Source organism: Gavia stellata, chromosome 28 (assembly GCF_030936135.1).
Source record: "Gavia stellata isolate bGavSte3 chromosome 28, bGavSte3.hap2, whole genome shotgun sequence".
NCBI classification, from domain to species: domain Eukaryota; kingdom Metazoa; phylum Chordata; class Aves; order Gaviiformes; family Gaviidae; genus Gavia; species Gavia stellata.
The window spans coordinates 5,262,166-5,386,225 of NC_082621.1; the positions used below are offsets into that span (position 1 = coordinate 5,262,166).

The 124,060-nt window shown below is 56.2% G+C and overlaps 6 protein-coding genes across 6 annotated transcripts; all 6 read left to right on the forward strand.

The window, feature by feature from the left end:
• The first annotated feature begins 5,258 nt into the window (after window positions 1–5,258).
• On the forward strand, window positions 5,259–37,341 carry SCN4A (sodium voltage-gated channel alpha subunit 4). The gene is made up of 25 exons (XM_059830462.1): window positions 5,259–5,522; window positions 5,839–5,957; window positions 6,906–6,995; window positions 7,696–7,824; window positions 7,962–8,053; window positions 9,795–10,103; window positions 11,908–11,971; window positions 12,342–12,483; window positions 13,343–13,555; window positions 15,550–15,705; window positions 15,955–16,078; window positions 16,833–17,071; window positions 19,365–19,538; window positions 19,849–20,205; window positions 23,277–23,705; window positions 27,665–27,794; window positions 28,109–28,263; window positions 29,462–29,635; window positions 30,221–30,343; window positions 30,597–30,875; window positions 32,081–32,134; window positions 33,624–33,759; window positions 34,585–34,691; window positions 35,420–35,690; window positions 36,149–37,341. Exons 1-25 carry the CDS (start codon window positions 5,259–5,261, stop codon window positions 37,339–37,341), a joined length of 5,523 nt encoding a protein of 1,840 aa, XP_059686445.1.
• Window positions 37,342–41,666: 4,325 nt separating this feature from the next.
• CD79B (CD79b molecule) lies at window positions 41,667–46,306 on the forward strand. Its single transcript, XM_059830594.1, has 6 exons — window positions 41,667–41,733; window positions 43,660–43,701; window positions 44,544–44,855; window positions 45,392–45,510; window positions 45,814–45,855; window positions 46,208–46,306. Exons 1-6 carry the CDS (start codon window positions 41,667–41,669, stop codon window positions 46,304–46,306), a joined length of 681 nt encoding a protein of 226 aa, XP_059686577.1.
• Window positions 46,307–52,035: 5,729 nt separating this feature from the next.
• On the forward strand, window positions 52,036–55,762 carry GH1 (growth hormone 1). The gene is made up of 5 exons (XM_059830184.1): window positions 52,036–52,072; window positions 52,568–52,731; window positions 53,467–53,583; window positions 53,986–54,147; window positions 55,562–55,762. Exons 1-5 carry the CDS (start codon window positions 52,036–52,038, stop codon window positions 55,760–55,762), a joined length of 681 nt encoding a protein of 226 aa, XP_059686167.1.
• A 2,704-nt stretch (window positions 55,763–58,466) lies between these two features.
• Window positions 58,467–64,777, forward strand: RDM1 (RAD52 motif containing 1). Its single transcript, XM_059830511.1, has 7 exons — window positions 58,467–58,553; window positions 59,291–59,470; window positions 59,856–59,978; window positions 60,456–60,618; window positions 61,179–61,277; window positions 62,823–62,911; window positions 64,370–64,777. The coding sequence occupies exons 1-7, from the start codon at window positions 58,467–58,469 to the stop codon at window positions 64,469–64,471; spliced, it is 843 nt and encodes a 280-aa protein (XP_059686494.1). The 3' UTR covers window positions 64,472–64,777.
• An 18,791-nt stretch (window positions 64,778–83,568) lies between these two features.
• Window positions 83,569–102,809, forward strand: PLEKHM1 (pleckstrin homology and RUN domain containing M1). Its single transcript, XM_059830493.1, has 12 exons — window positions 83,569–83,593; window positions 87,063–87,151; window positions 88,819–89,066; window positions 90,533–91,168; window positions 92,398–92,791; window positions 94,679–94,919; window positions 95,404–96,312; window positions 98,035–98,180; window positions 98,364–98,557; window positions 99,006–99,069; window positions 99,649–99,806; window positions 102,626–102,809. Exons 2-12 carry the CDS (start codon window positions 87,110–87,112, stop codon window positions 102,753–102,755), a joined length of 3,162 nt encoding a protein of 1,053 aa, XP_059686476.1. The 5' UTR covers window positions 83,569–83,593; window positions 87,063–87,109; the 3' UTR covers window positions 102,756–102,809.
• A 1,649-nt stretch (window positions 102,810–104,458) lies between these two features.
• ARHGAP27 (Rho GTPase activating protein 27) lies at window positions 104,459–115,633 on the forward strand. The gene is given in 16 exon segments (XM_059830458.1): window positions 104,459–105,103; window positions 108,532–108,889; window positions 108,892–108,959; window positions 109,855–110,070; window positions 110,369–110,479; window positions 110,580–110,647; window positions 110,754–110,841; window positions 112,492–112,596; window positions 113,052–113,150; window positions 113,227–113,317; window positions 113,494–113,619; window positions 114,143–114,241; window positions 114,557–114,634; window positions 114,794–114,928; window positions 115,086–115,191; window positions 115,274–115,633. Coding segments are annotated over 16 exon segments (2,571 nt in total). The 3' UTR covers window positions 115,452–115,633.
• Window positions 115,634–124,060: the final 8,427 nt, after the last annotated feature.

A 124,060-nucleotide genomic window follows, 5' to 3' on the forward strand; every position in this document is an offset into this window, starting at 1 on the left:
GTGTACAGAGGTGGGAAATGCAGAAGGGATAAGGACTCTGGTCCTTAATCATCCCCATAAAGCTCCCTGTCCTCTGTGGACACATAAACGCTGTCCTGACCACACCGAGTGTCCGTGCCCTTGGGCTGGGTTTGAACTGAATACACGTTCTCCTGGCAGCAGGTCTCCTAGCCTGCGTGGTTTTGGTTTTTTAAAACCTATTTAACACATGCTGGGGTGGAGAGGGGACCTGCTACGGGAGCCTTCGTGGGGCATGCAGCAGGGTTGGGAGAGCGAGACCCATGGCACAGCCCCGGGCGTCCTCCTGGGCGAGCGAGACGGCTGCCACCGGGACCGGCAGCATGGAGGACGGATGGTGTTTGCAGCAACACCCGGGACGCATGTGACGGAGAACCCAGCACCGAGCTGTGACTCATCCCCAAACCCTGCGGTCCCAGCTGGTCCCCGTTGCACCATCCTGCCCCACCCTGGGTGTCCTCATGGGGATAAATAAGCGAGGGATGGAGAGGTTTGGGTTCTCCGGTGTGCAGTCAGCCTCTGGGTGCTGGTTGGGTTGGAAGTGGTGTGTCCCAGGAGGATTTGGGGTGCAGGTAGCAAGGAGGGGGTGCTGCAGGATTGTGCTTTCTGTGTGCTGTGATGGGTTTGGGTTGTGTAAGCAACTGCATCTGGTTTCCAAAGCTCTTGAGCTGCTGGGTGCTGGCTTATCTCCCCTGGCATTAACTTCTTGTAGCTACAATGATGTGGGTCAGCTCTGGGCTCCCTGGCACCAGCTCTCCTGGTGCTGGCTGGCTTTGGTGCATGAGTTCCTTGTTTCCACGCTAATCCCTGCTGCAGGGAGTCCCCCCTGTGCTGTGCACTGTGAGCACTTGGCTGAGCATCGCTTGGCTCTGCTGTTTCTTGGTGAGTGAAGCTGATTTACACTTGCTGATGACCATTCCGGTCATTTTCTGTCTTGGACTTGTGTTCCTATCAGCCTTTTCTGGGGTCTTTCCAGAATGTCTCATGTTAAGAGGATGAATCTTGAGGGTGGGTTTGCAGATGCGTCAGGGCAGTTCCTCAAGATATGTTTGATGGTCTTGCTGTGATGCTGTGGATATTCAGGGGGTCCCACTCCTCTCTCCTTCTGGGTGTCTGTAGAGCTGAGACCTCTCAGGAGCAGCATGTCGTCACTTGAGACACCCCAATCATACCTGTCTTTGTTAACCCAGCCCTGAGTATGGTGGGGGAACAAGGGCATTTCTCTTGGCTTACCAGGCTGGGGGGACTCTGGCTTTGCAGATGCTCTCCCAGAGCAATGTCCTGGTGCCTGAGTGATGGGCTGAGCCCAGCACCTGCATGGGCCAGCAGGATGGGGGGAAGCCCCCGGCCACCCTGTGTCCCCTGCAGCCACACATCTGCATACAGCAGCCAAGAAAGTCCTTTCCCCTCTTCCTCAGCCCGCAGGAGGTTATTTTCTGTGCAGGGATGAAGTGCCAGTCCTGGAGGGGGTGGTTCTCCAAGCAGTCTCAGACAGGATCCTGTCACCCTTCCGTCTGCCCTGATTATACAGAACCTATTACGCAGTATCTCTGGTAGCTTCCAAACCGCTCCTCTTATTTTGGAGGCTGATTCATTTGTGTGGCCTCAGAGTAGCAAAAATATCGGAGGAAAACAAATTTCTGTCGAAGTGAAGGCCACGCACTCCTGAGCAGGGACCTGCTCCCAGCTGCCTGCTGGTAACTCCTGACACTGAACTGGGGGGGTGAGATGCTCGTCCATGGCGTCCCAAGGTGTTGGACACGGGCAGTGTGTCCAAAAGCAACAGCTCAAGCGTGTCACAGCAAAAGAGTTATCCAGCTTAGGTGGGAGTCCAAACTTTAAGAAGGCAATGAAGAGCAGATCAGAGCTTTGTGGAGACATTTTAAGTGACCGATTTCTTAGTGGGAAAGCCGATGGGGCAAGAGTCTGCCTTTAATAAGGGACTCTGGGGGGGACCGGGGTCCTGGGGAGAGCTGGGGCTGAGCCCCACAGGGGCGATTCATGCCCAGGGCAGCACCTGTTGCTGCACCCGAACTGCTTTTACCTATCGGAGGCCCGAAGAGTTTGATCTCGGTTATTTATAGCAGCTGCTATAAATGTGCCAGGATGTGCCCGTCTGGGAGCAGAGGGGCTGTTCACCCCATCATTTGGGGTGGTGGGACCTGGCTGTCTACCCTACACTGTGTCTCCCACACACAGTGGTGTGGGAACTGGGCTCACTAGGGGAGAGAGGGGTGCTGAGCTGAGCCCCCCACAGAGCCTGTGTTTGGCTCTTGGCTCCTTCTCTTTTGGGAAGCAGCGAGCAACCAGAGATGCTGATGGTTCCAGGGCTGCGGTGTGCGGGAGCTGGACGTAGGCTTAAGTCCTGATCCTGCTCCCTGGGGTCATCCCACTATCTCTGGGTGGCCACAAAGGGGTCAGAGCAGGACCAGGTTCTGCAAAAGACCCCAAAAAGCACTTCCATGCCCGGGGCAACATCTCTTTCGAGGACCCTCTGCTTAGCCTTGGGCAGTGCTGCCAACCCCCAGCATCTCCCCCTGTGGCTGCAATCGGCAGCCGGATCTGCGTGGCACGGCATGGTGGCTTCAGCCCAGCGAGAGGAAGAGGAGGCATGGGCTGAAAGCAAAACTGGTGCTGCTCGCTCCAGCTCCGCTCCTGCCGGGGGAGGAATGAGCAGAGTCATGGGGCTGCAGAAACCTGACTCCCGCGGTGATCGCTGGTGGCAGCTGGAGGCACAGCCACCTCCGCCGGGACCGCGGGCTGGGCGCAGGGAGCGGGGACAGGGCATTGCCGGGGGTTTGGAGGGGCAGCACCCAGCGGGAGGCTCCAGGGAAGCTGTGAACCACGCAGCACCCCATGCACCGAAGCCTTGGAGAGCAGTGTGCTGCTGAAGGGGCTGGAGCCCTGCCGAGCGCTGGCATGGCCCGTAACGCAGGCTTGCCCTTACAGCTCTGCAAAGCCCTACTTCCAGGGCAATTGGGGCTGCCTAGACCAACAAGCTCCTGTGAGTCCTCAGAGTCCCCAGGAGATGGGGTGGGTTGGTCCCCTCTATGGGTGCTGTGGGTCCTGTTTGATGGTGCATCCCCAGTGGGACCCGGGGCGATAGAGCCAGACACAGCCCTGTGCTTTTGGCTTGAGATTTGAGGCCGCTGGTATCAAGGGAATGCAAAGGGCAGGTTTCCAGAGCTGTTCACGTAGAGCATGAAATGGAAGTAAATCCAGAATAACTCCGGATGAGAAGAAGCAAGGGCGCTACTCTGCTGATCTGCTGCTGTGGGCACCGTCCCCTTGCAGAGATATGTGGTGGCAAAAATTCCCTTTTAGCTTGCTTTGAGGTCCCACGTTGGGGTCCAGCAGGCCTGGGGTGAGATGGGGCTGTGCCCCTCTGGGGTAGCTGCTCCGGGCTCTCTGTTCCGCAGCGGTTTGGGCCACAAGCTGGGTTGTAGGCAGTGCCAGACTCCACTTTGCAGTGATGTGACTCGATTTATCCTATCAGATAACCCTGTTCAGCAAGGTCAAAACTTTCCCTCTTCTAAAACAGATATAAATACAAAAAATGGTGCTCTTGCCACTTGATTTTTTTTGAAGGTTGCCCTGTTCCAAAAGGCAGCAAGTTGCTCCCATCCCTCTACCAGCTGCATTTTGAACCTGCATCAAAGCCCTGGTGCTGGAGCCACGAAGGGGCTGTTCAAACACTGCGAGGAAGGTGGTGTCTGCGCAAGAGACATTGCAGCTGGGGGCCAGTCCCTGCTTCAGCCCTGGGGCTGGATGCGATGGGGGTGAGCAGTAATACAGCACAACGCTGTGCTGCTGCGGGGATTGCTTGCGCTCAGCAGAAGAAAATCCATTTTGCACACCGAGATTCAATTCAGCAGCGATAGCGAGGGAGTGTGGTGGTTTCTAAAATGTAGTTATCCTGTGCTGCTCGAAATCAATACCTCCCTTTGCCATTGCTTTTATCACTTGGTTTTATAATCACCATAGGAACGTGTCGATACCATTATGCACCCAGAGTCTCTCTTCCCATCAGGGCTATAAATGTCCAGTTCTCCTTAATTACAAAGAGCTGAAGGTTTCCAGCTATCAGCGTGGCAGGGCTGGGGCTGTGAGGAGTATTGATCCTAAAGCTTTTTGGGCGGCAAGTGCTCAGCAGCATTGTGTGAGATTTTGGTGCGTGGAGGAGTCACCGCTTGCCACTGGGATGTTCATTTTGGGAAGGGTGAGGCACAGAGATGCATCTATCCCAGGATCCCTGCAAAGTGGGATTGGGTGTTATGGTATATTGGGCTCATCTCTGACACAAGCTGGTGTTTATAGGTCGAACAGATATTGAGGTGAAGCCAAGGCAAGGTGATTCAAAGCAAGAACCTTTCTGGTGTCTAGGAAGCCTTCACCAGGCGTTTTGGCCTCGCCCAGGGCATGGCAACCTGTTCCTCCAGGTGTGACCACCCATCTCATCCCCACCTTGCTCTCTCCAACCCAGAACAACAAAAAGTTGTTCTGCTGCTCAGTGGAGCCATCCTTATCTCTCCCAAATGGCCCATCCTATTCCTGTCTGGGGAGTCATCCTGATCTCTGTAACATTAGAAAGTGCCATTATTTGCCTTGCTTTTTGGCTCAAGATAAGACTTTAACCCCTTCTTCTCAGGATCAGAGCCATCCGGCACTGCACATTACTCGTGTTTCCTATGGAGGGGTGCTGTGAAATGGCCACTGATCCTGCAGGATCGAGCTCCTCTGGCTGAGGAACCTCTTGCTTTGAGCACCGCGCGTTGCTCACACAAGGTGCAGGAGGAAAGCTGCCGATGCCTTGCAGCGTATTGCAAAGGGGAGACAGCTGGACTGGTGCCGCTGATGCCAAAGGTGTTTTGTTGAACAACCCTGCCTAGGTTGTGAAATTGCATGTCTAACAACAGCCAGCTGGTGCCAGGGACACCAACTGCTGAGCTCATATGGTGCTCAACCTGATGGTGCTTTTTGATCAGAGGCTGAATGGGGGTCTGCGAGGAGAAGGAGCACACGGGGCGCTCCGTTTGCAAGCGACCCATGTATAATAACTTTTCTTGCAAGTTCAATATTTCTGCCATAAACCCATTTGCAAAAACCCACTGAGATCCTGCCACCGCCTGGCTTCAAGGTCTGAGCAAAATTGCCCCAGAACAGCACCAGCTGGCATTGCCTTCTCAGCCCCCCTCTCCCCAGCAGGCTGGGCGCGGGCGTCCTGGGAGCAGAATGAGAGGATGGCCGGCCTGCCGCACATCCCGGGCCCCGAGAACCTCCGCCCCTTCACCCCCGCCTCGCTGGCTGCCATTGAGCAGCGCATCGCCGAGGCAGAGGCGCTCAAGGTAAAGCGGCAGCAAGTGGAGCTGCCCGAGGAAGAGGAGATCAAGCCCAGCAGTGACCTGGAAGCCGGCAAGAACCTGCCCCTCATTTATGGTGACCCTCCGCTGGAGCTCATCGGGACCCCCCTGGAGGACCTGGACCCTTTCTACAAGGATAAGAAGGTGAGGGGCAGAGCTTAGCCCATGGGTAGACTTGGCATTAGATTTAAGTCCTAAGAAAAAGATCAAAGCATGGACCTCCTCTTCTTTCCACCGTGCCCCAGAGTCTCATGTGAGCCCATCTTGGTGATCCACAGCCCCAGACTGCTGTGGTTGCTTCTTCTCCAAAGTGGACCATCTGTTCCTTGGCAAAGTCACGAGCCTTTGGAGGTCCAAAGCACGCACAGAGGTCTCACCCCTAACGGCAGCACTTGATCCGTGTGTATTTTGGGGGTGTGCAGAAGGGCTAACCCATCTCCCTCCTCTCTTTTCTCCGCAGACATTCATAGTCCTCAACAAGGGGAAGTCCATCTTCCGCTTCTCGGCGACCCCTGCCCTCTACCTGCTGGGGCCCTTCCACCCTATCCGCAGAGGAGCCATCAAAGTGCTTATCCATTCATATCCTTGCCCTCTGTGATGCTGCTCCATTGCCAGGTCAAACCCTGATGCTCAGAGTGCAAACAGCCCTGGGAGAAGTGTTTCATGACAGTGTGGTGAGCAGATCTCCTGGGCTGGCCCCCACCATGGCCAGGACCCATTGCCCAGCCATCCCAGTGCTGTGGTCCCTTCCCAAGGAGTGGGTGCTTGAAGGCTTTGGGTACCTTGGAGGCACCAAGAGCTCAGTCTTGGTTGGAGAAGGGAGGAATCAGTTTGGTTGGAGAAGGGAAGAAACCTAAGTGGTGGAGCTTCCCAGGAAGAAGTTCAAGGTCTCTGAGTTCTGGAGAGACTTGGAAAGGAAGGAAAATGTTTACAGGTCACGGAATCCTGTCCCATCTGGGAAGTGGGTGAATTGGGGAGCTCAAAGGATGCTTTGGGAGAGGGAAGGCAGAGGAACCAGGACATTGGGGTACGGGGAAGGAGGCAACTTGGGCAGCGCTGGAGCTTTTGGCGTGAGACAAGCAGAGATGGAAAGACAGGAAAGGACCCCCAGAGCAAGAGGGGCACTAGGGTGGGTGGGAAGTGATCCCAGAAGGGGTCGGTGGCCAGGAGGTAGGAGGAAAAAGAGGGGGTGTTTGTGGCAGAGGGATCAGAGAAGTGGGGAAAGCTGTATCCTGGGGTGATGGAGAGGAAGGAGCACAGGGGACGAGGAGGAAGAGCCAGCACCACAGAGATGCGGAGCGGGGCAGAAAAGGAGGGCAGGGGCCAGGACCATGCATGGGAGCAGGGGAACTAAGGGGAAAGTGTGAGCACAGGACTGAGCTGGGAGAGAGCTGCAGGAGGAGCAGGTCAGGGCATGGGACCAAGGTGGGAGCCAGAACAAGAGGAGTAGGGGTGCTTGGCTTCACAACCATGTGAAGGGGGGAATCTAGGCAACATCCACAGCACTTCTCCTTGACCAGGTTTTAAATTATTCAGCATGTTCATCATGATCACGATTTTAACCAACTGCGTGTTTATGACGCTGAGCAACCCCCCAGCATGGTCCAAGAACGTGGAGTAAGTCCCCACCTCCCCCGAGCTCTCCCAGCCATGGGGGCCATCCCAGCTTGGCCATCCTCAGGAGGGACAGGACCAAGGCTGAGAGAGGGGTGTTGGGATCCAGGCACCCTTCAGGGGAGGAGAGGTGTCATTGGGAGATGCTGATGGCCCTCTTGATCTCAGAAGGGACATCTGCGCTCTTCATTAAGCATTGCGAAAAGTAGGAGTGTTTCAGAGCTGCCCAAAATCGGTGGGGGGGGGGGGGTCCCTGTGACAGGACACGACTGCAGAGCAAGTTGGGTTGGGTCAGCAGTGATAGTCTGGAGAGGCTGAGCAGATCCACCAGTCCAAGGAGCATGGACAACCAGCCCCAGGTGAGAAGGGGAAAATCCAGCATTTTCTGCTGTGGTTCTGCACACTCGGGTCTCAGCAGGGTTTTACAGAGACTGTGGTTGTGTTGGGACATCAGCAGGGATCAGAGGTGTTGCAGAATAGTCACCAAAGTGATTTGTACCTCAAGATGTCCCAACTTGCCTTGCGAGGTGAGGTGAAAACCTTCCCCAGTGCCAAAGCACCCCAAGAACCCAGCAGCCTGTGACCATGAGCCCCCAAATCCAGCTCCCCAAGATGGTCCCACTGGCAGGGGTGGACAAAACCTCATCCTGAGCTGGCCCTTGGACCCAGGTGAGCATCCCCAGAGTCACCGTTCCCATTTCAGATACACCTTCACTGGGATATACACCTTCGAGTCCCTCATCAAGATACTGTCGAGAGGCTTCTGCATCGACAGCTTCACATTCCTGCGCGACCCGTGGAATTGGCTGGACTTCATGGTCATCTCCATGGCGTGAGTTTGGTGGCACGGGGGGAGGACAGGAGGTCTGGCCACTGCACCCCGGGGGGGAACCCTGGGGAGGAGGGCTGAGAAACGGGGGGTGCATGCCTGGCAGAGCCCTTGAAGCCCTCTCCTCTCCTGTCCTGCAGCTACATTACCGAGTTTGTGGACCTGGGGAACATCTCTGCTCTCAGGACCTTCCGCGTCCTCCGTGCCTTGAAAACCATCACCGTGATACCAGGTGGGACTTAAAGGAGGGGTCTGCTCTCCATATCTTCCCCTTCCTTGAGCTCAGGTTTTCCCACAGTTCACAGCAATTCCTTGTTCTTTTGACAGCTCTAAAAGAAAACAGAGGAAATAAGGTATTCGTTACTTACAAATAATTTTCCACATAATTCAGCTTTTGGGTCAGGTCCTGCTGATTTTACATCTTGAAATTAGTTGCGCTCACTCAGTTGTTTGGCCAGAGAAAGCTCCTGATGAGCCAGACATGGTGTTTTTAGGGCTCCTTGGAGATGCCTTAAGTGGGCTTGTGCTCACATTGTGTTTATGGGCTCGATTAACCGATACGCTTTGCTTAGTCCTTGGAGCCATAAACTCAGTTTTGCCCCCACTGCTGACTGCTCTGGTGCTAGGGTTGAGATATTTAATGGGTATTAGTGCAAGAGCCACATGGCGAGTGTTTAACATCACCCCAGACATCCAGCCTGCGGTGTTAGGAGCACGTTATCAAATACCTCTGATGGCTGTTTCCCAAATTTGATGCCATTTCAATACCCTGCTTTGGTACCACCTAGTGCAAGCTCACAGAAATGATAGGTCAGACCCCATGAAGAAGCATGAGATGGAACAGAAAAAGATAATTTCTTGTGGTGAACAAATTCTTGTGCCCCTGCAGTTTCCAGATCTTTAGGGTTCATATTTGAATGTTTTTTGCCTCCATCAAACAGGCTAAAAATTGCATTTAGCAAAACATAAGCTGCTGCTTCTTTCTGGAATGACATCCCCCCAAGAGGCTCTGCAGAAATAGCAGTTGCAAAAATAAGCTGTTTTAGAACGGCTGGCCTCAGCAGTTTCCCAACATAGACAAGCCCTTGGAGAACAGGGGTTTACCTAAATAGTTTGGGGAGGGGGGGAACTGGCATGATGACAGGGCTAAAAATCATGCGTCTTTGGAGAATTGCCTCCACGTGAGAAAGCTCTGTGCTCAGAGCTGCTTTTAAGATCAACGTCAGGATGTCTCAGCATCACCCATTATCCGTGTAGACCTCGGGTGACAGGAACGACATCCTCCATGCCAAAAGCCCACCAAGGATCTGTGGGCAAGCTTCCTCCGCAGAGGAAACGGCGATGCTGGGGGGGAGAGATGAGTTAATCCCGATGCTTAATGCAGATGTCACTTCATCACCTTCACTTGGACGTGTTGGGGTTTCTCCAGCTTGAAGGGATCAGGCTGGAGGGTCTGGCTGGGCTCCCGACCACCCACGGGACAGCAGCACGTGGGGGTGTTGGACCATGGAGGCTTTTACGGAGCTGAGAGCAGTGCTCAGCATCTTCCAGCTGGGCTAGCAAATAGCTTTTCCATGTGCCACAGCAAAGTGATCTACTCTGGTGGTTTGGGGCAAAAAAGGCCAGATCGCGGCATTTGGGGAAAACATAAAGCCAAAAGGAATCGATGGCTGCCAGGCTGGGGTGGGTTTTGGCGTGTGATACCCAGGTTAAGGTTGGCATGGGGAGCCTTGGCTGGCACGGCTCCAAGGGTGACAGTTTTGGGGGAAGGGCTTATGCTGGCCAGCAATGTGTGGGGACAGAGGGGCAGCTGGGATGCAACACGGGGCACGGAGCTGAGGGTCTGAGCACGTGGGGTGAACTTGGTGATACCACATGTCCCCATCAGATCCAGCACCTTTTGGGAATGCCATAGCACATTCTCCACAATTAGCAAACGAGTGATTAGCTCAGTAGTGACGCCTCTCCCATAGGGCTGAAGACGATCGTTGGGGCTCTGATCCAGTCGGTGAAGAAGCTCTCAGACGTCATGATCCTCACTGTCTTCTGCCTGAGTGTGTTCGCCCTAGTCGGTCTCCAACTCTTCATGGGGAACCTCCGGCAGAAGTGCGTGCGGTGGCCCCCCCTCAACGATACCCTGCTGGGGGACTTGGGGCTGGACAACGACACGTTGGCCAACGCAACGCTCTATGGCAACTTCACAGACGGCATCGCCAGCAACTTCACCAGCAACTTCACCAGCAACAGCACCTTTGATTTCGAGGCCTACATCAATGATGAAGGTAAACACTCATGCGCTGCCTTCTCCATTGACCCATCACCCTGGTTTGCTCCTCAGTTTCCTCACTCTTCCTCCATGTCAGACCAAGATGGTTTGCTCACATGGATCTATCTTCCTGCCAAGGTGCTTTGCGGGGAGATGTGGCCAGTGGGTGAAACCGGGGTTGTGCATACTCACAGGATGGAGAGATGGGATCAAATCCTCCTTGCCAGGGAAAATGCAGTCCACCTGGGCAAGCTAAACTCCCCAGAAAGGTTTCACCGTGGGAAGGCCTGGACAAACGAGTGTCTCCATCTCTCTCACTTGCTAGTGAGGGCACAATCTCCCCATCGGGGTGGGCACTGGTGAACAGCTGCTCCATCTGGCTGGTCACAGCAGGGAGACCAAACCCTCTAGGAGCAGAGGGGACTTCGGGTGGAAAACCAGAGGGAAGGATGCAGGAATGACATTTCTCGCCCACTTTCACTGCTACATCATAGCTGGGTCCTCCCCCAAGTACGGCTGCATCCAGTGAGCATTGCATGCAAGCATGAAAACAGTGCAACAGCCAACAGGAGGGGGAGGAGGGAGAGGTGGGATCAAGCACAGGTCCTTGGACAGGTCTCCAAGTTTGCTACTTTCCTACCATTTCTTTGAAACAAATTTGGCCCAAAAAAGTGCAGTGGTTTTTTTGTTTGTTCTTTGGTTTGGGGTTTTTAAACTCCATGAAAATGTAAAAATCTCAGAAAATCTGCCTGGCAGAGATGCATGGTGGTGGGATGCTCCGCAGGGATGTTTCACATCTCATTTAGGGCACTCGGCAGAGCTCAGCAGAAGGTCAGGTTACGTCTCGGCTGAGCTGCTTTGCCCAACTGTACAAGTAGCTCTGGCATTAATTACAGGAAGGCTTCTTGGTAGGGGTGCAAATTCAATATATAGGATCTAATGAGTGCGGTGCAAATAGCAACAGCACCCTGCAGCCATGCGTTCAGGTTAACAGCTATTGGGGCCAGGCCAAAAACATATCGCCTGGAGTTTCACAAGTGGGACATCTCCTCGATAAGCCCACGTAGGTTAAATAAAAGCGTGGTGGCAAGAAGCCAGGCAGAGCCGGGGATGCTTTGAGGAAGCTCCAGAAATCCCTGTGTGGCTCCTGGAAGGACTGTGCTAGGTGATGCCCAGGATGGGATCCAGCTACCCTCTGCCATGTCCTGGGGTGGGTGTCTCCAGATGCTCATCTATGTGTCCCTGGGGGCAGGTGACCTGTGGTGGCACTGCTTGGCAGCTCCTGTGGTTCTGGGTCTGTGCTCAAGATGTAAGGAGGAGCTTTAAGGACCCCTGGTCTGTGAGCAGGGTGGGTTTCCCCACCAGGTAGGGGCTGGTTGGGATGGGAGCAGCAGGAGGAAGGTGATAGCCATGGAGTAGTAGCAGGCAGTTTCCCCAGGCTTTTGTGGGACCCCTGCAGTCCCCCATGCTCGGTGCTCCCTGGGAATGCCCTGCTATTTTGTACGTTTTCCCAGCAAAACAGACCAGCCATGGTCCTTTGACCACATGTCAACCCACCTTCCCAGGTGGCCTCACCCTGGCCAACCTGGCTGTTTCCAGACCTCTTCATGGGCTTGGGGAGCCATCGGTGAAACAGTGCCGTGAGGTCTCTGAGCTAGTGCCAAGAAGTTCAATGCAAATAGCAAAATCAGCAGAGAGGAGATAACCCAGTGCCCAACGCTGAGATTCAGGGAATTTCCCTGACAGCGAGGAGCTGCCAAGAATTTGAAAATCAATATTTGTATTTATTATTTTTTTTGTCTTTTTCCCCAACTGCAAAGCCAATTTCTACTTTCTGGAGGGAGCGCTTGACGCCCTGCTCTGCGGGAACAGCAGTGATGCTGGGTGAGTGCAGGTCACGCTGGCAGCTGAGGTCCCCTCTGGCTCCCTGGGAGCGGTCGAGGCAGTCAGCGCAACCTGTGGGACCACTGATGCTTGGGATGGGACGGGATCGGGACTGGGAATGTGGCTCTGCAGGTGGATGGTCCAGGAATCCCAACCGTATTGGCTTGGAAGGGGCTATCAGTCCAGGCATCCCAACGGTATCAGATTTGGGGAAGGTGGTGTGAGTCTGGGCATCCCGACTGTATCAGCTTTGGTGGCGTGGGGTCTGCTGAATCATTGCAGTGCCTCCAGGGATGGGGTGTTTCACTGCGGGTGCAGGAGGGGCAGCGCTGGGGGCTCACTCCGGCTGCCCCCGCGGCTCCTTTGGTAGGAAGTGCCCCGAGGGGTACCAGTGCATGAAGGCGGGGAGGAACCCGAACTATGGCTACACCAGCTACGACACCTTCAGCTGGGCTTTCCTGGCACTCTTCCGCCTCATGACGCAGGACTTCTGGGAGAACCTCTTCCAGCTGGTAGGCACCAAATTTTTATCCTTGTGCAAATGCTCCTCTCACTTCGATGTCGCCTCTGGCCTAGGACACAGAAAAAGTCAGTTGAGTGGAAACTCATGGGACTTTGTCCTGTGGTTTATAGATCTAACCAGGATCAGCAGAGTCGGGGCACGGTCCCGTCGAGCTCCCCAACCCGAGCAGTGCGGCATATTTTCCAGGGCAAAGCCCAGGTGTGCTTCAGCAGTGCTGCCAGCTGTATCATAGAAATCAGGAATTTATAAGAGTATGTAGTACATCTCTGGCTTGAGCTAAGGGACATGGTAAGGGGGAAAAGCTAGGTCACTTGTCCCCTCCATTGAGTCATCTTCTAGGGAGAAGTTGCAGACACCGTAAAACCCCAGCTGACCCTGTGTCGAGACTGTTTAGATAAAAGCAAGCCTACGTCTAAAGGCTACACGTATCCTCTGGAAATGACTATGCCCGGATCTGGAGTTAGAAAAGGACCGTTCTTGGCCCAAGAGTGAGACCTGACAAGTTGGGGGCTGAAAGCCATCAGCCCCTGTCACAGCAAAGTGAGTCTCTGATGAAATATTGGTCCCATCTCCATACATGCTTGCAGCCCTTGGGCTACCAGATAGCACGGAGCATCGTGGCTGGGTTTGCTGAGACTTATGGCTGTTTCACACAAGTCCTAACCCAGTTCCATGGACTGCAGAAAGGTCAACTGGGCAATAACCAGCCCTTGGGGAAGATGGGAGCAAAATTTAGTACTCCTACCACAAATGGGAGGGTGCCCTGGTGCAAGACCTTTCGTTGGAAGCACCGCCAAACTGATATCGTGCCGAGGTGGTGTGACGGCCCATGCCTCCTCTTTCCACAGACGCTGCGTGCAGCAGGGAAAACGTACATGATCTTCTTTGTGGTGGTTATATTTCTTGGTTCCTTCTACCTCATCAACCTCATCCTCGCAGTGGTGGCCATGGCTTACGCAGAACAGAACGACGCCACGATGCTGGAGGAGCAGCAGAAGGAGGAGGAATTTCAGCAGCTCATGGAGCAGCTGAAGAAGCATCAAGAGGAGCAAGAGAAAATGGTTGGTGGGAAGTGTGGAGGCCAAAATAAGGGACCTTAGGAATAGGGGGAGAAAAGGGGAGGCAGCGACAAGCACGGTGGTGCCTCTATTTATGTAAAATCCAAGAATAAGCCCCATTTGGTTCACAGTAAGCAAAGATAATAATTGAGTAACTATTTTGGGGTTCACAGCTGAATCAAAAAGTTGAGATACTATCCGGGGGGGGGGGCGGGGGGAAGGCTGAAAAGATTTAATTTCCACATCCAAAATCCAGCACAGGGAGCACTGGGAGGCAGCAGAGAGGTGCAGCACAGAGGTGTGGTATTGCTTGAAAGGAGGAGGTGAGAAACAAGGCATAAAAGGCACCAGGACTAACAATATATCTTCCTGCAGTGCATCAAGAGCAGGAAACCTGGCAGAGAGCCTGCACGGGCAGATTATGATCAGGGTACAAAAGAAGCACTCAGGGAAGACAGGGCAGTTGCAGCAAAGCTAAATGCATTAGCAAAACATTTGCTTTTGGCCAAGACTGGAAACAGCGGAGAGGGCTCGAGAGACCCTGCGTCTCACCCAGGGGGGTCTGGGGGTCCTTGCAGGAGCCGAGGCACAGCCCTCAGGGTCTGGCCTCGCTGCTGTACCCCAGCGCATGAGCAGATATGCATGCCTGATGCTGCAGAGAGTTTGCACTGATATTTCTCCGAGCTGGCATCTCTAAGCTGCCCGGTTTCCACGCATTTGCTCCACTGTGGTCCCGAGGTGTTACTTTAGCCCCTTTCCAGTCCTTGGGACCGGAACATGCCTATAAACCGAAACATGCCTATAAAAATGTGGGCAAAAACTTCTGTGATGTCTGATACTGCAGCCCAGCCGTTTTCCATCTCTAATCACCGTTTTGGCCACTGTCAGCAACATCCGCGGGAGACATCCCTGCAAATCTAACTGTTAGTCTGGGCAAAAGACCAGCTTCCTTGCATGTCGAGAGAGAGACACAAAACAGTGTTTTCCTCTCTCTAGAGCCTCTGTCTCTCATTGCTTATCTGTGCTGAGCCACAACATCCTCCGAGGAAGTGGCTTGCTCTTATCTGGCTGCTGCTGTCTGCAGGATGGGTCTAAGCAAGCCCTGCCCGAGGGCTGGGGGCTCCTGGACTGGGCATAAAGCTGATGCTGTGGCCAGTTCCCTGAGAAAATTAATCAGTGAGTTGCCCAATGGCTTTATTAAGCCATGATACTCCTTTATTGTCACCTAGAGAAACGGAGAAGACAGAGGGAATAGGGCTGAGAGTGAGGGCAAAACACCTAAAAGAAATGGGTGCTCGGATCCGTTTAATACCCAGCGCCCGAGCATGGAAATCGTGTTGCATCTCGGCCATTCACGGTGGGAACAGAGAGGTTCCCACTCTGCTGTGACATCCTTAGTGCTACCAGAGGGTGTAGTGAACTTCAAATATTAATACCGCTGTCAGAAAGGAAAGGCAAAAAAAATAACGAAACAATTACATGTGCAAACGAAAACCTAATAAAACAACATTTTGGGGAAAAATTTTAAATTCTGACTCAAACATTCACAAATTCGATGCAAGTCCAAAAATCTTGGACATCGCATTTCAGCAAAAGCCTTGAAGATTTTGCTTCCTTCTCATGGGGGATGAAAGCATGTTTCAAAGATTAAAATTTCCTGCAAGACAGAAATTAGAGGGTTGGCATAATTTTGTCTTTATGAATTATTCACCCTGACCATGTGGTGAAGCAAGCAAAAAGGAACGGCTTGCAACCTCAGGCACGTGTTTAGCTGCTGCAAATTGTTATCCTTCATCGTTGCTCATGAGGATCTGAGTTTGCTGATGAGCTCACCTCTGCCCAGGTCCTGCAGCAGCAGACTTTGGAGTCGCAAAGTCCTGCCCAGGACGGTCCTGGGGCTCGATTCATCCCCCTCCTTAGCCTGGTGCCCTGCAGCGATTGCGGGAAGCTCCCGATGGCTGTGGACACGCGGGTGATGGAGACGTGGGTTGCTGCAGTTGCAGGACCGGCGGTCCAGCAGCGATTCCCTGCCCAGCAGCGTGGCTGAGAAGGAGCGCGACTCGGACCTGAACAGTGACCAGGACAAGGCAAAGGACTGCAACGGGCAAGTGGTCCCCAAGGTCGTGCTGGAGCGGTCTGCTACGGTGATTGATGTACGTGCTCGGCTCTGTCTCTGCTGTCCCTTGCGGGTGTCCACCCCAATAAACCCCGGTAAAGGGACAGGCTTGTGCTCAGCTTGTTGTGGGTCAGGTCCTATGAGCCTTTCTGCACCCCACCTGCAGTTCCCAGGTTGCACCCCAGTCTCTCCTGACCATGCCCTTTTTCCGCCTGCTCTATCTCTAAGTGCATTAAATAGCCTGCAGTGCTCTGCATTTATCCCCTGTGGCCTCCTCTCCTTCTAGTTCAACCCAGCCAACGAGCCGGAGAAATCGGACCACAACCACCTCACCGTGGGCAACCAAGATGGGCCAGGCCTTGAGAAGAGGGTGGGGAGCACCATCAGTGTCATCTCCAACGCTGTGGAAGGTATGTCCTTCTCCAGCCTGGGTGAGGGCTGTGTGTGCCAGCTGTTTTAACCCAGCTGTTGTTCGTTGGTGGGCTTGGGGTGCTCAGCACGTAGCAGTGATAGCGGCTGTCCCTAATCTCCATCCCCATGCGAGGGATGACTCTGGACCTGGCGTCTCCATACAGGCTTAGCACACTGCAGTGATGCTCAAGCAAGGCTTTTCATCCCAACTCACTAGGATGATGCCCGGAGGCAATAATACAATATCTCATGCAAATGAATGGGATTGCAATTGATTACAGCGGTCTCCAGAGTCAACCGAGAGCTGCTGAGTGGCTTCCCAAGAGCTGCTGTCTCAACTTCAGCAAAATGTACCACAGACTCAGCAATAACAGGCTTCTCAGCCCTGTCCTCCCTGGGAATGGGCACCAAGCCCTCCAGCCACACCGGAGCAGTGCCCTCGGGTGTCCCTGCAATCTCAGCATGGCAGGGACACCTCAAATCCTGCCCAGGTGCTTGAGAGCAGGATTGGACCCACAGTTCTCTGACTGATCTGCCTTTCCATCCCGCTCTGGTTTGGAGGGTAAGGTCTGCAACATCACTGTGCCTGGGCATGGGAATGCTCCTCCTTTTAGCCCCCGTATTAGACTCGTAGATGGTCTAGGGCTGGTTCAGGACTTCAGGAGAGGTCTCTTCTAGGGGGTGAGCACTTGGCCCACCCAGGGGAGGACGGGAGAAGCCTACACTGATGTCATTTTTCCTTCCTGCCTTCAGAGCTGGAGGAAGCTCACCAGAAGTGCCCGTCCTGGTGGTACAAATTTGCCCACACGTTCCTGGTCTGGAACTGCTGTCCTCTGTGGGTGAAGCTGAAGGAGTTTGTCAAGCTGGTGGTGATGGACCCCTTCGTGGACCTGGGCATCACCATCTGCATTGTGCTTAACACAGTCTTCATGGCCATGGAGCATTACCCCATGACAGAGGAGTTCGAGAACGTGCTGACCGTGGGGAACCTGGTAGGCAGCTTCCTTCCGTCCTTCCCGGTTTAGAGCTACAGCAGCCGTACCATCCACCCTGGTGGGCAGATCCCCTCTGCTGCCATTGTCACCTGAACAGCATGAATGTGTCCTGGAAACACTTCCCGGCTGCTGAGAAAGTGCTCGGCGGTTGGGGGGTGTCTGATCGGAGCATCCCTGTAATGGGTCGGGCTCCAGCATGGCTCAGATCGAGGGAAGTGATATGGGGGTGGGATCCATCACCCCCTGTTCCCCTTCTGCTGGAGCTTCTGTCTCGCTTGGTGCATCTCGGCAATGCCGCTGTGGCCGTGGCCTTGCAGAGCTGTCCTGAGCCAGCTCCTGCATTGCCACCCAGGGTCAGGGACAAGCCCTGGCTGACACCGCCGTGTCCTCGCGGTGCTGGATGTCCATGGGGCAGAGCAGGGGCCATTTCAGATTCTGGGAGCAAACAGGTCCCCACTGAGCAGGAAGAAGCAATGCTATCAGCATTAAAAAAAAAAATCAGGACTTTTTCCCAGTGAAATCACTGCAAATCTGGGCTGTCCTGATTTCACAGGTGTATTTAGCAAGCTCCTGTGGCTGCTCCTGCTTGGAGCTTAGGGTAAATGCTTTCAGCTGGATGCATTCTGCTGGTGGGACGAGTCCAGGAGGCCCCTGGTAGCTCTGGGAAATGCAGCTAAGGGATGAGAGAGCTCGCCATCTCCTCTCCTGCCACCTTGCCCTGCTCCAGCACCTGCCGGGGCCTCTCGGTGCACAGGCAATGGAGTGACACATGCCGGGGCCCGAGCCCCGGGCGGGCGGGATGACGCTCGGCACATAGCTGCTTTGTCTCTGGTTTCATTCAGGAAATACAAGGGGATTAATCGGCTGTTGCTCGAAGCACGGTCACGCTGCAAAGATGGCTCCAGCTTTTCCTTCAGGCTAGCGGCAGTTTCTGGCCGCATGTACACCCCCACAGCGGTGGGGCCGGGGGAGTTTGCTGGGGAAGGGCCAGGGAGGGATGGGAGCAGGAGAAGCAGCTCCCACTGAGCCACGTTCTCCCCCCACATCACCTGCCTGTGCCCGAGATGAAAGCAGCAGTCTCACTGCAGGCAGAAAGATGAGCAGGCTGTAAGTGAAGAGAGCGGGGATCAGCTGGCAGGAGCAGGAAAGGGGACATCCGTGGGCTGGCGTGCAAAGGGGCATGTGAGGGAGCATCCCCTGGGATGCTGGTGCAGAAGAGTCCCTGCAAAGTGGAGGCAAGGACATGTGCATCCCAACACGATCCACATCCAGGGCAAAATTTGTCACCGGGCCCCCTCTGCACATGCCATGTCAGGAAATTGCATCAAGGATGCTAATTGTCACATTGCTGATCCCGCTCCGGAGTAATGTGATAATGCACAGCGCCGTTGTAGTCCCGGGAGGAGAGTAATGTGTAAAAGCCGGCTCAGCTTTCGCAGGGCTTGGGGAGCAGCAGGGGCATCCCAGTAGTAGCCCAGTTCCCGGTGCTGAGAATCCCTGTGATTCAGCAGTCATTTGAAGGGGTTCCCTTTGCCAATGAAACTTTTATTTTTAATTTCCACCTGCTAACACGCACCTTTGCCAAGTCTCTCCAGCAGCGATTCGTCCCCAGTACTCCCAGTCCGGCTTCACAAGCCACACCTCACCGCTGGTGAGGCCACACCTCGAATGCTGTGTTCAGTTTTGGGCCCCTCACTCCAAGAAGGACATTGAGGTGCTGGAGCGTGTCCAGAGAAGGGCGATGGAGCTGGTGAGGGGTCTGGAGCACAAGTCTGATGAGGAGCGGCTGAGGGAACTGGGGTTGTTCAGTCTGGAGAAGAGGAGGCAGAGGGGAGACCTCATCGCTCTCTACAACTGCCTGAAAGGGGGTTGTGGTGAGGTGGGTGTTGGTCCCTTCTCCCAAGTGACGAGTGACAGGACAAGAGGAAATGGCCTCAAGTTGCGCCAGGGGAGGTTTAGGCTGGATATTAGGAAAAATTTCTTTACTGAGAGAGTGGTGAAGCATTGGAAGAGGCTGCCCAGGGAGGTGGTGGAGTCACCATCCCTGGAGGTGTTCAAGGAACGTGTGGACGTGGCACTGCGGGACATGGTTTAGTGGGCATGGTGGTGTTGGGGTGATGGTTGGACTTGATGATCTTACAGGTCTTTTCCAACCTTAGTGATTCTGTGATTCTGGGGAGCTCGTTCTCAACCAGTGGGATGAAACACTTTGGGAATACTGCAAAAAGAGGAGGTGCTACCCACCGAGCACTGGCTTTCAAGCAAGCTGACGGGGTGCTGTTTGCCACAGGTCTTTACGGGGATCTTCACGGCGGAGATGGTCCTGAAGCTCATTGCTTTGGACCCCTACGAGTATTTCCAGCAGGGCTGGAATATCTTTGACAGCATCATCGTCACCCTGAGCCTGGTGGAGCTGGGTCTGGCCAACGTGCAAGGGCTCTCCGTGCTCCGCTCCTTCCGCTTGGTACGTGTCATGGGGACGAGCTGTGCCGGGGGGTTTTGTATGCAATTGCCACCAGGGTGAAGAATGGCTTGTTCGGCCTCCTTTTTGGCAGTCACCAACTTGTCCCCTGTTAAAGATAACACTGACAGTCAAGCTAAATATTTAGGAAAGTCGGGATCTGTGCTCTTTGCAAATCCGTTGTGTATTTAATCCTTCCTGCCTTAATAAAACTGCCACATGAAGGTCTAATCCCAGTTTCGCAGCCTTGCTGACACCTTGTGGCAATGAAAGCCCCAGGCAAATCAATGCCTTGTCTTCTTGCTCCTTGTAGCTGAGGGTTTTCAAGCTTGCCAAGTCCTGGCCCACCCTCAACATGCTCATCAAGATCATCGGTAACTCGGTGGGCGCCCTGGGGAACCTCACGCTGGTGCTGGCCATCATCGTCTTCATCTTTGCCGTGGTGGGGATGCAGCTCTTCGGGAAGAGCTACATAGAGTGTGTGTGCAAGATCTCCCTTGACTGCACGCTGCCCCGCTGGCACATGAATGACTTCTTCCACTCCTTCCTCATCGTCTTCCGCATCCTCTGCGGGGAGTGGATCGAGACCATGTGGGACTGCATGGAGGTGGCCGGCCAGACCATGTGCCTCATTGTCTTCATGATGGTCATGGTCATTGGGAACCTCGTGGTGAGTCTTGGAGTCATGGACCTTCAATGAAAGGTGGGGAGCAAGGACAGAGGGTGTGGTGGGGTGGGGACACCTCTGCCCCTCGCTCACTGGCCGATGCTATCCAGCTCAGCTCATCTACAGCACCATGCCTGTAGGCACGGTCTTGTTGGAGCTGTACAGGAGCACAGGCAAAGGGCTCGACCTCCCTCCTGTAGACCCAGTGGATATGTGCTGTGTGCTCAGCTCTGTGTAAAGCAGGGTAAAAAGCAATTCCTGAGGGACCTTCAGCTGAAACCAGGTCAGGAACAGAAGGGGAATCCGAGGCATGGAAAACAACAAAGGGCTTTAGGCAGATGCAGGAGCAACTTTGGGACAAAAGAGAGCTCATCTTCAAGATGCCCTTTCTACTCCAGATGGCTTTTCATGCTTTTCTCCCCCGTTTCCCACGCCCCTGCGATGAGAGATGGAGGCAGTGTTATAACCAGCTCACCCAGGGCTGGCCCTTTGCTCCCGGGTGCTTTTGGGAGCAGATGCCCCCCAGAAGACTTTTGCAGATCCCCAGCATCCCCAATCCTCACCGCGGTCCAGGTGGCATCCTGGCGCTGCACGACCCCTCTGCAGCACGCGGCTCCTTCCCCCAGGTCCTGGTGATCCCCTGGTCACCATCACCCTCCCTGCCTGCCCATTGCCCTCCCCGCTAACCCGAGCTGCTCAATGCCTGTGCTGCAGATTTGCAAGTTCCAGGCGAGCGTGAAATCCTTTCTAAACTTGGTAACCCTCTCGCTGGCGGCTTTGAAGCTTGTTTTCCAGCCTGCGTGGGCCCTGCTCTCCCTTCGTAAGGAGCAAGGCAGGGGAGGGAAGCACAGCGGCTTGCCGAATCGCTCCTATTACTTGCCGGAGTTGTGTAAGCCCTTTGGAATTTGCTTTGAAAAACTATCTGCCCAGGGAGCTGCTGACGCCTCCCTCCCCACGGCGGATGCCTGCTCCAGCCCCGGCTGGCACAGCTCTCCAGAGGGGTGAAAGCAGCCCCGGCGAGAAACCCAGACCACCCCACGGCTCGGGTCAGGGGTAGGGCAGCTTGGAGCATCCCATTTCGAGGGCAGAAAGTTGGGATTTGGGTGCTGCTTGGCTTCCGTGGCTCATGCCAGGTATTTGAGGCTTTGAACTGGCCTCTCTAGCAGAGAGCCATGCTGGCTGCAGACCTCACCCTGGGGTGTCCTGGGGTCTGTGCTGGGTGGTGCTGGGCAGATGTGCATGCATCGTCTCGTGGTGGGGAGCAGCCCGATGTCCCCTTGGGCCACCCAGCAACAGCTTGGGAACCCGTTCATTTGAATTGCAATGCTGAATCAGGCTGAAAAACACCCGTAAGCAGCAGGAGCATCTCCAGGGCAGTCTGCAGAGAGTACAGGAGACCGGGAATCACAGCTGGGGCTCCCTGGAGACGCTCCCCAAAAGGGGCTCTGGAAACTTTTCCTCTCCTGGAGCCAGTTCTTGGAGTAGGACAGCCCATCCACCCCTCCAGGAGACTCTCAGGGAGAAGACATGGGGGGAGCACGATTTTCAGCTGGTGGGTCCAGGGGCAGTCCTCCCAGAGGTGTAGCCCTCCCTGAGATTGCACCCCAGCCTTCCGGGCAAGCTTTGCAGCTCCTGCTGCGCTCTGTGCTGCTGCCCGGGGTTCATTTAAAGCTAAGTAGAGAAACACCGCTTACGGAGCCATCTCTGCCCTCTTCATCCTCTGTGCCAGGCTCTCCTGGCCACATCTCAGGTATTTCCGAGTCCTGGAGCCTGTCCCGCACAGCCTCCCAAGCATCCCGGCTGCAGGGAGGTGTGTGTTTCTCCCCACTTCCCCTGCAGAGGAATAAGGCGACGGTTGGTCGTCCTTTACTGTTAATGACACTTTGAGCATTTCCTTTGGGGTTATTAAGGGAAAAGGGAGGAAGTCAGTCGGGTGACAAGGTAATGGATTCCTGTCCAAAAAAACTAGAGCCAACAGCAACTATTAGCTGTAACTGGTACTTAACGTAAGTATTAAACTGATGGGATAGTAGGGATTTATTTAAAGATGCGATTTAAGTCATATGGTATGAGCCATGTGAAAACAGCAGTGACCTTGAATAGCAGCTAATTCCCTTCTCAGATACGCTGCTGGCACAAAAAGGCACAAACATCAACAGCTGTGGGCTTGGCCCATCGGCCGCTCTGCCCAGCGAGTGCATGTCTGGGTGCTGCCGATGCTCCCGTGCCCTGGGGAGAGCCTGTCCCATTCCTCTTCTCATGAGCTGCTCCGGGTTTCTGGCATGCAGCGAGTCCACTCGTGCCAGGCGAGGCTGTGGTGGGGTCCAGTCACGTTTTGGGCATGGTGAAGTAGGAGAGGTCTAGGGGAAGCAGGAGAGAACCTGTGCTTGGAGCTATATAGAGCATTTGCATCCCATGAGATGACTTGTGCTGAGATGAAATACCACTTACCGTGGAGCAGAGCGGTCTCTGGTAGAAAGGGATGAGGTTACGGCAGTGGCTCAGGCTCCTACGTGGCTCTGGGGCATTGGAGACCCTCAGGAGCTTGCTGGGTGTCTGAGCTACCAGAGCCAGCAAAGAGGAGAGGAAGAGTTGCAGCTGAGAGGACAATAAGCAGGAGGTTTCTCCCTGGGAAGAGAAGGGACAGAGTTGAGCTGCATCCCTGTGGGTGGTGGGGAGAAGCACCATCCGCTTGGGGAGTCCCACCTGGGGACCAGCCAGGCCAAGAGCTCCAAGAGAGCAAAGGGAGGGACATGCTGATGGACCCACAGGGGAGGTGGTCTGAGAGGGGCTGAAGTGACGACCGGTATCACTTGCAAATGGATCAGCAGGACCCAAGCAGCTGGGGGTGACACCGAGGCCATCAGAGCCCGAGGAGGAGTGAGATGGACCATGTCCTCCAGGAGATGGGGTTGGCATCTCTGCAGTCCCCAGAGCTGGGCAATGGGAGCAGAGAGTCCCACACTCAATGAAAGGGTCTTCTCCACGGCCATGACTGGTCCCTGCCACTCCAGCCTGTGGGGACAATGTTGGTGCTGGACATCAGCGCTGGTATTTGCTTTTGTCCCCTCCAGGTGCTGAACCTGTTCTTAGCTTTGCTGCTGAGCTCCTTCAGCGCCGATAGCCTGGCGGCGTCTGACGACGATGGGGAGATGAACAATTTGCAGATCGCAATTGGCAGGATCACCAAGGGGATCGACTTTGTAAAGACCTCTGTCCTCATGCTGCTCCGCAGGCTGTGGAAAGGGAAGAAGGTGGCCCCGGAGGAAGAGCAAGAGCCCAGTAAGAGGGACAACTCTGTGCTAAACCATGTGGACACTGGCCAGGAGCCCAAGTCGGAGTACCTGGATGGAGTCACTGGCAAAGAGCATTTTTTCATGGATGACCTGGACCACATGAATTTCATTAACAACCCCAACCTGACGGTGCAAGTCCCCATTGCCTCAGAGGAGTCTGACCTCTACGAGGAGACAAGCACCCAGTCCGACACCGAAGATGCCAAGGTAAGAAAGGCGGGTGGAAGGGTTTCAACCCAAAAACTGGGATTGACCCATTCTTGCTGTACTGCCCAAAGAATTATGCTGGTTGTGGTTACTTCTAGCTTTTCCACACTATGTGGCATAGGCCAAAGTTGGGCTTTTTCAACTTGGCATTTCCCAGTGTAAGCTGGAGGTGGGGGGGTCCCAGCAGGGGTTTGGCCTGGTTTGGGTCAGGCTGTGGGGTTATTGCTAACACGAGGGGGGGACACACTGCACCACAGGGTTGGTGCAAGGGTCAAAGCGCTCAGTTTGGGGTTAAAGTTGTTCCAGAGGAATTTGATGCCAGGAAATCTGCTGATGGCACTAACATTGGATCCACTGCTAATGCCTCAGAAAGCATCATCGGGGAGGGTATGAAACCAGATGGAGGAGCTTAGCACAAGTGAACATGAAGCGATGCATTTTGGATCCAAAGCTGATGAGACAGCTGATGTCGGCATTGCTGTGTCGAGGTGCGGAGAGGACTGTCAGGGCTCGTGGGACACTGATTGCCTTGGTGCTCTGGGAGCATGACAGGGAGATGCGAGACAAGAAACTCGGGAAGACCGAAGTGGACACAGAAAGGGGGGTGACAGTCTGGGGGGAAATTACTGCTCTCAGTGGGGTCACACCGAGGTCCTGGGGAAACGCAGGGCGGTGGAGAGGAGCAACTGCATCAATCTCAAAGGGGGTTTGTGTGAATAATAGAACAGCTCTGACCCGGGGGTTGATCATGACTACTGATGGCAAACGTGTCTGCCCAGGAGCTGAGGAGCCTCTGGGAAGCCCTGTCCCAGCTAGTCCTGCTCGGGGCGGTGTGCTGGGGCAGAAGGCAGTGCTGCAGTTTGGGTGCAATCACAACTGCTGCTGCTTGCCTGGCTGTGATTGCACAGGGAGGTCAAGGCAGGGCTGGAAAATGAACCAGGACTCCCAAAACCCCACAGCCATCCACCTCCCTCCCCATCTGCAGGCTACTTGCAGCTTCGTGCAGTGACAGGGACCTGGCTCTGCTCGGGGCACGGTGCAAGAAGAGGGGACAATCCTGATTTTAATTTTCTTTTTTTTTTTTTTTAGCTGGGAAAACAGGGTGTTTTCAGCAGTAGGGGCTGCAGGAGGAGGACAGCAGGGAAGGTGGTGGCTGGCTGTGACCCATTGCAAATGTGCTGCTAAGCTGTGCTCAGGAGGGACAAGATTGCCTGGAGCACCTTAGCCAAGGGAATGGGCGAGGGGAGTTGCTGTCGTCATTCCCCTTAGTGTTGCCAGCAGGAGGGCTGAGAGTTGGCATTTTTCCCCAGATTTTTCCTACTACAAGTCCAGTCCAGTAGCACTTATCCCCAGTAGATCCAGGCCATGTCATAGCACACTGGGCGTGCGGTCGCACTGCACAGAGGTGATGCTAATGCCAACCTGGCCGCCGCGGGGAACGCATCCAGCCTGGTCTGTGGGGTGCCCCCCGGACCTCAGTTCCCTGCCACTGCGATGTGCTTCCCGGTAGCTAGGGGAAAAGCTCGGTGTGCAATTACGGACATGTCCCGGCGTGGCTCCGGCGTTTTGGGGCTGTCTTCAGCTGACATCTAGCAGCACCTGCTCCGACGCCCTGCACGGAGGTTGTGTTTTGAGAGCCATCCCTGGCTGCTCGGCATGTGCGGGGGGCAAACGGCGTCTCTCAGCCACTAAATACCAGTTCACCCCATCATCGCTGCTGGTTTTGGTGGCTAAATTCAGTCAAACGTTGATCACGGTGCAAAGCAGGGGGGTGCATTAACAACCCGGCCCCTGCCCGAACAGGCAGGGTGGGCAACGGGCTGGCGGTCAGCACATGAAATGTGACTGTCTAGTAATTAGAAATTGGACGGTAATTGGTGGGAGGCCTGAGCTGGTCCTGGGGGAAGATTGCTGCTAGCTCAGTGTGTTCACATGCCGTCAATTAGCTCCAGATGGAGCCAAAGCCCGGCACACCGCCTCGCGCCCCGACATGGGGCACTGGTGACGATTGCAAACTGGGGGGTTTTCTCCAGATGCGCTGCTGAGAAAACGCTGATAAATGCTCTCCCCCTTCCAGAGCAGCTCCTTTCCGAGGCAAAGACATTTTTCGGAGTGAAGTGATAGCAGCAGGATGATGGCAGCAGCGTGACTGCTCCCCTCGAGTGCTTTTGCATCTTCTGGTTGGTTTATCGTTTGCACCGCTAAGCAGCGAGGAGGTGACAGGCACAGGGGTGTTGGCGTGCTATGGCTGTGCAAAGAGTTAGTGCGGTGGCTCAGGGCTCTTTCTGGAGGCTTTTTGCCTCAGACCCCCATCCTGCCAGGCAGGGTGATATCTCCTGAGATGCTCTGGGCTGTATACATCACAGGGGTATCATTAAGTGCTGTGAATTATGGGGGGGTCACAGGGTGAGAGTGGGTGTGCGGCACCTGACTGGCAATGCCCGGTGCTGGCAAGGATGGGGAAAGCCCTGGATTTGGGTGGAAACACCCAGCCAGGCTGGAGGTGCGGTACCAGGCGTGATGGAAATTGCCACGCAAGCCGGCTGGTCGCAGGCACGTGGGGGCTCAGGAGCCCCCAGGGACGGGGTTTGGGGACAATGCAGCGGGACCAGCACAGTTATCCCTGTCTCCCACTCCAGAGGACCTGCCCTGGGCACCTTTCCCACTCCGACCTCCAGCACGGCTGGGCTGGTTTGTCCCTGCCTCATGCCTTTGCAAGACTTGTCCTGGAAGCAGATGGTTTCCATGTGTCCTTCCCCGGGGTCACAGCTTGCCTGGCTCCATGCCGAGGCCTCCCAATCCCCCTGCCCCTCCCGTCCCCCCCAGCCCAGGCGGAGCGTGGCCCCGCTGCTCCCACAGAGCCACCAGCCAACAGCTCGTGCCACCGCTACTGCTGTGTCCTGCTCCCCAAGGCAATGTCCTGCGTGTCCCCAGCACGCAGTAGCCAGGCTGCAAGGGTCCCCCAAAGCAATGTCTTCTCCTAGAGATATGGTCACGGCCCCTGAGGCTGCAGGCAATGACAGTGCCTCAAATTACCCCACGGGGTCTTCCCCGGCTTGTTGGAGGACAGAGTAGCTACTTTATTCACTACTGAAAGCGCTAGCAACCTTGGAGGAGGATTATCTCCTTCTCATGCAAGCCAACGCCACCCTGCATTGGAGATGCCCATCCAAGATCATCTGGTTCCCAGCTGCTCCCAGGTAGGACAGGCAGGTCTGGGGATCTGCTCTTTCATCAAGTGCTGCAGAAGACCTCGGAAAGCAAAAAAAAAAAAGGAGGGAAAAAATCCCAGGGGTTTGCCAAGGTTTTATCTCGTTATCAGCCCCTCTGGGCCTTTCTGAGTGGTGTCTGGGAAGCCAGCCAAGCTGAGCTGTGGCACGGGATGGAGCCGGTGAGAGGTATTTGGGATGCAGGTTTTGAACTTGGGTGAACCTCAGCCTAAAAGCCCTTCGGCACAAGCCGAGCTAGCAGGATTTGAGAGAAGTGCCATGGTGGCCACCCAGGTTTCTGTAGGTCTCATTGTACCAAAGGGTGTTTGGCAGAGCATTTCTTAGATGGGGGCATGCAGAGGAGGAGGAGGAGAAGGAGAGGAAATCAGCCTGAGGTGATGGTACAACCGGATGGGAGATGGACTTGCTGTGCTGGGAGGAAGGCTGGGGTCAGGGGACCTTTTGCTCCTCTGAACCTGGATGAAAAGCAAAGCTTATGCAAGCTCATGTACCAATGATTCCCCAAGGTCTGCAGCCCTGGACAATTCAACAGCTTCGCTCTGGGCTGTGTTTTCATAGGAAAGGGACTCAGAGCAGCCCCCACGCAAGGGGGTCCCACCAGCCGGCTCTCCCAGTACTGCCTGGTCTCTGTGCGGGCAGGAGGAACCGGAGGATGGCCAGAGGCAGCCACAGCCCAGGAGCATCCCTTCTGCAGGGCAGCTCAGCCTGAATCCTCCTCTCCCTTTGCAGAATCCCCTCTCCAGCGACAATGCGTCGTCCCTGTGCAGCACCGTGGATTACAAGCCCCCGCCGCCGGTGGAGGAGGAGGAGGCAGAAGAGGCTGAGGACAGCAACGAGCCCGAGGAGTGCTTCACCGAGGGTGAGGGACCGAGCAGGGCAGGGGACCCTGGGGAGAGGGGGAGGTGGGTATGGAGGGGCTATTGCCAACCAATTCTTGCAGCATAACAAGCCCCAAGCTCACTTATCTCAGCCCAAACTCCAAATCCTCCTGTACTACCAAGAAGATGGTCCTCATGGGGCTCCCCTCTTGTGTGCACACCCTCAAACCCAGCAGGACCCTGCTCCAGCCTGCACCTTGGAGGGTTTGAAAAGACAATAAAAGCACGAATAGTGTCGTGTTGGTGGAAACACCCTGGACAGGAGGTAACCCACAGCTCTTTGTCCCATCCCCAGCCTGCGTGAAGAGGTTTCCCTGCCTCTATGTGGACATCACCAGTGACAGAGGGAAGGTATGGTGGAACCTCCGGAAAACCTGCTTCCGCATCGTGGAGCACGACTGGTTCGAGACCTTCATCGTCTTCATGATCCTCCTCAGCAGTGGGGCGCTGGTAGGTCCCACCTTTCGCCCTGTCCCATTTGCTCTGCAGCAGCTTGGTGGGAGCCCAGGAACACAGTCAAGGCCCAGGCAGCACCAGAGGCTCTGGGCATCGTCTGGTTGTCTCCTGTGCAAAATAACACAGCTGTGGGCAGATGTTTGATTTAAACCCCCATTTGGCTCAGGTCTGCCCAAGGTACAGCTTTGCCAGGGGATCTAAACATCTTCCCCTTGGCCTCCAAGAGCCCTGCGTCGGTACAGTCACCCATGTACAACCCTTCCCAGCACCCTTCATGGGCTGTGGTCCATGGGCTCAAGGGGACACAACCGCCTACAGCCTCTCCTCCTGCTCTTAATGTCAACCATGAACTATCTGCACCATCTATTCAGCTTTATGTGGATGGTTCCTCATTTCACTGCCTCCATAACTGGCTGTCTGGAGGTGCTTTATGAATAATTCACGGTTATTATTTTGCTGTTCAGCACTTCCAGCCGCTGACTGGTGCACCCTCCCAGGGTCCATTTAAATCAACCTCATTAAAAAGCTGTGTGTCAGCCTGTTGGGCCTCTCTGAGTATTTGGGCTGGATACAGCTCAACTGCACTGTAAATAAGCAGAGCTAATGGGGAGACCAACTTTTCCACAAGTTTGGAGGTAAAGAGAGAGGGAAGGAGCACAGAGGGACTGAAGTGGTTTTCAGACATACTTTATCTGTCTGCATCACGCTCTGAAGTGCAGTTTGGGGATGTCTGAGGTTGTAGCTAGTGCCGGAATTGAAAGCTGTGCTAAAGCAGCTGTGCGACACCTGGTCGCCATGCCTGTACCTCTGATTGTTTATGTTTTACGTGCCATGAGGACGTATCAGTAACCCTAAGCTCTCCTAAGAGCATTTTCAAACCTACCAGGACATCCAACCGTGCAGGTTGGTCTCCTGGCTTTTGGCTTGTGCTCAGACTGGACATTTGCTGCAGTGAAGCTTTGCTTCAGGACAAACACTGCTCTATGTAGCCAACAAGAACTTGCAAACAAGAGTTAGAGCCTACGTTGATCAGGTGCATCAGTAAATGGCACCCATAGTTAGGCTCGCAACTTTTCAAGCTGCCTCAAGCCCTAGGAAAGCAGGGACAATGCAGGCATGGACGTGGCTGCACTGAGCCCTGCAGCGGGTCTAATGGAAGAATGACTGTCACGTAGCTCCACACCTCTTCCAGGCTTTTGAGGACATCTACATTGAACAACGAAGGGTGATACGTACCATCCTGGAGTACGCCGACAAGGTCTTCTCCTACGTCTTCGTCATTGAAATGTTGCTCAAGTGGGTAGCCTATGGCTTCAAGGTGTACTTCACCAACGCATGGTGCTGGCTGGATTTCCTCATCGTTGATGTAAGTGTTGTCTGACAAGCACCTCTAGACCCACAGTTAGCCAAGGGATTTGGGAGCATTAGGGTATTGTAGCAGGCTGTTGGAAATGAACCCATATTGTATTTTAAAGGACAATGGGGTGGCTGTGGAATGAGGGCTTAGACCATTGCTTAAAATAATGGTCCTCCACAGGAAGGGCCACTTCTTTCCCTGGCTGCAGAAATCCTTTCAAAAATCCTTTCTGTTTTACGCTCAAGCCAAGAACAAGCCCACGCTGTTCTACCAGACCCCAGTAGAGTTGTGAAGGGACATAGGGTCTCCCAAATGCTCTGTGACACCTCAGGCCGTTCCAGCTGTGCAGTATTTCTGTGTCACCCGTCACCTCCATCCTCATGCCCAAGAGGCAGGGACATTCTCCTGGTGGCTGGTCACCAGGGACCCAAGGACTCAATGCCTGTATCCCAGTGTCCCAAGACAAGACAATGACCACTGGCCTGAGGGAGTGCTGGGGAGAGAGGGATGGGCAGGAGCTGCAGGGACATGGCTCAGTTCCTCTCCATTGTTTCCATCTGAGGTGCTGCTAATCCCTTGGGCTGCTCCTTCCAGGTTTCCATTATCAGCCTGACAGCGAACTGGCTGGGATACTCCGAGCTGGGAGCCATCAAGTCCCTGCGGACGCTGAGGGCTCTGAGACCACTGCGTGCCCTGTCCAGATTTGAAGGCATGAGGGTAGGTGTCTTCCCCGTATGCTGCTGCCTCTGACATGGCCGTGCAAGCAGCACCATTCAGCAGTCACCTACATCAGGGACCCATCCCAGTTGGTTTTTAGGGGCCTCCAGATCAGTGGGATCAATGCTAAGGTACCTTTGGTCCAGTTTGAGCCCACTTGGTGCTGCTGAGGAGGGTAAGGCTGGGGCACAAGGACATGAAGGTCCACATCATTGCTAGCCAGGTCCTCCAAGGTCTCTTTTTCCCCTTGCAGGTGGTGGTGAATGCCTTGCTGGGTGCCATCCCCTCTATCATGAATGTCCTGCTGGTCTGCCTCATCTTCTGGCTGATATTCAGCATTATGGGGGTGAACCTCTTTGCGGGGAAGTACTACCGATGTGTCAACACCACCTCAGGGGAGCTCTTCGACATCAGTGTGGTGAACAACAAGAGCGACTGCATGGCCCTCCTCCACACCAATGAGGTCAGATGGGTCAACGTCAAGGTCAACTTTGACAACGTGGGCTTGGGATACCTCTCCTTGCTGCAGGTGGTACGTAACGAAAGCAGGTGCCATCCCTCCAAGGTGTGCACTGCCATAGCAGGGCAGCCTGAATAGCATCAGGGCTGAAGCGAGATGCTGCCCTGATGCCCAGATGGGGCCTCTTGACTGCTTCTTACCTCCAAAATCGGTATTTAACACAAAAAACCCCGCAGAGCCAAGGAGGAAAGGGACAGGGTAGAAGACGGGAGGGGAAGTTAAGTGTCACCAGGGAACCGCTGCAGATGAGCGTAGTTAGCACCAAGCCTGGAGCTGCGAGAAGTCCTCTGCACAGCACAGCGTGCAGGAGCGAGGAGGAGAGGCACTCTCTTTTCCCCCCACCCATTTGAAAAGTACGGTCTGCTGTAGTCGTAGGCTGCAAGAATTTTGCATGGGGAAGATGATGACTGGAAAAACAGTGCGTGTGTCCGCTACAGGGCAGTGGGTGAACGCAGCCGTGCTTCCACTGAACCCGCCGCAGGTGGGCCAGGCAAGCAGAAGGGGAACTGCTCACCGCAATTTTAATAAAAATATAGGTGTGGGCTCCATTATTGGGTGGGCTGGGGTTACTCCCATCAGATCCAGGGGAACTGGCGGTTGCAGAATCAGAGCACAACCTGAATTGATTAAGCAGCTTTAAATTCAGTTTCCTCTTCAGGTTTGTTGTTCCATCAGATTCAGGAAACAAGATGTTCACGCTTTTTGTTTAACAAATCAGCAGCAAAAGCCTATAAAATATGCAGTGTATCCCCCCCACCCCACCAGGATTGGGATCCAGCAGATAGCAGAGGCAGCGATACAGAAGTCAGGGCTATGAGGGTGGCACAGATTGGGAGTGAGAAGAGCAGCCAGCCCCAGCACAGCTCTGCTGTTGGGAAAATGCACTTTGTTTTGGGGGGAAAAGAGTCTATTGCTTCTTTTCCCAGCCTGGTTTGCAGCAGTGTTTTGGGAAGTCGCTGGTAACCTCAGCCACAGAACGGAGCTTGTGTGTGCACACATGTGTGCACGTGCAATCCTCAGTATTCCTGCATCCGGGCATCCTTCTTGTGGATATTCAACTCATGGTCCCTCTCTCGCCATTCCCACGGAGAAGCTGTAACTGCGGGCTGAGCAGGCGTGCTCAGAGCTAAACCCCAAATGCACACCCATCACCCTCCCGTCCATCCCTAGCCCCAAATACTTCCCAGCAAATCTGTTCTCCTCCACTGTCCCCACAGGCGACCTTCAAAGGCTGGATGGACATCATGTACGCCGCCGTGGACTCACGCGAGGTGAGGGGACAAGCAGGGATGTCACAACCGGCACCAAGCATCGCTCATCCCAGCGGGTCGGTTCCCCCTGGTAGACTGGGAGCAGAGTCCTGGGGCTGAGGTACAGCTCAGCGTGGACTGGGGATGGACCCCTTGGCCGCAGCATCCCCTCTGGCTCTGCCCATTGGTGCTGGGGGGGCTGCCTGCGTCCCACCCACAGCTTCAGCTAGAACATGGGATGAAGAGTGGAGAAACCCCCAAAACATCCCCCCTGCTGTGGTGTACAGCCTCAAAAAGGGCAGCCGGTTGTCTCCCTGTGACACCCGTGTCATTGTCTCCTGCATCCCAGCTGCATCCTGGCCCCCACGCAGGGCTCCCACCTCACCCGGGCTACAGCTGGGGCAAGCCCACTCCTCTCAGCTTCAGCTTCATGGTCCAAAATCCCTGCTCACTCTCCCCAGCTCCAAGCCGGAGGGCTCATCCTTCACCCTGCTGTGAGACCATGCCCTCCATGTGCCCCTCCATCTGGGAGAGCTTATCCCGTCCTGGAGAAAGTGCCTGGCTTGCCTTGAGCAATAAATTGGTTATTAAAACAGAGCAGCCAGCATTTAACCTTTGGGTTAAATGGGTTATTAAAAAAGAAGTGTTTTGAAGAGTTTCATGCAGAGGCTGTTTTTACTGTGACCCATCCCAAAACGTGTCCCCACGCCAGCCCATGCGTGCACACACTGCCACGAGCCGACGCAGCAGGAGGGACTTCCTACCTTTCTCTAAGGGAGCAAACTTGCCCAGGCCCCGCTGCGGGGGTCAGCCCCGCACACCCACAGCCCTGAACGTATTGTTTTCATTGTCTTTTTTTAGCATCAGAAACAGCCGCTCTGCTCGCCCCAGCTGCAGCTGCCGGCACTCAGTGGAGGAGCTGCTTCCAGCTCCCTCTGAAAATGCCTCGGGCTCCTGCCTCCCCAAAGACCCGGGGCAAAGCTGTTTCAGGAGCAAATCCACTCTCTTCTGCCAAAAGCTTCCCTGGAAATGGGGGAAGCAGGTTGTGACGCCTTGGGATGTCTCCAGTCAAACATAGAGCAGAATTAAGTGATGCCCCTTGAGTGTTTTCCAAGACTGCCAGCCTGTGGCACCCCCGTGTGCTGGCGTGGCACAAGTTAAACCACTTTTCCTTTCCCCTCTTGGCTATATTTCAGCCCTTGGAAAGCTGACTATTGGGAAGAAACTCAAGTTTGCTCATTGATATCGCTGCACCTGGGCATCCTTTCCTACTCCCCAGCCTATGCCGTGGGATTGGGGGTCAGCACATCCTTGTCCCCCAGCCGGTGTCACGTGGATGTCCCTTCCCGTGGCTGCTCCCATGGAGACCACTCAACCTGCACAGCATCTGCCAAAGGTTTTGGAGCAGCCACCCCACAGCTCTGTCCAGATGCAGTGACCCCTTATCACGGGCCTGGGGACACGCTGTCCGCAGAGGGTTGGTCTCACATTTCCCATCTCTCCTGGTCAGGTTGAAGAGCAGCCAGTGTATGAGATCAACCTCTACATGTACATCTACTTCGTCATCTTCATCATCTTTGGCGCCTTCTTCACCCTGAACCTCTTTATCGGCGTCATCATCGACAACTTCAACCAGCAGAAGAAAAAGATAAGTATTTTCTGGGTCCTGCAGCCACTGCTGCCTCCCGGGGCACTGGCCCGGGATGGAGGGGAGCAGCACCGTCATGGGGTGAGGGGACCAGGGCCACTGTGCCCGGGGCTCGGATGGACCCAGGGGCTCTTATCCATTAGTGGCTTCCTGCAGAGTGAACAAGGAGAGCTGGACAAACAGCACATGAGGCTTTGTGTCCTGGCCATAGCGTTTACGGAGGACTTCACTTACGGATGCAGAGGGAGCAGGCAAGGGAGGCTGCGTTTTGTCTTGCCTGTGCCATGGCAGGCACGGCTGTACGCCTGTGCCATCACGTTTATTTTCTTTTCCCACCCCGTGACCCTTTCTCATCATTTTCCCATGCATCAAGGAGAGACTCAACTTCTGCTTTCACGCGAGTAGCACAGGACTAATACCCCTGGGCTGCCAGAGTGGGGAGTGGGCGGAGGGTGGGTGACACGGAGCACGTTGTTTGTGCCAAGCAAGGTCTGAAGCACACCGAGATGCTGCCTCGCTCCCAGCAGGATCCAGCCAGCAAGGAGGGAGAGAGCCCTGGCAGGGCATGGGGTGCCCCCCTCGCTGCAGCGGGCTGGGAGGCGGCATCTCACCTCTGCAGGAGGTGGGGTGAGCACCCATGGGTGCTGTGAATTGGGGGAAGCAGAAAAGGGCAAGCAGGGAGGAAGTAGGTTTCACTGAGTCAGTGCAGCAGGCAATGCCTGGTAGGAGCTTGGCTGGAGGTGCTTGGTGGGAAGGAGCATGGATGGTGGTGCTTGGTAGGAAGAGGCGAGTTCCCAAGACTAACAGTGGTGATTCCCTTTATAATTTGGAGGCAAAGACATCTTCATGACAGAAGAGCAGAAGAAATACTATAATGCCATGAAGAAGCTCGGTTCCAAGAAACCCCAGAAGCCCATTCCCAGGCCATCGGTATGTTGGGTTACTCACCCTGGAGTGCAGCAGGGAGGGAGCACTTCAAGCCACCAACTGTCCCAAAGTGAATGAGAAGAGTCTAGGGAAGAGCATTTGTCAGGACAAGGAGCCAAATCCTGGCTCCCCATTGCTACTCTTCAGACAGGACCTTGCTAAAAGCTGAGGCTTCAGAAGAGGTTCACATCAGGCATCCTTTGGATCTGCTCTTCAGCCCTGGGTCCGCTGTCAAGGGCAAGGAGGGGATCCCTTTTGCAGGGATTAGGGTTTTCTCCTAGCTCAGCTCCCAGCTCCTCTCTCAAAGGGAGTTAGGCTCAGGGGAAGCTCAGTTTTCAGCACTTCTAGAAGGGACATTGCCAATACATACACAGTTGTGACTTGGGTTTGGTTTTGATAGCCCAGCTCAAACAAGGCCTTCTCCCATGTGTTTATTTTTCCTCTGATGCGTTAGCTGTAGATATAATTAGAAAGCAACGGTCCCCTGTGCCCACACCTCCTGGCCATGGTGTTACCAGGTGGGTTTCATCTTGCAAGGTGCTGGGTAACCTCCTCCCATAGCTTTTGGGGCCGTGAGACCTGTCTATTGGCCACAAACTTGAGGTTTCCTGCACTCTTTTAAATACAGTTCCTTCTTCTTTTTCTGTTGTGTCTTTGTTTTGTATGTGTCTGTCCTGTGTTCCCACCTCACCTCTGGTTCTCCGTCATCACCCACGTGGCCCTTATGGCAGAACAAGTTTCAAGGGATGGTGTTTGACTTTGTTACCAAGCAAGTGTTTGACATAACCATCATGATCCTGATTTGTCTTAACATGGTGACCATGATGGTCGAAACAGACGATCAAAGTGAACTCAAAACATCTGTCCTCTACAAGATCAACCTGGTCTTCATTGTCATCTTCACTGGAGAGTGTGTGCTCAAAATGTTCGCCTTGCGCTACTACTACTTCACTATCGGTTGGAACATCTTTGACTTTGTGGTGGTCATCCTCTCCATCTTAGGCGAGTCCTGCTGGTTCCTCAGGGGTCCCACTGGATAACAAAGGGTGGAAATGGTCTGGCTGGTCCACAGCCCGCACTGTCACTGGCCATCCCCCTTACACCCACCCTTTGAGCAGGGCCAAGCCAACAGGACAAGACAGATGCGAGGCCACCAGGCAGGGTGAGGGGGTGGGATTCTGTCCCACTCCTCCTTGGTGTTGGGTTCCCCTTGTCTCCATGTTGCATGGCTGCACTGCTGAAACAGAGCAGCCAGTGTTTAACCTTTGGGTCTGTGCTCAGAGAAAGTTTGGAATACATTCCCTTTGCCACCAGCGGAGCAGAGCAGTGTGTGCCATTGGGGGTGGCCTCATCTGCCTCTGTCTCCCCAACCCTAGCAGATGAAGTGGAGTAGCTCCACCTCACCTCCCTACGTTGGCTGTAGAGCATGGCAAGCTTACCTCTTTTTCATTCTTTCACAGGTATTGTCCTGTCGGACATCATAGAGAAGTACTTCGTATCACCCACCCTCTTCAGGGTCATCAGGCTGGCAAGGATTGGCCGTGTCCTCCGGCTGATCCGAGGGGCAAAAGGCATCCGGACTCTCCTGTTTGCTCTGATGATGTCCCTGCCTGCCCTGTTCAACATCGGCCTCCTGCTTTTCCTCGTCATGTTCATCTACTCCATCTTTGGGATGTCCAATTTTGCCTATGTAAAGAAGGAGGCGGGGATCGATGACATCTTCAACTTCGAAACTTTCGGGAACAGCATCATCTGCCTCTTCCAGATCACCACGTCAGCTGGATGGGATGGCCTCCTCAGCCCAATCCTGAACAGCGGTCCCCCCGACTGCGACCCCGACCTGGAAAACCCTGGCAGTTCCGTAAAAGGGGACTGTGGCAATCCATCTATCGGCATCTTCTTCTTCTGCAGCTACATCATCATTTCCTTTCTCATCGTGGTGAACATGTACATTGCCATCATCCTGGAGAACTTCAACGTGGCCACGGAGGAGAGCAGCGAACCTCTCTGTGAAGACGATTTTGAAATGTTTTATGAAACTTGGGAGAAGTTTGACCCGGACGCCACCCAGTTCATTGCGTACAGCACCTTGTCTGACTTTGTAGACACCTTGCAGGAGCCGCTCAAAATTCCCAAGCCGAACAAGATCAAGCTAATCACCATGGATCTACCAATGGTTGCTGGGGACAAAATTCACTGTCTGGATATCCTCTTTGCCCTGACTAAGGAAGTGCTGGGAGACTCGGGAGAGATGGATGCCTTGAAGGCCACCATGGAGGAGAAGTTCATGGCTGCAAACCCCTCCAAGGTTTCTTATGAACCCATCACCACCACTCTGAAAAGGAAACATGAGGAAGTCTGTGCTACAAAAATCCAGAGGGCTTTCCGGAGGTACCTCCTGAGGCGCTCGGTGAAGCAGGCATCCTACATGTACAGGCACAGTAAGGACGAGGATGCCCTGAGAGAGGACGCACCCGAGAAGGAAGGTCTGATCGCCACTAAAATGCATGAGATGTACGGGAACAGTGGGACAGATGTGGAGACAGCCCCTGCCTTTGGTCTTGCACCCGTTCCCAGCTCAGAGACTCGAGATGCTCCTGGTGAAGCAAAGGCATGGGATAAGGAACGTGTTGTGAAAGAGTCGCTGGTATAACAGGAGGAGGTTTCCATCTCTCGCCCAGCCTGAAGAGACTTCATTTGTAGCTCCTTTTCAAGAGCTCTTCCATATACAGATCAATAGATCTTAGATATTGAGCTAATTTCAGATATTTCAAGTAGACACCTTAACTTTCGAAGCAGGATCTCTTACTGATCTTGGGTTTTACAGCTCACTGCACTTGCAAAGAGTTTAATATTTTTCTTATGAGAATTAAATGTGAAATCTATTGTTGGTGAAAGAGAAACATCTTAGTTTTGAAATGATCTCATCATGGTAACGATGTTTTTCAGACATTAACAAATGAGTATGGCAGTCCTTTTACTTAAAGTAATTATTTATTAATATTATTTCACAATTAAGAGATTTTCTTGTATATTATTCTTCCAGAGTGCAGCCAAGTAGCCAGTGAAAGATGAGCCAAGTGAAATAATATTAAGAATAATTACAGAAAAGACAAGGTTTTGTGAACAAAAATCTCCAATGTCTTAAAGTAGCACCTTTCTTTTGAATATTTGAATAAGCTTTATGGATTTTTTTTTTTTTTTGTTATATACAGAGAAAGTGCAATTATGTCTTAAAGATTTGTTTGCTTAGCCAAAACAAAGCATCTGCAGATATGTTCTCAGGGTTAAATATCAGGTTTTAAAGGTCTCTGAATATGCATTGAAATCATAAATCAATCAGGTCTCTATGGTACGAATGTAAACAGTATTTACAGTCATGCTGCTTCTCTGTTTTCCCGTTTCATCCAGATTTTGTGGCAGGAAAGCAATGGACAAAGGTAGGGTTTGGAAAACCCCCTCCAGGAATCCCAGTCCCCGTGACAAAACGCTCTCGGGTTTCCTCAAGCCCCATAGCTAGAGGAAACGTCCCGCTGGAGCGCTCTTGGTTAGCGTTAATTAACGAGACGCACCCGCGGGGATCAGAGCAGGTCTTTGAACGGTCCTTGCAATGAGCTGCTTCAACGGGGTCCCTTAAATCCCATCGGCCACCGAGCAGCAGGGGCCGTAATGCAATGAATGCTGCCACTGGGGTGTAAACCCCAAAATACTGGGGCAGAGCATCCTTCCCTTGGCTGGGGCTCTGGAGATGACTGGGCGGCACGTGCCAGGCTGCCTGCAGAGCCTGGTGGGGCCAGGCAGGTCCTCACCAGGAAACCTCCCGGCAGAGGAGGGGTTTCCCAGGGGGAAGGGGTTTACTGCTCTTGACACAGGTGGGCAAAAGGAAAGTAAATCAAGAAAAATGTGCAAAACGCCCCGAGTTCATCTCCAGACCGCCTTCTGCCTTCAAAAGGGAAACAACCTATTGAGATCAAAACAAACATGAACCAAAACCTCTTCCAGTTAAAACAAGGGCTGCTTCTTGAAGCCGAAGGGTCTGTCTTTTTTTTATTATTATAATTATTTTTTTTTCTCGGGCTGATTTTGGCACCGAGCCGTTACGGATGCCCCATGTTCAGGCTGGCCAGGAGCGGTGCTGAGCTTGCTTGCATCCACGTGCTGTCGGCCAGGCGGCAGAGCCAGGGTCGCTCTGCTCATCCCGTAGCGTTGTGCTTTCATTTCCTTGTTGCGTAGGGTGATGCTCCCTGGAACAGGAGCCTGAGCTGCTTTAAACGGCGTTTGTGTGGGAAGCATCCACGGCATGGCGGTTTCCAGCCCGGATTGTGGTTCACAATCAATGCTGCTTGTACATACGTGTCGTCGGTGATGGGAAAAATGCCAAAGAGCAGGATTCGTGTGAGCTAAAGCCATTTTTCTTTGTACATTTCTTAAAATAAACAACTGTAAATGGTCTATTATTACGATACCAAATGCGGTGGTGTGTGTTAGAGGGAAAAATGTTTTCCCTGCCCCTGGGAGGGGTGAATGCCCCCTCCCTTTGCTCCAGGGCTGATATGGGGACCCCTTTTGCACGGCCTTGGGTGGACCTGCCATCCTCAGCAGGACCTGGTGGTCCCATCTTGCGCAAGAGACCCCCTGGGCTGCCTCCCCCTGGCACCTCCAACCCAGCCCAGACCCCAGAGCTTCTGCTCTGTTTGCGGACAAGTCCCCTGGAGCCCTCGGTGCCTCACAGCAATCAGCCCCAACTCTGGGAGCTGTAGGAGATGCTGCTGCAGGTTCAACCAAGGAGAGAGGTGGGCTTGGAGGAGGTGCAGACCCCCTGAGCTGCCCCATGCCAGGCTCTGTGGGGCCAAACCTGCCCCACTGGCCACGCGGGAGCAGTTCAGCGTCATGGGGAGAAGGCAGCAGTGGGCGAAGGAGGTTTCTGCGTCAATGCGTGGCTGGAGGAGGAGCCGCCTCCGGGACCCGCTGACATCCCCGAGGGCCACGGCACGGCCTCACCGCTGTGTTTTCGCTCTCGCTGGAACAGCTCATCCCAGGGCTGGCGTGAGTCAAGTTGAGAGCATCGTGGTGCCGCGCAGGCAGGGGGCTGGAGGGAGGAGGTGGCACAACCCACCGTCCCTGTTCTCCTGCAGTAGGGGAAAGGAGAGTGGTGAAACCCAAGCCCTGATCAATAGGAATGGGCTGGGGAAGGGCGCAGCTGCCTGACAGCAGCTCTGCTCTGCCCACAGGGCATGGTCTGGCCATGTGCTGTGGGCTGGGGAGCCAGGGTCGCCCAGGGGAAGAGACACGGGGACACGGGACCCTCCCTCTAAGACCATCACGTCTCCCTGTGTCCCATGCCAGTGGGTACTGCAAGCACAGGGGACTTCAAGGGGAGACTGAGCCCCTCTGGACCAGGTCTGTGCCTGCTCAAGGGTGCCAAGGAGCTGGCAGGCAGTGCAGGGGGGTAATCTGGCCACCGTCACAGCAAACCCGCTTTAGTTTGTGCCCCGCTCCTGGTTTTGCCTTACAGGGCTTTCCCAGGCACCTCCAGCATCCCTGCCTCATTCATCACAGCTCCGATCTCCAAGCCCAAGGCTTGATAAAAATCCCTCCAGTGCCTGCCGAGCATAGGGGCATCCCCTGTCGCTTTTGCCTTGCTGGGATGTCACAGCCAGGCTGTGCTTTTCCAGCAAGACCTGGGGTGATGGCAGCAGGGACTGAGCAGCGCAGCCCCAACGTACAGCAGCACGTATGGCATGACCCGCCTGCTCTACCAGGAGAAGACACCTCTCCCATCATCTCTTTCCCTCTTGGGGCCAGTCTTCCTCTGGAAACCTTTATTTCTCCTCTTTCTTGCTTCGTGTCTCTTCGCATACAAGGTGAGGCTCAAGCTGGTTCCCAGAAGCTGCCGGATACTCAGAACCGGCAAAAAAACCACCAAACCTGCAGAAGGTGAAGGTTTGGGGAGGCCCCAGGCAGAGGCACCCGGGCTCTGGGGACCAACACGGCTGGCAAAAGTACCCAAAGGTGTTTTTCACATGGAGTTACAGTTCAGTGCTCACCCGCAGCCGGTAACGCGCAGCAGCCGAAGGACAGGGCATGGAGGGAAACCGTATTTCTGCATCAGAGTAAAGGGGGACAGAGCTCACCTTGGGGTGCCACTTCCCCAGGGAGTGGCTGTCTCCAAAGGACTCACGGAGAAGGGTCTCGGTCATGGCAAACGGGGGGTGGAGAGGGAGCGGGCATGGCTGGCACCGAGGGAGGTGAGACCTTGTTTTGACCATCTTCTCTTCTAGATTTCACCCTTGCCTGGAAGGGTGGCTGTGGGGACTCTCTGGGATGCTGGGGACAGGAGCTGGGGGACCAATCCCACTGCACCCCACAATGAGCAGGGAGAAGGAGAAACCCCACAAACATCCTCTCTTCCCACCCCATTCCTGCTCCAACTCTCGTAACTGGGGCAGCATCAACCCCTGCCCATCACCTGCAGGGCTAAACTGGGGGGGATCTGCCCACGCTGCTGTGGAGCTGGGGTACAACCCTGGGGGTAACCCCCACCCTCTACCCCCCCAGGGATGCGGCAGCGCTGGCAGTCGCATCCTGCTCCCTGGACACATCCCCTGTGCTCAGCCCAGGTTTTGCATCGCCAACTGCTTTGCAGATGGGCTCATCTCCAGTTCTGGTGCAGAACCACGCCAGTCATGGCCACCTCCATCAAATAACGCCACCATGACGAGGACGGCCCAGAGACACGAGGCTGGATGGTGCCCAGGGCGCAGGCACCGGCCGCCCCAGCGTCTGCGCTGCATTCAAAACCAGCCCCCAGGGGAAAGTCCCCTTGGGGAGGATTTACATGAGCAGGAAAGGGGCCGTCTCGCATAGCGGCAGCTTTGCCATTTTTAGGTACGGAGACCAAGCCGGTCGGAGCGGCCGCTGTGTTTTGCAGAAGCGAGGGCCGGCGACTGGATGTTTCCCTGCCGTTTGCAGTGAAAGATGGCTGATCTTTGCACGAGGCTCTGGGTGCTCCAGGCAAACCTCTGGCTGATGGCTCTGGTCACAGGTAGGCGTCAAACGCTGGCTTTGCATCTCAGAGCAAAGAAACGTGCACCCAGGCGATGCGCCGGCACGGTCCCTGGCTTAGTGCAACGAGGGACTTCACCCAGGTCCGGCTTTAAATGCATTAGTTTTAAACATTGCAATTGCCGCTCTCAGCCCTGCTTTGTGCAGGAAGCCAGCCGGGCGCAGCGGAGCCAGGGAGGACCCGCGGGGGCTCAGGGCTCAACGCCTGCCTCGGATTTCGGGTTTTGCTTCCTGCTGGGGTGCAGGGAGGGGTGCAGAGACAGAGCACTTTCTCAGGCAGCCGGCAGGCTTTGGTAGGAGCCTGGTGCCAAGCGGGTGCACAGCCTGCCCGGCTGTGGTTGCAGGTGGCAGGAAAGAAGGGCTGGGTTGTTTTTTTCACCATTTATTGCTCTCGGAGGCCTGAGGATGGGGCTGGCACATTACTGAGGCCACGGTCAAGCCATGTCCCTTTGCTCCGTGGGGTTCAGTGCCCAGGAGCGGAGGAGAAATGAGAGGAAAAAGGCTTTTGGGGGTGATCCATGGGTCCTGTATGAACATCCCTGTGCTGTTCCCCTTTGCATCCCCATGGAGAAGCAGCAGCTAAACCCAGGACACAGCTCCTGTCCCCTCTTGCAGGGACACCCACAAAAACCTGCAGTAGCTCCCACCTTCGGCTGGGGAAACTTGTGCCCTCAGGAGAAAGGGCATTTAAAGGATTCCTGTTGGGTGGCCACCCAAGTCCAGCATGGATTTGAGGTCGCAGGGTTTCATCCTGGCTCTCATGGTGGCTTCGAGGGAGGACAGGGGAAGCTCAGCCCACCCGTGGTTGCAATGGAAATCTTGGCTTTGAGGGGTGCGAGGGCTTTCAGGGCGAGGGACCGGCCTGATCTTCGTTTAGAAACACCAGCAAAACATGGAGAGCAAAGCCCTGTGTGCCGGACACGTACCCAACACACAGGCGCATCTCCCCACCTCAGAAAAAAAATGAAATGAGGCTGGAGGGGAGAGTTTGCCTGCAGAGGTGTAGGTGCTGGAGGTGAACAGGGAGCACGGACCTGGAAGAGGCTCTGGGGAACAAGGGGAGCCCAGGGCTGAGCCAGGAGATCCCTGCCGGGCTACTGTTTGGAGCAGGAAGGTCTGCAGCAGGGTGGCAAGGCTCGGGGCACAACTTAGGCTGGGGAATTGAACCTTCCTTTTTCTTCTTGGGGGGAGTTTTGCAGCTGCCCCAACACACTGGGAGGTGGTGCAGCCCCCGCCTCCGTGCCAGCTTCCCCACGGTGGGGTTTGGCGAATATTCATCAAGCGGATGGAGCTAGGCACTGAAGCGGTGCAGTAAACAGGGCTGGTGCTTCCTGCCCAGCTGCAGCAAGAGGAACCGAGGCACGGGGGCACTGGAGCTGCGGGCAGGGGCACCCATGGGTGCTGGGGGGTCCCCGCCTCACCCTGCTTCCTGCACTGCATCGCAGGTCCCACAGCTCCATCCAGCCCTTGTCCCGGGGGGCTGCACGGTCCCGGGGTCCCCCCGTCCATCACAAGCCCCAGCAGGGAAAGTGTTTCTGGTTGAGTCAGAAAATGGAGAGTGTAAATAAAGAGGCGTGAGGCTCTCTGGGCCCTTTCTGAGAGGTGCCAGCCTAGGGGGATATTAATAGCAAAGGCGGGTTTCACTGGGATGTCAGCCGTCAACCAGAAAGCAACTAACTTAGAGAAGATTCAGGAGATGGGATGGAAATAGAAGGGTTTGTACCCAAACCTGCGCTGCCCCATGTCCTCTGAGTGGGGCTCTGGTTGATGTTCCCAAGCACTCCATCCCGTACGGAGTGGGCACGAAGGACCCACGGTACATGCCATCCCACGTGGGACACCCTGCATGGGCTTGTCCTACATGGGCTCTTGGCCACTATCTCAGGGCCCTTCTCCTGTCTTGCAGGTGGGATCTCAGCAGACAAGAACAGCACCAGGAGCAGCACAGGTAATCTCTCAGACCCATCGCGCTCCTTCCCTACGTGTGTCCTCAGGGTCCGTCCCGTCCCCACTGGCTATGCCATGAAGGTGCCGGTCCCCTGCAGAGCTGGAGATGTCCCATCACCCACAGGTCTTCTCCATCACAAAGGCAATTCCCAGGCTGTGACCTCCTCCATGGCATTTCCCCAGCCCCACACCTTGCTCTCCCTCTGCAAAGCCGGATCCGTTTTTTCTTTCCTAAGCACACACACGTTTTGCCTCTGCGTTTGCAGAGCACGTTGCATGAACAAGCCGTGCCTTGGGACCAGGCACTGGGCTTATGCACACAGGGCTTGTGCCATTCCCACCCACGGGGTATTAAGCACGAACTCTGCAAGCCAAATGAGCCCGCAAACTCACCAGCTCTGGGACCAAAACACGGGCCAAAATACAAAATACAGCAAAATGCAAAAAATGTGGAAGCGTGAGAGAAGCCAGCTGGGAAGATGGGTCTGTCCTAGCAAAGGCTCCATGGTGTGTGCCAGCACAGGCTGTAATTTTGGAGCTGGGACTAACATGATGTACATAGAGAGGGGTGGGAACCGCAAAAAAGTATTCGAGTGAAGCTATTCCCACAGAAAACTGGCATTTCCATTAAAAACATGTTTTCACCAAAAGTCTCCGATTTCTACCCCCAGACGACGATGATTCACCAAAACAAAGCTGAATGCCCAAAAACAATATAATCCATGAAAATGGAAATGGAATTTGGGAGATACTGGGGGGCAGGTCTCATGGGAGCGGCTTTTTCTCTGATGCGCCCCAGGTGCCGGGTCGTTGCTCACCGTGACCACCCTTGTCCCCTGGCAGGTGGCGCGTGCCCCATGGTGCAGCAGCACCCACGCTATGTGGCAGCCAAGAAGAACATGCCTGTCCACTTCATCTGCTACACTCAGGAGCCCCACAGCATGCAGTGGTACAAAACGGCAGAGGACAGTGATGACCTCTATGAGCTGGACCACAGCAACTCCCGCTACAGCATCGAGAGGAAAGACAACTTCATCAACTTCACCATCTTCAAGATCAACTATGCGGACAATGGCATCTACGTGTGTGACAGCAAGAACCTCACGGCGGAGAAGAGGTGGCCGCACTTGTGCGGGACAGAGCTCAGAGTCATGGGTGAGTGGGAGCTCCCCATCCTCCATGCGCCCCAGGAGATGCTCTTTTTCCTTCTCCCACCCTTTCCCCCTCCATGTGAACCCCACATCATGCTCCTACGCACCCATCTCTCCCCGTGCGGATGGAACCCCTTCAGATACAACTGTAGATACTTCATGGCACCACAGAGGTTTCTTTGCTCGTTGTCAGCCACCAAGCAGCAGGACAACCTCCCCCAGTTTGTCCTGGCATGTCCATCCCGCAGAAACACATCCCAGGGACTGCATTCCCCTAATAAATCAGATTTTTCCTGGTCCTGGCTAGTGGTGGGTCCTGCCCAAGGTGTCTCATCCCAGAGCTGGTCCCTGATGCCAACCCTGGGGGCAGTTTGCAATGCTCTGGTCTCTGCCAAGGGGGAGAGCATGTCACCCTGGTCACCCGCCCCCAATCCGTTCTTGCTGACACACGAACCTGTGGCCATGCCAAGCTCATCCCTGTTCCCTGGGAGCCTGGCACAGAGGTGGGACTTGGGGCTCTCCCTGTGCTGCTGCTCCCAGGTCACAGTAACATCCAGCAGATCCAGAGCAGGAACACCCTGAAAGACGCCATCATCATTATCCAGTCCATCCTGCTTGTCATCTTCATCAGTGTCCCCATGCTCCTCTTCCTAGATAAAGTAAGTGACAGTGTCTCCAGCAGTGAGGATGTCCCCAACTTCGCTGCTGCAGTGCTCAAAGCGGTGTCCTGCATCCCGGGCAGGACACTGCTAGGGATGGGGATGGGCAGGCACCGAGTTTGGGGCTGTTGCATGGGAGCGTGGCTAGCTGAAGTGGGAAAATAAGCATCTAAAACAGTGTGTGGGACTGTGCGGATTTGCCTGTGGAAGCGGTGGGACCTGGCCTGGGGGGACGAGGCCGGGGACAGGGGATGGGGATCCTGGTGGGTGCTGACACCCAACCTGTGACTCTGCTCTCCATAGGGTGAAGGCAAGGAAAGCCCAGAGGAGGACCACACCTATGAGGTAATGTTGCATTAATTATAGAAGCACCTCTGCAATATCAACCTGAGCCTTGAACTAGCCAGTGGTGCCCTTGCTGGGTGCCTGCTGGGTACCACCAGCCCTTGCAGGGCACATCAGGGCATTTTCCTCCCAAGTGCCTGTTGCACATCAGCCATAAAAAGCTGCTCGTAAAACCAAGCCAAGCTCTGAGCACATGCAGCCACCTATCCCCATCTCTCCTCTCAGAAGCTGCCCCGATCTCTGGGGGAATAGCCTGGAAATGGGTCCCCACTTGAGGTTCCCAAGGGGGGATGCGGTGTGGATAGAACCATGGTGGCCCTCCTGTGTCTCACCCTCCCTCTTCTTGGTGCAGGGCCTGGAGGTGGAGCAGATGGCCACCTACGAGGACATCACTCCTTTCCGGGATGTGAAGGCCAAGTGGACAGTTGGGGAGCACCCGGGCGAAGAGTGAGGGGTCCTGCACCCACCGCCAGGCTGGCACGGCTGGCACAGCTCCCTGCCAGCACCCTGCCGGCACCCGTGGGGACGGGCCCGCGGCTCCTGCCCTGGACTACGGCTCTGACGGGCGCCTGGATCCCGGGCTGCGATCCTGGGCTGCAAGCCACCTCCAGCAGCCCTGCACGGAGCTCGGGTCCTGCTGCCCTTGGGTGCTCGCTTTGCCGCGTCCGGGCTGTGCCCATCAAGGCTGCCCTGCCCCGGCTGTCACTCTCACCGCCCCGCTGATGAACCCCTAAAGCCTATGTAGAAATTAGGAGCCAACCGCAGTCCCCCCGGTAGCAAACTGGCCCCAAACCCTGGGCAGCCCCACACCATGGTGCTGAACTCCTGCATGGTTAATGCAATGGAAGTACCAGGGTGGGTGGTGGGTCTCCTCCAGCCCCACCTGGGAAGGAGAGGACCAGTTATGATCACTCTCCGTGCTGCAAGGACCCTCCTGGGCTGCGAGACCCTGCTGCAGCCCTGGCAGAGGAGCCGAGGTGAGCAGCACCATCTGGGTGCTACAAGAAGTGGATTTTGGGCCACTGTTTAGCTCCCAAGCCATGGACGTGTCCAGCAGGCCAAGCTGGCCGTTGTCTGAGATGGAAGATCCTCCAAAAGCACCTCTTTTGCCTCAAAGACTACGGGAAAGGCTGGGGAGATAGCTCGCCCAGAGGGTCTTGCACAAGGTTTGCTCCTCTCCAGGCAAGAGCTGGTCTGTGTCACGAGGACGTCCCCGTGGTGAGGGACATGTGTGACCTCCGAACCTATGGGAAAGATGTAAATTGTGGGACACAAATGTCCAACTGCTTTTTGAAGTCCTAATAAAGGTAATGGGTAAATTCACACCCTGCTCCGTCCTGCCATGCCCAGGCAGGGGGTGTCCCATAACCCTGGTATCAGAAATGGTGTGGGCAGCAGGAGTAGGGAGGTGATGGTGCCCCTGTACTCGGCGCTGGTGAGGCCGCACCTCAAATACTGTGTTCAGTTTTGGGCCCCTCACTCCAAGAAGGACATTGAGGTGCTGGAGCGTGTCCAGAGAAGGGCGATGGAGCTGGTGAGGGGTCTGGAGCACAAGTGTGATGAGGAGCGGCTGAGGGAGCTGGGGCTGTTCAGTCTGGAGAAGAGGAGGCTGAGGGGAGACCTCATCGCTCTCTACAACTGCCTGAAAGGGGGTTGTGGGGAGGTGGGTGTTGGTCTCTTCTCCCAAGTGACAAGTGACAGGACAAGAGGAAATGGCCTCAAGTTGCGCCAGGGGAGGTTCAGGCTGGATATTAGGAAAAATGTCTTTCCTGAGAGAGTGGTGAAGCATTGGAAGAGGCTGCCCAGGGAGGTGGTGGAGTCACCATCCCTGGAGGGGTTCAAGGAACGTGTGGACGTGGCACTGCGGGACATGGTTTAGTGGGCATGGTGGGGTTGGGTTGATGGTTGGACTTGATGGTCTTACAGGTCTTTTCCAACCTTAATGATTCTGTGATTCTGTGGTGCTACTGTTGGTGGGATGCCCTGGGAATAAGGAGCAGCTTTTCATGGGTCCAGCTTAGCTAGAAACCTAACTTCACCCCATCAGGGCCCTGAGTGCAGGCTGGGCTGTAAAGCCACAAGCAGCCATGGGGCTCTCCGGGAAGCTCTCGCTGAGCACGCATGGGGGGACCTCCACGGTCCCAAGACGTCAGCTTGGGATGAGAGACAAAGACCGTCTCCAGGAACCAAAGCAGGAGAACAGGGCCCAGGGCCAGGAGCTCCACTCCCAGCTACATCTGGTCTCGCAAGAGAAGCTAAAAAACATCTGGAGAGGAGCAGAGCGGTGCTAATGGGTTTTGTTAATAAAAACTGTCTTGGCACGGCAGCAGCAGCCGTGTGGGTGATGGGGCTCAGGGGTAGCTGGGCACCCAACAGAAGGGCTCGCGGGCTCCGGAGAGGCACGGTTAGCACAGCGCAGCGGGTTCGGTGGGTTTGGCTGGATGAGGCAGGACAAGAGGGTGACAAGGACTGTGGGGCTGAAAGTCTGTCCCCCCTTGGAGAGCCCAGGGCCCCTGCGTCCCTGTGGCTCACAACATTTTAGGCCCCAAGAAGACAGGACTGCTCCACTTCCCAAAAGAGCCGCTAGAAAAGGGAGGGTAAAATCATGAGCAAACAGGGCTTTTCAGCGGGGAACAGGATGGTTTTTGTTTAGTAGTAAACCACCTTCGTGGAAAATTGGTATTCAATCTAAATAGCGCAAAACCAGCATTTTAAGATTGATTTTTACTAGCTAAATAAAATTATCCCAAATTAGTTGCATGCATATGTATATAAATGTTACTTAAACATGCTTTACTTATAAAATTGATTAATTAAAGAAAGGAGTATTCACAGTGAGAGAAGTGAACTGGCTGTTCCCGGTTTCCACGTTTGCCAAGATTTTAGGACTAGCAGAGCTCATCCCTCCATCCCTTGTTTTCAGTTACGAAATGGAAGAGGAAGGCAAATTTTCGGGCCTTCCCAGTTCCCAACCGCTTTCTCAGCTCTGTGTAAACAACTCACTCAACTGACTTAACCGAATCATATGAAAATAAGGAGAATCTGCTGTTTGCACCTGGAGAGGAAGCCACCGATGTCAAAAGCAGTTTCGGCGACCCCAGTTGCGCTCTGCTGCTTGGCCGCCCTCTTAGCCCAGGGCTTTGGCTTCCTTTAAAATGCCAGAAGCAGATTAAGTATTTCTGTAGTGTTAGTGGTTTATGTTAAATGCTTAGACTAGTTTCCAGGGAGCCTAGAGATAGGGTTTGTTGTAATTTTATACTGAGATAGGTTTGTATTGAAAATGCATTTAATGTAAATAAATATATTTCAGTATACACAGTCCAAGCTCCGTACTTTGTCCTGATTTGTATCCCTACCATCAGCAGGATGGTCAGGCAAACGGGCTGGGTTGCAGTCCTAGACCTCTTCAGCCTCATCTTTAGAAACTGAGCAGTTCTAGCTCTAGTAAATAAAACCCATCAATTCAATCTGAAAAGGAATATTTACCTTCTGAGCAAGTGAGCTAGCAGAGGTAGTCAAGCGTCATTTAAAACCTCTGTCAACCGTGTCGTTGCCCACCGAAGTGCAGAGCCTGGGCTGTGGGCCAGCAGCTGGGTCCTCCGTCAGGATTCACCGGTTGCAGCTCACCCACCAGCCTGGGAAGGTCCTCTCCACACAACCACCCCAGGCTGGGGGGGCACGAGGACCCGGGGAGTATACGTGCCTGCAAGGAGAGTTGCTTCACTTGTTTAGATGCTGCTGGTGATGCTCAGGGTAAGGCGGGTGGACGTGGGACCACCCTGAAGAGAATTGAGAGGTTTTTTTCTCTTTCAAAAAAGAAAAGGAACTTGGAAATTACAGAATGTCACGCTGCTTTATGAGATGCTACTTTGGGTCACAAATACGGGCAGTTGAAAGCTAGAAAAATGCCAAGCTGATATTTGAGAGCTGCTTATGCAACTGTAATTTTGCCAGTGGCATGTGTTTGCCCAGCCCAGCATTGCACAGTCACGCACTGCCTTCTCCATGACGCTTCTGCCTCATTTAATGCCCAGAGATGATCGGGGACAAACCAAGTCTCCGGGGCACTGCACAGTCTGGATCACCCTGACATCTCCATGCTTGGCTGCAACATAAAAAATGTTGATTTAGCACCTTGCTTTCACTAACAGAGCTAGAGAGGGAGCAGGGCAGCAAGTGATGGGCAGGACTCGGGTGCAAGGTGCTGTACCAGTCTAGCTGCAGCAGTGGGGCATCATCACTAACGGGCAGCAGAGCCTGTGCTGGGCTGGGGTGCCTGCTGCTCTGCTCACCTCTGACAAATATTGACATATTTAAACGCAATCTGGAGTAGAAAAACACACCCAGATGTTGCTGGCTATTGGGTGACGGGATACCTGATAGCTGCAGGACCCACTGTTCCCTCTTCTCTAGGGACTGACATTTACTCTGCGACACCACCGCGTCTCCAGCAAGCAAACACCCTGGGGCTTCTCGGAACAGACCACGCTCTACCGGGCATGTTTATTAACCAGCTCTCGCACCCTCTGCTCCAGCCGCCCCAGTGATGATGCTGCCTCTCGGAAACCGGAGCCACACCACAGGGGCACAGCAAACGCAGGGCCCGGGGGAGCCAAATCACCACCCCTGACCAGGGAGCAGTCCCTGAACCCCGGACAAAGAGCCAGAACAGGGTGGTTTGGGGCCATCAGTGCCTTATGGGGAGTAAGAGTCCTTTAAGCCCCCCCTGGAGCTGCCCATCCCAGGTTCTGTCTTGTTTTGCTCCAAAGCAGGGATAGGTGTGCTGTGACCTCTCCTCTTCCCCATCTCCTCTTCCCCATCTCCTCTCCCTCCTTTCCACACCAGCCCTCTGCTTAAGCCAGAGATATTTCACGTTTGCATCTCAGGCAGCAGCAGGAAGACGCTCACAACCAGATCTTCTCCTGGCCTTGCCCAGCTGAGGATGTGAGAAACCTCCCAGAGCGTTGGCATCTGGATTTGCAGTGGGCAGGCTGGTACCCGAGCAAGCACCTGGTTATGACAGCTCTTCGTCACACCTACTGCAAACCAGCTTACCAAAACTATTTGCTGAACTTTCGAAACTTTGGTAGCATGAAAGAAATTAAGTGGAAGAAATAGGATTCATTTGGCCACATCCATCCAGCTCTATCCCTGCTAACAACAAAGGGGAAAATTTCCCACTTGCTTTGGGTCAGAAGTCTCCCAAACTGGCCAGTCAGCCGTTAACTGTGGGCCAAGGCTGCAGAGCCAGGCAGGAAAATGAGGTGGATTTTCGACCCCCTGCAGCAAATTCCACCGTGTAAAAGCACTGATCTGATTTGGGATGGGTCTTCCAATGACGATAAAACCTTTATTTGCAATAAACAGCAGAATATGGCGAAATCATTCAGCACTGATTTCATCCCCAGGCAAACAACCTCCCCAACCTTTACATCTATGTATAAATGACTACAATTAGGTAGCACCATTACGAACACTTGTGCATTTATGCACGGAGAAGATACAGAGATGTTGTTGTGATCATGAACACATATATACATTTTAAACAGACCCCCTGCTATATAAGGGGTGGCTCAACAGTTACCTTTACCAGCCTAGATGAAAAGAGGAAACATTCACTGCCAACCAACACCTGAGCAGCTCGCCGGGCAGAAATGGCTCCAGGTACTTTTTTTATTTCAGTTTTAAAGGATTGCCAGCGCTGCCGCATGCTTGGGGTGATGGGAGATGATGATGGGGTGGCACTGTGGAGGGCTATACACACTCAGTGCCAGCCTTAAATTAAAATGTGGCGACTTATAAATCAAAGAAGAAGAATACCTTTCCCCACAGTGTGACTTCAATCCATGATTTAACTTAGGTAGTCATTAGCCTAAACTGGGCAAGGAGAGGGTGGAGAACATGAAGAACAAGGTCAAGCCACAGTTATAATAGCTATTATTAACATAAATGTTGGCAGGGATATTAAAACTCATATTCAAAGCTTAAGAGGGGGATCAGGATGATGTCTAATGCATACGTCCAAGACTTAGAGGCTCCAGGGCATTCCTCCACTGAAAGGTATTTGTCTGGTATTAACTTTGTGGTCTCTGTAATCACAGCTGGACACTTGTCCGAGTTAGTTAGATGTCACGGATTGAAAACATTTAGGCTCAACAAAGATCACCAAATTCTGCAGGTATGTCCCAGAGAGAAAAAGTAGGTGGTCACAGCACAGGTAATGTCATCGGCTCTCGTCCTAGTGAAGGCAGGCAGCCGGTTTCACGTCAGCAGCATGGCACAAACCTAGGCTGAAGCGAGATGCTCACAGGCCCTCACCTGGTACTCACCATCCCCTGCTTGCTCATGCAATGAAGAGTGCGCTGTGCTCTCCTTATGAGGGCAAGGCCTACGGAAAAACGTGAGCATGTTAGGGAAAAACAGGGACACTCTCTAGTTTTCATGGAGGAACAATGACTCTTCAGCCAGGAAGATGCTGCTTGTAACACTGGGAGCAGTACAAGCCTCGAGGGCATGTCTAGTGAAAGGGCCAGGGTTTCATCTGATTTTGGGGAGAGTTAAACTCACCCACGGAGTCAAACAAGACGTTCAGGAAGGTGAGCCCCAGCCAGCATGGACAGAACAGGCTGGGAGTTAATCCCCAGGTGCCACCCCGCTCTGCAGCACAGTCACTAAAGGACCGCTAACACCTTTCCTCCCCGCTTTGCTGCAGGGTCATGGTTTTCTCCTCTCTTCATTGCTGTGATCGCTCTGGGACTGCAGTGGCCACAGGAAGCTGCCACCTTCCCGGCCATGCCCCTTTCCAACCTGTTTGCCAACGCCGTGCTGAGGGCTCAGCACCTTCACCTCCTGGCTGCCGAGACATACAAAGAGTTCGTAAGTGTTGTGGCCTCTGGGCTTCTCCTCCGCATTAGCTTGATGTTTCAGGACCGTGCCACAGCTTCCCACCCAGTATAACTTCCTAGAAACGGAGACTTTTCAGCTATTGGTGTCTTCTCCGTCAGCTCTCAACGCGAGAAAGGGTCTTAATAGGACAGGGCAGGTTCTGTCCCATCAGCCTGGACCCTGTTTCCTCCTCACAGCTCTCTGCCCCCACCTCTGATCCTGCACAGTCACCTCCTCAGGGCCACTGCTGCCCACGTCCAAACCCACTGCACAGGGTCAGCTGTCTCAAAGAGAAACCTGGCTCCGAAAACAGTGGGAGATGTCACAGACATTTTGCAAGACTTTCCTGTGTCAGTCACCTACGACCCTGGCTGATTCTGAGTGCTTAAAACTATCCCGTCTCCGCTGTTGCCAGGAACTGGCATGAGCTGTCACTTTGGCAAAAGCTGTCCTTGGGGGTCACCTACTCCTTGGGAGAACCCGGTCCAAGTGTCTTTGCGTTCACCTTAGCACTTTGGGTTGGTGAGAGGAAGACCTTTAGGTCCAGCAGCTACTGTGCCAACATACAAAGTCCTGCTTCTATCTGCCAACCCTGTACAGAGACACCTCATGTCTCACATTTCTTTCTCGTGAAGAGTAACCGTTCAGGACAGCTTGGGAAAGCGTCTAGGGTCTCCTCCCAATACATGGGCAACAGATCTGAGTGTATTTGGGATGTCTCCACAGGAACGCACCTATATTCCAGAGGACCAAAGACACGCCAACAAAAATTCCCAGGCAGCATTTTGTTACTCAGAAACCATCCCTGCTCCCACGGGGAAGGATGATGCCCAGCAGAAATCGGTAAGTTCTCTCCCCCGAGGCAAGCACAGACCTGTTTGAAGAGCCCAGCTGTGCTTCATTACAGGAACAGAGGGTTTCCATCCGTGAGCACTTCAGTGCCTCCTGAGGTATCATTCCTTCTCTGCCTTTTTACTATTTAAACCCTGCGTGAAAAAAGACAGACTCTTCTGCGTTAGACTATAAATCGTATTCCCGCCCCAAGGAGAAGGAAAAGCCATTGTCTGCACAGGACACATGGCTGGGTGGTGCTCCTCAGCTTGTAAACTTGTCTGTATCTGCTGAAGCTGCAGCAGCAGTGGCACAGCTCTGGATCACCTCTGGGCTCTTTCAGAAGGAGCAGGACACACAGGTAACTCTACCAAATACCTCACCTGCACAGCTTTGATCCTTTCTTATTTTCAGGACATGGAGCTTCTTCGGTTTTCACTGGTTCTCATCCAGTCCTGGTTGACCCCAGTACAATACCTAAGCAAGGTGTTCACAAACAATCTGGTTTTTGGCACCTCAGACAGAGTGTATGAAAAACTAAAGGACCTGGAAGAAGGGATCCAAGCTCTGATGAGGGTAAGTTGCAGCATGACTACAGAATAAGAGAGATCTCCAAGACACAGGGCACTGAGCTCTCAGGGTCTTCCACAGGACCCAAAGACCATGAGAAGTCTCCCCACCTTCCACTCTGAAGACCAGTGGCACCCTTTGGACTTTGCTTACCTTAAGATAATGAGATGATGTCACCCGTTTGCACACATTTCATCACTGGGGAGTATAAGGAAACACATAACAAATGTTAATAGCACTGTCATAACCACTCAGATAGCAGTACAGACAAGGAAGATCACAACAGTCCAGACCCAAAGTCTTTCCAAACCCAGCACCAAAGAATACTCAGTTGCTTAAATCTCCTATACAAACAGCAACATAAGGATGTTTGCTACATCTCCATGCAAAATACTTTAAAGCGGAGTAAATTTTGCAACCTGGTTTTAAGGACTCACACCGTTTTATAAAAACAATGCACCTAAGTCTGTGTACAGATGGAAGCCTGTGCTCTGATGTTTCTCTCTTGCAATAATACAGGACCCAGACAGCTGAGAGTGGGATCTTTGTCAAGGGTCGCTCTTAATTTTTGCTTTGTTATTTTAAATGAAATTGCTTATTGTCTGCCAGGATCCCTTTTCAGTTATGCTTACTCTGTAACTAAGTTTATCAGCCAGCATCACCATGTAGGTAGAGCTCTGAGACCTGTGTCTGTGAGAAATGTGTCCGGACAATTATTTACATCTTCTAGCATCTAAATAATTCTGAAAGTCAGGCCCTGAGAGTAAATAGAGATCTTCTGTCCCGACACTTCAGCTGGAGTAAGTAGGTATATGTATCAGTACCATTTCCAGATCTTGCTCTCCATTTGATATGTGCTTGGGCATTGGGAAGCAGTACACAGAAACTAGACAAATAATCACATTTTATCCATTTATGATGCTGTTTTCTTAACGAAAACTGTCCTGTTTACTGTGCCAGCTGGTGAGCAAAGCAGGGCAGGAGGAGCGGCAGATTGCAGACCTCTCGGCTCCAGACGCACGTGCCTTGGGTCTGGGTTAGAGCTTTGTTCACTGGGAAAGTGGGAGAAAAGAGAATTATTTGCCTGGTTCCCCGTCTCCTTGGCTAGACTAGCTACACAGAGCCCCCGCGACTTTCCCCTTATTTTAAGACCCCAAAAGACACACTCGTCCCTCCCTGCAGCCTTGTGCTCAGCTCCCTTCTCGCTGGCAGCAATTTGTGTAGCATCACCCCTGCGTAATTATCCTTCCTGTAAACATATAAACTCAAAAGTACGTTTGAAATACAACTAAGAGCGGGGGGGGATGGACCTCAACCTCCTCTAAAGCTGGATGGGAGCTCTGGTGATGGGCCCCTTGGAGGATGCTCATCCCCAGGCCCCCGCCGCCGCCTCCCCCAGCACCTCTCCATCCTCTCGCAGGAGCTGGAGGACCGGAGCCCGCGGGGTCCCCAGATCCTCAAACCAACCTACGACAAATTCGACATCCACCTGCGCAACGAGGACGCCTTGCTGAAGAACTACGGCTTGCTCTCCTGCTTCAAGAAGGACCTGCACAAGGTGGAGACTTACCTGAAGGTGATGAAATGCCGGCGCTACGGAGAGGGAAACTGCACCGTTTGACGCCGGGGTGGCTCCCCGTTTGCCCCGGGCTCTCGCCGGCCACGGCTGCCCTGCTCCTTGTAAAGAAAATTGGAGAATAAACCTGCTACCTGCCAACCTGGCTCTGGCTTTTGGGGGGCTGCGGGGACAGGCTGCCATGGGGGGACGAGCCAGTGCCTGGGCAGGGCGGGTGTGGGGCTGGGGGGGGGATTTGGGGCTGGGGGGTGGATGTGACACGCGGAAACAAACTTCCCAACTTACACAGAGTTATAAAGCGGCGTGTTTATTGCGGCGCCGGGTGCAAGGGGATTTCTCCTCAAAGCTTGCACACCGGGTTAAAATCATGACAGGTATTTAAAACAGTTAACAATGTTAGTTACGCCGACTGGTGCTACCCCTTAATTAACTCTTGGTTAATACTTTTCTTACTTCATCTTCAAGTTACAGTTCTCTTTTAATTCACTACACATTCTCAGAGAGTAGGGGGCTAAATTGGGTTAGGGCTTTTCTAGCCAGGAGGTGTGGTTTTTAGTATTAAAACGAGATTATACTGAGACAAGTTAACTCTAGGGCACTATTTTGGCAGTCTGTTCTATTTTTCTACGATTCGTCCTTGTGCTCATCGTTATTGCTAGTTAGCAGAGAGTCAGTGCAGACAGTCTTTATCTCTAACATGTCCAAGTACCGGGTGCAGTTGTTATGAAGTATCTTCTCTACATTCTTCTTTCTTACTTTTAATCCTTGTTTCTGTAACAGATGTGGGGCTGGGGGGGTGGGTGTGGGGCTGGGGGGGTGGATGTGGGGCTGAGGGCTGGATGTGGGGGTGGATGTGGGGCTGGGGGGTGGATGTGGGGCTGGGGAGGGGGTGGATGTGGGGCTGAGGGATGGATGTGGGGCTGGGGGGTGGATGTGGGGCTGAGGGATGGATGTGGGGCTGGGGGGGTGGATGTGGGGCTGAGGGGTGGATGTGGGGCTGGGGGGTGGATGTGGGGGTGGATGTGGGGCTGAGGGGTGGATTTGGGGCTGAGGGGTGGATGTGGGGTGGATGTGGGGCTGAGGGCTGGATGTGGGGGTGGATGTGGGGCTGAGGGGGCTGGATGTGGGGCTGAGGGATGGATGTGGGGCTGGGGAGGGGGTGGATGTGGGGCTGAGGGGTGGATTTGGGGCTGGGGGGGTGGATGTGGGGCTGAGGGGTGGATGTGGGGCTGGGGGGGTGGATGTGGGAGGCTGAGGGGTGGATGTGGGGCTGGGGGGGGTGGATGTGGGGCTGAGGGGTGGATGTGGGGCTGGGGGGTGGTTGTGGGGCTGACGGGTGGATGTGGGGGTGGATGTGGGGCTGAGGGGTGGATTTGGGGCTGAGGGGTGGATGTGGGGCTGAGGGATGGATGTGGGGTGGATGTGGGGCTGAGGGCTGGATGTGGGGGTGGATGTGGGGCTGAGGGGTGGATGTGGGGTGGATGTGGGGCTGAGGGCTGGATGTGGGGGTGGATGTGGGGCTGAGGGCTGGATGTGGGGGTGGATGTGGGGCTGGGGGGGTGGATGTGGGGCTGAGGGCTGGATGTGGGGTGGATGTGGGGCTGAGGGCTGGATGTGGGGGTGGATGTGGGGCTGGGGGGGTGGATGTGGGGCTGAGGGCTGGATGTGGGGTGGATGTGGGGCTGAGGGCTGGATGTGGGGGTGGATGTGGGGCTGGGGGGGTGGATGTGGGGCTGAGGGCTGGATGTGGGGGTGGATGTGGGGCTGAGGGCTGGATGTGGGGGTGGATGTGGGGCTAGGGGGGGTGGATGTGGGGCTGAGGGGTGGATGTGGAGCTGGGGGGGTGGATGCGGGGCTGAGGGGTGGATGTGGGGGTGGATGTGGGGCTGGGGGGGGTGGATGTGGGGCTGAGGGGTGGATGTGGGGGTGGATGTGGGGCTGAGGGCTGGATGTGGGGGTGGATGTGGGGCTGGGGGGGTGGATGTGGGGCTGAGGGCTGGATGTGGGGTGGATGTGGGGCTGAGGGCTGGATGTGGGGGTGGATGTGGGGCTGGGGGGGTGGATGTGGGGCTGAGGGCTGGATGTGGGGGTGGATGTGGGGCTGAGGGCTGGATGTGGGGGTGGATGTGGGGCTGGGGGGGTGGATGTGGGGCTGAGGGCTGGATGTGGGGGTGGATGTGGGGCTAGGGGGGGTGGATGTGGGGCTGAGGGGTGGATGTGGAGCTGGGGGGGTGGATGCGGGGCTGAGGGGTGGATGTGGGGGTGGATGTGGGGCTGGGGGGGTGGATGTGGGGCTGAGGGGTGGATGTGGGGGTGGATGTGGGGCTGAGGGCTGGATGTGGGGGTGGATGTGGGGCTGGGGGGGTGGATGTGGGGCTGAGGGCTGGATGTGGGGGTGGATGTGGGGCTGAGGGCTGGATGTGGGGGTGGATGTGGGGCTGGGGGGGTGGATGTGGGGCTGAGGGCTGGATGTGGGGGTGGATGTGGGGCTGGGGGGGTGGATGTGGGGCTGAGGGCTGGATGTGGGGGTGGATGTGGGGCTGGGGGGGGTGGATGCGGGGCTGAGGGGTGGATGCGGGGCTGAGGGGTGGATGTGGGGGTGGATGTGGGGCTAGGGGGGGTGGATGCGGGGCTGAGGGGTGGATGTGGGGCGGCGCTTCCCCCACACCCGTGGCCGCGGCCCGGCCGAGGCGGGAGAGCGGGGCCGGGCGGAGGGCGGGCGGAGGTGGTGGAGTTCCGGGTGCCCTCCATGGCGGAGGTGGTGGAGTTCCGGGTGCCCGTGGGGCGCGCCCAGACGCTGCTGGTGTGGGGGCTGGAGCCGCAGCCGGGCCTGGAGGTGAGGTGAGGCCTGGACCCCCCCGGGGCCGGGGCACAGGGCCGGGACCCCGCTCCCGCTCCCCCTCGGAGCCAAGGCCCCGCTCCCCCCGTCTCTACTGACGGCTTCACCTGTGCGCTGATAGTATCTTTTTAAATCCCTTTGTTTGTTGCTGTTTTTAATCATTTTTTGTAGTTTCCTCATCTCCCCGAGGCATGCGGGGGGCAAGGCAGCCCCGAGGGGGGTGTGGGGCCGCCCCGGGCTGACTTCTACCCCTGTGCCACCGCCCGTTTTGCGGTCTGCGCCGCCAAACTCCCAAAAGCCCAGCGCAGGGTGGAAAAGGTGGACCAAACCCCCCTTAGTCCGCCCGTAAAATCCTGTGCTAACGTTGCGCTGAACGCCGGCGGCGAACGGTGCACCCACACGAAGGGGATGGCAGAGAGCAAGAGGCAGTCTGGGGTGAGGAGGACGGGGGGTCTGTCTGCGCTCTCCTCCTGGTGCAGAGGCTGGGTGATAGTGGAGATGAGATGTCGACGGGGTCAGACGTCCAGCCGAGTTGAGCTTATTTTTATGGAGAAATACCCGTCTTCAGTCTCACTGCTTATTCCAGGTCTTATTGCTGTTCAACAGTACTAAAACCTTTCCTCCTTTTCTAGGTAATTAGGACTTGTGAGTAATCCTCTCTCTGTCACTGTTGCTCAGCCCCTGAATACCCACAGATATTTCAAAAGATCCTTTTTTCTCTTGTTTTTCCTCAGCATTCCCTGTTCTCAGCGTTTTCCAAATTCGGGCCGCTCTACTCGGTGCGAGCACGCAGAAATGCCGCCGTGGCAGGGCCCGGGTATTACGCCGTTATCAAGTTTTATTCAGCTGGAGATGCCAGCAGAGCCCAGCGCGCGTGCAATGGGCAAAGGCTGTTTCAGAAATCTCCCTTGAAGGTAAGCAGAAGAGCCCCAGGTGTAAAACTTGCAGGACTCAGCACCTCCAGCAGCAGGGTAGGATGACATGAAATACTTGTTGCTCTCAGTGATGCTCCCTGTGCAAAAAGTTTACTAACTTTTGGCTGGATGCTACCGCTGTGGTGACATCCTCCACCGCTGGCTCCCAGGTAGCATTTAAGCAGTAAAATGGCAGCATCCCCCCTCTGGAATAATTTACGGGGCCCGTTCCTGGGTAAAGAATATTTAACACATCTCGGAAGCGTGCCTGCGGTCAGGGAATAGGTTACCTTCAGATGACTCTCCCGGAGCCATCAACGGTGTGTCTGTAGCGGGAACCTTGCAAGCAAAGTCTGGCTAACCAGCGTTCGTCTTTCCTGGACAGGTTTGCGTTTGCACCAAGGAGAAAGGGTTTCAGCCACAAGTCCTTGCTCTCAAGAGCAACAAGTGCCAGGAGTTGGCCAACCACTACCTTGGCTTTAACGGCTGGTCCAGTCGCATCATCACAGTAAGGGACCATTTCATCCATCATCCTTCCCCTCATCCTCTTCTTAAGTAGAGCGGTTGGTGGAATAAGAAGCATTGTCCTCAAAGCAGCAAATAATAGGCGACTACAGGAGCTGCATTTTGGACCACAAATGAGGGTATTTTGAAAGCCTGGGGAGAGAAGATTGCTATGGGTGAGGGCACTGGCTTCTGTTAATAAAAATGGGGACGGCTGTGATTAAAGCAGTGCCAGGGCTTGCCAGTAATCTTCATGTGCTGGAAGTGTCTGAGAAGTCTGAGACTCCCAGAGGATGGGGACTATGAGGTATTTCTAAAATAGAGTGAAAACAGTAAACATCCCTGCTCTGCCTCCACCGTGTGCCACTGCCTTGGAGTCACGCGCTGTGCACAGGTCTGTGGTATGCAGTCACAGGTCTAAGTGGTCACAACATCCCCTTCCTACTTAATCGAAATTAATTATCTGTGGTCTTCCCAACAGCTGCAGAATGTATCTGGCTTTGATGGTGAGAATGAGGAACTGGGAAAGACATTACAGAAGCGATCCGTGAAATACCTGTGTGCTGTAGAGGTGTCACTGCCCAACCATGGGGTACGCACCAGGGGAGTTGCCCTCGGCGAGGCAGACATCGAAAACGGTGACGGTACGTTTTGGATGGAGCTGGAAGTCTCTCTTAGCAGCTGTCGCAGACACTGGTCAATCTTGTGTTTGCACACTTTGTGGGTCTGATGTAGTATCTGAATTTAGCTGGAGGCAAGGATCTGTGCGGGGCCTTGTGAGCTGCTGTGCTATGCAGCAAGGGATCCTGAGCACGCCTCTTCCCTCCCTGCTTCACACCAGCATCGCTTTCCTGCCCTCTGTTCTCTCCCTCTCGCCTGCAGCGTTATTCATTTCCCACTTCTGGCGTGAACAAGCCATGTGGTTGTGTCTGTGGCACAGCTCAGGTGCCGGCGGGGCTCTGCACTGCCCGCTGCCCTGGGCAGGGTCCTGGCACAGGGCTGAGGATCGTGTGCTGCTGGGGCTTGGCGCACGAAGCCCCTGTGAGGGTGCTGCCATGCTGCCGGCGACTCCCGAAACATAAGCAGCTTTCTTATCAGATCCTTAAAGCTGCGTTTGGTTACGTTTCCTAGCGCGATGCAGCTGGTGTGCTTCGTATGCAGAGTCTCGTCTTAATATCAGTAACATGCTGCTTGTTGTGTTCAGATCCTCTCGAGTTTGTCACAGCCTCAAGACGAGTTCAGAAACTGGCAGTCGGGAAGGCTTTGTCTAGCGCCTTTCAAAAGATACTCCTCGTAGTCTTAGGTAAGGCCTATTTTTGTATTAAACACTGGGGTGTTTGGGCTAATGATATTACAACTTTCATCATAATTTATATTAATTCTTTTTCTCTGAACCTTTCTTGGGATTCACTGAGGCTTGGGGGGGTCTCGGGCAAAATGAAACTTGTGTTGTGGTCTGTAGTGATTTAACAGAGTGGTTCCACCCTATGAATTATGTGAGTGAAAGGAAAATCCAAGAGGAGGTCAGATTTTTTTATGATAAAGAAGTCATTGAAACTCCCAATTCCAGGAGTGTAAATCCTGGCAGGGAGAGCTTATTGACACTACCTCTGCATGCCGAATAGGGGTGTGGGGAAGTTCTGATTCCAGGGGCAACATGAACTGAATTGCAGCACTTTGCACATGCCTGGCCTGGTTCCAAGCCAACCAGATGCCGCCAAAGGTCCACTGATACGTCCAGTGTTCCATCTTTGGGGCTTTTGGGTTTTTAATCATAGAAGCTGGCTCTGTGCCTATCCAGGAACTGCTAGATCACCTCGAATGCTGTGTTCACTTTTGGGCCCCTCACTCCAAGAAGGACATTGAGGTGCTGGAGCGTGTCCAGAGAAGGGCGATGGAGCTGGTGAGGGGTCTGGAGCACAAGTCTGATGAGGAGCAGCGGAGGGAGCTGGGGGTGTTCAGTCTGGAGAAGAGGAGGCTGAGGGGAGACCTCATCGCTCTCTACAACTGCCTGAAAGGGGGTTGTGGGGAGGTGGGTGTTGGTCTCTTCTCCCAAGTGACAAGTGATAGGACAAGAGGGAATGGCCTCAAGTTGTGCCAGGGGAGGCTCAGGCTGGATATCAGGAAAAATGTCTTTCCTGAGAGAGTGGTGAGACACTGGAATAAGCTGCCCAGGGAGGTGGTGGAGTCACCATCCCTGGAGGGGTTCAAGGAACGTGTGGCCGTGGCACTGCGGGACATGGTTTAGTGGGCATGGGGGGGTTGGGGTGATGGTTGGACTTGATGGTCTTACAGGTCTTTTCCAACCTTTAGTGATTCTGTGATTCTGGGTTCCAGGTCTTGCGCTCTCTGAGCTTTTAGGTGACTCCTGTTTATGGGGTATCTGAGTACTTTAGATTTTTATGCTTATCAGGCCAGACCCAATGGGATCAGGTCAGTGCCGCTATCCTCATTTTACAGAGAGGGGCCTTTCATCTGCCAGATTCCTCCCCTGCATTCTTTAAGGTGTTCTTCTGAAAGGTGGCTTTCTGGATTCAGGTGTTTTGCAGTACTTCCTGCCTTCTGGTCCGTCACATACAGAGAGACCGGCAATTAACATGGTCCATCCTCTCCATAGATTTCTGCTTCCTCAATTTCAGTTTCCACTCCATTTAGTAAGAGCCGTTTGGTTTTCTGCAGAGAAGACAGGCAGGTAGGCCAGAGAAAGAAGCACACTCATTCAGACCAACCAGCCACTCGCTCTGAAAGGCATTATGAAGCAGAATTGTCCCATTTAGTTTAGGGTAGGTTTATTGTCATTACACACAGTAGTAACTAACCGTGTCTCTGGCTGTTTATTCTGTTTCAGAGAATGGGAAAGTGGCCGTGGAGTACAGTTCCTCCCAAGAGGAGCCCACAGACTCCTTAACAGAAGAGGAACTGAAGGGGCTTGTTCAGGTAAAACCAGTGGATATTTAGCTTTTCCACAGGACCTGTATGTTACATCTAGAGATCGGAGATACAGCTGTTAACTGTTACAGCCTCTGACACCCTCCTTCTATGCAGCAATTACCTCGACTTAAATCCCAGGGAGTAATCACATCTTGGAATTGTACAGCACGCTAAGGTTTTAAAACTCCTACTTTTTGGGGTATCTTTGTGCAGAAATGCATGCATATTTTAGACGGCACAGGAAAGCGAGCAGTTAGGGTACAGGACTGTTAGAGTGCAGCTTGACAAGTCTGACACATGACAGTGTCCAGGACTGCTCTGCATAGAATCTGTGAGAGTGAAAATCCCGGTAAAGTCACAGTAGGTTAAATCAAATTATTTTTTAATAATTTCTTAAATAAATCAAACTCCCCATCTAGAAATGTACTTCATAAACTTATTCTTACCCCAGAGGGAATGCTTGTTAAAAGCTTTAGTGAAATAAAAGCTTTGGTGAAATCCCTGCAGGTAATTGTGGGATCTGTTAGCATGCACCGAACAGAAATACCCAGGTACAACAGTAAAACTTTAATCATCGTGCTCAGTGAGATGAGTTCCGCGTGCCAGCTTTTGCACGCAGCCAGTCCCGAGCAGAGGATTTTCATCTCACTTAGTTTGAAAACACTGCTACTTACCAGGGGAGATCACTGATACGGCGGTCGTTTGAAAGCAAGCATCACTCTCACATGATGCATCAGCAGCGGGCTGCGCTGTGTCTAACTCCTCCTGCAGTTTGCACGGAGGAAGTGTCTAACGAACCTTGTGACACGTTATTCCACTTGATGACACTGAGTCACCTGGTGTCCACAGGCAGAACTATCTTCCTTTCTTACTGAAGAGTAGCAGTGAAATAGGAGGTATTTTGGTAAAGTAACTAACGTCCACCAGATTTATTTTTTTTTATCAGTTGAGGAGGTGAAATTTCTGCTGGTTTGTTCTCACTCTGCATTTTCCTCTGTACAGCCCCTTCTATCTGACTTCTTTTAAACCCGCAGAGAGCTGACCTAACATGCAATGACCATAAGAGAAGTGAGCAGTAAAGTCAAACAGAAAGCCTGCTGCTTTTCAAACCTCTGTTTTACCAGAAGAGTCATCCCTCACCGCCCCTGCCATCTCACTTCCCTTGTGATGGGGTGTGGGAGGGAATTCGGCGCTCGCTCTCCACAAGGCAGCTTCCAGCCTGATAGGAAGAGGAACAGACGGGAATTCGGAGGGACTTGCTTGGGAAGAGAGCTGCTGGGTGTCCTTTTGGTTCATTGCCTTGTGATGTCGGTCAGTCTTTCCAAAACAGAAATGTTCCTGAGTTGGTAAATTCTGGGGAGGCTGTCTCTTGTACGTGGCAAAAATATATTGTTTCCAGGTGCAGAGGGAAGAAACTAAAATATGTTGTAGAGAAAGAAATTGACTCTTGATTTCTCTTCCCAGGTCAGTGAATTGTCCTCACAACAGTTTGACCTTGAAGAAGAAGTTTTGTCTGATCTCAGTGTTGATGATGAGCTCCCTAGCCGGGAGATGCCATCTAATTAGTGCAGCTCCATCTTCACATCGTTTCCAAAAGTTCTGCAGCGTTTGATTAGGAATGAAAGTCTAATGCTGTGAAATGACATGTGCGTCATATCCAATGTTTTCTTTTTCTCCAAATACGTAACAGCAAAAGAAGTGGGCAATAAACCTAGTGTTACTAAAATTAAGCCCAAAAATGTATGCTGGTTTTGGAGATGAAGTGTTTTCATGTCAACTTATCCAGGTCAGCTATATATGGAAGCCAGCTTAGCTGCACGGTTATTATTTAGACAGCGTAACAGATGTGCGTAACACTTATAGAAAAATAAAAGGAACGAGCCCTCCCTGCAAGAGCCTGCAGTGCAGGTTCGCTCTGATCTGCAGGAGAAAGCCGGAGACGGCAGAAGGAGATGTCTTACCAGCAGGAGTAGCTGTGGTACTTAGACACGTCTGCACAGGCACAGGAAAAAATACTTCTCTAAGTGAAATTTCTTTTAAAGAAATAAGCCTAAGTCTTGTAATAATGTGTTGAGCCACATGGGCTGAGCCCCAACTCCAAGTAGTTGGGACATTGTCACGATGTAAAGCAAAGATTCTTTTTAACAGGTTTTTCATTAAATTAAATAAAATTTTCTAACCCTGTGTGATGAATGAACCTCAGAGGCACCACAAGCCATGGGAAGGGGCATCCAGCTCCCCAAATCACGAGGGGGTGGGGGGGAATACTTATTTGATAACAGATCCCTGCTCAGATTTTTTGACCTCTGTGGAAAAAAAGATTGAAAAATGGGAAAGCTCAGGGAAGAGCCACAGGAATGATTTGAGATCCCTCTTGAAATGAGAAGAGCGTGGCCTGTTTCGTTTAATAAAAAAGAGGAAAGGGCTGATCGGATCCAGGAGAAGACGCCTGATACCGGGTGAGCTTTTTAACCGGGAAGGCGAAGGTGAAACAAGATCCAGTGGCTGGATGCTGAATTTGGAAAAATCCAAATGGGGACGGGAGATGCAGCGTTTCGCAAGGGGGAGTACTGAAGGGAGGGAATGGCCCTCGTGGGGTGCGGTGAATCCTCTAGCACGGCGAGCTCTCAGACAGAGGGTGTATTTATATTATATTCTATTCTATATTCTGGTGGCGGAGGCGCCCGAAGGCCCAGGCCCCGCTGCGGGCTGCGAGGCGGGCGGCCGCAGTGGCGAGGCCTACGCCCGGCCCCAGGCCTGCGGCCCCCGCGTTGCCCGGCGACCCCCCGGCCGGGCCTGCTCCGCCATGGGCCTGCCCCGGCCCTGCCGCCCGCTCGTCCTGCTGGCACTGCTGCTGGCGGCGGCCCCCCGCCCGGGGCGGCCCCGGGGGCCCTGCCCGCTCCCCTGCCGCTGCCGAGGGCAGCTGCTGGACTGCAGCCACACCGCCCTGCTTGACGTGCCCCCGGCCGCCCGCCGCCGGGCCCTCTCCATCCTGTGCGTAATGGCGGCCGTCCACCCCGCCGTCCACCCCGCCAGACCCCCTCCACCTTCCCCTCCTTGGCTTTTTATTCCCGGTCACCCCTCCCGGGACATCCCGGGGAGAGTCACTGGCGGGAGACATCTCGGTTTGGGGGGGCTCGTGCTGCAGCGCCGAGGGGCGAAGCCAGGCTAGCCACGCTGTTGCATCTCCAGGCGAACTCCGCTTCCACCTCAGCAGCCAAATTTGCCGGGGAAAGGGTCTTCCTGAGGGGTGACAGTGTCAATCGTTTCTTTGCAGAGATTTCACTGGCAACTCAATTTCTTCCATCGGAAAACAAGTGTGGAGGGAATACCCGTGGGCTGAGTATTTGTAAGTATCATCTAGCACTTAAAATATCAGGAGTTCAGGTATTTTCAATCCTTTCGGTTCAGTTTTTGAGCCAAGGGTATGACGAGCACCCACACAAACCGTTTCCATCTGAATTCAAAGCTGAGCTGCTCAGCAAGGAGGGGAGTGAATCCCCAGGGCTTCCTAGGATAGTAAGAAATGCCATGAGCTGTGTCCCTTCCATCCTACGGGACCATCCCTGCGCCTATTTAATCAATGATCAGGCTACAGTTAGCTTCAGCAGCCCAGGAGCAAGTGCCGGCTCCTGCGATGAGTGGTGATGATCCCTGTAGTCACTCAAAGAGGTGTTTTAGAACAGCTACAGCGGGGTATTTTCCCCCGGAAATCCTATTTCCTCCCGGAGAGCAGCTGGTCTCACAGTAAATGTCCGTTTGTCTCTTTCCAGAGTGCTCCAGGACAACGATCTGCGGGCAGTGAAGAGGCGTTCGCTGGAGGGTTTGCTGCTGCTGAAGCACCTGTAGGTACCGTCCTCTGCCCACCGCGGTGGGCTACTGCCTCACCCTCCCTTGGAGCCCTGCTGCTCGACCCACCCCCATGCAAGTGTGCTTTATTCCTCCTGGGTTTCAAGCGACAGCCAGAGCAGAGCAGGGTGTCTTGGTGCTGCAACAGTGCCTGGTGGGAGGATTCCCGTAGCGGCACCGTGCAGCTTTCATTTCCCCAAATCCAACCAAGAGGAGGAGGCTGCTGCACTTTCCCACAGATATTGGATGACTTGTAGTCAACCCCGAGCTAAGAGTAACCTCCCATGCCCTGGGAGATTGCCTCTGGCTCTGTTTATCTGAGGACCGACATTTTGGGGGTGAGAACCACCTAGAACAAGGCAAAACCCATGCATGCCTTGCTTCTGCTAGGGTTTGGGTGGAAAGACGTCCGTTGCATTGAAGCCAGAGCCCCATTTTACTGATCACTCTTGGGACAGCCTCTATAGTGGCTATCTATCTCAGGTGGAAAGAGAGAAGCCTACACTACCCCTTCCTGAAATCCCAGGCGGACTGGGGTTGGGAGGTCTCTGCTTCAACCACCAGCTCCGAGCAGGGCTAACCTCAAAGCTAGCACAGGTTTTTTTTCTATTAAAAATCAATGAGGTTGCTCAGGGTCGTATCCAGCTGAGTCCCCCCTCTTCTTGGAGGAGCACCTACGTCCACACAATGTCATATGAAATTGCAACAAGTGTTCAGTCTCTAACACTGTCTGGGAGGGAGCAGGGGAGCATTAGGGTTTTTTCTCCTTAAAGTTCAGTTTTTTACATATTTTGGAGTTTCCTGCGCGGTGCAGGCAAAGGAAGTGTGAAACAAAAACGGCAAAATCTTGCCCTGTTCTCTGTCCTCTGCTCAGCCACTGTCGCGCTCTCTTTTATTATCCTAAAGGCTAAGAGGCAGAAATAAATGCCCCTGGGGAGGCTCAGAGCTTTAGTGCCCAGAGTCCAGGTTACCTGAGCCTCAGAGGAGACACGGGTACGCTCATTTCTCAACACAAACCTCATGTCAAAGATAAAAATACTACTCCTGTGAAAAAGCAGACAGCAAGAGAAGCCCTGGCTTGGAGTTGGCTCGTGAGGGTCATGTTTTGGGTCCTGCTCCGCTGTTAATAGAGTAGCTGAAATGAGGACACAGAGAGGTGTCCCAAAATCCCATTGCTCATATTTGTAGATCATTGCAAGTATCTCAGCTCCATCGCCCTTTGCATTTGTAGTGTCATTTATGGAACGTGGCCCTTCCATGCTTGCATTTTTCCCACAAAAAGGGAAGATTTGTATTTTCTAGTATGCACATTGGCTTGGAAGGAGCCAAGTCCAGGGTGGTCTCGGTCTTTCTGGAGCTGCTCCTGCAGTGACCCAACTTTAGGGCTGCCTCTAAGCCTTGTCTCAGTGCTGGGGAATGGTGGAAAACAAGGTAGTGCCAGTGCTGGGGCCCACTGCCCACAATAACTCCCCCTCCCCGTGTCTTTTTAGCAGGTACGTGTGCCCTACATCGTAGAAAAGAAGGATCCAAGAACTTAAAACCAGAAAGCATGGTCTGCAGGATGTGGGTTGCAGGTTAAATGAGTCAGGTTGGGAAGAAACAGGCTTCCAGACATGCTCCCCTTCCACAAGGCTGAAAACTGAACTCTCCAAAGCACTTCGGAGATTGCACGTGCAAAGACCTTCCTCCCACCCCACAGCTGCCTCCCTGGGAGGTCCAGACCCCGCAGGCGAGTGCTGCAGTCGCTCCCCGACGCTCTCCCTGAACACCCTCTCCCGTAGCGAGGCCATCTCCTCCAGAAGAAACCTTGTGCGTTCACCTCCTCTAATTTTAGATGCCTAATAATCGCCTAGCATTAAGCTAATTGTTCAGGCTCTTTTTATTTTCCATGGAGAGGAACAGGCACTTCCCATTCACCCAAACGATCTTGGGAACCTGTCTGAGGAGGGGATGAATCACTCCCCAGAAATATTTCTCTCTCACTCCTTGCTGCAGAACAAGCCTGGGCAGCTAATTCAGGCTGAGACAAGGAACCTTTTGATTTCTAAAGCTAGGCCAGGTGAATCCTGCAGCGGCTGAGTGTCTACACGCATCTCACAGCAGAGCTGTGCAGGACAGTGGAGTTTAGGTTACCCCTTCATTGTGCCCTTTCCAGGCTTCCATGATCTTGATTTTGCGTCTTTAATAGGGTCCCTTTAATATAACTTTTTCACCAAAAAGGGATTAAGAGAAAAATAACCATTTTCATCACACATGTGGTTAGCAAACCGTCTCTGAGCCCTCAAACAAGAGGTGCTGTTCAGGCTTTTCTGGCTGACTTCAGCAAGCAAAGCACTGGTGGCACCAGGGGAAGGCAGGCTGCATCTCTGTGGCACATCCAGAGGGTCACAAACCATTGTGGTCCGTGCAAGTGCTTCCCCAGGTGCTAAACTGTGCCTGCGTAAAGAAGCTTTTCTGTTATCAGAGAGGAAAATCAAGCCCTAAAATAATTCTGGTGGGATCAGAGCTAGAAAAAAAAATCAATAAGATGAAAGCCACCTCCGGTTAGGAGGGTTATCACAGGTTACACACCACTGCAAGCTAATATCAGATATAAACACTGCATGAAATCAGAGCCGTGTAACATATATGCTGCCAGTGTCAAAGCAAATGAAAGTAAACATGACAGTGCAAATGTAATTAACGTTTCGCGTTCTAATTTTAACAGGGATTTATCTTGCAATAAAATCCTGTCGATTGAGGAACATGCTTTTGAGCCACTTCCTTTTTTGCAGCTTATGTGAGTTATAAAAGTTTCTTTCTAGTGTATTTACTGAAGTCTGTTTGCATTTATAACCCTTTTTGTGCTAGAAAATGTTCCTGTTATTTTTAGAACAATGACTAAATTTCTCCTGCTAAAAGACTAACCGAGCTAAAGAAATCAATGCAGATGGCTGCATGACCCACAACAGGATGAGAGATCATAGCGCGGTTGTCCAAACGCAGCCATAATAGAAGCGGTTTCTTGAAGGCTTGCTGTATCCTGGAACAGAAATAGATTAAGCACATGTGCACTTCATTTCCTCTCCTTGACAGGTTAAAAAAAAATGAGAAAACGGCAGTTTCCTCCCTATTCTACCTTGGATTTGCATATTTCCTACAAATCAATACTGCTTCGCTCCAGCTTCCTGTAGGACAGACACGATTCATTTCTGTGATCTTCTTTTTTCCCCAGAAACCTTGGTGGAAATCTCATCACGCAGATCCGGAACGGCACTTTCCAGGCATGGCATGGGATGCAGTTTTTACAGAAGCTGTAAGTGTAACAAGGTCTAAAGGCAGATCAGAGCGAGGCTGCGCAATGACAGTGGGGAAGAGCAGATTTGCTCCCTGTAAAGTACTGAATCCCGCTATAGATGTCATCCAGGGTCCACCAGTAGTCTGCAGCCTGAAGGCCACTTTCTCCTGGCCTGCTTATCTTCGCCGTGGCTTCCTTGAACCAGCGTCAGGTTCAAACAGCAGTGGTGGGAGCGCCGGGGGTTAGATAAGACAGAAATGCTGTGGCAAGGGAGAAGAGGCAAGGTGATGAGGGGTATGGGATGTGACCCAGATTTCTAGCCAAAAATTTCACTTTGCATATTTGCATTTAAAAGTGAAAGGTCTCAAAAACATCCCCAAAAAGGAAACTTTGTTCTTTTGGTGTCTAAGAAAACGTGACTTCATCCATAGTCAGTTCCATCAAGAAGTCCTTCCAGGGATAGGATCACCGTTTCCATCTGGACCTGAAGTAAGCGGGAAACCAAGGCGTTTTGCCCACCGAGGGTTAATATACCTAAGGAAAAGGCCACAGCCTCCCTGCTGTCCTGCGAAGTGCAATACTTCTCACGTGGTACACCGAATAAGGTGGGAGAATAAATTATGAATGACAATTCCCGTAGGACCAGGCCACAGCTTTGCCTGGCTGGATGCAGTAATAGAGTAAAAGTTTATGGACAGTGGAAATGTAAGAAAATACGGATAGTAAGACTCCGAAATAACATCAAAGTCCTGGTGGAGGGAAGCAAAGAGAAGGTGTGAGCTGAGGAGGAAAGAGAGAGATGTTGTGTTTTCCAGAAGAAGCACTTCTGGGCTTTTGCTCTTTTAGCTGGAGATAATCAGGACCTGATGTATTTTGTGAATCAGCCCATCAGCATCTGTTCCTGCCTCTAGCCTTCATCCCAGGCCCTTCCTCACACGTGTAGCACTGAGCCAATTTTTTTATCTTCAGGCTGAAATTTCCTATGTTTGTTCTCCACTTGAAAGGAAATTCTTTGGGGAGGTTTGAGGAAAAATTGTTCAGCCAAATCCACATCTGCCATCCATAAAAGCGGGCTGGATCCTCACCCACCATAAACCTCTTTACACCACTCACACAGTAGACAGGAGCCTGGAAAGGGGATTTCAATGTAATTCCGCCTCAGATCCAACAGGCACAACTCTCTTTGGGCCTCTCTGACATTCAAAGGGGAGAAATGCGAAGCCTGGCAAGGAGGAAAAACTCCTTGATCATAGAAATACTTTGCAATGATCTAGTGGAAATTCACTTTGATTTAGCTGTGTTTACACAGTTCAGGAACCACTGGGGTATTTTTTACTCTACAGCAAGTGTTTTAACCATCCCCCATTTCTCCAATGCCTGCTGCATAGGGCCGGTGGATCTTGGCTTTCCAGACTTGTGGGTCTTTGTCCGTAAGAGGACATGGGGCCAGGCCGTCCCCACGTGCCCCTACCCACACAGCTCACGTCCTTCCCAGCACCCACTCACAGCGGCGCATTGTTTTTTTTCAGGATCCTAAGCCGTAATCCCCTGTCCATTATTGCTGACACATCATTCTTCGAGCTGCCTTCAGTCAAATATCTGTAAGTATTGACTCAACTCATTTTTATGAGATTAACATCAACCTTTCTCTCTCTTGAGTGCACTGTTGTCAGGAAAGCAGAAATCCAGCAGCAAATCTCGCTCTTCTCCCAGCCTTACTCTGCCAGAGGCACGGACAACGCCGGCACCGGCAGAGCAAGGCAAAGGCCAAGCGGTTCTGGTGCGTCCCCAGCTGCAAAGCAACCGAGAAGCTGGAACACAAACTTTAAAAAACTAGAGGCCGTCCAGTTCTGGGGCCGCGGAGTGGCCTGAAGGGTCTGGGAATGACCTCATTCCTGCTTGAGCACTGTGAAGGTGGGATCCAGCAGCTCCTGGTCACTGGGGCGCTTGCGGCAGCAGTCTGGGCCTCCTGCCCACCCCGCATCCCCACCCCGCTGCCTTGACACAGCTCCGGGCAGGCGATGCTCTGAGCTGATCACGATTCACAGCATCCTACGGCTCCTGCTCACATCTGTGTGGCTCCTCAGGGAGGAAGACGTCCGGGCTTTTTGGAGAGGTTCTTCCTGCTCGCAGCCCCACTATCCCACAGATACCCTTTGCTTTCTGCTCAGCACATTTTCGCTTTTCACTGGTATAATCTCTCCTTCCAAGGTCACGGTGGATTCATCCTCTTGGGTGAGAACTGTCTCCCTCCAAGGACTGGAGCTGCACTCATGGGAGAGCAGGAGGAGGGGTTTGAGCCGGGGAATCCTTTCTGTTTGCATCCATCTCCCATGAGATCTGCAGGATCCCCTGCTGATTCGGACCCCATGGTTCAGAACAGGTCAAAGCAGAAAGGCGAAAGGGTTTTGAATCATTTCTGTTTGATTAGGCAGAAATGGATCCCTCTGCAAACACCACCACAACCATCAGGGACCTGGGCTTGTTCTCACAGCAGAGTTCTGGTAATGCCGCCTGAAAACGTAATGTCGTTTTTCAAATTCTTTCAGAGACCTGGGTGGAACACAAGTGACTCAGCAGACATTGCTGACGCTCCTCCTGACAACAGTCCGCTTGGAAACGCTGTGAGTATGCGGGAACTCGCTCCCAGCCGCCAGCAGATTGTAATTGCTGAAGCAAGGGGTCTGCTTGGGATACAAACCAGCTCACCATTGCATCAGAATAACCCCAGTAAGCCTAAAGTTTGCCAATTACTTTTGAGAACCCCAAACTCACCTGCTAAGAAAGAGAATTTCACCTTTTAGATGACATTTTCCAGGTTTTTCAAAGGGAGGTTTTAAATCAAGTGGGGTGCGTTTCTGTTTCAGTTTGCATTGTGGGATTGATTCCATTTTCAAAGGTAAAATCAACATTTTGATGCCACCGGAGAAGTCTGTCTTCTATTTGAAACCTCTCTTAGAAATTTGGAGGACATATTCTTCCATTGGAATTGGAGGGTGGGAAGTTTTCCAGAGCTGTAGAAGAAATCCAAGCAAAACTGTGATGCGTTATCTGTGTGTTAACCTGAGCTAGACTCGGAGACATGGATTGAGATGCTGGGTTTTTCTCCAGTAACCTCTTATCTTTAGCAAAGTGCCCAGTGACGTGGCCTGCTGCCTCTGCCAGGAGAAACACACCACCGAAACCCCGTGCAGGACCATCAAGTTCCACTGTGAGAACCTGTGCACCACCAGCACGCCCCAGTGCGGTAGGCTTCCCCATGACGTAGACTCCTCAAATCTGCCCCGTTTCCTCTAGCTTTAGGAGATGTTGTAGCATGGCCCCATTTTCTGTGGGTTCCCAGGCAACGTTGGCCACCTCGATGGCATCTGTCCTGCCCGGTGGCCCCTGGCCAGTCCCAGGGACACTAAACCTAGGCAGACTCCACGCTGCTCACTGAGCACAGCTAGAGGAGCTCCGTCCATGCGAGGCTTTGAAATCAGCCCAAAGGCCAGCGCAGGCAGCTCAAGGGACACCTGGGAGGCCTCTGACTCTGCTCCCTGAGCCACAGGCACAAAAAGTTCCCCCTTGAGCACACGACTTGGAAAAAACAAGGGTCAAAAAGTTACTAGTGATTACACGTATCTTCTGTGTCAAATACTATCTTGAGAAGAAATAGCTTGCTGGGCTAAACAAACACACAAGCTTCCAATCCACACAGCGCATCTAGCCAAGGAAATCATGCATGCCCAGTACCGTTCCCAAGCGCTGGAAGGCACCGTCTGCTCATAAGCCCCCCAAATTTCCCCTGACAACCTCCTGAGCCTTTCCAGTGCCACCATACCTTGGCCAGTCCCAGCTGAGCAGCGAGAGGGGTCCCAGACGCAGCACAGACACGGCCAAAGAGTCTGGCAGTGTTTGCATTGCTCTGGCAAGGTGGCAAGTGCTGAGCTGCACCTCAAACCTGCCACCCATCCTGGAGAAACCCCAAGATCCATAACCAAGCATGGATGGCCCTAGGCAGGTTCTGCGGAAACCTCCTGTAATGCACAGTGTGTTGGAGGGGATGGGGGATACACCGGCTCCAAAAATTGCCTGGGTGACCTCGGAAAATTGCCTGGTCTCTCTGCCACCCTGCTCCCCATGTGTAGGAGGGAGGACAGTAACCCCCATCTCCTTCGCAGGGCATTAGGTGAACACCAAACGTCGTTATTCTCTCGTCAGCCTGTGCAGCGTGAGCAGCGCACTGTCCTGCTCAATCTTTGCACAGGGTAAATATCATCCTATTCAAAGCAGAGACAAGCTGGACTTCTGCAAATAGATACAGCAAGGGTTCCAAGGTCCCCAAGTAACTCATTTTCCAACTGGATGTGGACAAGTGAGCCTAACCTCGACACAAGTCTAGGGAAAACAGGCTGCTAAGCCGTTTAGGGCGAGATACTCAGAGGTATTTGTCCAATTTCCTATCATTTTAACAGGAAAAAAAGGCCTGAATACCTTTGGAATCTGTAAATATTCTTGACCATTTCACCCTGCCTCTGGCATTAAGCTATCTGCAAAGCAGGATTAGAGATACGGTTGTGTTTGCAGCCTTGGTGTAGGACTCTTGAAGACTTCTAGCTCTGCACGCTCAGCGTGTGCCCTATGCATGCCGCGGCAGGAGCTCTCCCGGGCTGTTTGCATCGCTCTGGGCCAAATCCCCACATCTTCCACTTCTTCTAGGCCTGGGTGTTGGGAGCTGCATCCATCGGCAGAGAAACGGCTCTCCATTAGCGGGGGCTCGCTCTGACTGCAGGTTTTTGCAGCTAACAACCCAGAGGCATTTTAATGTGAAATATCCCAGGTTTTCCTGACTGCAGGGAGAACGGCTAGTTGGGATAACAGAGCAGGGACAAACACCATGTCTTTGGGTATTCTGCTTTCCAGGCTCACTCTGAGTTTAAAAGCTTTATGGTGATTTTAGCAACTCAACACTGGCTCGTATCGAGCTGTGGGAAACTCTCCGACAGCAAACCCATTCCCCCGGGATGTTTCACAGCGATCCAGAGAAAGCCCTGGGAGACATCAGGAAAAAAAGAACCTATCTGTTCTGCCCCGATGAGATAATCTGATCGATTTAACAAGACTTCTCCCATCTGTAACACATCCACCATTCAGTTCACACACTCCCTTGTCTTAAAGACGAGCGCCTGCCGCTTGGGGTAAACCTTTGACCCTGTATTTTGGCAGAAAGCTTCTCGTGACGCCGAGTCACTGATCTGCTCTGTTGGTGTTTTACAGCTCGCACAGATCCTCTGGCAGAGACACAGGGAGAAATAATGGAAGCGGCACAATCCAGAAAACTGCACGCCAGCACGATGTTAAACCTCAAGCCCAAGGAGCCTTCGCTCGGAGACCATGAAACCGTAACGCTTGCGGTTGTCCTGAGCCTGACCAGCACTGATGGTGATCTCAGTAACCCAAATGATCACATTTCCAGAACAAATTCATATTCCCCTCAGCACCTATCCAGGCAGAAAGGCAAAACCAGTAAGGAGCTGACGCTGATGCTGCGCAGCATTCAGCACATGGGCTGGACCAGTGAAACTGATACAAGGAAACTCTATTTTCTAGCAAAGGCGCTAGCGGCCGAGCTGAAGAAGAAGCTGCACAAGGCTAAAAGTGTCGTGACTGTGAAAAACACCGTCTCACCCCTGCCAGCGCCTGCCATGCAGAAGGACGAGGTGCAGGAGATCCCAGCAGTGGAGGGAGAGCCAAGCACAGGCTGGGTGCAAAAGCAGCGTGACTTAGGTTTGAACCAGGCAGCGTTAAACCCCTGGGAAGCAGCTGGCAGGTTAAACCCCACTGACAACATCTCCATCTTCAGACATCACAAAATATCCACACCTCCTTCAAAACATTCCCTTTCGCGCTCCTCAGCAGAGGCCTCTCAGTTGGCTGGGTCTTTTAAGATTCAAAATTATTCCGATGCTGTGGAACAGACCAAGAAAATTCATGGGATGGAGGATGTGGAGGATGTAGAAGATGCAGAGGAAGCACCATCTCCAAGGCAGGACTATGTTTGGACTTACAGAAAGCACAAGCAGGGGGACAGCCCGTGTCTGAATAAAAGTAATCAGCTTTTCTACAAGATGTTTGGCAATATAAATCCAGAGGAAGAGCCCACACCACCAGAAAGTAAAGCAGAGCAGACACTCAACACAAACCAGCGTTTTTTCTATAAGCTGTTGGCTAACAACAACCCCCCAGCTGCAAGCAGCATGCTAGAGGACACGGCTGAAGAAAAGGATTCCTCTCTCGGTGGGCATTTACCAGACGTGCCTCGAATCGCGGAAACACACTGGAAGCAACAAAAGGAAGGATCCCGTTTCCTCAATAAACCAGGTAGCTCCAACAGCCCAGACGGCGCGCTGGATCAAGGAGACCTCTTTGAAATCAAGGTCAGTCATCACCTGCGCTTGCTTGTCCCAGACGAAGCCCCGCGGACGTTCATCAGCCACGTGGTGCGAGCCCTGCGGAGGGACTGCAGCCTGCCCCAGCTCCAGCTGGCCTGTGCAAAGATGGTCTCGAAGACGGGGCTGCTCGTAAAGCTGCTCAGCGAGAGGCAAGATGACCAAGGAGCCTCGGCTCTCGCGGGCCAGTGTCTCCTGGAAGGGAACGTTTCTAACGGCATGGCGCTGGGCGGGGAGGTGGGCAGCAAACCCGCAGGGAAGGTAGGAGAGATACTGGGCATTGCCGGCTGTGTCCTTCCGGATAACGGGGAATGGAAGGAGCAACCCTCTCTCCCCTCCTGATTTTCTCTCCTTTTCTCCCAGCGGAAACCAGAGTACACCTCCAGTGACAGGCTCCTGCTAGCGTTATCAGTGTCTGTCATCATCATGATTAATCTCACAGTGATTTGTCTCGTCGAGGTAAGCCGATAACTCGTTTGACAGACAGCTGTCAGTCAAGCCTTGTAGCTAGAGTGCGCCAGGGCAGGGTGGTGCCTCCCCACACAGTTTATGAGCCCCGGGTGCCGCTGCAGATGCCCGTGGGTAGCACAGGAGATGTTTTTCCAACCTTGGAGCTTGTCATGGCATCCATACAGCTCCGCGTGGGTTCAAGCCTGCTTGGGGGGGGATTGTCCTGGCATCTGTCACGACCTGTCCACAGCTCTGCTCTGCAGCTTTCCCAACAGCTTCCGTGAGTGGGGCTGTGGCTCCCTCCCAACACAGCCTCTCCCATCAGCCCATCCCCAAGTTTTATCCCGCAATCCCTGGCCCTGTAGAGTCACCTCCCAGGCTCTTCTCCTGACCCTGTTCTGCTCTCCTGCCCGCACCGATGGCTTTCAGCCATGCAGCAATTCCCCTGCTACCTTCCCTCTTGCCAAAATCAAATCCTTCTGCAGAGGTGTGACAGCTCCGCGTGGGTCAGGGCAGTGCCAGAGTCTGGGGAGAGGGAGGGGAGAGGACCCCGCGTGCCCACAGGGTTTCGGCCTCCCTTTGGGGCCCTTCTCTTCAGGAAAAAAAAAGCTTTTATTTCTTTAAAAGCCTACCTACGTGTTTCAGACTGGGGTTCAACAGGAGGGGAGTGCCATGCAAAGCACTGCGCAGATAAGACAGACAGACATAAACATTGCTGAGATTAGGAGAGCTCCGGGAGTTCAGGTCATTCCGGAGGCAGGGAAAAGCGGGGAGTTGGGAAGGGAGGATGGGCTCTTCTAAAAACGTCGCTGCTGGCACAGGCTTGCACATGTATATAACGGGCTCGGTTGGAGGAAGAACCTTTTGCCCTCCCTTGTTTTGCAGAGTATGATGAGAAAATTCTGATGTCACGGGTCTTTCTCTCTCCATCACCAGGTTTGCTCCCCAAAACCTGCAGCCACCTGCCAACCCCAGAGCACCAGTAAATCACCACCAAGATGGTAATTAATCCCTGCGCCGCACCACTGCTCTGCCACGAACAGTCTTTACTCTGAACAGGGCTTAATCCTGAGCCCCCCCCCCGCCATGTGGGTGCTGGCTGCTGGAGACTCCCCGGTCACTGGAGTGGCTATGTTTAAAACACTTAGCTTTTTTAGGAGACCCCAAAGCGTGAGTGAGCGACATAGCTGTAAGCTCAGCCAGCCACCCAGGCAGCCCTTCTCCACGCCTTCACGTGGTGGATGTGTTGGCCCTGGGCTCCCGCATGGTCCCACGTCCCCATGACCACGCTGCCCAGCCCCGAGGAAATACCCCTCTGCTCTGGTTCCCCGCAAACCTCTTCTCTGGTGACAGCTCGGCCCTATTTCTCCCTGCCCCGCTCCCCAGAGGCTGTTGAAGAGCTCGCTCCTCTCCTCTCCTCTCCAGATGCTTTTCACATCCAGGCTAAACCAGGACTCACTCCCAGCCACGTCAGCCAGCACCGTCCCTTCCTTCTGGGGCTCCTCATCTTCCCGAGGGTCGGCTGAAACGTCACCCCGAGCAGGTAGAGGCGTCTGCCCCGGCAGGCGCTGGCACCCGCCGCAGCCCTCCCTGGCCAAGCCTCCCTGCTTATGGACCGGGAACGGTGAATTCTGGGGTGATGACACACAAAAGCCTTTTTTGTCCCCCTTTAACCCGCTAAATCCAGATGTTTTGCAGCGCTGTAAATGCCACTTGCCTGAATCCTACAGTAGCTGCTTCCCCGGCAGGGCAGGGTGCCGGCAGCCTTCCTACCAACAACTGCCATCACTTCTTATCCTTGTCCTTTTTTTTTTTCCCAGGTTCTTTCAAAAACTCCTGCCATGGGGATGGAGCAAGAACAAGTACGATGTTAGAGAGCAGGTAAGGGCAGGGGGCATGTGCCAGGTCTGCCCCTCTGCCCACTACCTGCACCGCCGGCTGTTTCCCACTCTCTCCGAAACCTTCCCTTCCCTGGCGCTTTCCAGAGCTCGCGCAGATCGGATCCGAGGAAACCCAAACCGCAGTGGCTTAGAGACCTGTACAAGCCCCTCGATTCCCAGCATAAAAAATCCATGGCCGAGCTGTACGATGAAGAGACCTCGGACGAGGAGGAGATTTTCAACAAGTCCGAGCTAAAGTAAGTGGGATGGCGACGATACCCGCGGTTATTTTTCGGTTCTTGTTCTGATGTAGGAACTGCTGAGGCTTTCCTTGGATGCCGTTTCCTTGGATGCCATTTGCTTGGAGGCCATTTCCTTGGCTGTTATTTCCTTGGATGCCATTTCCTTGGATGCCGTTTCCTTGGATGCCATTTGCTTGGAGGCCATTTCCTTGGCTGTTATTTCCTTGGATGCCATTTCCTTGGATGCCGTTTCCGTGGATGCCATTTCCTTGGATGCCGTTTCCTTGCTGTTATTTCCTTGCTGCTATTTCCTTGCTGCTATTTCAGGTGGATGCCCACAGCACCCCAAAAAAACTGCGATCGTGGGGAAATGCAATTACCCGGAGTCTCGATGCCTCTGCCTTGTAGCTCCGGCGCACCTCAAGAGCCGGAGCAATGCTCCCTCTCCATGGAGGAGGATGCTACGGGCGGCCACGTGCTCGGGATACCCCAAAGCTCATCCCGGCGGGACGGGAACAGGAGGGCTACGAGGGACGGGGAGCCCTCGTAGGGCGCCAGCAGCAGTGGAGCAGGTTGGGTGCAGCACTGGGTGCTGAGAGCCGGAGCTGTGCAGCCTCCCTCCATGTGTGGGACGTGCTCCCTCCACGTGTGGGATGCGCTCCCTCCGGGAAGGGACGGGCTGGGGGTGCTCTTCTCTGCAGGAAGCGAGCGAGGGGCTGCCGGGGGTGTCGGGGTGCCGCTGCGCACCCCAGGGATTGCATAAAGTTGTCGCATTTGTTCAACGGCGGCGAAGGGCTTCCCAAATTACCATTAAAACGTGCAGGTTTTTCACCCAGAGCGTCCTGCGAGCGGCTGGAAGCGTGCACGCGTGTGCCTGGGCCTGTGCACACACGCGTGCACACGCGTGTTGAGGCGGCGGGGGGGCCCTGAACAGACGGTGGGGACCAGGCTCTGCCGGGGGGGTGAGCACCAAGCCCTGCAGCGCCCCGTCAGCGGCACCCGCCTGTGAGGTGCGCGCCTGCGCACGCGTGTGCACGCATGTGCGTTCACGTGTGTAGTATCTCTGTGTGCACGTGTAGGGGTGGGCCTGCCCCTGCTCGTGTCCGTGCGTCTGCCCCACGTGTGTGCATATGTGTGCCCGCTTGTGCGCGTCTGTGCGCGTCTGTGCGCGCCTGCCTGCATGTGCGTGCATGTGTGTTGTATGTCTGCTTGTGCGTGCACATGTGTGTACATGTGTGTGGATGTATGTGTGTGTGCCTGTGTGCGTGCATGTGTGTGTTGTATGTCTGCTTGTGCATGCGCGTGCACGTGTGTACACGCGTGTGTGGATGTGTGTGTGCCTGTGTGTGTGCATGTGTGTGCTTGTATGTGCTTGTATGTCGGCTTGTGCGTGCACATGTGTGTACACATGTGTGGATGTGTGTGTGCGCCTGTATGTGTGTGCTTGTATTTGCGTGTGTGTGCACGTGTGTGTACACATGTGTGTGCATGTATGTGTTCCTGTGTGCATGCATCTGTGTGTTGTATGTCTGCTTGTGCATGCACGTGTGTGTACATGCGTGTGTGGATGTGTGTGTGTGCCTGTATGCATGTGTGCTTGTATGTCTGTGTGCGCATGCACATGTGTGTACACGCGTGTGTGCATGCGTGTGTGTGCTTCTATGTCTGCTTGTGCGTGCATGTGTGTGTACACATGTGTGTGGATGTGTGTGTGCCTGTATGCCTGTGTGTGCTTGTATGTCTCCTTATGCATGTGTGCACGTATGTACACGTGTGTGTGCATGTATGTGTGTGCCTGTGTATGCATGTGTGTGCTTGTATGTCTGCTTGTGCGTGCATGTGTGTGTACACGTGTGTGTGGATGTGTGTGTGTGCCTGTATGCATGTGTGTGCCTGTATGTCTCCCTGTGCATATGTGCACATGTGTGTACACGCGTGTGTGGATGTGTGTGTGTGCCTGTATGCATGTGTGTGCCTGTATGTCTCCCTGTGCATGTGTGCACATGTGTGTACACATGTGTGTGGATGTGTGTGTGTGCCTGTATGCATGTGTGTGCTTGTATGTCTCCTTGTGCATGTGTGCACATGTGTGTACACGCGTGTGTGGATGTGTGTGTGTGCCTGTATGCATGTGTGTGCCTGTATGTCTCCCTGTGCATGTGTGCACATGTGTGTACACATGTGTGTGGATGTGTGTGTGTGCCTGTATGCATGTGTGTGCTTGTATGTCTCCTTGTGCATGTGTGCACATGTGTGTACACGCGTGTGTGGATGTGTGTGTGTGCCTGTATGCATGTGTGTGCCTGTATGTCTCCCTGTGCATGTGTGCACGTGTGTGTACACGCGTGTGTGGATGTGTGTGTGTGCCTGTATGTCTCCCTGTGCATGTGTGCACGTGTGTACACGTGTGCGCACATGTATGTGTGTGCCTGTGCCTGCATGTGTGTGCGTCTATGTCTGTGTGTGCGTGCATGTGTGTGCTTGTATGTCCCTGTGTGCGTGCACGTGTGCGTGTGCATGACCGCGTGCACGTGCGTCCAAGCGCGTCCGACCGCCTGTCCGCGTGCACACGTACCGCCCGTGCGCGCGCCCGCGCCCCCTACAGCCCCGCCCCGTGCCCGGGGTGGGCGTGGCTCGCCGCCTCTCAGCCCCGCCCCGCTGCGCGGTGGCGTCAGGAGGGGCGGGGCGTGCGCGCTCCCGGCAACGCCGGTACTTCCGGGTTCCCCGGCCGGAGGTGCGGAGCCGGTGAGCGGGGGGGGGGGGTGCAGGGGGGGGGGTCCGTGGGGGGCAGAGAAGGGGTGCAGGGTGCTGGGGTGCAGGGTAGTGGGGGTCCGTGGGGTGCGGAGGGGGGGGCCGGCAGGGGGTGCAGGGTGGTGGGGTGCAGGGTGGGGGGGGTCCATGGGGTGCAGGGGGGGGCCATGGGGCGCAGGGGGGGCAGAGAAGGGGTGCAGGGTGCTGGGGTGCAGGCGGGGGGTGCAGGGTAGTGGGGGTCCATGGTGGGGGGGGGGGGGCGGGCAGGGGGTGCCGGGCCCATGGGGTGCAGGGGGGGGCAGAGAAGGGGTGCAGGGTGGTGGGGTGCAGGATAGTGGGGGGGGTCCATGGGGTGCAGGGGGGGCAGAGAAGGGGTGCAGGGTGGTGGGGTGCAGTGTGTGTGGGGTCCATGGGGTGCAGGGGGGGGGCGGGCAGGGGGTGCAGTGTGTGTGGGGTCCATGGGGTGCAGGGGGGGGGGCGGGCAGGGGGTGCAGTGTGTGGGGGGTCCATGGGGTGCAGGGGGGGGGGCGGGCAGGGGGTGCAGAGTGTGTGGGGTCCATGGGGTGCACGGGGGGGGCGGGCAGGGGGTGCAGAGTGTGTGGGGTCCATGGGGTGGAGGGGGGGGCGGGCAGGGGGTGCAGAGTGTGTGGGGTCCATGGGGTGGAGGGGGGGGCGGGCAGGGGGTGCAGAGTGTGTGGGGTCCATGGGGTGCAGGGGGGGGGGCCCATGGGGTGCAGAGTGGTGCAAACAAGGGGTGCCCCCCCCGTGGCTGCACACCCACCCCCAGGCAGGCTCTGCCTGCAGCACCCCGGCCGGGCGGGTGGCCAGGGCCCCCCCGATCATCCCCACCCACCCGGGTGCCCCCCACAGCCGCCAGCCCCCCTGGGGAGCCTGGCACCGCACCCCCCCCGGCTGACCCACACCAGGTCCCCCCCACGCCTGGGCCGCAGCCGGCGGCCTTGGCCCTGCGCTGAGCCTCCCCGTGGGTCCCCCCGTGGCGTGGGGCCCTGTGCCCCCACAGGCCCGGGCTGTGGGTCAGAAGCTCCTTTCCGTGGGGTCCCCGGGGTGGGGTGGGGGGCTGGTGTCTGCTCCTCGATCCGCCCCCTCCAGCGCTGACACCCCAAACCTCTCAGCCTGGTTGGTCCCCGTAGACCTCAGGTTGGCCGGAGAGGCTGTGCCCCTGCGGAGATCCCGGCGCGTGCGGGATCTTTACAGCTTTCTCTGATTTATTGTGCGTTGCGTTCTCTAAAAATGACGTTTTCTCACTTAAAACGCGCAGTTGCGAATGAGCTCCGGGTAGTTCTTGTGTCCGGCCGAAAACGCAGAGGTTCAAGAGCCGGTTTCTTCTTGCCTTCCTTCCAGTGACCCCCGGTTCCCCCTGTCAAGGGATGCGAGCTGCCCGCCGTGTCAGATGGCCGCTGGATCAACCGGGAAACTCCAGTGCTGGGAATCCGAAACGACACAAAAATCGGGAGTATAAATACGGGAACATCTTGCCCCAACGCGCTGGGGGTTTCACAACCCGCTTCGCCCTTGCGGGGTGGCTCTGTCGGCTGCAACGCTGGGGAAAATCAACCCCGGTTTTACCTGCGGCTCTGGCAAATTGTAGCCTGGTTCAGGAGTAGACGACAGGCTAAAAGAAATTCTCCTTTTTGAGTGTTTGAGAAACACGGTCTTGCCGTCAAGGGCAGCGCTGGGAGCTCAGCGGCTGCTTTGCCTCCCCGGCTGCTCCTGGGCATCCTCCTTGGTGCCGCCGGGGCAGAAGTTGGAGGGGTTCGTCAGCAGCGACTCTTCTCTGACCCCACCAGGTTTGTCAACTGCAAGGAGGACGTTTCTGCGGGGAAGAGGGTGGCGTGTTGGTCCCCATCCCTTATGCGATACCTGTGGGAATCGCAACGGTGCTGAATAGCGCCGGGCTGGGCGCAGAGGAGGAGCTGAAGTCGGAGCGTGAGGGTCCTGCTGCTGGCTGGGGCTGGGCTCTAACCCTGCCCTAACCCTTGCCGAATTATTTCCGACGGGTTTTATCCTGCAATAAGCCAAGCCCCTGGCCGTGCTGGCTGGCTTGCCTGCTCCTGGGCTGCCTCTGCTTGGGGTCGGGTTGTATTTTAAGCGTGGCTGGGTGTGCGTGGGCTCTGGGTGGAAGACAAGCTGTGTAGGAGGAGAGGGCTGTCCCAACACCGGCCCTTGGACCCACGGTCCCGTCAAAGCCCTCATTTCCCCAAGGCAGAGGGTGACTGGCGCAGCACTCGTGCTTGGAAAATGACTGGCTCCGCGTCCAGGCCTTGAGTCACTGGTTCACGCCATCGTTGTGGGCTGTTGTTTTCCATTCACAAAGCACAAGTGGTGATCTGCTGTTTATTTATAACTTGGAGAGCGTCGCTTGTTGGGAGACGGAAGAGCCGAGCTCTGGGACGGGGTCTCTGCCTCTCTTGGCACAAGGCTTGATTCGAACAAGCCGTTCCCAAAGAATTTGGCTGTTTTGCAGCAGTTTGGTAAATAAACAGCTCTGCTCTTGCACCGACGACTCTCTTCCTGGGTAGGTTTAACCGCACCAGCTTGCTGGCTGTTTTTATTTCTCGCTTGTTTTATTTTCTTTGTTTTACTCGAGCTGCTGTGCTCTGCCTGCGTAGCCTCCGGGGTGGTGACTGCTGGGAAACGTTGTGGGGGTTTTTTTCTGCTGTAGATGTGCTTGTCTCTGCGTTTGCACATCCGTCCCATCTCTTATCCTTTGAAGATCACAAGGAATAGCCGTGGCTTTCCAGGATCTGCCTGGAAGTGCGCCGGTGCCCTCCGCTTCCTTCTAGAGCCGGCTAGCCCAGCGCCAGGGCTGCCGGTCCGATCTTCCCGCGTTTCACCAAAGACTTGTGTCAGGTGAAATCCGCCTTGGAGCTGGTTCGTTGCACTCGTTATTCAGGACGATGCTATGCCAACAGAAGCGGTGCCGGGTGGTTTCGTAGTGCTGAAACAAACTGGTTGGACTGGTCATGGTGGGAGTGGAGAGTCCCGTGGTGAAGGCGGCGGGTGTCCTCGGCGTCTTGCCTCCTGCGGAGGCTGGGAGAGGCGATGCCGAGAAAGTAGCGTGTGTTTTAGGGGAATACCACTGATTTAGTAAAATCTGCACGAGGTCTTTGCGAAAACACCACTGTCAGCCCTTCCCCTGTGACCGGCTGGGGACGCTGGGGTGGCCGACACCGAGAGCACGGACGGCGGGTGCGGTCCTGGAGCTGAAACACCCACACTGCCTCTCTGGGCGTGAGAAATGCCACCCTGTGCCCGCAGCTTGCTTCTACCACCCTCGGGTCTCTGCCCCCAGCTCTTGCACCTTGAATTTGTCGCGGGTGGGACGCGTTGCTTGTTTGCAGGGTGGGTGCAGGAGGTGGCAGGGAAAGGGGCAGGGGCTGCCCGGCCCCCAGGAGCCTGATGCTGCCTGAACCTCCCGTGCGGAGGGCAGGGATGGGGACAGGTCTCTGTGGTCCTTGTCGACTGCTGCTATCACTTAGGTGTCCCCTCGCTCCCCCCAAAAACCCCCAGCAGCGCCTCGAGCCTCTGAGCCAGAGGTTAACGTTCCTGTAATCACTGCGCTCCCCCATTTCTGTGTTGCAACCCGAGGAGAGGAAATCTTATGACAAGTCATGACGGAAACGGTTTCCTTTTCTGTGAAATTGTCTGTGAACTCTGGAAACACTGAGAATTGATCCGGGGTTTGTCCCCAAAGAGCTCTCAACCTGCTGCTCCAAGCAGGACTGGCTGGTGTGGTATGTGCATGGGATGCTCTGGGTCTGGGATGCTCTGGATTCGGGCTGCTCTGGATTTGGGATGCTCTGGATTCGGACTGTTCTGGGTTTAGGCTGCTCCAGATTTGGGCTGCTCTGGATTTGGACTACCGCTGCCTTTGGGACTGGCCATGGCCGTGCAGGAACTGGTCTACAAACCATGTTTCTGCCCTGGTCTGATGCTCACAGTGCAGGGAGAAGGGCAGGTTGAGGCCGTCAGCTCTGCTTGGGGAAAGCTCTGGGGTTTTTGCGTTGGCTTGGAAATAAAATCTGAAGTATCGATGCCACACCAAGCCCGTTGTCTGCCGCGGGCATGCCCAAACCCTGTGCTCAACTGCTGGGCTGTCTCCTTCTCCACCTGGATGGCAAGCGCTTCCAACTCAAGGGAATAAATTTCTTCTCCAACCTCTCACATCCTTGGAAAGCTTTACGGCGGTAGCTGGTGCTGGAGCGTCTCTCAGACCCTTTTCAGCGCCAGGACACGCTGTGTTTGAGAGGGGATGCAGCCGTGCGGCAGATATCTTGCTGACAGCCGCGAGCTCTGCTCACTGAGCCTCCAGGCACAGCTTGGTTTCAGCAGACGGCTCTGAAGAACAGGGCAGGAGGCCAAAAGTCAGAAGTCAAAGGTCCCTTGTTGTCTGCAGACACCCTGCAGTTGCAGATGACCCCAGCGAGGCTGCCGCTGCCTGCTCGGCTCTGGGTTTTGCCAGGGTTTCCCGCAGCGAGAGGGCACTGATTTTTTTTTCTCTCTCTCCCACCAAAACCGGCTGCAGCAGAGCCGCCCTGCCATCCGTGCCCCCAGGAGCGGGGAGGTCCTGGGGTTCGTCTGCCTCTGAACGCAGCGACTGGAAACCTGATGGAGAACCTGTATCCTTCCTTCCTGGCTTCCCAGGCAGCTCTGTGCCATCGGGACACCTCCGAGAGGGTCTGTCCCGGTCGGGTTCAGCAGCAGCATCGCTCCTCCGGCAAGCACCAGAGCTGCTGTCACTTCTGCCCAGGGTCTGCTGGGCCACCTTAATGCCATTCACGTGGTTTTTGGGTGCCATCGTTCAGGCTCTCTTGCTAAATGCGTGTGTTTTGATGCCCTTGCTGGCGCCTGGGCATTGCAGGTGATGTAGAAACAGAAGGGAAACAGTCCCTGGCCCTGCGTGCATCGCTGCTGGCTTGACCGGCCCGGCGTCTCACCCCGGTTTAGGGCTGCCTGCGGGCAGCTTGCAAGTGTTAATTACTCCCTCTTGCAAGGGTTAATTACTCCCTCTCAGTCTCTTGGCCAGGCTCTGTTTTGCCTGAAACTCTCCTGTTCCCCGGGAAGCCTGGTGTGTTTTGATGCGGCCGTGGGTCCATCTCAGCTTGAATCCGGCAGCGGTCTGGCCGTAAGCGCTTGGAAAATGCCTCGGTGCATGATCCGTGCCTCTCGCGTGACACCGGCTGCCCTTCGCCTGGCAGGTGAGTTCGATGTAAACCGAACGAATGCTCAGACGTGCTCCTCCTCCTTGTCCCAAAGGTGACATGTGAAGGCAGCGCCCGGCGTGGGGAGCAGCAGCAGCTGAGATGCATTCGAGCCACGCCGATGACCCCAAGGAAGCCATACAGGTGAGTGAGACGCCCTAATGCTCCCCAGATAGTTCCGGTTACTCCCCAGTGCAACTCCAGTTACGACGGGGACATGGTAGGACTTGCCAGTGCTGCCAGCTGGGATTGGGATGGTTTATACGGGCGAAGGCTGGCTCGGGCTTTCTGGCAGAGAGGATCCTTGATGGTTTGGTTGGTGACGAGGGGTTAAAGCAAATAAGGTGGCCATGAGTTAAATCACACCAGACTCTGCCTTGGGCTTTGCGTGGCAAGATTCAGCGTGGGGCAGGGGAGGGTGCTCAGCCCTGATAGCTGGGGGAAGGAGCATTGCTGCTCTGGGGGTTTCTTTACCCAACTTTGAGAGTCTAAACACGTTTAATGAGCAGAGTTCAAACCCAGCGGTTCAAACCGGGTGTTTAATTCATCCCCCGGCAGAATTAATTCATGCGTGACAGATAAAATCATTTGCAGTCTTTAATCCTGTTAGCCCACGGTTGCTGCTTGCAGGCGGGTTGCTTGTGCTAGCAAATCTGGGGGGCGGCTGGAAAACAGCCCCCGCTGCAAGGGGCGTCCCCGATACGATAAGATGCCTGTTCCCCCGGCTGTTGTCCTTGAACTACAGCTGCTGGAAATCTTATTTAGAGACTGAAAAAATATCCTGGGCTGGAAACTTAATAGGGGTTTGTGCAGCCAACCCAGGCTGGAGTCAAAATCTGCCCCTGCCCCAGTCGCAGCGGCTGGTGCTGTTCAGCGTTCGCCTTGAGTGCTGCGTGATTGATGCCAAAACGTGAATTGTTTGATGGGGTCCCGGCTGAATTTGCAGTGTTTGCCAAATGCCTGCTGGGAAGTACAACTTTCACTTTAAATAAGGTTGATTGAGACATCCGGGCTCAGCTGCGTTCGAAAAAAAAAATCCTCTCCGCCGGTGTAAAATTGTTAAATTCACTGAACTCGCTTCTTTTCAACTCTGGTGTGAGAAAGGGAAGCAAAGCTGCTGGAAGGTAAAATTCCCATGTTCCCGCTTCAAAGCCCACCGAGGCTCTCTGAAGGCAGCAGCTAAACCCCGGCCCTCCTTCCAAAAGCGTCTTTTGGGGGGTGCGTCCCCAGCAGCGCCCGTGGGTTAATCAACACAGATGAGCTGCTGAGAGGGAGATCGATGGCTTTGATTTCTGCTGGCGGGACTCGTTAGCGCGTCACATGCTGCTTGGGCTGATCTGCACGAGTTCAAGTGGTATCGCAGCCCTTATTATGGGTTACCTCCTTAGAGTTTCTCGGTTATCACCCATGCTTATTTAATCCCTGTGTTTCCCCCGAGTGCCTGGAAAGAGATGATTTAATTTTTACCCCGTCCTCTTAAGCAATTTGGTGTCTGCAGAGGAAGCGCCGCATGCTGTAAAGGCAACCCCAGCAACCCAGCGGGCACCGAAATGCCAGCTAAAATTGCATAAATTACTCATTTTTAAAAAAAAAAAAAAAAAGCCAGATGAACTGCGATGCCAAGAGTGTGAGCCCCCACCTTGACCGCTTCAGCTGTAGTGCCCTAACAGCCGCCACAAAGCACGTGGATGAAGCAGGGGCTGCGTGGTGCTTCGCTCTGCGTGAGCCTTGCAGTTTTTGGGCCCTTTCATATGAAATCTTTCATAATACTTATTTTTTTATAATGCAAGCGTGTTCCTCCTGTCTTGCAGCTGATCAAGAAGCAACTGGTGAATGCCATCAAGGCGTTGCAGAAGCAGTACGTGACCTCGGATGCCATTGTAACCAGCGACGATGGGAACGCCAACACCCTCTGCAGCGCCCTGGAAGCTGTCTTCGTGCACGGGCTGAAGGCGAAGCATATAAAGGCAGAGAGTGGGGGGAAAGGGAAGAAAGCAGGGGGTCGGGGACCGCTTCCCCAGCCCGTCTTCTGGGGTCTGCTGAAGAGCATCACGCATCGGTGAGTGCCCGTCGCTGCCGAAAGGTGTTTACGCGCTCAGGTTTATCCCCTCTCTTTGGTGCAAAAGCTACAAAATTCGGGGAATGGTGAACAGGAGGATGGCTCGGTGGAAAGATACGTCTCCCGTGCTGCGTGCTTGGTCCCTTCAGTCGGAGGGAGAGATGCTCTCATGGTGTCTTGGGGGGACTGGGGCTGCCCAGGACCTCTGGGAGGTGCAGGTAGGAGAGCAAAGCCCCTGCGATGTCGAGCGATGCAGCGCTGGGCACCCAGTGCTGTCAGCACGGCCCCTCACAGCGTGTGCAAGGGGTAAAGTGCCGTTTTGGCGTGAGCCAATGTCCCCAAACAGTTAAGGAATGCAACGCTGCTGCCAGCTTAGGGCACGCTCCTTTCTTATTTATTTTTGGGTGCCAGGCTGTATGTGGGGACTCCATGTCCCCGGTGGGACCCTGGTGACCGCACTGCCGTACGGCAGCAGTGGGTTACGGGATGCACGGCACAGGCGTCTGGTCTCTCTTCCGACCTGGGGATGGTTAGTCTCTGTTTCCCCACGTCCCAGCCAGGATGAACATCGCTGCCCTGACCGTGAGCTTTGAGGAGGTCTCACCTGGGTAACTATTATTATTTGCTGGGGTTTTTCTGAGCCACTCCCTAAGCAGAGTCCTCCCACGCTGAATAACAGCTCACACACAAATAGTTTTGAAAGCCTCATCCAACACCATCACCAACTCTTAAATTATGAAAGAGCGGATGAAAATAACTCTTTCACATGTTACAGGGGATATTTTTGTGCCCTTTGAAGGTTTTTTCCTTCTTTCTTGAGAGACAGATTAAAAAAAATCTTACACAACTTTTGCTCTGGTTTTTGTAGCGTCTGCAGCGCTGACGTGAGCCGGGGCCGGGGAGGATTAGGGAGCGTGGTGTCGCTGTTGGATTTTGAGGGAGAACGGTTGAAGTCAGGAGGCTGAGATTGCTTGAGGAGCTCAACCTGATCTGGTCTTCTCTTTGGACTGCCGCAGCAGTTTTCACTGTGTTTTGGCTGATTTTAAATTTGAAGCCAGGATTTAGACACGCGCTTGTCACCAAGGAGTATTCAGCCAGAGCAAGCCCTACCAACGTGCAGGGATACTGGGAATTTCCCGTCTGCATCTTTGGTCCAGGGCGAGCAATGCATGGGAGATGCCTCCAGCCAGAGAGAGGAGGAGCACCCAGAGGCACCTCATGGATGCCTGGGGTTGTCACCGATATATTTAGCTTTGGGCATTCAGGAGCTCTTTTTTCTCCATGGGAAATCACGTTTTCCATGGAGGAAAGAGATTTTCACAGCCTTTTTTGACCCAACTCCTAACTCCCTGTGGCAGAGCAGGTTGGGCAGTTCCTGATGGAGGATCTGCCCCTCCTGCACCCCGTGATGGACTGAAAACAGAGCTGCTATCATCCTATTCTGTCCTTTTTCTCCCTTTCCCCAGAAATACTGTCTCAGAGCTGGAACAACTTATCTTTATCAACACGGACGTTGGCCGCTGCCGAGCCTGGCTGAGGCTGGCTTTGAACGATGGCCTCGTGGAGTGTTACTTGAAGCTGCTGCTGCGGGAGAGGTCCCGGCTGCCCGAATACTACCAGGCGACCGCTCTGCTCTTAGATGCCGAAGAGTGCGAGTTTCTCCTTAGCTACTTGCAGGGCTTAACGTCCTTAACCTTCGAGCTCTCCTATAAATCAGCAGTTTTGAATGAGTGGACCATCACCCCTCTGTCCCTGTCGGGTCTGTGTCCTGTTTCGGAGCTGCTGGAGCCCCTTACGTCCTCGACATCGGAACCCCACAGAAAAGCATCGCTGGGTTCGATCTCCCAATCATCGGGGTCAGACGAGATCGAGATTCAACCCTCCGTCCTACCCATCAGCAAAGCCAGCAGCAAAATCAAGCTCACGTCGTCCTCGTTGAGCCTTAACACCACGAGCTCGTCCCAGCTCTCCTCCAGCCTGGGCTCTGACAGCATCCTCCCGGCTCACTGCGCCCGCAGTCCTGAGCGGAGCGAGGAGCCGCTCTCCTGCGACTCCGACCTGGGGACGGCCACTGCCGAGGACCTGGACAGGTCGCTGCAAGAGTGAGTCTTTTCCCAGATCTCCTCTTCAAAGGGATTTTTAACCCTCTCCTGGGCTCTCATTTATAGGCAGGAAGGCTTTTCTCCTTTGTTTTTCTTTAACAAGCTAATTTTTTTCCTCCTGGAAAGAGCCTGAAAGGTAAAATGGAACGCTCGGCACAGCTTGCTGAGACCCTGCTGCCACGGCAAATGAGCTTCTGGCTGCTGAAGTGTGTGTCTGTCCTCTTTACCGGGGCATAAACGTCAGAAAAATGCTGCTCCCCCGTTTCAGGAATGTCACATCTCCCTACCGTATGCTGGGGGATGCTCCGGAGCTTTCTGCAGGCGGAAAGAAATGAGTTTGGTCTCAGGAAAGGGTTATAATTTGCAGCTTCGGCAGATAATTTAGAGGAGGGAGGTTGTTAGTTTGTCATTCTCATGATTTATTTCTGCCAAACAGCCAGCACAAAGATTTCCAGTGGGTTATATAAGCTCTGAGTAATCAGTAAATATTTTCCCTGCCACCTTTAAAACCTGGTTCTGAAGGAGCCTGGCCTCAAGGTGCTGCTTGGCGAAGGCACCCTCGTCCCAATAAGGGTCTTCAGGAAGGTTTAGGGCTGCAGTCTGTTCTTCCTCATCGATAATGACATCGTTACCTGCTTCTAGGATTTTGCATCTTGCGATGATCCTGGAAGAACCTGCCTTGATTGGATTAAACTCGTGATGGAAAGGCGTCGTTTTGAATTTTAATCTTGGGCTGGTTTAATTGGACCTAGCTGGTGGCGAAGCAGGGCATGGGAACAGCCTCTCCTCTGGCCGGGCTCCACTAATAATTGCTCATTAACGGTTATGAAAACATATGAAATTTGGCACACAGTCGGTGGCTGGATACGTGTCCGGGAGCTGTACGTGGGGCTGGGGCTGTGGGGAGCACCCACCCTCCCTTCGAGGTGTCCGTCAGAAGGAAATTAAACCCCACTAACGGGGGTTAGGAAACGCATCCTTCGCAGGCAGGGTCCTTGCCTGCAGTGGGGTCGAGTGCTGCTCCGCAGGACACAAATCACACGTTTTTCTGTTAGCAGGACTGGTGCCACGGGGGTTTTTTGCAGCCGTACAGCGCTGCCAGCCCGCAGGAGACGAGCAGTGATGCTGAGCCCTTTTTACGGGTTGTTATAATTTGCAATAACTCGAGGGTTTTTTATAGGTTCCGCTTAACGTAGCCATGTTCAAACTGCTCCTTTTTCTGTTTCCAGGGTGCTGTCCGAGTTCAGCAAAGCCAAGCCAAGCCTGGAAGCCCCGGAGGGAGGGCTGGTCCCCAGCGTGCTGGGCTGCTCCCCACGGCCACCCGCCTGCCCCCCGGCCACCTCGCCCGTCCCCCCAGCACCGTCCCACGGAGCTCGCCGGCAACCGCCTCCCGACACCGACGGTCCGCGCTCCGCTCGGACGGGTGACACAGAGACCATCAGCGATGGGGGTGAAGTTGCAGCACCACAAGCCGGCGGCACAGCCGGCGTTTTGGCCACGCAACGTTGCGGTCCGAGCGTGGGAGAGACAGGCAGAAGCGGCACGGTTGGCAGCAGCGAGGCAAGCCAGGCTGTCCGCAGCCCAACAGCCGAATATCTCCTTTCTCCGCTGCTAAGTTGTCCGGTAGGTGTTACGGCTCGCTTGCTATCGATCTCCTTGTTTCTATGCTTCCTGACCAGCACATCTAATGGAAAAGGAAAGTAAAACTGGTGACAGCTTCTGAGTAGGCATCGGTTTCTTCAAACTCTCATCTTTCGTGCCGCTTCCAGTCTTTCGACAGCAAGTTGGGTGTAAGTGATGCTCCGTGCTCCATGAGCATCTTCCTGGACCCCGTGGAGCTGTGTCCCTGCAGCCGCCCTGGGAGAAATTGGGTCGAAGTCGATATTCCCTGGTAAAAGAGGCACCAAAGCTTTTGAAACCCTGCCTGGCCTGCCAGTCGTTCCTCACCGAGAGTGGCTGCAACAGGAAGTTTTTGGTTCGGTTAACAATATCCGGAGAGTGATGAGCTCTTGCACAAATCTGGCCATAGGCTGTGTGCAAGCTGATAAAACAGCTTGAGCGTCGAGTTTCTCACAGGGACTTCTCTTCATTTATGGTCCACGTAAGAGGAGGGAGAAGGGAAACAAATTGCAGTTTTCCAGTGGAAAAATATTCCCACAACACATCTGTTCCCAGAGCAGGATGGCATTCCCTGGTGCTTGGGCTAGCTTAAACTGCGGCGGATTTCTCCTGCTGCCACCGAGGAGATGATCCACTTGCTTTTGCTTTTGCTTTTAGGAAACTCTTTGAACAGCCCTGTCCTCTGTCTAATTTGTTACTGACTTTTCCATCCTAGTTCCCATTGTTTCCATCCTGGTGAGGTTAGGATCTACTTCATACCCCGCTAAATGGTTTCTCTTTTTGGTCCCTGCTCCTTTCAGCTCCCTCCCAGTTATCCCATTTCCACTGCTTCCTTATGGCATTGGGCCAGTTTGACCTAATCTATGTATAACATACGGTGTCAACAGGAAATTCCCCCCTGCTTTCGCATGACTCACATTGCAACCTGCGTTCCTGGGCCGGGAGTCAGCCGAGCCTGCCTATACGTTGGGAGCTGCACCGCAAGCCGCTCGTGATCCTCGGTGCAGGGTGGTGACGACTATTCTGCTGTCATTTAATTCGTTGTTCAGAATGAAAGGCTCTTGGAAAGCAGGCTAGGGTAGTCAAGAGGTCGTTCCTGGTGGGATGCAGCCCTGGAAGAGATGCCCTGGGTCTAGGGAAGCAGCTCCCTTTTGCCGGAGCATTGAGCTGGGTTGTGTTTTGCTCCTGGTGTTTGTTTGGGGACCTTGTCCCAGAACCTCGCTCTGTTCTTGTAGCCAGAAAAACTCCCGTAACAGCCAGGTTTTCTTTCAGCTTAACGAGCTTTCTTCTGCTTGTGGGTCTCATCCCCTCCTGACATCCAGAGACAAAGGTTTCTTCTGCCTTCCCTGCCTTACTTTTTGCCTGTACTGATCAGGCCTGGTGTTTGTAGCATCTGCTTGTCAGCTGTAGGTCTCTCTTTCATCCTAGACATCTTCTCTGTACCTCTCCCCATCTCTGTTCTTCCTGGAACAAGGATGGTGCCGCTGTTCTAGGCGAGCTCGTACGCTTCCATGGCAGGGCTGGTTTCTCACCCTCTATCAGAAATACTTCATGGACCAAATATCTTGTATGTGGTTACTGCAGGGAATGTGCTCTCCCTCTGAGCCCCTCGATGATCTTAGGGGGAGAGAACTGATCAATTTTGGACTTTATAATCCCACCAGTATATAATCCCGGTATTTGTCAGCTGCCGACACAGTCCCATGGAGCGTTCCCTGATCGGAGGGAGCAGGGGAGCCATCCGCGTGGGGATGGCCAGCATCGCTGCTTGGGATTCGGTCTGCGCGGGAGCAGCCCCCGTGGGGGGGTCACCGTGGGCATGCGTGTTTGTGGGGCGCTGGGTGTTCAATAAATTCAATAATACATATATTTGTTATTGTTTTTAAACAGAAAAGAAAGAGCTGGATCTCAGAAGATGATTTCTACAGGCCTTCTCTGGGAGAGAACAGCGAAAGCACGACTGACACCAATGGCTTTGGGCCGGAGGGGGCTGGCAACGGTCCAGCCCCAGGGCTCATTAGCGCTCTTGATTTGGAAAGGCTGTCGGTGCCGTCCTCGGATAACGGGAAGCCCAAAATGTCACCCGAACGGGAACAAAAGGGCTTCAGTGTTGTGCATCGCAGGCAGATGGGTACGCGCCGCCCTCCCCTTTCCTGCTTTCGTCAGGTGTCTGCGCTGGGCAGTGCGCAGGGGCTGGGGGGGTGTTTCGGGTGATGGGCTCTTTGGGAAGCAGCCGTTCGCCGTTGCTGAGCTGATGGCAGCACTGAAAGCTCCAAAGGCAGTGGGACAGCTTCTCTTGGTGTTGCTGAGCCCACGATGGCTCCGGTGGGAAGCGTTTTAGGAAGAGAGGAGGTATGCTGGGTGTCTCTGTCCACCCTGCAGGACACGTTTCTTTTTATGCCATCCCACTCATTCTCAGCCTCAAAACCCAAATGCATGCAGACAGATTATGGAGACCAAGGTCCTGTAAACTCCTGCCCCATTCCACTGTCCACCGGAACCGGTTCTCAAAGCTGCGATGCCTCTGGTTGCTCGCTGTGAGCCAGCCGTTGGCTCTTCTCTCTCCACCAGCTTCCCCTTTTTCAGTTAAACTAAGACATCTGCTTTTGCCCCAGGTCTTTCCAACCCTTTCCGAGGGCTCCTGAAGCTGGGCAGCCTGGAACGGAGAGGAGCCATGGGGATATGGAAGGAGTTTTCCTGTGAGCTGTCACCGCTGGAGCTCCGGCTCTTCCTGGACCACGAGGACCGCATCTGCGTCGAGAGCTATTCCCTGCTGCGGTGCGAGTCACTGGCACTGACGCACTCGGACGGCCGTTTCGAGCTGGTTTTCCTGGGGAAAAAACTCTACCTACGCGCTCCTTCTCGAGATGAGGCCGAGGACTGGTTGGACAGGATCCGCGAGGCGCTGCAGAAGTGCCGGCCTCAGCTGGAGGAGGAGGAGTGGGAGACGCTGGAGTATGCAGAAGACGGTGGCGAAGGTCAACCCATCCAGAGTGACTCCGCTGCTCTTCTCCAGTACAGCGACGTGCCTGGGAACAGCTTTGACTGGACTCCAGCTCACGAGCCGGAGCTAGATGCAATAAAAGAGGCTGTTCTGTATATGGACGTAGACAAAACCTGGGTCCCCGTTATTTTTTCCCTGTCTCTAGAAACTTTAAAGTGCTTTAAAGTCAGAAACAACGATAAAATTTTAAGCAACAGTTACGGTATAGAGACGATCCAGGACATCCTTCCAGACACGAGCCTCGGGGGACCCGCGTTCTTCAAGGTGATCACTTCCAAAGCTGTCCTGAAGCTGCAGGCTGAGAACGCAGAAGAAGCGGCCTCTTGGAGGGAGCTGGTCCGAGGGGTGCTCATGTCCTACCTGGAGAGCGCCGAGGAGGCTCTGACTCTGGGTGGCAGCTTGGACGGGCACTCCCAGGTCGTCCTGAAGAACATCGTGAAGGAAAATGGCTTCTTGTTGCAATACCTGGTGGCCATCCCCGTGGAGAAGGGCCTGGACTCGCAGAGCTTCATCTGTGCAGGTATACGTTGGCTTGTCCAAAAACCTAGCTCCGTCTTGGAGGATGATGTTGCGTTCATTCAGATTAACGAGGTGACATCAAATTAAAAGAGATGCTCTTGGGTCCCGCTGACCCATTGCAGGCCAGCTGCTGGTTGCCCCATCCAAAGCCCCTTGGTGGGGCTTCACATCCCAAATCCGTGGCACCTTTGGTGGTCTGTGCACACAGGGTGAGGCCCCCCACGCTGAATCCCCGTCCCACCCCAGCGCGGGTCCAACTGGGCTGATGCTTTTGGTATAGACGGTGCTGGGTCTTGGCTTGAAGGCTCCCTTAGAGGGACCGAGAGGCCCAGGACTCTCTTCCTGAGCATTTTGTGGCCCCAGCCTGCAGGGAAAGTGCAATCAAGAGCAAATGCTGTTTTTCCAGTAACGCAGCACAGGAGCAAATACTGCGATGGGTGTGACAAGCTGATTTTGCAAAACATTCATTTAACCTTCCACTAACGCCTATCGGCATGCGGGGCGATGCTGGTTTAATAGAATAGCACTCGCTGACCTCCGCAGGAGGTATAATTTGCTTTTTACCTTGGTAAGTTAATTCACATTTCTCTCCTGCTTCAATTATATTTCTTGTACCCTCCAGCAGGTTTTTTCTTTTCTTTTAATCTCTCTTCTTTTTTTATATATGTATATATTTTCCATTCTATTTGGTCTCTACCTTCCCCTCCAGGCTCTGTCCTGCATCTTCCACCTTGCAGCAGATGGAAGCAGCAACCTGAAAAGACAAATTCCCAGTGTTTATGTGTAGGTTTTCTTAGGGGGCTGCCTGCCCAGCTTCCACCTCCCTCCCAGCCTGACACCCAAGCCTGATGCAGGAGGGGTTTTCTTACGTGTCAGGGCGTAACGGACGATAAAAGCTGCTTTTTTTTTTTTTTTTATTAATTCAAAGAGCAACACCTGACCTCCATGAATTTTTTTTGTGGGATGCGCTCCAGCTACCCCGAAGCATGAAGGATGGGGTGGTAAAGCCTTCCCTGAGGATGGCAGAGGATCACTTAATGCTTGATCAGTTGTTTTAGAGAACTGAACCCATTAAAAATAGCATGAAGGGTTTTCCTGCCATCCCGACTCCAAATGAGATGCGCTCGCTTTTCAAGTCGCTGTAAAAACCCTGCAGATTTCCCCCAAGACACAAGCTGCGTTCCTCCTGGGTTACCCACCGCTATAATAAAGGCTTTTTTTGGCTTAATCCATCCCGACCTCATTCCTTGCAGACGAGGATCCCTTGCAGACGTGGTTTTGGTACCCTGGGGCGGCAGCGGGAAAGAGAAGGGCTGAGCGAAGGCAAAATGGGGTGAAGTTACTGGTGGAAGTGATGGGGCAGGCAGGTGGGATTGAGGTTCTTCCCTAAAGCACTGGGATGTTTCCAGAATTCACTTTTCCTGAAAAATGAAACCAAAAACTAAACACTTGAACCACTTAATGGATAAAAGTGGGTTCAGGAATAGTCCAGAGGCCTTTGGACCATCATGGTCTTAAATCGCGGCTCCTCGCCTTCAGGGAAGGGCTGGGGACCTCTCACCGAACATCCTACACATGCTTTAGCTGATCTCCAACCCTTCCAAAAACATTCTTTCCCCATTCCCCCCTCCCAAAGGTTTCTCCCCTCATCCTGGCGGCGATGGGAATGGGCTCCTGGGGCAGCGCGGGTCCCCTCTCATCGCCTTGTCCCTGTTCCCTGCAGGCTGCTCCAGGCAGATCGGCTTCTCCTTCGCAAAGCCAAAGCTCTGCTCCTTCTCTGGTCTCTACTACTGCGACAGCTGCCACCGGGACGAGGAGACCGTGATTCCCTCGCGCCTCATCCACAATTGGGATCTGACAAAACGAGGGGTAAGTCTGGGCTCGGTCGGTGCAGGGAGCAGGGAAACGCTCCTGCATCTGCCTACGCTTCTTGAAGGTCCATCTGAACGTTCCCATCATCAGTAGAGGTGGAGATGTCCACCCTACACCTCCGTCCGATCCTCCTGGGCTGCTCCTTGGTGCATGCCCACCTCTTGCCTCTCTCTGCCCCAGGTTTGTCGGCAGGCTTTGAAGTTCCTCACCCAGATCCGCAACCAGCCACTGATCGACCTGAAGCTGGTCAACGAGAGCCTCTACGACCACGTGGAGAGGATGGGACGGATCCGCCAGAGCAGGGAACAGCTGAAGCTGCTGGGAGATTATCTCATCATGTGCCGCAGCGGGGCCCTGAAGGAGCTGAGCAAGCGGTGAGGTCCCTCTCTGGGTGACGTTACCTCTGCATCCTCCTCTTTGCACCCCGGTGGTCTCCTGGTCCTCATCGCTCACCGGTCAAGCAGGGAGTGATGCTGCCAAGGCATGGGCTGGTTTTTAGCTCCGTGTCGTCTGCTCTAGGGAGTTATCCATCTGTTGGCTGGTATTGATGTGACTCAGGAAACGCCTTCCCGACCGAGGAGCTTCTGGCTGGACAGGAAACACCTGGGAAAATAGATGAGATACTTATTTTCTTTTTCCCCCCTTTGAAATGCTCTCACGCGGTTTCCACTGGCAGGATTTGGGATGTGTGGCACGATGCGAAAATCAAGTCTGTGGCGATTTTCTTCGAGAGTCTGCATCATCCAGGCTCCTCCTTGCTCCAAAGCCATTGGAGATGTGGTGGAAACCATCTACCCTCTTCCTCTCTGTGCTTCTTTTCAGGCTTGATCACAGGCATTACCTCTTGGAGTGTCCCCACAAATACAGCGTCGCTGATCTGAGTCAGGTGAGACCTTTGCGTGGTCGTAGGGGTTTTGCTGGTGGAAACATTCCGGTTTCTGTCAAGCATGGCACTTTGTCATCATCAGTAGCAGGTTTCAGACAGCTTTGTTTTCCTGTTGCCTTGCTCTCATCCATCATGTGCACTCTGCAAGCTTGCACATCAGCTTAAAGGCAAATAATTGCCTTTATTTTAATTTGCCAAAATAATTGGCATAAGCCTGTATCCTCCGAGAACCACGGAGATCACGCAAGATAAATTTTTTCACCTCTGTTTAAGCCAGCGTTGCTGCTGATGTGTCTCCGTACAAACTTGTATCTATTGCAAATAACGTTGCTGGTGATGGGTAGCTGGACTTTGCGCCGACTCCAAAGCCGGGAGCCCCGTCCTGGCAGGTTGTGGGTGCTGCTGCCGGTGCTCTCTGGGGTCCCGTTGCGACCCAGGCACGTGGGGTGTGGGTTGTTTTGGGAGGACAGCCTTGACTTCACGTGGCAGCACGAAGCATGGGTGTAACGTGGATTTTGCACAGTGCAAACCCGGCAGGAGACGGGCTCCGCGCCTGCCTGACCTATCTCTGCCCCGCAGATAGCCGATGGCGTCTTTGAGACCTTCCTGCAGTCTCTGCTCCAGTTTGCTTCCCACCACGTCTACAACTGCGACCTGTGCACCCAGCGAGGCTTCATCTGCCAGATCTGCAACAGCAGCGACATCATTTTTCCCTTCGAGTTTGACACTACCACCAGGTGAGCGACGTCTCCATCACGTCCCGCTGCTGCGAGGCCACCCGAGCTTATGGCCTGGCTTTTCCCAGGAGCCTGGACCCTCCCCTGGGTCCCTCTCGGGGACTCGGAGCAGGGCTTTCTAGGCACGTAGCCCCGGGGTGGCCTGGAAATAGCTCGGAGCTGGTTGTGCATCTTCGCGGCACCCATGTCCTCGAGGCACCCATCAGCTCCAAGGTGATCTGAACCAAAACTGGGCTGTTTGGGGCAGGAGAGGACCACCTTCGCACAGCCGAGATGTCACCAAGCGCGGTGGCTTTGCAGATTGAACATGTGGGGCAACCCAGCGCCTTGCTGTCAGCCTGCGAGAGCCTCGCTGGGTGCTGGGTCCCGGGGCAGCAGAGGGGCCAGGGGCAGGAGGAGGAGGAGGAGGAGGATGAAGGTGCTGTGTGCCCTTGCCAAGCTCACCCAACCAACGCATCTCCCATTCCAATTCAGTCCAGCCCCTTCCCAGGGGTTGCAGGAGAGAAGGAAAAGCCGCAGTGGGACTGTTCATACGCCCCTCTACGGCCAAGGAGGGGAGGAAGGACACACGGCCATGGATTTGGAGATAGATGGTGGGCAGCCCTGCGGGTCGTGCTGGGGAGAGGCAGGGGACGTTCCCAGCAGGACAGCGGGGACGCTGGCTTTCGTCTGGGTTTTTCTCCTGCCCGCGGAGCTCGCATCCTTTGCAGGCAGGGTCCTTGCCTGCAGCGGGGTCGGCTGCTGCATGGGGTTCGGCAGCTGAGCAGAGGTTGAAATCGGATGGCTGTGTTTGTCCCCACCGTCAGGGTTTTCTAAAGAAATGGGTATCAAACCCTTCCAGCCCAGGAGCCTGCTCCATCGTAGGTGGAGAGATCTCCACGTCTCGACGGTTATTTGGTCATGAGTAAAATCCTGGCAGAGAGGTTGAACAGGCTGCATGGTTTTGCTTTGCCTGGCGGTCCCTAAAAGTGAGCAGCAACATCCAGAAGCTGCAGAAAATGCCAACGAGACCAGGGTCCCCGAGTACCACATGCGTTACGTGGTTGCAGATATTTCCAGGGCGGCTGAGCAGGATTGCTCACTCTCCCTCCTTGCCACAGGGACAGCATCATGCTTGTTATCGAGGACAACATCCCCAGGGGACCGATTTTTCCCTAGAAGAAGAGCGTACAAGCTCTGGAAAGAGCAAGCACGCGGGGCTGATCTCCGCTGGCAGCCAGCCGGAGGTCTCATGTCCTGTAAAGCCGGGCTCTGAAGTTTGTTGACCTCTTTTTTTTTTTTTCCTGGCGGAGGAGGTTGTGCAGCAGGAAAGCGGCTCAACCAACATCCTCGCCAAGCTCAACCCAGCTTCCTGCCCCTCTGCCCACCCCGGGGGACAGCCAGCTGCCGGGGTCACGCCATCACTCGCTGCAGGATGCGTCTGAAACGCCTCCGAACAATAAACGCAGCCAGGCACGGGACATTCTGCTTTTCACAGCAGCGGCAGCCGCTTCCTGCAGCCGTTGCTGTGGCAGGTGGAGGCAGGAGATGCCGCCTTTCGGCTGCTGCGCGCTCAGAAACACACAGGGTGAAAACCACCCCCCGGCTTTGCAAATCCCCCCACGGGAGGAGAAGCCGCCGCCGCTGCTGCTAATCCAAAGCAGCCGCGTAAAAAATATTCCGCTGGGGAAAACGCACGGTGCCAGGCAGCAGCCCGCCATCCCATCTATCCATGCACGAGCCTTTTCTGTATCCTGAGTAACTCGGGGTTTGCAGCGCTGTCGGGAGCAGGATTTGACCCAGGCTGTGATATGTCATGGTCCCTTGCCTTGCGCACTGCTGGGGGTTTCTCCGCTCCCCTCTCCGCTCGTCCTTTGGGAAATCGAGGTATTCAGTGATATTCACCCATCGATTGTGCACCAGGTATTTGCACTTGAGGGCATTTAGAAATAATCTAGCTGACCCGCTGGCATGTGGATGGGCGGCATTGTGCTGCTGCTGGCGAGGTGGGGGATCGTGACTGGGAAAAAGTGAGCTCAGGCGTCGTAGCACGGACTTTTCTTCTGTTGACTCAAGATAAGCAGTGAACGCCCCTCGCAGAGCTGGGTGTCTCCTCCCCGCCGGCCCTGCGCAAGGTATCATTTGTGGCTGTTTACATTCCTGTTGCGGCGCTGAGCCAGAGCAGGGAGGTCCCTGGCGAGCGCTGGGGAGACCTCCCCGGAGCCGGCCGGCTCAAAGACAACGCCATCCCGGCTGCCTGTCCCCTTCCCTGCGGCTCCGATGTCCCCAAGCAGTGTCCCTGCCACGTGCGGGTTCTGGGTTGGGGGTCTCCCGGCTGCGCCCCAGCTCCGGCGAGCAGAGGGTCCGCGCTTTGGCACTGAGCTGCATCCCGTCCCCGCCGGCCACGCATCCCCAGCCGGACTCTCGCCGGCCTGCACCGTCACAGGGTTCGGTGTCTCAGCCTTGAAACGTTGCTCTTGTGCTGACAGCGCTCTGAAAGCGAGGTGCAAATCTCGCTTAAAATCTCCCTGTCATCTGCAAAAAGCCAGCAGCGTGCCGGCGGCTGCCCGCAGTGCTCTTTCCGGGTGAGCTACTGCTTTTGCTCCGAGTTCGCTGGAGGTGGATCTTTTGCTCGAGTAGTTACTGCTCCTGCTAGCAAGGTTTGTTTTGAGCTAGAGCTGGCTCTCGCTGGCACCGGAGCTCTTCGCTCAGCAATTGTTGGGAGGAAACAGAGACAAAGTGTCGCCAGGTCTGGTTTGGTGGGGAGAAATTCGGTCTTCGATCTTACCAAGAGGGTGGGATTGATTTATTTTATTTTTTTTCCCCTTGGTTTCTCCTAGGTGCAGCGAATGCAAAACCGTCTTCCACCGGCACTGCCAAGCCCGCGCCAAGTCGTGCCCCCGCTGCGAGCGCCGGCAGAGGTACCAGCGAAAGCTGGAGGCGGAGGCCAGCCTGGAGCCGAGCCTTTAGCATCTGGGGACCGACCTCAACGCTGCCCTTGGCTTCGCATCCAGCCCCACTGGCGCCGAGGGGAAGGGGCTGGCGGGAGGTGCCGAGAAGAGCCCCCCCTGCCCGGGAGCTGATCCTGCACCCGGCCCTGCCCCGGCCACAGGGAGCCGGCGGTGCTGGGCGATAGGGCGTGGGGTGCTCCTGCCCCACGGAGGGACCCTCTGCCCACCCCGGGCTGAGCAAGGGGGGGCTGGAGAGGTGCGTCCCCCCACTCACACTAAGGCGGTGCTGCTCGGGGGTGCTCCCGGTCACCCTCCTGGTGCCACCCTGGTACATCCCCTCCTCGGGGAAACCCAGCGGCTTTCCAGGGTGTAAATCAGGATTTCCAATCAAGGGTGTGGATAACTGACATTGATTAAAGCTCTAGTTTTTTAGGATGTTCGATACTGAAAAACCGGTATTTTTTTACGTGGGGGTTTTGCACAAGCTGGCCTGCTCCGGGGAGGTGACGGCAGCCACGCGGGGAGGGGGCAAAGTGACACTTGTGCCTTTAGGGATCTTGCGTGTCCCGGGGGGACTGCGGGCACCGCCGGCCAAGCATCTCCCGGTGGAGAGCCCACCCATCACCGTGGCCTCGGGGAAGAGAGGGGAGAGAAGAGCCAGGCTGCTCCTCCCCGCCCGCTGCTTTTAATCCTTGGAAGAAATTTTATTTTCCTTTCACCCCTCCCCATGCAAAAATAATTAAAGTTTATTTAACGACGAGTGAAGATGTCTTCAGGGTTTGCTTCTCTGCAGCAGGCGCCAAATCCTGTGTCCGACCTCATGCTGCATCTCCACGGGAGGAGGGTTGGGGATAGGGATGCTGCCTGTCCTCTGTCCTCCTGGGTTTTGTGGGGTGACTGGGGGACCCTTCCCCATTTTCCCTGCCCCATTTTTCTTCCCATCAGCTCCCCACCACTGTCAGCATCTCCCGTTGTTCTTTCCCCCCTTTCCCCACCATCCTACTCTCGGTAGCTGGAAGGATTTGGGGTGCACCCACCAGCACAGGGACCCCAGTGGGACTCCCTGGAAGGTGGGGGCAAAAGCCAGGACGGGGGGGTCCCATCCCCCAGCCAGGGGAGGCCGTGCCGGATCCGGCAGCGGCACAGATCCCGGCTCAGCCGTGGGGCAGGGCCCTTCCTGCAGCAGGAACCTCCCGAGGAGCCGTTTCCTCGGCCGGGCGGCAGCGGGTCCCCTCCGCCATCGTCCCTTCCCTCCCACCTCGAGGGGAGGAAACAGGCCGGGACCCACCGCCCCTCTCCTCCGGCCGGGGGGCCGGGCACCCAACGCCAGCGTGGAGCCCGGCCCCGTCTTTCAGCGAGGCGCCGGCAGGAAACCAGGGCGAGTCAGGACCAGCCCGCCACGGGCACGAGCGGGACCTGCCGCGCGCCCCGCTGCCCCCGCCTGCGCCCCAACGCCGGCTGGAGGTGAGATTTGGGGGGCTGAGTGGCTTTAGGGGCTTGGGGACTTGGGGCTCGGTGGCTTTGGGGGCTTGGGGACGGTGGGCGAGGACGGTGTCGGCTGTTTCAGGCGGGTTTGGGCAGTTTGGGGAATGGCGGCGTGGGGCTCAGCGGAGACCCCCCAACTTGTCTCCCTCGGGGTCCCCATGCACCCCGGGAGGGGTTGGGAGCTGCCGTCACCCCTTCCCTGCCCTGTCTCCCACAGGCGAAGGCGCCGGGGCGGCCATGGAGGCGGCGGTGCCGGCCGAGGAGGCGTTGGTGCTGGTGGAGTACGGCTTCGAGTACCGAGCCAAGGACGGGACCTTGGTCACCATCAAACCTAACGAGCGCTACGTCCTGCTGAAACGAACCAACCACCACTGGTGGCACGTCAAGAGGAGCGGGGACGCCCGGCCCTTCTACATCCCTGCCCAGTACGTGAAGGAGCTGCCCCCCATCGCCACCCCGGCCCCTCTCGACCCCCCGCCGGCGGGGCGCGCCGGGACCGATCCAGCCACGCTCGTCCCCCAACAGCCGCCAGCCTACGAGTATCGGTTCATCGGCGCCACCGAGACGGAGGAGCCGGCCGGAGGATGCTTGGTGCCCCGGAGGGACTCGGTGCCCCGGAGGGACTTGCCGCCGGCGCTCAGCTCTTTTCGGGTCCCCCCGGGGCTGAGCCCCCACCCTGCTGAGCCCGTGCGCCCCTCACACTCCCTGGATGACCTGGCACGGGTGACGCCGGCACCGCGTGGTGCCACCGCCATGGGATCGCGTGGGGACCCCCCGGGACACACTCGCCCGCTCAGCAAGAGCCGCTCCGAGACCCTCTACGCCCCCGGCAAGGACACAAACGTGGCCGGGAGGTGGCCGGGGTCCGGCCACACGGCTCAGGTATGGTGACATCCCGGTGCCGACCCCAAAGGCAGCGCCGGGGGGGTTTGAGCACAGCGGGTGGGGGCAGGACGCCTAGGTCCCCCAGCTGATTCAATGCCCCGTGTCCCCTCCCGGCACAACCCCATGTTCGCCGGCATGGGGTGGCACCCAGGGGCTCCCCGGCACTGCTGCCACCGCCGAGGGCCCCCGCGTCCCCCCACCGAGATGACCCCACGGGGCAATCCTGTGGGCCAACCCCCCCATACAGGTTTGCCATCAATTACCACCTCGAGGGGGGTGAGAGACCCCCCACCAGGCACCCACCCTGAGCACCTTCCAAGCTCGGCCCCCCCCAAGCTGTGCCTCAGTTTCCCCACCCTCATGGGCACCCCTGGGCTCTCCCAGCCCCCCCGCTCTGCCCCCACAGCAGCATCCCACGGGGTGCAGCACCCTCGCACCAGTGATGCCCACGGTCCCTGGGGGGGCTCGGTGCCACCCAGGGGTGCCTGGGGGTCCCGCACCCCATCCCGGCAGCGTTCCCGGGGCGAGAGGGGGCAGAAAGGGGTTAACAGGGAAGCGCAGCAACTCCTCCCTGCCGGGGCGGGTGTCTCACCTGGGCGCAGCACCCAGTGCCGGAGGTGGGTGCTGGGTGCACCCCGGCTAAGGCGGTTGCCCTCCCACCCCAAAACCCACGCTCGCCCCACGCCAGTAAGTAGCGAGGGGCCCTTCCCAAGCCCCCCCCCCCCGGGCTCCCCGCTGCACCCCTCTTGTAGGGGGCACCCAAGGGTGGGGGGTGCCCCGCGGCCACTCGCCTGCCACCAGCACCCGCTGGGGCACAACGGGGCGAGAGGGCAATGGGAGAGGGGGGGTCCCGCGTCCTTGTCCACCCCCCACCCCAGCACCTCGCTTTGGGGTAACCCCAGGCAGCCGCAGCACCCTGAGCCCCGGCGTCCCCCGCTTCGAGGGGGGCTCAAGGGGCTGTGCCACCCGGGGGGGGTTTGCTGGAGGAAAGGGGGTCTCGGTGGTGGGGGCAGGTTTTACACCCCATTTTACACCCCACTTTACGTGCGGCGATCCTGGCTGTGCTGGATTAACCCCACCCTGCTCTTTGCACCCCCAAAGCCACCGATGTCCCCCACAGGAGAGACCCAGCGTGGTCCCCAACCCCGGTGCCATCACCGGAGCTTTCCCCTTCCCCTGCCTAAACCCAACCGGCGCCAAAACCAACCGGCGTCGGCAACGGCGGGGCTGCGGCCGCCTCGGCCCAGCCACCATGTGCATCCACCGCCTCGGCTGCCGGGACGGGGCGATCCCGCTGTTGGGGGGACACAGCCCCCCCGGTTTGTCCCCGTGCCGCTGCCGGTGGAGCGGCACGATGCCGCATGGGCCAACCTAAATTTGGGGGGATTTTTCCCGGTTAGCGCCGGCCGCATCCCCAGCACGACATCATCCCGGCGCAATTCCCGCTCGGTTGGCCTTGGCTTTGCCGGAGTGGGTGGCGGGTGGTGGGTGGCGGGTGACAGCATGACAACAACCCCAAAAAAAGCCAATTCCGCCCCGGGGCCAAGCGCCGGGCTCGGAGGCGGCTCTTCCGCTCCCCGAACCCCAGCAGGAAGCGCGGCCAACGCAGGGCCCGGCACAGGGCGCCATCGGCGTCACCGGAGCCTCTGGGTGCCCCCACCGGCTGCCCCCCCCTCCGCCGGTACCCCCCAAGATGGGTGACCGGGTGTCGGGTGCTCTGCAGCGGTCCCGTAGCAGGGTGTCACGGCTGCTGCATTTAGGGAAGGTAGGCAGCACCCATGGGTGCACCCAGCCACGGTGGGAGAGGGGGTGTTGTGGGGTCACCCCCCCGCTCCAAGCTTCCTCCTGGATTTCCCCGGGGTGTTCAGGCCGTGGAGGTGGCACCGGGCACCGGCGGGTGACAAGATGCCGGTCCCAACGTGGTGGGGGGCACACAGCCCCCCCCCAGGGGAGAGAAACCCCCGGGGGTGCACCCATGGGAGGGAGGGAGGTGCTGGGGGTGGTCCGTGCCGGGGGTCCCCCGTCGTCACCCCCATGTCCCTTGTCCCCAAGATGGTGGTGGCCTCTCGCACTGGGTTTCCAGCCCCGCTCTCCGTGGGGTGTGGGGGGGGGGTGATGGGGTGTCCCTGGGGACACTCGATCCGCTGTCCCCCTCCGCCCCAGGGTGTCCCTAGGGACACCCCACCCACTGTCCCCCCCACCCTGGGGTGACGGGCAGGGCCGGCGTTGGGAAACTTTGTCCCCGCGGGCGTTGGAGGCTGGAAGTAGGCTCAGGGGCTGTAAAACCGGGGAGATCAAAGGGTGCCGGGGGGGTTCCCCACCGACAGCCACCCGCCCGCGGCCGCCTGGTCCCAGGGGACGTGTCCCCCCACCCCCAGCAGCCCCGTGGGTGGGGGGCAGCCAGACAGCCGCTCCGGGGGTGCTGAGGACTTTATTTTGGGGTGCGGTGATGGGGCTGTGGGTCTCAGCACCCGGCTCTGCTCGCGGGCGGGTCAGGGTGCCAGGGTGGGTGGCAGGGGCTGTGGGTGCTGGTGGTCTGGGTGCTGGTGATGTGGGTGCAGGTGCCAGGGATGTGGGTGCTGGCAGCGCGGGTGCAGATGGTCTGGGTGATAGCAACGTGAGGACAGAGGGGGTGCAGGTGACGTGGGTGTTGGAGATGTCCCGGGGTGCTGATGATGCGGGTGCTGATGAGGATGCTGACGTGCGGGTGCAGGTGGTGTGGGTGCAAGAGCTGGGGTGCTGACGCCAGTGAGGTGGGTGCAGAGGCTGGGGTGCAGGTGATGGGCGTGTCGGTGGTGTTGGGCTACAGATGTTGGTGCAGATGTTGGGGGTGTTCATGGTTTGGGTGCTGATGATGTGGGTGCAAGTGCTGGGTGCTGGTGCCAATGATATGGGTGCTGATGATGTGGGTGCAGACCATGTGGGTGCAGGTGGTGTGGATACAAATGCTGGGGTGCTGATGCCAATGCCCCGGGTGCAGATCCTGGGGGTGCAGGCGCAGTGGGTGACACGGGTACTGGTGATGCGGGTGCCGACGCTGGGGACCACGACGCCCCAAGCCCAAATTCTCTCCGTGTGCTCAGGCCGGACTCTTATCCCCACTGCCAGCTGGGTGCTCCCTGCCCCGATGTGGGTGCTGTGGGTGCCCCCCTCCACCACCCAGCCATCTACACCCCATCGCTCGCAGCTCCTGCCCCATGTGAGGGGGTGTCTCAGGGCAGCGCCCGCTGGGTGCCCGGGCAGGAGGGGTGTCCCAGCAGCCGGGGCAGGGCAGGATCCGGCCCCTCGGCCCCCTCACCCATCTGCCAGCCCGGGTACCACGGCGGGGACATCCCAGGAACGCCGTCCCCAACATCCCTGCCCCATGGCTCGCCGCACCCGTCACCAACTGCAGCACCCAAGTGACCCATCCGTGTCCCCCCCAGGCGCGCAAGGAGCCAGAGGAGCCGCCCGCCCCCATCTACCTCAACATCCAGGAGCTGCAGGAAGAAGCCGCAGCCGCCGGCTCGGCCCCGGAGGAGCCCGGCAGCTCCGTGTCAGATTGGGAAACCCACACGGATACGGACAGTGGACATTTGTTTTATTATAACCCGGTGACGGGAGAGACCACGTGGGATTGTCCCTTTGGGCAGGCAGAAGATGGAGTGAGTCCCGTCGCCTCTCCCGCCTCCTCGCTCGCCCAGAGCCCGGAGTTTCCCGAGTGGGAACAGTACGTGGACGAAGCCAGCGGACAGGCTTTTTTCTATAATTCGGTAACAGGTGAGACGTCGTGGGACCCCCCCACGCGGGAGACGGAGGCAGCTCCCAGGATATGTACCCTGGGGTGACGCGGTACGGTCCCATGGAGCAGAGGGTGAGCACCCAACGAGGCGCGGGGATGATGAGGATGGAGATGGAGACAGAGATGGGGATGAGGATGGGGATGGGGATGGGGATGGAGATGGAGATGGAGACAGGGATGGGGAGGGAGGTGGAGACAGGGATGAGAATGGAGATGGAGACAGGGATGGGGATGGGGATGGAGATGGAGACGGGGATGGGGATGGAGATGGAGACGGAGACGGGGAAGGAGACAGAGACAGAGATGGAGATGGAGATGGAGACAGGGATGAGAATGGAGATGGAGACAGGGATGGGGATGGAGATGGAGACAGAGACGGAGATGGAGATGGAGATGGAGATGGAGATGGAGACAGGGATGGGGTGGAGATGGAGACAAAGATGGGGATGGGGATGGAGATGGAGACAGGGATGGGGTGGAGCTGGAGATGGAGACAAGGATGGGGATGGGGATGAAGACGGAGACAGAGATGGAGATGGAGACAGGAATGGGGATGGAGATGGAGATGGAGACAGGGATGGGGTGGATATGGAGATGGAGACAGGGATGGGGTGGAGATGGAGATGGAGACAAGGATGGGGATGGGGATGAAGACGGAGACAGAGATGGAGATGGAGACAGGAATGGGGATGGAGATGGAGATGGAGACGGAGACAGGGATGGGGATGGAGATAGAGACAGGGATAGGAATGGACATGGAGGTGGAGATGGAGATGGAGAAGGAGATGGAGATGGAGACAGAGATGAATATGGGGATGGGGTTGGGGATGGAGATGGAGACAGGGATAGAAATGGAGATGGAGATGGAGATGGTGGAGATGGGGCAGCCCCACCTGGGCTGGCCACGGCTTGGGGATGTGGATGCTCTTGGTGGGGCACAAGATCTTGACCTGACTTTTCTCTCCAGCCGCCCACTCCGGAAACGGATTATCCCGACCTGTCTCCAGATGAGCTGGAGGGTTATCCCGAGGAGGACTACTCGCCCGTGGGCTCCTATGATCAGGGGGCTGCTCTCTGTCTGTCCCCGAGGCGCCCCGAGGAGCTGGGCTCGCCCCCTGGCTGGTACGGGCACAGCCACCCCGAGGGAGCCGTGTTCTACCCTGAGCACTTCGCCTCCGACACGGTACGGGGATGGGGTGGGGATAGGGACAAGGATGGAAATAGGGATAGGCATGGGGATGGGGATAGGGATAGGAGGGAACAGGAATGGGGACAGGGATTGGGACAGGGATGGGATATGGACAGGGACAGGGATAGGGATAGGGACAAAGATGGGGACAGGGGTGTCTGCCAGGGGATGAGCATCCTCATGGGGCCACAAAAGCAGCGGGCAGAGGCTCTGGGGTGCAGTGGGTGCAAAGCCCAGCACCCATCTGACATGGGCACCTCAGGCATCACCCGCTCCCTCCCTCCCTTCCCAGGTGCCGGTGGGCGGCCGCCACGACCGGGCCAGCAGCGGCTCCAGCCAGGACAGCGGGCTCTTTGCCTGGCACAGCACCGTGCCACCGGCGCTGGGGCTCAAGGAGGAGAAGGTGAGCACCCTGGGGAGGGGCAGCCAGCCCTTCCCCACCCTGGCACTGGGGAGGGCAGGGGGCAAACCTGACACCCCCCCCCCCACGCTTTCCCTTCCAGTTTAAAAGCCTGGAAAAAGCTGGAGTGCTTAACCGGACCAAGACGGTGGACAGAGGGAAGAGGCTCCGGTAAGCAGATCCCGGTGTCCCCCGCCACTGGAGAAGGGAGCCCCAGCAGGGCGGAGGGGACAGGGGCTGTGCTGTCCCCGTGCGTGACCCCCCCTCTGCTCCCCAGGAAGAACTGGAGCTCCTCCTGGACGGTGCTGGAGGGGGGGATCCTCACCTTCTTCAAGGACTCCAAGCACTCAGCTGCCGGTGCCTTGGTAAGAGCCCCAACGGCCTCGGTGGGGCCAGCACCCATGGGACAGGGCCAGCACCCACGGGATGGGACCAGCACCTATGGGATGGGACCAGCACCCATGGGATGAGGCCAGCACCCATGGGACAGGGTCAGCACCCATGGGATGGGGCCAGCACCTGTGAGATGGGGCCAGCAGCTGTAGGATGGGGCCAGCACCCGTGGGATGGGACCAGCACCTGTAGGATTGACCAGCACCCGTAGGATGGGGCCAGCACCCATGGGATGGGGCTAGCACCTGTAAGATGGGGCCAGCAGCTGTAGGATGGGGCCAGCACCCATGGGATGGGGCTAGCACCTGTAAGATGAGGCCAGCAGCTGTAGGATGGGGCCAGCACCCGTGGGATGGGACCAGCACCTGTAGGATCAACCAGCACCCACAGGCTGGGACCAGCACTCATGGGATGGGACCAGCGCACATGGAATGAGGCCAGCACCCATGGGACAGGGTCAGCACCCATGGGATGAGGCCAGCACCTGTGAAATGGGGCAAGCGTCTGTGAGAGGGGGCCAGCACCCATGGGATGGAGCTAGCACCTGTGAGATGGGGCCAGCACCTATGGGACAGGGCTAGCACCTGTAGGATGGGGCCAACACCCGTGGGATGGGACCAGCACCCATCAGACAGGGCAAGGACCCACAGGATGGGGTCAGCACCTGCAGGATGGGGCCAGGACCCATGGAATGGGTCCCACACCCATGGGATGGAGCCAGCACCCATGGGATGGAGCCAGGACCCACAGGACAGGTCCAGCACCCATGGGACAGGCCCAGCACCCTGCACGAGGTCCCTTCCCAGCACTCCCCTGTGTGGAAGCCGGGGCCGGTGTCAGGGCACCGTAATGGTGTCGGTGTCAGGGCACGGAGCTCGTCAGGGCGAGCGGGGAGGAAGCAGTGCCTGCCCCAGCCCCCCCCGGCACCCAGCACCCGCCGCCCGGATGCAGAAGCTACTGTGGGTCTTGCAACACCCTGCGGTGACGGTGTCAGGGGAAGGAGAGGGGACGGACCCACACCCTCGGCGGGGGGGACGCCGTGCTGGCCCCACCGCTGGGACGTGGGTGCAGGGCTCTGCCTGGGGGGGCCCTTCTGGAAAACAGGGATGGAGAGGGGCTGGATGGAGGGGGAGCGTGGCCAAAGCACCCCGAAACCCGGGGCACGGGGAGAGCAAGCGGGTCTGATGCTCTTCCCCTATGAGAACCCCAGGGGACCGTCCCCTCCGCAGGGACAGCCCCCCCGCAGCCTGCAAGGGTCTCCTTTCCCCACGTAACGCTGCTCCTGCGCCGTGCTGTCACCAAGAGGGGCCCTAAAGCTGAAGACCCCCGGTGTCCCCAGGCAGGGCTGGGGATGTCCCACGAGGTGACGGTGGCTGTAGGGCCCGGCTGTCCCCAAGCTGGTGGCCACGACACCCACCCCACGGCAGCAGCATGATGTCCTGGTCCTGCAGAGAGACCCCGGTGCCAGGGGAGGGGACAGAGATGTCCCACAGGGGACATTTGCCACTCCTGCCTTTCACAAGGAGGAAAGCCCACAGCCCCCCTGCAGAGCAGGACCCCGGTGTCCCCATCCCCTTCGGGTGGGTGCCAGCGGTGCCACCCTCACCCCCTTGCTCCCGCAGCGGCACCCCAGCACCCTGACCACCCCGGAGCACACGGTGGAGCTGCGCGGGGCCACCCTCGCCTGGGCCGGCAGGGACAAGTCCAGCAAGAAGCACGTCCTGGAGGTGAGCCGGGTGACAGCGGGGGGGACATCGGTCACCCATCAGGGTCCACACGTGGCCTGGCCCGTGAGTTGGTGGCAATGCCAGCACCTTCCTGGTTCATCCCACCAGTGGTGAAGGGGATGTGCTGGGGTTGGTGGTGGGGGGGACACTGGGAGATGTCCCTGGGCTGGGAGCAAAGGGACACACTGCGCTGGTGGCCACTGTCCCTTTCTATGGGCATGGAGATACCACCAAGGGACTTTCCGGCTCCCAGAGGGGTTTTTCCACTCGGGCTTTGCACAGGGAGGAGGTTTCCAGTCACCCCGGCTCGCCGGTAAACGGCAACAATTGGGGCCATTGGTGTAATGAGTTGGGCAGTGTTCTCAGCCACAACCTGGCCCCCAAAGCCGAGCACTTGTGGCCAAATGCAGACAGCCCCACGGCCCTGCCCTGACCCCTGCCCACTGCTCCCGCAGCTAAAGACGCGGGAGGGCTCGGAGTTCCTCATCCAGCACGACTCGGAGCAGATCATCACCGCCTGGCAGAAGGCGATCACCGACAGCATCGGCAGGCTGGTGAGCAGGCGCCTGCCGACCCCCACCCTGCCACCCTGGGGACGGGCGCAGGGGTCTCACGCTGCCCCTTCCCTAGGGCACCGACCTCCCCGGCGAGGAGGATGCCGAGAGCGGGGCTGAATTCGGCTCCCGGGAGAAGCTGGGGGGCGGCGAGGAGAAGAGGGCAGGTGAGCTCGGGCATCCCGGCACAGGGACTGGCACCGGGGTGGCATCGGCAAAACCATCCATCGGGCAGGATGGGGTGGCCACTGCGCGGTGTCCCCAGCTCCCTGTGATGGGGAGGACATGCCGGGAGCACCCCGGTCCCTTGGGATGATGGTGACCTGTTCCCCGTCCCCACCAGTGGCCGGGCAGGCACCGAGCAGTGCCGGCGGCGAGAGCGACTCCAGCAAAGTCCGGAACAAACTCCGCAAGTTCCTGCAGAGGCGGCCGACGCTGCAGTCCCTGCGTGAGAGGGGCTACATCAAGGGTGGGTGCCCTGGGTGGGGCTACATGCGGGGTGGGTGCTCGGGATGGGGCTACATCTAGAGTGGGTGCTCGGGATGGGGCTACATCAAGGGTGGGTGCTCGGGATGGGGCTACATCTAGAGTGGGTGCTCAGGATGGGGCCGCATCAAGGGTGGGTGCTTGGGATGGGGCTACATCAAGGGTGGGTGCCCTGGGTGGGGCTACATGCGGGGTGGGTGCTCAGGATGGGGCTGCATCAAGGGTGGGTGCTCAGGATGGGGCTGAGCCCCCTCGCCGTGTCCCCAGGCTGGGAGGTGGGGTGGGGACAGCCGGGGATGGAGCTGGGACAGGGGGTTGGGGGACCAAGCCCAACCCCGACCCGACGTCACGGTGATGGGCTTGGGCATGTCCCATCACCTCCAGCCACCCCTTACGGGAACGGGCTCTCCTGCGATGTCCCCAGCCCTGTCCCCCACCCTGGACCTGCCACCGGGCATCCTTTCGGTGTCACCCGGCCATGCTCAAGGCCCCGTTGGTTTTTCCAGATCAGGTTTTCGGCTGCTCCCTGCAAGCGCTGTGCGAGCGGGAGCGGGGGACGGTGCCCCGCTTCGTCCTGCAGTGCATCCAGACCGTGGAGAGGAGAGGTACTGCCCCGGGGCTTGGGGACAGGGACAACCCGGGGGGCACCGGGATGGGGATGGCTCTGGGTAAAGCCTGGATTTGATGGTTGGGTTTTCCCTGGAAGCCCGGTGCTGGCTGCTGCGGGCACCGGCACGGCTGTACCGGTTGGTCACTGTCACCACGTGCCACCCAGCTGCTGGCATCTTCCCAGGGACAGTGGGGACACGTGGGTGCCCGGAGCTCCCTTGATGGTGTCTGGTGTCACGTCTGGTGTCACATCCCGGGGTGGGTTGTGGTTAATCGAGAGCTTTTCCTCCATCTCCACCGTCCTCTGCCAGGTCTGGATATCGACGGGCTCTACCGGGTCAGCGGCAACCTGGCCACCATCCAGAAACTGCGCTACAAAGTGGAGCACGGTAAGGTCACCCGTGGTGACAACAGGGGACAAACGGGATATAACACCCCCCCCGAGGGCAGGGTGACAGGGGGCCCCGGCCGGGGAGGGAGGGGATGGGGACCCTCGCCCACCCCTGGGGCTCAGGGACCTGCCTGAGGCGCTGCCCCCCGCCCCGCAGACGAGCACCTGGACCTGGATGACGGGCGCTGGGAGGACATCCATGTTGTCACCGGGGCGCTGAAGCTCTTCTTCAGGGAGCTGCCGGAGCCACTCGTCCCCTTCGGCCACTTCGACAAGTTCATCGCTGCCATCAGTGAGGCCTGGGGACGGGGACGGGGACGGGGACGGGGACGGGATGGGATGGGGACATAGATGGGGATGGGGACTGGGATGGGGACAGGGATGGGGACAGGGGTGGATTCTCCGGCTGCCGGAGCCAGCACCCCACCGTGTCTTCCCTCCCCTGGCAGAGATGCAGGATCCGACCAGGCGGGGCCGGTGCGTCCGTGACCTGGTGTTCTCCCTCCCGCCCGCCCACCACGACACCATGGAGGTCCTTTTCCGCCACCTCTGCAGGTGACACCTGTCTCACTCCCCCCAAACCCAACCACCTGGATTTGGGGACATGCCAGAGTGACACCATCCCTCGTCCCCGCAGGGTGATCGAGTACAAAGAGGAGAACCGCATGTCGGTGCAGAGCATCGCCATCGTCTTCGGCCCCACGCTGCTGCGGCCGGCGAGCGAGGAGGGGAACATGGCCATGCACATGGTCTTCCAGAACCAGGTAGTGGAGCACATCCTCAACCAGTACGGCTACATCTTTCCCGACGGCTAAAACCCCCCTGGGGACACGTGTGGGGACAAGCCCAGCAGCGGGGACATGAAGGAGCAGCGTCTCAGGGGAAGGACTCAGCCACGTGTCACCTCGGACTGTGGGTGGTGGCAATCGTGGGCTCAGTGACGGGCAGCGCGGTGGCCCGGCTCGCTCGGGATGCGGCTCGAGGGATGGGTGCCGGAGCTGGGAGCACCCTGAGAGCCCCATCCTCTGCTGCCACCCGCTCCCGCTGGGGCCGGATCAGCGGAAGATGAGCCCCAGGGGTTGCGTGGGGTTTTGGGGGGGGTCCCCATCGGTCAAGAGGGGACGACGGAGCCCTGCGGTACCCAGCTCACCGGTGGCACAGCCCCGGCATCCCCGGGTAAGAGGATGGAGGTGCCCGGCCGAGCAGTGCCCGCGGGGGACGGTGCCACCGGCGGGGTGGGCAGGGAGAAGCCGGGCTGCGCCATGGCCGGAGCCGGCATCCGGCACGAGCCTGCCACCGTATTCCCGAATAAAGAGCCCGTTGAGCCACGAGGACAAGGCGTTGCTGGCAGGGGCACGGGGACACCCCCAGGGACAGCCCCGGGGACACCGGCAGCACAGCAGGGGCTCGGTGCCCCTTGGCTCCTGGTGGCACTTGGGGACAAGATGTGCCCCTTGTACCCCGTGAGGAGGAGGGGACCTCGGCATCCCCAGACGGCGAGACTGCAGCCCACCGTGGTGACCGTGGGCTTTGGGACGCCTTTCCTGGCTGCCATTGCCAAACCCCATGTCACCACGAGTGTCACCACAGACAGCGGGGACGGGTGCTGAGAGCAGTAGGGTGGGAGGCGGGTGCCAATGGGACATGAACCCCCGTCACCCAGAGTCACCCCTCTGAGGTGGGGACACTTTGGGTCATGATGGAGACAATTTGGGACACAAGTGGGACAGTAAGGGACAGAAAAGGGACAGTAAGGGACACAACTGAAATGCTTTGGGACATAACGGGGACACTAAGGGGCATGGCAGGGGACACGAGGAGGATCCTTTGGGACACGGTGGTGACACTGTGACACAACAGGAGCAGCATATGACAGGGGTTTGGGACACGGTGGGTATGGCTGGGATATAGAGGGGACACTTTAGGATGTGGCGGGGGACACTTGGGGACACAAGGGCACTTTGGGGATGGACTGGGGACCCTTTGGGATGCAGTGGGGACATTTGGGGGCACAAGGGGACACTTTGGCATGCAAGAGAATGCTTTGGGAGTGCAACGGGGGCGCTTTGGGACACAAGGGGACACAACGGGGACAGGATGGGGACCCTTTGGGATGCGGGGGACATTTTGGAGCAATAGGGGACACTTTGGGACACAGAGGGATGCTTCAGGGGTGCAGCGGAGGTACTTCAGGACATGAGGGGACACTATGGGGCACAAGGAGATACTCAGGACACTTTGGGGCACCCTTTGGGATGCAGCAGGGGACACTTTGGGACACAAAGAGATACTTTGGGACATGATGGGGACCCTTTGGAATGCAGTGGTGACACTTTGGGGCACAAGGAGATACTTTGGGACACGAGGGGACACTTTGGGGCACCCTTTGGGATGCAGTGGTGACCCTTTGGGGTGCAAGGAGATACTTTAGGACATGACAGGGACTCTTTGGGACACGACGGGGACCCTTTGGGATGCGGGTGGGGACACTTTGGGGTGCAAGGAGGTACTTTGGGACAGGAGGGGACACTTCGGGGCACAAGGAAATACTTTGGGACACGAGAGGACACTTCGGGGCACAAGGAGATACTCTGGGACACGAAGGGACACGACGGGGACTCTTTGGGACATGATGGGGACCCTTTGGGATGCAGCGGGGACACTTTGGGGTGCAAGGAGATACTTTGGACACGACGGGGACTCTTTGGGATGCGGCAGGGGACACATTGGGGTGCAAGGAGATACTTTGGGACACTTTGGGACACTTTGGGATGCAGTGGTGACCCTTTGGGATGCAAGGAGATACTTTGGGACATGACAGGGACTCTTTGGGACACGACGGGGACCCTTTGGGATGCGGCGGGGACACTTTGGGCCTCAAGGAGATACTCTGGGACACGGGGGGACACTTTGGGGCACCCTTTGGGATGCAGCGGGGACACTTTGGGGTGCAAGGAGATACTTTGGGACACGAGGGGACACTTTCGGATGCAGTGGGGACACTGGGGCACAAGGAGATACTTTGGACCTTTGGCATGCGGTGGTGACACTTTGGGTGCAAGGAGATACTCTGGGACATGGGGGGACACTTTGGGGCACCCTTCGGGATGCAGCGGGAACACTTTGGGTGCAAGGAGATACTTTGGGACACGACGGGGACTCTTTGGGATGCAGCAGGGACACTTTGGGGTGCAAGGAGATACTTTGGGACACGAGGGGACGTGACGGGGACACTTTGGGATGCAGCAGTGACACTTTGGGGTGCAAGAAGATACTTTGGGACACGAGGGGACGTGATGGGGACACTTTGGGACATGACGGGTACCCTTTTGGATGCAGCGGGGACACTTTGGGGTGCAAGGAGATACTTTGGGACACGACGGGGACCCTTTGGGATGCAGTGGGGACACTTCGGGGTGCAAGGAGATACTTTGGGACATGATGGGGACCTTTTGGGATGCAGCGGGGACACTTTGGGGTGCAAGGAGATACTTTGGGACACGACGGGGACCCTTTGGGATGCAGCGGGGACACTTCGGGGTGCAAGGAGGTACTTTGGGACACGAGTGGATATGAAGGGGACACTTTGGGATGCGGCAGGGACACTTTGGGTGCAAGAAGATACTTTGTGACACGACGGGGACTCTTTGGGACATGACGGGGACCCTTTGGGATGCGGCAGGGACACTTTGGGCCGCAAGGAGATACTTTGGGACACGAGGGGACACTTTCGCATGGAGTGGGGACACTTTGGGGCACAAGGAGATACTTTGGGACACGAGCGGACATGAAGGGGACCCTTTGGGATGCAGCAGTGACACTTTGGGGTGCAAGAAGATACTTTGGGACACGAGGGGACATGACGGGGACACTTTGGGGTGCAAGGAGATACTCTGGGACACAACGGAGACGCTTTGGGACACGACGGGGACCCTTTGGGATGCAGCAGGGACACTTTGGGGTGCAAGGAGATACTTTGGGACATGAGGGGACACTTTGGGATGCAGCGGGGACACTTTGGGGTGCAAGGAGATACTTTGGGACATGACAGGGACTCTTTGGGACATGACGGGGACCCTTTGGGATGCAGTGGGGACACTTCGGGGTGCAAGGAGGTACTTTGGGACACGAGTGGATATGAAGGGGACCCTTTGGGATGCAGCAGTGACACTTTGGGGTGCAAGAAGATACTTTGGGACACGACGGGGACTCTTTGGGACATGACGGGGACCCTTTTGGGATGCGGCAGGGACACTTTGGGGTGCCAGGAGGTACTTTGGGACACGAGGGGACACTTCGGGGCACAAGGAAATACTTTGGGACACGAAGGGACACGACGGGGACTCTTTGGGACATGATGGGGACCCTTTGGGATGCGGCAGGGACACTTTGGGCCGCAAGGAGATACTTTGGGACACGAGGGGACACTTTCGCATGGAGTGGGGGACACTTTGGGGCACAAGGAGATACTTTGGGACACGAGTGGACATGAAGGGGACCCTTTGGGATGCAGCAGTGACACTTTGGGGTGCAAGAAGATACTTTGGGACACGAGGGGACATGACGGGGACACTTTGGGGTGTAAGGAGATACTCTGGGACACAACGGAGACGCTTTGGGACACGACGGGGACCCTTTGGGATGCAGCAGGGACACTTTGGGGTGCAAGGAGATACTTTGGGACATGAGGGGACACTTTGGGATGCAGCGGGGACACTTTGGGTGCAAGGAGATACTTTGGGACATGACAGGGACTCTTTGGGACATGACGGGGACCCTTTGGGATGCAGCGGGGACACTTCGGGGTGCAAGGAGGTACTTTGGGACACGAGTGGATATGAAGGGGACCCTTTGGGATGCAGCAGTGACACTTTGGGGTGCAAGAAGATACTTTGGGACACGACGGGGACTCTTTGGGACATGACGGGGACCCTTTGGGATGCGGCAGGGACACTTTGGGGTGCCAGGAGGTACTTTGGGACACGAGGGGACACTTCGGGGCACAAGGAAATACTTTGGGACACGAAGGGACACGACGGGGGACTCTTTGGGACATGATGGGGACCCTTTGGGATGCGGCGGGGACACTTTGGGCCGCAAGGAGATACTTTGGGACACGAGGGGACACTTTCGCATGGAGTGGGGACACTTTGGGGCACAAGGAGATACTTTGGGACACGAGTGGACATGAAGGGGACCCTTTGGGATGCAGCAGTGACACTTTGGGGTGCAAGAAGATACTTTGGGACATGAGGGGACATGACGGGGACACTTTGGGGTGCAAGGAGATACTCTGGGACACAACGGAGACGCTTTGGGACACGACGGGGACCCTTTGGGATGCAGCAGAGACACTTTGGGGTGCAAGGAGATACTTTGGGACATGAGGGGACACTTTGGGATGCAGCGGGGACACTTTGGGTGCAAGGAGATACTTTGGGACATGACAGGGACTCTTTGGGACATGACGGGGACCCTTTGGGATGCAGTGGGGACACTTCGGGGTGCAAGGAGGTACTTTGGGACACGAGTGGATATGAAGGGGACCCTTTGGGATGCAGCAGTGACACTTTGGGTGCAAGAAGATACTTTGGGACACGACGGGGACTCTTTGGGACATGACGGGGACCCTTTGGGATGCGGCAGGGACACTTTGGGCCACAAGGAGATACTTTGGGACACGAGGGACACTTTCGCATGCAGTGGGGACACTTTGGGGCACAAGGAGATACTTTGGGACATAAGGGGACATGAAGGGGACCCTTTGGGATGCAGCGGGGACACTTTGGGGCACAAGGAGATACTCTGGGACACGAGGGACACTTTGGGGCACAAGGAGATACTTTGGACATGAGGGGACACTTTCGCATGCAGTGGGGACACTTTGGGGCACAAGGAGATACTTTGGGACATAAGGGGACATGAAGGGGACCCTTTGGGATGCAGCGGGGACACTTCGGGGTGCAAGGAGATACTTTGGGACACGAAGGGACATGACGGGGACACTTTGGGGTGCAAGGAGATCCTCTGGGACACAACGGAGACGCTTTGGGACACGACGGGGACCCTTTGGGATGCAGCAGGGACACTTTGGGGCACAAGGAGATACTTTGGGGACACTTCGGGGGGCCCTTTGGGACACGAGGGGCCCCTTCGGGAGGCGGGCGGGGCCGCTCTGGGGCAGAAGGGCCCCTCCGGCCCCCCGGGGTGGGGGCGGGGCGGGGGTCCGGCGGGGCGGGCGGGGGCGGTGCCGCGGGGGGGGGGGGGGCGGGGGCAGAGCCCGGGAGAGCCCCGTTCGGCTCCGCTCCGCTCCGCTCCGCTCCGCGCCCCGTTTCCGCGCCCCGTTCCGCGCCCCCCGCCCGGCTCCATCTTGTGCGCGGCCGCCGCGGAGCGGCTCCAGGTGCGGGGGGGGGGCGGAGGGGGCCGGGGGGGGTCGGGGAGGGCGGGGGGGGGGTCCCTCCGCCCGCAGGGACCCGCCGCGGAGCGCGACCCCGCGGGGCGGGAGGGGACCCCGGGCCGCCCCCCCCCCCCCCGGGACCCGTGGAGAGACCCCCCCCCTCGGGACCCCCGGCGTGATCCCCCCCCCGGGGCCGTGCGGGATGCCCGGAGGGACCCCCCCATCCCGATCCTCAGGAGAGACCCCCCCCGGGGCCGTGCGGGACCCCCGGGTCGCCCCCCCCCCCCCCCCCCCCCCCCCGGGACACGTGGAGAGACCCCCCCCCTCGGGACCCCCGGCGTGATCCCCCCCCCCGGGGCCGTGCGGGACCCCCGGGGCGCCCCCCCCCCCCCCCGGGACCCGTGGAGAGACCCCCCCCCTCGGGACCCCCGGCGTGATCCCCCCCCCCCCCGACCCCCCCTCCCCATCCAGACCCCCGGGGGCGACACACCCCCCCCGCGGCTATACGGGACCCCGGAGCTGTGCGGGACCCCCGGGAGCGCCCCCCCCCCCCCCCCCGGGACCCGTGGAGAGACCCCCCCCCCCTCGGGACCCCCGGCGTGATCCCCCCCCCCGCGGCCTTACGGGACCCCCGGGGCCGTGCGGGACCCCCGGAGCGACCCCCCCTCTCCCTTCAGGACCCCCGGGAGCGTCCCCCCCCCTCCTCGGGACCCGTGGAGTAACCCCCCCCTCGGGACCCCCGGCGTGACCCCCCCCCCCCCGACCCCCCCTCCCCATCCAGAGCCCCGGGGGCGACACCCCCCCCGCGGCTATACGGGACCCCGGAGCTGTGCGGGACCCCCGGGAGCGCCCCCCCCACCTCGGGACCCGTGGAGAGACCCCCCCCCCCTCGGGACCCCCGCCGTGATCCCCCCCCCGGCCCCCCCCTCCCCATCCAGACCCCCGGGGGCGACCCCCACCCTCCGCGGCCTTATGGGACCCCCGGAGCGACCCCCCCCGCCCTGCGGGACCCCCGGGAGCCCCCCCCCCCCCGCCCTGCGGGACCCCCAGGTCTGTAGGGGACCCCTGGGACCGATGCCCTCCCCCCCCCCCCCCGAGCCGTGAGGGACCGCCAGTGCGACCCCCCCGACGGCCATGTGGGACCCCACCAGCCCCATGTGTCCCCCCCCCCCCAGCCAGGGCTGTGCAGGACCCAGGGAGTGGGTCGGACCCCCAGCAGCGCACCCCGAGACCCTCACAGTGCCCCCCCCCGACCCCCCCCCCGCTGCGACTCCCCCCAAAAACCCTCACAGAGCCCCCCCCAGGACCCCCCCCCCCCTTCCCACTGCTGCCACAGGACCCCCCCCCAGTGCTTGGCAACTCCACAGGCCCCAACCCAACCAGGGGCAGGGACCCCCCCCCGGGGCAGGGACCCCCCCCAGGGCCGGGGGGTGTGGGGACCCCCCCCCGGGGTGTCCCCCCCCCAGGACCAGGCACCACGGGGTGACGGCGCAGGACTGGCTTTGGTGGCCAAAAATCCCTCTTAAGGCATTAAGCACAGTGGGAAAGGGGGGGGGACACACACAGAACCACCATGTGTCGTGTGTGTCCCCCCCCCGCCGTTGTCCCCAACCTTGTGTCGGGGAGGGGGGGACGGGGACAAGTGCACCCGCCCTGGGAATTTAAGCCAAATCACTAAACCTGGCTTAAAATTCAATGGGATTTAGGGGGAGAAAGGAAAAAAAGGTGGGAGGGGCGATGCGCTGGGGCTGGAGGATTTGGGGGGGACACGTCTGGCACCCCCCCGGTGCCCAGGCATTAGTCAGGGTGTAAAGGTCGAGAGCCGGCGGTGTTTGCACGCGTGGTGCGGAAGTGGCACCGTCCCCGTGTCCCTGTCCCCGGCGGTGGCTCCCGGCTGGCAGCAGGTAGGGAGGGCAGGGCTGGGTGCCCCCCACCCCGGCAGGATGGGGTCCCCCGCCCCAGGGGGGGTACCCGCCAGGGACCCGCTGTCCCCTGCGGTGGCACGGGGGTCCCGGCTGGCTCTGCCCCGGGCTGGTGTCCCCTGGGCATGGCATGGCCGGTGTCCTGCTCCCCGTGGGGACGGGGACTTGGGGGCCCCGCTGGTGCAGTGGGGATGGCTGTGGGGGTCCCCACAGTCTTATAGGGGTCAGGCTCTGGGGGTCCCTGTAGCCCATAGACACTGGCTGGGGGGGTCCCCACGGCCCCATAGGGATCAGGTTCTGGGGGTCCCCATAGCCCCATTGGGAGTGGGCTCTGAGTCCCTATAGCCCCATAGGGATGGGGCTCTGGGGTCCCCATGGCCCCATAGGGATCAGGCTCTGGGGGTCCCTGTGGCCCTATAGGGACTGAGCTCTGGGCATCTCCATAGGGACCAGGTTCTGGGGGTCCCCATAGCCCCATTGGGAGTGGGCTTAGTCCCTATAGCCCCATAGGGATCAGGCTCTGGGGGTCCCCATGGCCCCATAGGAACTGAGCTCTGGGGGTCCTCACAGCCCCATAGGGATCAGGCTCTGGGGGTCCCCATGGCCCCATAGGGACTGAGCTCTGAGGGTCCTCACAGCCCCATAGGGATCAGGCTCTGGGGGTCCCCATGGCCCCATAGGGACTGGGTTCTGGGGGTCCTCACAGCCCCATAGGGATCAGGCTCTGGGGGTCCCCATGGCCCCATAGGGACTGGGTTCTGGGGGTCTCCATAGGGATCAGCCTCTGGGGGTCCTCAGCCCCACAGGGATCAGGCTCTGGGGGTCCCCGTGGCCCTATAGGGACTGAGCTCTGAGGGTCCTCACAGCCCCATAGGGATCAGGCTCTGGGGGTCCCCACGGCCCCATAGAGTCTGGGTTCTGGGGGTCTCCATAGGGACTGAGCTCTGGGGGTCCTCACAGCCCCATAGGGATCAGGCTCTGGGGGTCCCTGTGGCCCCATAGGGATCAGGCTCTGGGGGTCCCCAGGCCCTATAGGGACAGGGCTCTGGGGGTCCCTGCAGCCCCACATGGCCCAGACCTCGCTCCCTGGTCCCAGCTCCTGCCA

Excerpts from the sequence above, each read along its gene's own strand:
- PLEKHM1 (XM_059830493.1), top strand. The coding sequence starts at position 87,110 with ATGCATTCGAGCCACGCCGATGACCCCAAGGAAGCCATACAG. Across the intron at positions 91,169-92,397 it reads CTGGACAGGTCGCTGCAAGA|GGTGCTGTCCGAGTTCAGCA; the intron begins GTGAGTCTTTTC and ends TTCTGTTTCCAG. Across the intron at positions 94,920-95,403 it reads TGTGCATCGCAGGCAGATGG|GTCTTTCCAACCCTTTCCGA; the intron begins GTACGCGCCGCC and ends CTTTTGCCCCAG.
- SCN4A (XM_059830462.1), top strand. The coding sequence starts at position 5,259 with ATGGCCGGCCTGCCGCACATCCCGGGCCCCGAGAACCTCCGCCCCTTC. Across the intron at positions 10,104-11,907 it reads GGCCTACATCAATGATGAAG|CCAATTTCTACTTTCTGGAG; the intron begins GTAAACACTCAT and ends CCAACTGCAAAG. Across the intron at positions 27,795-28,108 it reads CGAGGAGTGCTTCACCGAGG|CCTGCGTGAAGAGGTTTCCC; the intron begins GTGAGGGACCGA and ends TCCCATCCCCAG.
- CD79B (XM_059830594.1), top strand. The coding sequence starts at position 41,667 with ATGGCTGATCTTTGCACGAGGCTCTGGGTGCTCCAGGCAAACCTCTGG. Across the intron at positions 41,734-43,659 it reads GCTGATGGCTCTGGTCACAG|GTGGGATCTCAGCAGACAAG; the intron begins GTAGGCGTCAAA and ends CCTGTCTTGCAG. Across the intron at positions 44,856-45,391 it reads GACAGAGCTCAGAGTCATGG|GTCACAGTAACATCCAGCAG; the intron begins GTGAGTGGGAGC and ends TGCTGCTCCCAG.
- RDM1 (XM_059830511.1), top strand. The coding sequence starts at position 58,467 with ATGGCGGAGGTGGTGGAGTTCCGGGTGCCCGTGGGGCGCGCCCAGACG. Across the intron at positions 58,554-59,290 it reads AGCCGCAGCCGGGCCTGGAG|CATTCCCTGTTCTCAGCGTT; the intron begins GTGAGGTGAGGC and ends GTTTTTCCTCAG. Across the intron at positions 59,471-59,855 it reads TTCAGAAATCTCCCTTGAAG|GTTTGCGTTTGCACCAAGGA; the intron begins GTAAGCAGAAGA and ends TTTCCTGGACAG.
- GH1 (XM_059830184.1), top strand. The coding sequence starts at position 52,036 with ATGTCCCAGAGAGAAAAAGTAGGTGGTCACAGCACAG. Across the intron at positions 52,732-53,466 it reads CCGAGACATACAAAGAGTTC|GAACGCACCTATATTCCAGA; the intron begins GTAAGTGTTGTG and ends ATGTCTCCACAG. Across the intron at positions 54,148-55,561 it reads GGATCCAAGCTCTGATGAGG|GAGCTGGAGGACCGGAGCCC; the intron begins GTAAGTTGCAGC and ends ATCCTCTCGCAG.